This window comes from Mobula birostris, chromosome 9, assembly GCF_030028105.1.
Source record: "Mobula birostris isolate sMobBir1 chromosome 9, sMobBir1.hap1, whole genome shotgun sequence".
Lineage (NCBI taxonomy): Eukaryota > Metazoa > Chordata > Chondrichthyes > Myliobatiformes > Myliobatidae > Mobula > Mobula birostris.
Genome location: NC_092378.1, coordinates 107101139 through 107245317, shown reverse-complemented (window position 1 = coordinate 107245317; position 144179 = coordinate 107101139). Strand labels below are relative to the sequence as shown.

General features: G+C 42.1%; 1 protein-coding gene and 2 long non-coding RNA genes across 4 annotated transcripts; 1 reads left to right on the top strand and 2 right to left on the bottom strand.

Moving 5' to 3' along the window:
• Positions 1–47219: 47219 nt before the first annotated feature.
• LOC140202941 (uncharacterized) lies at positions 47220–83999 on the bottom strand. Of its 2 annotated transcripts, none has more exons than XR_011887238.1 (3): positions 83716–83999; positions 75841–75918; positions 47220–48620 (listed from the first exon to the last, which is right to left on the bottom strand). It is a non-coding gene; the product is annotated as an uncharacterized lncRNA (long non-coding RNA). The 2 variants fall into 2 exon arrangements; XR_011887239.1 differs by lacking the exon at positions 47220–48620 and adding an exon at positions 70795–72815.
• LOC140202942 (uncharacterized) lies at positions 66117–125701 on the top strand. The gene is made up of 3 exons (XR_011887240.1): positions 66117–66365; positions 72730–72829; positions 125519–125701. It is a non-coding gene; the product is annotated as an uncharacterized lncRNA (long non-coding RNA).
• Positions 110649–126169, bottom strand: LOC140202940 (cytoglobin-2-like). The gene is made up of 3 exons (XM_072268562.1): positions 125616–126169; positions 116192–116423; positions 110649–112505 (listed from the first exon to the last, which is right to left on the bottom strand). The coding sequence occupies exons 1-3, from the start codon at positions 125711–125713 to the stop codon at positions 112359–112361; spliced, it is 477 nt and encodes a 158-aa protein (XP_072124663.1). The 5' UTR covers positions 125714–126169; the 3' UTR covers positions 110649–112358.
• Between the last annotated feature and the right edge of the window lie 18010 nt (positions 126170–144179).

Sequence of the window (144179 nt, the reverse complement as noted above, 5' to 3'; positions counted from 1 at the left end):
CACCCAGCCACTAACCACACCTACCACTTAATTTTGTGCACACTGCATCAGAATGTGTGGATCCCAGATCGGCTCTACTGCCACCTGAGAACCCACCAATAGACAGCCCCTTAGGAGAACATCATACTCAACTTGAGTGATTGCACTCATTATATTATATACGCTCTCTTTTGCTTTTGTGTTGCCTTTGACTTCCCTTGTAAGCCATGGATGCTGCATCTTCCATTTAGAATGCTTCTTCTTTGGAATGAAACGATCCTGTAGCTTTGCATTCCCCAAGTAATTCCAGCCTTGGCTGCACTATAGTTATCCCTGCCAGTAGCCCCTTCCAATCAATTTTGGTAAGCTCGTCCCTCTTGTCTCTGTGGTTACATTTACTAAGCTGTAATACTAATACATCTGATTTTAGTTTCTTCCTCTTGAGCTAGAGGGTGAACTCTATCATATTATGATCAAAGTCGTTTAAGGGTTCCTTCACCTTATGCTCCTAAGCAAATCTGGTTCATTACTCAACACCAATTCAGAATAATCATTTCCCCAGTGGGCTCAAACACAAGCTTCTCTAAAAAACCTTAGAGTCCTTGACTCCTAAGGCAATACAGCACAGAAACAAGCCCTTCGGCCCATCTAGTCTATACCAAACTACTAGTCCCATTGACCTGCACCCAGACCATAGTGCTTCATACTCCCTCCCATCCATGTACCTATCCAAAATACTCTTAAAAGCAGAAGTAAAACTTGTATTTTCCACTTCTGCCAGCAGATCATTCCACATTCCACCCTCTGAAAAAGTTCTCCCACAATTACCCTTAACCTCTCACCTTTCACCCTTAACCCATGACCTAGTCTCACCCAACCGCAGTGGAAAATGCCTGCTTGCATTTACCCTATCTAAACCTTCAAAATTTTGCACTGCTCTGTCAAATCTCCCCTCATTTTCCTACGCTCCAAGGAATCAAGTTCTAACCTATTCTACCTTTCCCTATAATTCAGGGCCTCAAGTCCTGGCAACATCCTTGTAAACTTTCTCCACACTCTCTCAATTTTGTTGACATCTTTTCTGTGGGTAGTTGACTAAAACTGTACACAATGCTCCAAATTAGGCTTCACCAATGTCTTAGACAACTTCAACGTAACCTCCCAACTCCTGTACTCGGTGCATTGATTTATAAATGCAAATGTGCCTAACCCTATATACCTCTGATGCCACTTTCAAGGAATTATGGATCTGTATTCTTAGATCTCTCTGTTCTACCATGCTCCTCAGTTCCTTAATGCTCATTGTAAATGTCCTACCCTAGTTTGTCTTTCAAAGTGCAACATCTCATATTTGTCTATATTAAGTTCCATCTGCCATCTTTCAGCTAGTTATTCTCGCTGGTCGAGATCCCTCTGTAAGCCTTGATAGTCTTCCTTACTACACCTCTAATCTTGGTGTCATCCACAAATATCGTGATCCGGTTTACCACATTATCATCCAGGTTGTTGATATAGATGACAAATAACAGTGGACCCAGCACCAATCTCTGCAGCACTCCACCAGTCACAGGCCTCCAATCAGAGAGGCATTCGTCCACTACAACTTTCTGGCTTCTGTCATGAACTAATGCCTAATCTAGTTTACTACCTCATCCTGAATGCCAAATGACTTAACCTTCTTGACCAACTTCCAATGCAGGATCATGTCAAAGGCTTTGCTAAGGTCCTTGTTGACAATATCCACTGACTTGCCTTCACTAACGTTTCTGGTAACTTCTTGAAAAAATCCTGTAAGTTTGGTTAGACACAACCCACCACATGCAAAGCCATGTTGACTATCCCTAATCAGTCCCTGTCTATTTTATATATCCTGGCCCTTATAATTTTTTCCAAAAACTTAATCGCTACTGTATCAACATCACCAGCCTATAATTTCCTGGCTTATTCTTAGGGCCTTTCTTAAGCAACATATCAGCATTAGCTACCCTCCAATACTCCAGCACCTCACCTGTGGCTAAGAACATTTTAAATACCTCTACTAGGGCCCCTGCAATTACTGCCACAAGATTTAAAGGAACTCCTTGTCAGGTCCTGGGGATTTATTCACCTTAATTTGCCTCAAGACAGCATGCACATTTTCCTATCACAAACAAGAGAAAATATGCAGATGCTGGAAATCTGAGCAGCACACACAAAATTATGGAAGAACTCAGCAGGCCAGGCAGCATTTATGAAAAAGAGTACAGTCGACATTTTGGGCCAAGACCCTTCAGCAGGACTAGAGAAAAAACGATGAGGAGTCAGGGTTAGAGGGCGGGGGGGGGGGGACACAAACTGATAGGTCAAACCATGGAGGGGTGGGAGGGGGTGAAGTAAAAAGCTGGGAAGTTGAATGATGAAAGAGATACAGGACTGGAGATGGAGGAATCTAATAGGAGAGGACAGAAGGCTATGGAAGAAAGAAAAAGGGAGAGGAGCACAAGAGAGATGTGATGGGCAGGCAAGGAGATAAAGTGAGAAAGAGAAAAGGGGATGGGGAATAGAGAAGAGAAAGAGAGCATTACCAGAAGTTCAAGAAATTGATATTCATGCCATCAGGTTGGAGGCTACTCAGTCAGAATATGCGGTGTTGCTCCTCCAACCTAAGTGTAGACTCATTGCAACAGTAGAAGAGGAGATGGATGGACATGTCAGAATGAGAATGGGAAGTGGAATTAAAATAGGTGACCACTGGAAGATCCCACATTTTTCTCTCCTATCTGTAGTTGGTCCATGACCTCACTTCTACAGACTCTATATCCATCTTCAAAGTAAACACAGATGCAAAAAATCAATTTAAGATCTCCCCGTGCTTTCAGCTCCATGCATAGATGACCACTCTGATCTTGAAGAGGACCAACTTTGTCCCTTGCTCTCCATTTGTTCTTATCATATCTGAAGAAGCCTTTGGGATTCTTCTTTTCTGCTAAAGCAACCTCATGTCTTGTTTTAGCCTTCTTGATTTTCATTTTAAATGTTCTCTTGTATTTCTTATACTCCTCAAGTATCTCATTTGTTCCTTCCTGTCTGTACCTGCTCTGCACCCCCTTCTCCTTCTTAACCAAGGCCTCAATATCTCTCAAAAATCAACATTCCCTAAACCTGTCCTCCTTGCCTTTTATTCTGACAGGAACAGACAAACTCTGTACTCTCAAAATTTCACTTTTGAAGGCCTCCCACTTATCAAGCACACCTTTGCCAGAAAACAACTTGTCCCAGTCCACACTTGCCAGTTCCTTGCTGATACCATCAAAATTGGCCTTTCTCCAACTTAGAATCTCAACTGAAGGACTGGACCAATCCTTCACCATAAATTATGTTGAAACTAATGGCATTATGATTACCAGATCCAAAGTGTTTGCCTACACACACCGCTGTAACCTTCCCTGTCTCGTTCCCTAAAAAGAGGTCCAGTATTGCACAGTCTCTAGTTGAAACTTCTATATATTAATTAAAAACTTTCCTGAACATATTTGACAAACTCTATGCCATCCAGCCCTTTCACAGAATGGGGTTCCAGTCAATATGCGGAAAGTTAACATCACCCATTATCACCTTATGTTACTTGCAAGTAACATAAGGTGATAATGGGTGATGTTAATGCTTATTTATTTATTATTATTAGCTCTATCTTTTTGTATTTGCACATTTTGTTGTCTTTTGCACACTGCTTGAACACCCAAATGGGTGTGGTCTTTCATTGATATTTTTATGGTTATTATTCTGTTATGGATTTATTGAGTATGCCTGCAAGAAAATGAATCTTGGTTGAATATGGTGACATATTAGATTAGATTAGATTATGAGGACACGTAGTCCTCTTTTATTGTCATTTAGTAATGCATGCGTTAAGAAATGATACAATTTATTCCTCCAGAATGATATCACAGAAACACAAGACAAACCAAAACTAAAACAACTGACAAAAACCACATAATTATAACATATAGTTACAACAGTGCAAAGCAATACCATAATTTGATAAAGAGCAGACCATAGGCACGTAAAAAAAAGTCCCAAAGTCTCTCGAAAGTCCCATCATCTCATGCAGACGGTTAGAACATGGAACATAGAATAGTACAGCACAATACAGGCCCTTTGGCCCACAATGTTGTGCCGACCCTCAGACCCTGCCTCCCATATAACCCCCCACCTTAAATTCCTCCATATACCTGTCTAGTAATCTCTTAAACTTCTCTAGTGTATCTGCCTCCACCACTGACTCAGGCAGTGCATTCCACGCACCAACCACTCTCTGAGTAAAAAACCTTCCTCTAATATCCCCCTTGAACTTCCCACCCCTTACCTTAAAGCCATGTCCTCTTGTATTGAGCAATGGTGCCCTGGGGAAGAGGTGCTGGCTATCCACTCTATCTATTCCTCTTATTATCTTGTACACCTCTATCATGTCTCCTCTCATCCTCCTTCTCTGCAAAGAGTAAACCCTAGATCCCTTAATCTCTGATCATAATGCATACTCTCTAAACCAGGGAGCATCCTGGTGAATCTCCTCTGTACCCTTTCCAATGCTTCCACATCTTTCCTATAGTGAGGCGACCAGAACAGGACACAGTGCTCCAAGTGTGGCCCAACCAGTGTTTTATACAGCTGCATCATTACATCGCGACTCTTAAACTCTATCCCTCGACTTATGAAAGCTAACACCCCATAAGCTTTCTTAACTACCCTATCTACCTGTGAGGCAACTTTCAGGGATCTGTGGACATGTACCCCCAGATCCCTCTGCTCCTCCACACTACCAAGTATCTTGCCATTTACTTTGTACTCTGCCTTGGAGTTTGTCCTTCCAAAGTGTACCACCTCACACTTCTCCGGGTTGAACTCCATCTGACACTTCTCAGCCCACTTCTGCATTCTATCAATGTCTCTCTGCAATCTTCGACAATCCTCTACACTATCTACAACACCACCAACCTTTGTGTCATCTGCAAACTTGCCAACCCACCCTTCTACCCCCACATCCAGGTTGTTAATAAAAATTTCGAAAAGTAGAGGTCCCAGAACAGATCCTTGTGGGACACCATTAGTCACAATCCTCCAACCTGAATGTACTCCCTCCACCACAACCCTCTGCCTTCTGCAGGCAAGCCATTCTGAATCCACCTGGCCAAATTTCCCTGGATCCCATGCCTTCTGACTTTCTGAATAAGCCTACCGTGTGGAAGCTTGTCAAATGCCTTACTAAAAAATCCATGTAGATCACATCCACTGCACAATCCTCATCTATATGCCTGGTCACCTCCTCAAAGAACTCTATCAGGCCTGTTAGACACGATCTGCCCTTCACAAAGCCATGTTGACTGTCCCTGATCAGACCAGGTTGAAGGGAGAAACTCCCTTCCATGAGGTTCCAGCGCCGCAAACTTGCCGATGCAGCATCCTGGAAGCACCCCGACCACAGTCTGACTCTGAGTCCGTCCGAAAACTTCAAGCCTCCAACCAGCCCTCTGACACCGAGCACCGAGCACCATCTCTGCCGAGCGCTTCGACCCCGGCCCCAGCAACAAGCAATAGGCAAAGCTGAGGACTTGGGGTTTTCCCTCCGGAGATTCTGGATCGCACAGTAGCAACGGCAGCGAAGCAGGCATTTCAGAAGTTTCTCCAGATGTTCCTCCGTGCTTCCTCACATCTGTCTCCATCAAATCAGGATTGTGCACGGCATCCTACTTCACAAATACGATATCATTCGGAGCGGCTGCTATATATACTTCGATAATAAATTAACTTCGAACTTTATGTTCATTCCTAGGAACTGGAAGCTCTCAATCCTTTTGACCTCAGTACCATGAACATTAGCAGGAGCATGTGCAAAACTTCATTCCTGAGGTCAATGACCAGCCTTTTTCTTTTTCTGACATTCAGGGAAAGATTGCTGTCAGGACAGCGTGTCACTAAGCTCTCTGTATCCCTCTTGTACCTTAACACATCATTAATTGAGATATGACCAAATGCTATGGTATCATCTGTAAACATTGGTGGAATTGGAGCAGAATCCATTCACACAGTCATGATTGTATAGAGGGTAGAATCCTGGGCTGAAGCTGTAGCCTTGTGGGGTACCAGTGTTGAGAATAACCAGTTTTTTTCTGTCCTTGAAAACTCATTGAGCCACTCTATGACATCTAGGCATAGAAGGTAAAATGGTCAACAACAATCAAAGATATTGCAGAAACATAGAAAACATCTGACAAAAAGGTGGCCGTTCAACCCATTTTGCCTGTTCTGTCCATGAAAGACCAGTAGCTCTACAGCTCATAGCTCTTCAACTCCACCACTCTATATGGGTATGATGAGGATGTGTGTCTTGCCCAGCCTGCAGAACACTGCCATCTACTGGGTAAAAAAACGCTGCTTCATCTCTTCTCTAATCCTAATTTGAAAGTCTGTAATTCAGTAAACCTGCTTTTTAATGTCAAATGTTTACTCCAAATCTCCTTGAATTTATTTCGTACATACATCCCATTGCCCAGAGACTGATTTATGATCTAGCAGCTGTTTTAGTCCGCTTTTTCTAAATTATCTTTTAGTCTAGTAAAATGGACCTGAAGCCAATTAAGAATTTAACCTCAATTTTATCTCTGTTAGATCCAACGGTTGCAAGAGCTCCAACTACAATGACACTGGTACAGTTAGAACTGGATTTCCTCGTGAAAGTTAACTTCTGCCTTTGGGCTATATGAACAATGTGCCAAGCACCTCCAGGTGCATCTAGATCATCCTTTGTCTATTTCCCAATATGTTGCCGCTTGTAGGTGCAAGCAATTGCTTGGAGTCATTGATGTGAGTTGTGTAAGTAAAGAAGTGGGGACCACTCAAGGACTAAACCACCACCTACAACTACCAGTTTGGAATTTGATTAACACTTATTTCTCCTTCCCTATAACTCTCAACATTAATTTCAACTATCAGTTCATACTAATTTCAAATTAGGGTACAAAGCTATATTCTGGTACTGAGAGATCAGTGTGAATTTTAGTTGATCTTCCTGCACAAAGTCCGATAGAATATCTTCATTAACTAAATATGTTAGGCATTTAATATGATGCGTTTATCGCCTTCATTGTTGGAGTAATTATGATACATGGTATGTGTTTTATCTCTCTATCATCAGTGCAGTCATTGCGTTAGAAATATGTGTTGGTAAATACAACAACATTATAACCTTGAAGTAATTGAGGAAATATCCCACTTAAAAGTGATTAATGACGAGTTAAAAGAAAATGACAAAAATGTTGAGGTTTTATAGTGCATTATAGTGCAGTGGTACGTGAATATTTAACCTGAATTCTAATATTTACTTGTGAAATAATTTGCAGTGGAATTTTTTTTTGTAAGTAAAGAATCGTGTTGCTGGGTTGACCCAATATGAATATGGCTGATAACTGAATTTCTTCTAATCATGTTTATAAGGCTGTGGATGCATAGCATGTAAAATAAAATTTAAGTTATAAAGTGCACAGTCATTAGTTCAAAGATGATAAAGAAATCAGATGCAAAACATACTCAGCATCTATCTAGACTTGGCAGTAAAAGTTGAACCGAAATTTGTTGAGTCATTATATCAGAGATTGACTGATGGCCTTGTTTACAGAATACAGAGATGGCCAGAATCCGGAGAAGTTTTCTGTTCCAGTCCAACATAACTTTTTTTTCAAAAATAAAGTTGATATCTACTTCCTCACACAGTGCAAGCTTATGGATGGAGAGAAATTCAAGAAGTTGAGGTTTTCTGTTTCTGAACTTACATTATTGAACTTCTGATGATCCTAGAAAGTCCTTTTTTTTCTCAAAGGGCAAAGACCTAAAGTTGAAAGAAAACTTTCAACCATTAAATAAATCAATGTTTCACATTATAATGTCAACTTTCCTTATAACTTACTGTAAATGTTAGATGTTTCAAGTGTTTCAGCAAAATGGTCAAAACTGCAGTGTCAATCACATAAAAACTGTGCTGGAAAAGTACAACTGATCAAGTAGCGTCTTTCAGTATAACAGCCATTCATATGACCTGCTAAGAGGTTTCTTAGTTCCTTTCCCAGTTTTGATCTTGAAATAATTTTATTTCATATGTATTTCTGGAATATATTGTGTTTTATTTATGGTCATTTATTTATGGCAATGGAGTCATAACGCAAAGATATTTACTCCCTCACATTGTGGGATGGATTTAAGATTGAATAAATAAATTCAAATAAATTCAGAACTTGTAACATGGGAGTTTGTATATTTATCATTTCATCACTAGACAACAATTACCAAATGTTTCTTTATCAATTTAATCTGATAAATATCAGGTTTGGATCCTTAAAAATACAATTGCGCTATTGAAGAACACATTCTGTTTGGCATTTGATGTTATAGAGAGTGGTTTTCATATTAGCATACACGAAAAACACAACACTTTAGTGTGAACAAAGTTAGAGGGAAAAGAAACATTAAACACTAGACTAAACAGGACCATTAACTAAAACTTTCAAATGCAAAATGAAGCCAACACTACAGCTGAAAGGAATAACTAAATATAAAACAAATACCGCTAGACTTCAGAGTCAGTTGACTCGACAGTCCAATTTCTTAGGCAAGGCCGAATGCAAGCAGGCAGTGAAGCATTGCTGTGCTTATCTCAAGTCTCGACAAGCTCGACGACGAAAAGAATGGAGTTAAGTACTATCATATTGAAATAATAATTAGCTGACATGTGCATATTCATGAGCGCAATTGCCATATCTGCTGCGCTCCCGAATCCATGGTTGTGACACCTAGAGATATTTGACATGGTGTTCAGATTGCCCCAACTCTTCATGAGAAGTCACAATGCATCAAAAGATCTATTCCCAACCTGACATAAGTCAAGCACAAGGTATGAGTGGGAGCAGGGGCGGTGGTAAAGAGGAAGTGAGTGAAATGGAAAAGTCAGCAGGAAAATGGGTAGACTATGTGAAGACAAAATCAGAGTCAGCTCTAGCATGGCATGGTAGTGCAGTGGTTAGCAGTGCTTTATAGTACAGGCAACTGGGATTCCATTCCTGTCACTATACGGAGTTTGTACATTCTGCCCCGTGAGGGCGTGGGTTTTTTCTGGGTGCTGTGGTTTCTTCTCACAGTCCACAGACATATTGATTGGTAAGTTAACTGGTCATTGCAAAGGATGAATTGCAACAGAAAAGGCAGACAAAATTGAAAGGGGTGAATACAGGACTGAAGGTGTTAGTATTTGAATTCACGCAGTATACAGAGTAAGGTAGATGAATTTGGAGCACAGTTACAGTTTGTCATTTATGATGTTGTAGGCATCACTGAATCATGGCTGAAAGAAGATTGTAGCTGGGAGCTTAATGTCCAAGAGTACCCATTGTGTTGAAAGGACAGGCAGGAAGGCAGTGGGGGTGACATTGCTCTGTTGGTAAAAAAAGGTGACATAAGGTCAGAGGGTGCTGAATCGTTGTGGCTAGAACTAAAAAACAGCAAGGGTAAAAAGGCCCTGATGGGAATTATATACAGACCACCAACAGTAATAAGGATGTGGTCTACAAGTTACAACAGGACATAAAAAATGCATACCACAAGGGAAATGTTACAATAGTCATGGGGATTTCAATATACCAGTAGATCAGGAAAATCAGGTTGGTACTGGATTCCAGGAGAGGGAATTTTTAGAGTGCTTACAAGGTGGCTTTTTAGCAGCTCATGTCTGAGCCCACTAGGGCTCAACTATTCTGAATGATCCGGAATTGATTAGAGAGCTTAAGATAAAAGAACCCTTAGGGAAAAGTGATCACAATATGATCAAATTCACCCTGAAATTTGAGAAGGAGAAGCTGAAGTCAGATGTATCAGTATTACAGTGGAGTAAAGGGAATTACAGAGGCATGAGGAAGGAGTTGGCCAGAATTGATTGGAAAGGTATAGAGTCAGGAATGGCTGGAATTTCTGGAAGCAATTCGGAAGAAACAGGATATATACATCCCAAAGAGAAAGAAGTATTTTAAAGGCAAGATGACACAACAATGGCTAACAAGAGAAATCAAAGCCAACTTAAAGGCCAAAGGGAGGACATACAATAGAGCAAAAAGTAGTGGAAAGTTAGAGAATTGGGAAGCTTTTAAAATTGACAGCAGGCAACTAAAAAAAGTCACTAAGAAGGTAAAGATAGAATACAAAAGTAAGCTAGCCATAATATTAAAGGGGATACCAAAAGTTTCTTCGGATATATAAAGTGTAAAAGAGAGGTGAGAGGAAATATCAGACCACAGGAAAAATGATGCTGGAGAAGTAGTAATGGGGACAAGGAAATGGTGGATGAGCTGAATAAGTATCTTGCATCAGTCTTCACTGTAGAGGACACCAGCAGTATGATGGAAGTACTGGACCAGAGTGTTAGGGGTCAGAAGTATGTGAAGTTATCATTACTAGGGAGAAGGTTCTTGGGAAACTGAAAGTTCTGAAGGTATATAAGTCACCTGGATCAGATAGTGTAAACCCTAGAGTTTTGAAAGAGGTGGCTGAAGAGATTGCGGAGGTATTAGTAATGATCCTTCAAGAATCACTAAATTCTGGAATGGTTCCAGAAGATTGGAAAATTGCAAATGTCACTCCACTGTTCAAGAAGGGAGAGAAGTAGAAGAAAGGAAATTTTGAGCCAGTTAGTCTAACCTCAGTGGGTGAAATTGACTCAGTGGAGTCAATTTTTAAGGATGTGGTTTCGAGGTACTTGGAAGCAAATGACGATACAAGCCATTGTCAGCATAGTTTTCTCAAGGGAAAATATTGCCTGACAGATCTGTTAGAATTCTTTGAAGAAATAACAAGCAGGATAGACAGAGAAGAACCAGTTGATTTTGTGTACTTGGATTTTCAAAAGGCCTTTGACAAGGTGCCACACATGGAGGTTGCTTAACAAACCACAAGTTCATGTTATTACAGGAAAGATTTTAGCATGGATAAAGCAGTGGCTGATTGGCAGGAAGCAAAGAGTAGGAATAAAGGGAGTCTTTTCTGGTTGACTGCTGGAGACAAATGATGTCCCACAGGAGTCTGTATTAGGACCGATTCTTTTTATGTCAAAAGATGATGGAATTGATGGTTTTGTTGCAAAGTTGTAGACGATACAAAGATAGGTAGAGGGGCAGGCAGTTTTGAGGAAGTAAAGAGGCTATAGAAGGACTTAGACAGATTAGGAGAAGTGGCAGATGGAACACGGCATCAGGAAGTATATGGTGTTGCACTTTGGTAGAAGAAGTGAAAGGGTTAACTATTTTCTAAATGGAAAAAAAATACAAAAAATCTGAGGTGAAAAGGGACCTCAGATTTCTCTGAAGGTTTTTTGCAGGTTGAGTCAGTGGTAAGGAAAGCAAATGCAATGTTAGCATTCATTGGAAGAGGACTGGAATATAAAAACAAGGATGTAATGTTGAGACTTTATAAAGCACTGAGGAGGCCTCACTTGGAGTATTCTGAGCCACTTTGGGCCCTTTATCTTAAAAAGGACGTGCTGAAAAAATCACGAAAATCATTCCAGGACTGAACGGCTTGTCTTATGATGAGCGTTTGATGGCTCTGGCCTGTATTCACCGGAATTCAGAAGAATGAAGGGCGACCTAATTGAAAGCTATCAAATAGTGAAAGGACTTGATAAACCGGATATGGAGCGTATGTTTCCTATGCTGGGTGAGTCTAAGACCAGAGGGTACAGCCTCAGAATAGAGGGGTGTCATTCTAGTACTGAGATGAGGAGGAATTTCTTTAGCCAGGGAGTGGTGAATCTGTGGAATTTGTTGCCATGGGCAACTGTGAAGGCCAAGTCTTTATGTATATTTAAAGCAGAGGTTTATAGATTATTGCTTGGTCTGGCCATTAAGGGATACGAGGGGGGGGGTCGTGGAGGGAGGCAGGAGACTGGGGGAGCGAGATTGGATCCGCAATGATGAGGCTGAAGAGAATAAAAGGAAAGCAAAGATAGAAAAAGGACACAGAAGCAAGAATACTATGGGCCAAATGGCCTAATTCATCCCATATATTATGGTCTTACTTCTTAGATAATGTTATGGTCCCATGATCAGGCTTGGGTTAAATCAGGGGATTGCTGGGTGGCACAGCTCAAAGAGCCAGAAGGACCTATTCCGTGCTATAGCTCAATAAATAAATACATAAATAAATAACTGTGGGAAAGTAATGCTGCAGAGTTGATTGATGAAAGTTAAGTGTTGGTTCATTAAACATGGATTGCAGAGCAGTTGTAGAAGTTAATTGATCGTAATTTTCATTCTGTTTTAGATTGTTAATGTCATTTCCTGTCCTTTGGGGCTTTTCTCTTTTACTTTCTGAGTCTTTTTGGTCTGTTTCTTAGATGCCATCCTAGAGTTTCATGTCAACACTCCAGCTTACTTACCAGCAAGTAAGCCATCAGTATGTTTAGAATATGTGAGTTTCTTGTCAATTATGTTACTAGTTGTCAGTGACTGGACACATCAGGGCAAGTTTCGGAATGCCTGTTTATCACAACTTAAAAGGAAGCTATTCAGCCCTTCGTGTCATGCTGTTTCCCTGCAGAACAATCCCACCAATCCCATTCATCCCTCTCAGTATTTCACTGTATTTCTGGCCCACCAATTTTCCTTTAATATTTCACCTAAAATCAAGGGGAAAATTATAGCAGCCTTTTTCCTCCAGCTGGGGGATGATACAGTACAGCAAATTGGCCTATCATCTGCCTGCCCTTCCTCACAGTCTTACTACACACTGCATCTACTTGTATACAAACTGCCCCATCCTCAGCCCTATCTCTTTGGTTCCTACCCCCTGCCACACTGGCTTAAACCCTCCCCAACAGCTCTAGCAAACCTGCCCGCAAGGATATTGGTCTCCTTGGGTTCAGATGAAACCTGTCCCTTTTGTACAGGTCATACCTTCGCCAGAAGAGATCTGAAATCCTTGTCCCTGCACCAATTTTTCAGGCACGCACTAATCTGCCAAATCGTCCTATCCTTGTCCTCACTGGCACATGGCACTGGCAGCAATCCAGAGATTACTACACTGGAGGTCCTGCTCTTTTGCTTTCGGCCTAACTCCCTATATTCTCTCTCCAGGACCTCCTCCTTTTTCCACCTATGTCATTGGTACCAATATGTCTCACAACATTTGACTATTCACCCTCCCACTTTAAAATGCCGTGGACTTGATGTGAGACATCCCTCACCCGGGAGTCTACATATCATCCATACGTCTCTTTTATGTCCACAGAATCTACTTGTTGCTCTTCTATTTATGGAATCCCCTATCACTACTGCACCTCTCTTCTCCCCCTTCCCTTTTGAGCCACAGAGCCAGAGCCAATGCCTAAGACCTGATTGCTGCAGCTCCCCCCAGAAGGTTGTCCCCCCCCGCAACAGTATCCAAAGCAGTACAGTATACTTATTACTGAAGCAAATGGCCAAAGGTGTATTCCGCACTGGCTGCCTATTTCCTTTCCCTCTCCTTACAGTCATCTCCTGCAGCTTAGCGATGACTACCTCCTTGTAGACCTATATATCACTTCCTTATTTTCCCATATGAGCCAAAGGTCATCCAGCTGCAGCTCCAGTTCTTTATCACAGTCTCAAATATCTCCAGCAGGATGCTCTTTGTGCAGATGTAGTTATCAGGGAGACTGGCCATCTCCCAGAGTTCCTACTTTTCACACAAAGAACATACCTCTACACCCAGATCAATTTTCAGTGCACTAGATATGTACAGAGAGAATAAAACAACTTACTTAGAGCCTGCACTTGTGCTTTCCCAAGCCTATTGAGCCAAAGACGAACTGCTCTAACATGGCCCACTCCAGCAACAGCCACTCCAACAAGGCCCACTCCATTTAAACCTCCTTCCTTTTTATTGTCTCCACACTAATTGCAGCCAACTGAAAAAAAGCCAAAAGTACCCAAACTCTTTTTAAACCATGCTTTGCGAAAAAAAGCTTTCAAGGAAACAGGTTGACTCTCTCCAAGTTCAGCCATTCGCCTTTATACCAGGAAAAAGATTACGGTGGCCATTGAAACTACCAACCTGCACATCTTTGGGAGGTGGAAGGAAGCCAGAGCAACTGGATGAAACTCATGGGGAAGATACAAACTGAAAACTCTACACAGACAGCACCAGAGTCTAGGATCAAACCTGGGTCACTATTGCTGGGATGCAATAGCCAGCAGATGTTCACATGGGACGTTTCCCTGCAAGGTGTGTGTGTGTGTGTGTGTGTTTACTTGTAAGCATTTGCCCACATACACGTGTAACAGAACTGAAAACAGGTCCTAGACCTTGAATCACAATCAGTAGGGATAACTGGGGATAAAACGCAATAAACATGTTAAGGAATATCATTGGACATCATGTGCTAATTTGCACTAAGGGTGAACTTAAGTGTTACATACCAGAGGAGATCCAAAGGGATATGGGCAAAACCGAGTGAATTAAGACATAGACTGCAGAGAAACATTGGCAATAGTTGAAAAGAGAAGTGAAGAGTATGGGAAATGATATTGTTTCTGAACTGAACTGAACTGATCTGAATATGCCTGGACTCTTTCAATTACTTTATGATTTGGTGTTCATTGTTTTGTGTTTTTTGCTCTTCTTTGTCATTTGAGCGATTTGTTCATTTTTTTTGCATGTTAAGGGGTTTGATGTTTCTCTTTGAACGGGTTCCATAGTTTTCTTTGTTTCATGGCTGTCTGTGGGAAGGTGAATCTCAGGGTTGTATATTGCATACATACATTGATAATAAATGAATTTTGAGTCTTTGAATGTCATGTTATACAAGGAGAAAACCAGGTATCAGACGCATCAGGAAGTGCTTAGCACACAAGCTGCAGAGCTAATGAAGAAATAGGACAAGTAAAGGCAACAGCTACAGAGTGTAAAGGTAGATGTTGCTGGGTATGATACAAGATGGACTGCAAGTTGGCTCTTGGTAAGACCAGGCACAATCAGCACAGCAATTCAAGACAGCAAAGCTCAGCACGCTCCCAAACAGTCCATCACCTTCAACAGAGCGGGGGACAAAGCTCCTCGGGAGGGCTTCTTGCCACTGCACGAGACTGGCAGCTCTAAGTTGACCTAGGGAGGCAGCTCAAGTTCCCAGAGAACATCACAGCCACTCTGCTCCGCCCGGACATGGTGTTAATATCGGCGTCTACAAAGCAAATGGTCCTGCTGGAACTTGCTGTCCCCTGGGCAGACAGGATTAAGGAGGCCAACAAGCGCAAGAGGGCAAGATACACAGATCTTGTTGCAGGATGCTGGAGCAATGGCTGGAGAGCTCGCTGTGAGCCAGTCGAAGTTGGGTGCTGGGGCTTTGCTGGCCATTCATTACAGCGGACTCTAAAACTCCTTGGAGTTAAAGGACTGCAGTGCAGAAGAGCCACCAAGAACATTCTGGAAGCTGCTGAAAAGGCCTCGAGGTGGCTGTGCATCCGGAGGGGGGATCCGTGGATTCGTGCGCCACTTGGACACAAGTCAGGGAGTGATCACCCCCGGCTAGGTCGCCCGGTCGAAGTTGTCTGATGATTAAAGACCCGAAACACCCTATGACCCCGGGTTCATCACTGAAGATGTGTCCAAGTAGCACAAGAAGATGTATTCTACAACTTTGGGTAAGTTTCTATTAAGTTCCCCTTTTCACTTACTGTGTCAGGTGTACCTTGTGTAGCATAAATGGCCGTTGTGTGTTCGTCCTGCTGGATATTGCACTCCTGGGAGGTCCAGATTCTCCCACAGAATTACAACTGCATGAGGTGCATCCAGCTGCAGCTCCTTCAGGACCGTGTTAGGAATCTGGAGCAGCAGCGGGATGACCTTTGGCTTGTATGGGAGAGTGAGGAGATCATTGATCGGAGTTACAGAGAAGTAGTCACCCCTAAGTTGCAGGAGGTGGGTAGCTGGGTGACTGTCTGGAGAAGGAATGGGAAGGTGAATAGGCAGTTGGTGCAGAGCACCCCTGTGTCCCTTCCCCTCATAGTAAGTACTGTATACCATTTTGGTTGCTGTTCTGGGGGGTGACCTCCCAGGGGTATGCCATGGAGACCAGGTTACTGGAGTTGAGCATGGGTCCATGGTGCAGAAGGGAAAGAGGGAGGTGAGGGAAGCGGTAGTGATAGGGGACTCAATAGTCAGGGGAACAGACAGGAGATTCTGTGGACGTGAATGGGACACCTGAATGATATGTTACCTCCCAGGTGCCAGGGTCAGGGATGTCTCAGATCTTATCTACAGCACTTTGGAGGGGGAGGGAGAGCTGCCAGACGTCTTGGTACATATTGGTACAAATAACATAGGAAGGAAAAGCAAAAGAGGTCCTGAAGAGAGAATTTAGTGAGCTAGGCAGAAAGCTAAGAAGCAGGACCTACAAGGTATTAATTTCTGGGTTGCTCCCTGTACCACGTGCCGGTGAGGGTAGAAACAGGATGATTTGGCAAATAAATGTGTGGCTGAGAAGCTGGTGCAGGGGGCAGGACTTCTGGTTCTTGGATCATTGGGATCTCTTCTGGGGAGTCATAACCTGTACAAAAGTAACAGGTTGTACCTGAACCCGAGGGGGACCAATATTCTCTTGGGCAGGTTTGTTAGAGCTGTTAGGGAGGGTTTAAACTAACTTGGCAGGGGGTGGGAACCGGAGTGATGGGATTCAAGATAGGACAGATGGTAAAAAAGTAAAGATAGCGTCAGATTATCAGGAAGGCCAGGCAGATGATAGGACAAAATTTCAGCCAACAGGGTGAGTATCAGCACATTAGGGATGCAGAATCAAAAAGGATAGCAAGTGCATTCTCGAAGTGTTATATCTCTAAGCACGGAGTATAAGAAGTAAGGTGGAAGATCTTGTTGTGCTTTTAGAGATTGTTGGTTACACTGTTGTGACCATCACAGAATCGTGGCTGAAAGATGGTTGTAGTTGGGAGCTGAAAGTCCAAGGTTACACATTGTATTGGAGAGATAGGAAGGTAGGCAGAGGGTGTGGAGTGGCTCTGCTGGTAAAGAATGGCATCAAATCAGTAGAAAAATGTGACATAGGATCAGAAAATGTTGAATTCTTGTGCATTGAGTTAAGAAAACTGCAAGAGTAAAGGGACCCTGATGGCAATTATATACAGGCCTCTAAACAGTAGGTGGATATGAACTACAGATTACAATGGGAAATAGAAAAGGCGTTTCAAAAGGGAAATGTTAAGAAAGCCATGGAAGATTTAAACACACAAGTAGATTGGGAAAATCAGGTTGGTAATGGATCACAAGAGAATGAATTTGTTGAATGCCTCCAAAATTTCTTCTTAGAGCAGTTTGTCATTGAGCCAACTAGGGGATCAGGTATCCTGGATTGGATGTTATGTAATGAACCAGAAGAGACTAGTGGTCTTAAGGGAAAGGAACCTCTATGAGGCAGTATTCATAATATGATTAACTTCAACTTGAAATTTGATAGGGAGAAAGTAAAGTCTGAGATAGCAGTATTTCAATGGAGTAAAGGAAATTACTCTGGTATGAGAGTGGAGTTCGCTAAAGTAAATTGAAAAGTGATGCTGGCAGGAGTGACCCCATAGCAGCAATGGCTTGTGTTTCTGGGAAAAATGAGGAAGGTGCAGGACATGTGCATTCCAAAAATGAAGAAGTACTCATATGGTAAAATAATACATCCGTGGCTAAAAAGGGAAGTCAAAGCTATTGTAAAAGCAAAAGAAAAGGCATGCAACAAAGCAAAATTTAGTGGGTAGATAGAGGATTGGGTAGATAGAGGATTTTTAAAAACCTACAGAGAGCAACTAAAAAATCATTAGAAGGAAAAAGATGAAATATGACAGCAAACTGGCAAATAATATCAAAGTGGATAGTAAGAGTTTTTTCAAGCAGGAGAAATAATAACAGGGGACAAGGAGATGGCTGATGAACTAAATGAGTATTTTGCGTCAGTCTTCACTGTGGGAGATACTAGCAGTATGCCTGATGTGGTGGTGTGTGAAGGAAGAGAAGTGGGTGCAGTTACTGTTACAAGAGACAAGGTGCTCAAAAAGTTGAAAGACCTAAAGGTACATAAATCACCCAGACCAGAGAAACTGCACTCTAGGGTCCTGAAGGAGGTAGCATTAGGGATTGTGGTGGCATTAGAAATGATCATTCAAAACTCATTAGACTCTAGCATGGTGTCAGACGACTGGAAAGTTGCAAATGTTACTCCACTCTTTAAGAAAAGAGGAAGGCAGCAAAAAGGAAATTGTACACCAGTTAGCCTGACCTCAGTGGTTGGGAAGATGCTGGAGTCAATTGTTAAGGATGAGGTGATGGAGTACTTGGTCACACAGGACAAGTTAGGACAAAGTCAGCATGGTTTCCTTAAGGGAAAATCCTGCCTGACGAACTTGTTGGAATTTTTTGAGGGGATTACAAGTAGGATAAATAAAGGGGATGTAGTGGATGTTGTACATATGGATTTTCAAAACACCTTTGATAAAGTGCCACACATGAGGCTGCCTACCAGTTAAGAACCCATGTATTACAGGAAAGCTACTTACATGGTAAGAGCATTAGCTGATTGGTAGGAGGCAGTGAGTAAGAATAAAAGGATCCTTGTCTAGTTCACTGCCTGTGGAATACTAGTGGTATTCCACAGGGGTTGGTGTTGGGACCACATCTTTTTATGCTGTATATAAATGATTTAGATGTTGGAATAGATGGCTTTGTTGCTAAGTTTGCAAATGATACTAAGATCGATGGAGGGGCAAGTAGTGTTGAGGAAATAGGAAGTCTGCAGAAGAGCTTAGACAGATTAGAAGAATGGGCAAGAGAGTGGCAACTGAAATACAATGTTGGAAAATGCATGGTCATGCACTTTGATAGTAGAAATAAATGTGTGGACTATTTTCTAAACAAGGAGAAAATCCAAAAATCTGAGTTGCAAGTAGACCTGGGTGTCCTTGTGCAGAACACTTACCAGGTTAATTTACAGGTTGAGTCCATGGTGAGGAAGGTAAATGCAATGTTAGCATTCATTTCAAGAGGGTTAGAACATAAGAGCAGGGATGTGATGCTGAGGCTTTATAAGACAATGGTGAGGCCTCACCTTGAATATTGTGAACAGTTTTGGGCTCCTTCTCTAAGAAAAGATATGCTGGCATTGGAGAGTGTTCAGTGGAAGTTCACAAGGATGATTCTGAGAATGTAATGATTATCATATGAGGAACATTTGGTGGCTCTGGGCCTGTACTCACTGGAATTTAGAAGGATGGTGGAGGGGGGGGGGTGTCTCATTGAAACCTTTTGAATGTTGAAAAGCCTAGGCAGAGTAGATGTGGAAAGGAAGTTTTCCAGGGTGGGGGGAGTTTAGTGCAAGAGGCCACACCCTCAGGATATAGGGGTGTCCATTTAAAACAGAGAAGCAGAGAAATTTCTTTAGCCAGAGGGTGGTGAATTTGTGGAATTTGTTATCACACACAACTGTGGAGGCCAGGCCCTTGGGTGTATTTATAGGTCTTTGATTGGCCACGGCATCAAAGGTTATGAGGAGAAGGCTGGGGAGGGCGGCTGAGGAGGGGAAAGAAAGGATCAGCCATGATTGAATAGCGGAGCAGACTCGATAGGCCAAATGGCCTAATTCTGTTCCCGTGTCTCATGCTCATATAGTCTTATGGTCTTACAGAGAGGAGGAAATGCATGTGAGACACTTGTGGAGGGATTAAAGAGGACAAAGGTGAATTAGTCAGTGATCTGGGTAGATTGAGCATTAAATGAGTTGGGCACAATGGGTCACTAGGTAGCAACCATAGGAATATCCAAAGAGGAGAGTGGATGGGAAATATTGGCCTAGGACATCAACAAGTGGGTATATTCATTATTCTACCTGATTTTTCTATATGTATGATTATACTAAATAAAGACCTGGTACACTTCTGACTCCAGATGTTGAGAGAATATTCAAGCTCTATAGGAATCAGAGCTGAGACCTGCGTAATCTACCTCTGCCTTACCTCAAACTAGAGTCCCACTGTATGAATAGCAGGAGTCAAAGCATAAGGATGTGTACCCTGGGTGCCTGATGGTTAAGATCCTGCTGCGCTGTTAAATCATGAATATCATGCTTTGGTAGCATTGCACCATTTCAGATGTTTGAAGAATGACATGAAAACATTGGCTGGTTTCTGAACTGCTTTCTGTCAACGTAAGTCCGATTACATGGGATATGTGACTCAAGGCAACTTGTGCAAGAATGCGAACAGATGGTTCAAAGATTCGTTCCACAGATGGTAGTCATGTGGTACTCAATGGGGCATCTCTGACCTTTATTGGTTGGAGTCCTGGCAGGTGTTACCCAAATTCACAGTGAATATCTTTTGAGAGTGCTGTCTTGTTCTGACTGATGTTACCTCAGGTGAAGTTGACATGATCCTCAGCCATCATTCACCTGATACAGCTGATACCCTTGATACTGTAACAGGGGTTCCCAACCTTTTTTTATGCCATTAAGCAAAGGGTCCGTAGACCCCAGGTTAGGAACCCCTGTGATACAGGGTTTTTAATCCAGGGTTTCCACTTGAACCATCAACAATTCATTTCATTCCACAGATGCTGGTCATCTCGCTGAGCTCTTCCAGCAGCTTGGTTGTTGCACCAGATTCCAGCCTCTCCAGTCTCTTTTGTCCCCATTAGTCACCTGATTCTGCACTTGTGTATGGTGAGTTGTTATGCATCTTAGGGAAGGCCTTGGAACAATTTGGAGACAAAGATATTGAGGGCAGCAGTGCTTGTGAGACCTGTGGTCCTTCCCCTGCATTGCCTATCTCGGGACTCCCTGATGATTCCTCCGTTTTCTGCAGTTCCCCATGTTACAGCACTTTACTGAACCTCAGATGGTTCGATCTCCAGGCAGGGCAGCTGCTCAGAGCACCCCTCATCTGGTGCCTAAGATGTCACACTGATGTGATTGCTCATACGTTGATTTTGTATAATGTACAAGAGCAAGAGCTTTGTTTTCAAGAGTTGACCAAGTAGAGAAGCAACTATGTGTAGGATATTTATTGCAATGCTATGATGAGGTTGATTGCCCACCGGAAATCCTCAACTGCCAAACTTGTCACCACTTCCACCAAGACAGGCAAAGGGAAACTGCGGGTTGCCCACTAAGCTTCACTCTGACTTGAAAAGATAGTGCCATTTCTGGATCAATACTGGAACTAAACGCAGGAATTTCCTATCAAAATATCATTACATCATCAAGCATTCCAGCAGTTCAAGGAGGCAGCTCACTACCTCATTAACAAAAACCATGAGAAATCATTTTACATACAAGTAAGGCTCCATACCACAGACAAAGAAAATAAATCATCCCCTCCCCCTCTGCCATCACTGGTGAATATCAGGAAGCTGGTACACACAGAGGAAAAAACATCAAATTAAGTGCCAGTTGAATTGGTGTTCCAGGGAGGAATCATATCTGACTGTTTAGTGATTATATATTTCGGGTTAAATCCACTGTTAGTAAGTTGGGACCAGCTAGCTTGACCATTCACATGTTGCCTAATTTTAACCACCCAAACTGTCTCAAGCTCTCTGGGTTAAATCTCCGCTCGATGATTCCTCACAGAAACCTCCTTTTACTTCATTATTTGTCTTATTAACTTCAACAAAAATAAAAATATGGTTTTTGGTTCACTGATACTCATTTGACACAACTGCATAATGCTCTAGCATTGGCCTTTGGAAGGACTTTTGTTGCACTGTTGGAGCAGGTGATCCAAGAAATTTGCCAACCATTACCTGTTCTTGCAGTCATTAACTTGATGGAGCAATTTACAGGAAAATGACCCCTTCTTTCCACGTAATTACAGTTCCACATTCTTCCCAGCATTCTTGCAAATATCTTGGACCTTACCTAAGGTCTTCCTAGAGTGAGTAAGGAAGGCTAACTTAGGTTGATTATTACATAAAGATCACAAAGTCAGGAAGAACAGGTCACTCAGCCTTTCGAGTCAGTCCTGCCATTCAACATGATCAAAATAGACATGTCCTGGCTCTGAAGTTTGGCCAATTTCACATTGCAACTTATTCAAAACAATGTATATCAAGGGATACTATTCATTCAGCCAAATTCATATTTGTTTATCTATTCTGTCCCATCAGAACTTCAAAGAAGCTGGTAATCAGAGACAATTATAAAAGGGAAAATGAGTTTGTGCCCTCCTCTGAAAAAAAAACAATAAATAAGCCAAAGGAATATAACAAAAAGTTGTTTACAGATCTTAAAACACTAAACAGATCATTAGCCTCCACTCATTAGCACTACATATCTTTACAACACAAGCTTCTGAAATATTATCTGGAAAATTAAGACGCTTCTTTCGAAGATTGCACCTCCTTACATCTTCTTAAACAAATAGTAAATTATTCAGTTTTCAAACATGGGCTGAAAGTATGGAGAAAGAAAAAAAGAATTTTGTATTTTGTGACCCTTGTTTCACACTCTTCTTTGCAGTTTCCTGCTTTCCTACCTGCAGTGACAATTGAATTTTTAAACAATTGATTACATTGTGCCTTTCATTATTTTCCTCAACAAAATTGATTAGTACAGACAATATGCAGCCTGGGCAATGCCTTAAATCCTCATAGATTAGCTGCTTAAGTGTCTCAGGATCTCAGTAAATGACACTAAAGGTTTCTTGGGGCCTTGGGAATCAAGAATTTTCATCGGTAACTTTCATACCTTGCACAGCTCTGCCATTTATTAAAATATCTGGCTGTGAGCTGCTGCCCCCCAATGTCGATCAGTAAGCATTGCAAGTACCCTCTTGTTCCAATGGGACTAGGGCCATAGTACCTATGATTCTCAGACTGTGGCCATTGTTTATAGTTCAGCGCCTTTATGGAGTGGGTGGGAGGAATGCCCATATTTTGTTAAGGTCCTGGAATAGGTAATACTGGTCTACATTTTGAGCTCAACTTCACTAACAGTTGTGGGTTGTCCAGAAAGCAAAGTTAAATGAATACCACTGTCAGTTTTGAGATTATTGGAAATATCCTGAAAATTGCAGGTCATCGGGGAGAGATTTTTTAAATGGTGGAAGTACTGAGGGGTGTATTGGAGATGTTGCAAAGGGATAGACATGACAAATGGCTCAGGAATCCCACACGTTGAAAGGTAAACCATGACTAAGGAACTGTGTGGTTGGGTTCTGGGCTCCACAGAACTAACTGGATCTGGAAGCAACATTATCCTGGACTGTTGGATAGTATTGGAGATTTAAGGTTCAAATTCTGTACTTGGGATCTTGAACCTAGGGTGGTCCACCAGGCCATTGTGTCTTGTGTATATGAAATAGCTGTTCAATAGATCTTGCTTCAAGCTACCAAATTTCTTTCTTGGATTTTCTCCCCTTCAAATTTTCTAACTTTCCAGTCTAATGTGGAAAATTACTTTGCATCACATACCTTCTGATCCATTACAGCATCATATTGGCACTTTTGTTACTGAAAACATTTTCTCATTTTCTCTATAAAATCTTTTCGTGATTTGTAACACTTAAATCAAATCATCTATTCACCTTATCTTTCTTTTGAGAAACTAACCCCAGCTTTTCCTGTCTTTTCACATAATCAGTATCACACATCCTTCCCAGCATTCCAGCAAATCTCTTTTGGACCTTCACTAAGGTCTTCCTGAAATGAGGAAACAAGACTAACTGAGGTTGATTTTTACATGCAAATAGAAAAGTAGGCAAGGAGCAGATCATTCATCCATTCATGTCTGCTCTATTATTCAATATGGTCAACACTGATCATCTATCTTAGCACTATAGCTTCTCTCCCTCCCTATACTCTTCGATGTCTTTTGTGTCTAGAAATTAATCACCCTCCATTTTAAAGATATTTAGTAATTTCACCTCCACTACTATGTCAGGTGGTGAATTTTATGTGGTTATCATCCTGACTGAAAAGTCTCTCCTCATCTCAGTCCTAAGGGTCATATCTACTATCCTGAAACTTGTGTTAAACTCCTTAGCCAGGAGGCACATGACACATTCTGTCTGCCTCCAGCCTATCAAATCTGCCAGGGTTTTGTACATTTCAATACAATCTCCATTCACTCTTCTAAATTCCAATAACACGGGACTAGTTGGCAAAACTCTCCTGATGCAACTGTCCAGCCATCCCACGAGTCTGTCTGCCAAGCTATCCTTATGGCAACAAAATAATTTCTAAGGTAAGAAGACCAAATCTGCACACAGTACTCCAGGCACTGCATTACAGAGGTAAGGTATCCTTGCTCCAGTATTCATAACCTCTTTCAATGAAGACTTGCGTACCCTTTGCCTCTTTTGCAACTTGAGATTCGAAATCTTTAAAATGGATTTGGACACAATAAGAATCTGGATAATTTCTTGTCTGAGGTTCGATAATTACAATTCCATTCCATTCCTGCATAATCAAAAGTATATACAGATCAAGTGTATACAGAACTATTGTGGGTTCAGTTTGTCCAGAGAGGCCCATTTTTTTCTATTTGTTTGCCATTCTGCATTCTCAGAATCCTTCAGCAAGTAACTGATTCTTCTCCATTGAGCAAATCTTTCTTCTGTGCACAGTGGACCGGGTTGCCAATTTAACCACTTCTTACCTCCAAACTTAGCTGGTTGTCCTGCTGACCCAAAACAGCTCTTCCTCAATAAAATTAAACATATTCTCCTATCATAACTCCTTGATAACTATACAAAACAATTCAGAATAAATTAATTATCAAAGTACATATACAAGGTATCTCACCACGTACAATCCTGAGATTCATTTTCTTGTGGGCATACTCAATAAATCCATAGGATAATAACAATAATAGTATAATGAAAGACCCCACCAACTTGGGTCTTCAACCAAGGTGGGAAAGATAATAAACTATGCAAAGAAAAATAAATAAATAAATAAATAAACAAGCAAACAAACAAACAAACAAATGAACAAACAAGCAAGCAAGCAATTAATGTATCGAGAACCTGAGATGAAGAGTCCTTGAGTCCATTGGTTGTGGGAATATTTCAATGACGGAGCAAGTGAAGTTGAGAGAAGTTTTCCCCTTTGGTTCAAGAGCCTGATGGTTGAAGAATAATAACTGTTCCTAAACCTGGTGCTGTGAGTCCTAAGGCTCCAGTATCTTCTTCCTGATGGCAGTAGTGAGAAGAGAATATAATCTGGTCAGCGGGGGTCCCTGTTGATAGTTGCTGCTTTCTAACGACAGCATTTTCAGTAAACACAAAATGATCTGCAGATGCTGGGGTCAAAGCAACACTCATAACACGCTGGAGGAACTCAGCAGGTTGGGCAACATCCGTGGAAAAGATTGGTCGACATTTCGGGCCGGAACCCTTCGTCAGGACTGAAGACGGAAGGGACAGAGGCCCTATAAAGAAGGTGGGGGGAGGGTGGGAAGGAGAAGGCTGGTAGGTACCAGGTGAAAAACCAGTAAGGGGAAAGATAAAGGGGTGGGGGAGGGGAGGCAGGGAAGTGATAGGCAGTAAAGGTGAAGAAGGAACAGGGGAAAACACAATGGGTAGTAGAAGGAGGCGGAACCACGAGGGAGGTGATAGGCTGCTGGGGGAGGGGATACAGTGACATAGGGATAGGGGAAGGGAGGGGGAGGGAATTACTGGAAGTTGGAGAATTCTATGTTCATACCAAGGGGCTGGAGACTACCTAGACAGTATATGACCTCCAACCTGAGTTTAGCCTCATCATGGCAGTAGAGGAGGCCATGTATGGACATATCTGAATGGGAGTGGGAAGCAGAGTTGAAGTGGGTGGCTACTGGGAGATCCTGTCTGTTTTGGCGGACGGAGTGGAGGTGCTCGACGAAGCAGTCCCCCAATCTGCGTCGGGTTTCACTGATGTAGAGGAGGCCGCGCTGGGAGCACCGGATGCAATAGATGACCCCAACAGACTCACAAGTGAAGTGTTGCCTCACTTAGAAGGACTGTTTGGGGCCCTGAATGGTGGCAAGAAAGGAAGTGTAGGGACAGGTGTAGCACTTGCGCTTACAGAGCTAAGTACCAGGTGGGAGATCCATGGGGAGGGATGTGTGGACCAGGGAGTAGCGGAGGGACCGATCTCTGTGGAAAGTGGAGAGGGGTGGAGGGGGAAAGATGTGCTTAGTTGTGGGGTCCTGTTGAAGGTGGCGAAGAGAAGATTTAAACTTCTTCAGGGTAGGCATACCTCAAAGAACTCTGCTCCTCCGGTTGGCGGAACTGGTTCTCACACTCAATAACTTCTCTTTTGGCTCTTCCCACTTTCTTCAGACTAAGGGTGTAGCTATGGGAACTTGCATGGGCCCTAGCTATGCCTGCCTCTTCATTGGTTATGTGGAACAGTCTGTGCTCCAAAAACCCATTCTGGTACTGCTCCCCAACTTTTCCTTCGGTACATTGACGACTACATTGGTGCTGCTTCCTGCACCCATGCTGAGCTCATCAATTTCATCAACTTTACTTCTAACTTCCACCCAGCCCTCAAATTCACTTGGTCTATCTCAGACACTTCTCTCCCCTTTCTCGATCTCTCGGTCTCCATCTCTGGAGACAGACTGTCCACTGACATCTTCTACAAGCCCACTGACTCTCATAACTACCTCAACTATACCTCTTCCCACCCCGCCACATGCAAAAATGCCATTCCCTATTCCCAGTTCCTCCGTCTCCGCCGCATCTGCTCCCAGGTGGTTTTCCATTCCAGGACATCTCAAATGTCCTCTTTCTTTAAGGATCATGGTTTCCCTTCTGCTGTCATCAAAGATGCCCTCACCCACATCTCCTCCATTTCCTGCACTTCGGCTCTCACCCCATCCTCCCGCCACGACAGCAGGGACAGAGTTCCCTTTGTCCTCACCTACCACCCCACCAGCCTCCGGATCCAGCACATTATCCTCCGCAACTTCCGCCACCTTCAACAGGACCCCACCACAAAGCACATCTTTCCCTCTCCACCCCTCTCCTCTTTCTGCAGGGATCGGTCTCTCCGCGACTCCCTGGTCCACACGTCCCTCCTCACAGATCTCCCACCTTGTGCTTATCCCTGTAAGCGCAAGTGCTACACCTGTCCCTACACCTCCTCTCTTGCCACCATTCAGGGCCCCAAACAGTCCTTCCAGGTGAGGCAACACTTCACTTGTGAGTCTGTTGGAGTCATCTATTGCATCTGGTGCTCCCGGTGCGGCCTCCTCTACATCGGTGAAACCCAACGCAGATTGGGGGACTGCTTCATTGAGCACCTCCATTCCGTCCACCAAAACAGACAGGATCTCCCAGTAGCCACCCACTTCAACTCTGCTTCCCACTCCCATTCAGGTATGTCCATACATGGCTTCCTCTACTGGTTGGAGGAGCAACACCTCATATACCGTCTAGGTAGTCTCCAGCCCCTTGATATGAACATAGAATTCCCCAACTTCCGGTAATTCCCTCCCCCTCCCTTCCCCTATCCCTATGTCACTCTGCCCCCTCCCCCAGCTGTCTATCACCTCCCTCATGGTTCCGCCTCCTTCTACTACCCATTGTGTTTTCCCCTATTCCTTCTTCACCTTTCCTGCCTATCACCTCCTTGCCTCCCTTCCCCCACCCCTTTATCTTTCCCCTTACTGGTTTTTCACCTGGTACCTACCAGCCTTCTCCTTCCCACCCTCCCCCCACCTCTTTTATAGGGCCTCTGCCCCTTCCCTCTTCAGTCCTGATGAAGGGTTCCCGCCCAAAACGTCGACTGATCTTTTCCACGGATGCTGCCCAACCTGCTGAGTTCCTCCAGCGTGTTGTGAGCATTTTCAGTAGATGTGCCCAGTGATGGGTAAGGCTTTACCCGTGATGGACTGGGCTGTATCCACTACCTTTTTTCTGATTTTCCATTCTAGAACATTGGTGTTTCCGTAACAGGATGTGATGCAGCCAATCAATATGCTGTCTACTACACATCTACAGAAGATTGTCAAAGTTTTAGATGCCATGCTGAATCTTTGATAACTCCTAAGGAAGCAGAGATGCTGCCATGCTTTCTTCATAATTGCTCTTACATGCCAAGCCCAGGACAGGTCCTCCGAAATAATAACACTGAAGAATCAAAAGTTGTTGGCCTTCTCCACTTCTGATCGACCAATGAGGACTGGTTCATGGACCTCTGATTTTCTTCTCCTGAAGTCTATAATCAGCTCCTTGATCTTGCTGACATTGAGTTGATATTGTGGCACCACTAATCCAGATTTTCACTCTCCTCCCTATATGCTGATCTGTCACCACTTTTGATTTGGCCTATGACAGTGATGTCATCAGCAAACCTGAATATGGCATTGGAGCTGTGCTTAGCCCCACAGTCAGAAGTGTAAAGCGAGTCGAGCAGGTGCTAAGCACACAGCCTTGTGGTGCACCTGTGCTGATGAGGATTGTGGAGGAGATGTTGCTGCCAATCCGAACTGACTGGAGTTTTCAAGTGAGGAAATAGAAGATCTAATTGCACAAGGACAAATACAACCAGATACATCAATTAAAATTGCTTGTGTGGTGCTGAAGTCTGATTGGATTACTTGGTGCTGTTTGTACATTTATTGATCCTCACACTGCTTACTCAGGCTCCTTACCTTTCAAACCACCAAGGTTTGATCATGGCCACTTACACATGTCAGTTAAGCAGTTTTGTCTAAGTTGAAGAAATAGCACAGTTGTGGACCTCCTGAGACTGATAATGGTTTTGGCTGATTTCCTTGAAATTTCTGTCTTAAGCAAAATCAAAGATAGTAGACACTTTGTTAGCAAAGTTCAAAGTTAATTTTTTAAAATTCATTTACGGGATGTGGGCATCGCCAGCTAAGCAAGAATTTATTGACAACACTAGTTGCCCTTGAGAAGGTGGTGATGAGATGCCTTCTTGAACCATATATATCAAAGTATGTATACCATATGTATGTAAACTTTATCAAAGTATGTATACCATATGCAACCTTGATATTTATCTTCTTGCAGGCAGCCACAAAACAAAGAAACTCAATAGAATTCATGAAAAAAAACTCAACAAAGTTCACCACATAGCCAATGTGCAAAAAAAGACAAATCGTGCAAATAGCAGTCCACTAAGGTGGTCCTGACACCTTCAAATGCGCCTGTGAGTGGATCTCCAGGTCTCTCTGTTCCTGTGGCCTATTTATATTTGCAGCATTTAATTTACATTGTTCTTCCTCAGTTTCTGACAAAACGTATTACATCTTCCTTCTCAAAAGTTCCCCTGCAGTGTGTTATGTCATCAGTTTGTCTACAGCTTCCCAAAGTTTGCTTTCATCATCCTAGTTGTTTACTGGATCTCTTTGTAAACGTGCATCTATGCCCATATCCAAACCATTAATAAATTGCGGAATCAGCGCTGTATTAATATGGAGAGAACCACAAGACAATAAGATATAGGAGCAGAATTAAGCTATTTGGCTCATCGAGTCTGCTCTGCCATTTCATCTTTGCTCTCAGCCCCAATTTACTGCTTTCTCCCCAAACCCCATCATGCCCTGACAAATCAAGAATCTAATCTATCAATCTCTGCCTTAAGTACACATAAAGGCTTGGCTTCCACAGCTGCCTATGGCAAAGAATTCCACAGATTCACCACTCTTTGGCTAAAGAAATTCCTCCTCATCTCCATTTGAAAAGGATACCTCTCTATTCTGAGGCTGTGTCCTCTGATCTTAGACTCTCCAACCATGAGAAACATCTTCTCCACATCCACAATTCACCTCTTCACAGTCCAACATCCACCTCTCTACTGCCACGTATTCCTTGGTTTCTTTCATTTTAATGGCTGAATTTTTTTTTAATATCTTGGAAATGAATACAGTTTGATCCTCTCTCAGAAGACTTTATCAGAAATTATTAACCACACAAGCATTTTTAATATTATTTCACCAAACAATCTAGTCAATTGTGTGAAGCAAGAACCATCTTAATCTGAAGTGTAGTGAATTATATTTGATTTCTAAATATCTCTTGGCTTCACTTCAGATTACTGAGTGGATTGGTAGTGTAGTGGTTTTGCAGTGCCACTGGAAATCACTGCCACTGTCTGCAAGGAGTTTGTACATTCTTCCTGTGGCCTCATGAGTTATCCTCCAGGTGCTCCAGTTTCCTCCCACACTCCAAAGACATTTACCTTAGGGTTAGGAAGTTGTGGGCATGCTTTATTGGCGTCAGAGGCATGACGACACTTGCTGGCAGCCCCCAGCACATACACATACTATGTTGTTTGTTGATGCAAATGACACATTTCACTGTATGTTTCGAGATTTTGATCTACATGTGACAAATAAAGTTAATCTTTATTGTTTCTAAAGGTTTCTCCACTGTCAATATTGAGGTGATTGGCCTATATTTGTAGAGTTTTGTTCTGGTTCTTTTTTGTAAACAGAGTTATGGCAATCACTGTTTTCCAAATATAAAGATAATTGGAAGACTACAAGATGAACCTTCACTGTTTCAAGCCTTGGTTCCTTTTTGACATACAATCTAATCCACAGAAAAGATTATTGCTTCAAAGACTCCTGATCTTTAAAATACATCCAGAAATAGTTACGATAGATGGAGAAGTTAAAAGTGGAAACGTCCACTGAGAAGTGCACAAAGTTTAATTCTGTTTGCAACATCTGAGCGCTTGAAACAATCCATCCTGTATGTTGCAAGGCTGAGGTATGGGCTAAGTCAGGCATGGGCTATTAAGTAGCAAGTAATATTCATGGTACACAGTTCTGTGTAAAAGTTGTAGGCACATACAGTATATATAGCTTGGGTGGCTAAGACTTTTGCACAGCATTGTAGCAACTTTATGTACAACTACACTGTACTGCTGCCACAAACAAAAAAATAAATTTCATGACATATATGAGTGGGGATAAATCTGATTCTGATATGGGTCTCTATTGTTGGAAGGTTGCAGGGAGAAGGCAGTCATAGCTGGGAAAAGGAAGGGAGAGGGGAGGGAGTGGGAAGCATCAGAGAGACATTCAGTAACAATCAATAAACCTATTGTTTGGAATCAAATAACCTTGCCTGGACTCTCAGGGCTGGGTGTGTCTGCACCCATGCCAAACCACCCCCACCCCCAATCACAGCACACCTTCTCTGCTACCTGTCTCGCATCCCTCCTGTCACACTTCACCATTGCCATTCCAACACCTTTTGCTCCCACCAGATTTACAAACTCGCTCTCTGCTCTACATTGACAAACATAGACTGTGCAAAAGTCTAGCTTTAAGTATGTGCCTAAGACTTTTGCACAGTACGGTACATCTCCAACAAGAGTCCAGACATCCAATCTATCCTTGATATTCAACAACATTACCACCACTGTATGAGCTCCCAAACCTATGCTATCTACCACCTAAGAGCACCAGGCAGGAACAGCCACCATCGGTGGGATTTTCTCCAACTCACAAAGCATTCAGACAAGGAAGTATTTTGCTGGTCGTAACTCCCGGAACTTAACACCCAACAGCTCTTTAGGAGAACCTCCTGAAGGACTGCAGGCTCCATCCCCTCTGGAGCAAATAGTGACAAACAATATCTGCTGGCTGGCCAGCAATTCTAAATATCAAAGAAAAAAATAGAAAGTATTGAAATTGGAATTCAGAATTTACCAACATTACAGTAATGATAGTAGGTGTGTAGAACCATCGTGTATAACTAGGTACCGTTATGGATGAGAATATAGACTTACGGAGATTCAGAGGAAATGTCATGAAATCACCAGTAAACCCCAGTTTTCCTTACTGAAACTGTATGCAGGGCGCACATGTAAGTAGTGTTATAAAACCTGAGTCATTCTCCTTCTATCCCATATCACTGCAGCTTTCTGTCCACTGCTGTTGGCACCACCTAATCTTGCTGCCTGGGAATTCTTCTTAATTCTTGACAACCAGTGAGAAATCCAAAGCATTGAGGAATACAGGGCAGTGACCATGTGAGAAATTTCTGTTCCATTAAATAATAACCAAGCAGTTAAGGAAGTAAATAGTACCTTGGCCATCTTTGCAAGAGATCTGAGAACAGGAGCAAGTATGTTTCAGTGGTAACACCTGCTGTTTTCTCTTTGCAAATGCAACACTCATCACATTTCCCAGTGATGGCAGGTTTGGAAAGCATGAGCCTGTGAAAGCAGTGGTCATGACAGAGGTCTAGGTATGATGTGTCACCTCAGAAGACATACAGACAGTCGTGTCTTCACAGATAGGCCTGCCTTTAGCTCTTTCTTCAAGTTGCCTCAAACCATCATCATCCTGAGGCCTCTGCAACACAGAGGCACCCATGGACTAGATATCTCAACAGTTACTTGCTCAAAGAAACACTTCCTTTAGCTGTGGCATCTTGGGAGGTGTCTCAGCAACCTGCCATTGACTCTGAAGTTGTCTAGACAGGACTCCCTATGTCTACAGTGATTCTTTAATCAATAATAGCTGCAACAAACCAGTGTGATATGCTTCTAGCTTGACTGAAAGAGCTCCACAAAAGTCTTAGCCTTCACATTTGAGCACCAATTTACATGGGAATGGGAAGAAATGGAAAAGTTTGGGTGTTGCCCTCCAGTGTTCGATTGTTCGAATGACAGGCTCGATTGCGTTCATCTCTCTACTGCCGGGAACTCCACCATCAATTTGACATACATGTCACTCAGGAACTTGGGCTATATGTATATATTTTTTTTGCATGACTATTTTTTTGCTCGTTATTTTGAATATGCTGTGTATGTTTTGCGCCTTGGCACTAGAAGGACGCTGTTTTCATTGGCTATATTCATGCATGGCTGAATGATAATTAAACGATATAATTTTTCCATGATCTAATTGTAATTTCTTTTAGTGTATTTTCTTTTCTTGTTGGCGGTTTGATGTTTAGTTTTAGAAGTTTTTTGTGTGACGCATGGCTCCGGGGTTGTACACCTAATGGGTTCTCTTTTTTTCCTCACTTTTCTGCTCAGTAGGTTTTTTTTTGTTATCACAAACTTTTGTTTTCAATCTTTAAGATGATGGGTTTTTTTCAGGCATTGTAAGTGTTGTTACTTCGATGTACTCATGTTATTTTTCCTATATATACAATAAAAAGATTTGAAAAGAAAGATAATTAAATTTGAATTTGATTTGACATGTAAACACTGACATCTGCTGCACATCCAATACTTTAATATGATTAGCATGAGGAACATCCTAGTTCCAGTTCCGATGTAAGTTTCAACATTTCTCCAGAAGTGATCACTGGTGAGAGTTACTGAGTAAAATGATATTTTGTACGTAAGTTAGGATGGTTGTTTGTCTGTCCCAATGGGTGCAATCTTCCATTGATTCTATTGTGTTTCTTGGATTTACTGTGTATGCCCTCAGAGTTGAATATGGTGACATACAGAATATGCATTTTGATAATAAAGTTACTTTGAATTTTGAACTTTGAACTTTAAAGTATAGGTGATTCTCAATTCAGAATTTCTTAATTATCTCTATATATCTATTCCACCAAACTGTTTCAATATATTAAAAACCTTGAGATGGCCAACTTTCAGTATTTCTTTATGTAGTAAAATAAATTCCAGTCTGCTTAGCTCTCCTTGATGGATTGTGGACAGTATCATATTAGTAGATGTTTGCCTCAATTTCTGTGGTCCATGTGAACCAGAACAGTGAGGTGTTCTCCAAGATTGGATGTAGACTGACAACAGAAAGAGAGGACAAAGATCATAATGATCTACAGGGAGTTAAACTTCAGCACTATGACCTCATTCTTGTGACCTACAAATAAATCAGACAATTCCACGGGCATTTAAAATGAAAATTGTCAGCTGTACCAAGTGAGTGTCTTTAACCCTACAACTTTTAGTTTTTTCCCTGGGAGTCTAAACTGAATTTCAGAAAGTTGTCACACAAATTTTGAATAATTAAAAAGGAACAAGTTTTTAATTCAGGAATCTTATGCTTTTAATGAAGCCTAGCCCAAGAGCTTAGTCAATTAAAAGTGCAACATTACATTTATCATAAACAAAAATAAAAAACTTGATGTTCTTTGCTGTTCAATCAGGCAGCATCTCTCTAGCTTCCTCTGCTAGAAATCAGGGCAGCTTTCTCTTCTGTCTCAAGTATCATTGTGCCTATTTAAAGCAACAGCCATTGCAAACTGTCTTCTGGGGGCAGTCAGTAGATTGAGCGACATTTTGGAGGAAGGGAATTGTTGACAATTTGGGGAGAAATCCTGCATTGACTGCTTCAAGATTCCACCCAAATCATTGACAATTCCTTCCATCCACTCCCTCCTAGCCCACCCCTGCAGATGCTTCTCAATCCCCTTAGCTTCTCCAGAAACTGTACGTTGCTCTACATTTCAGCATTTGCAGTCTCTCATGTCACCAGACTTAAACTATTGATGTTTCTGTTTTCAGGCTGTTGTACCAGTTTGAGAGGTGTTAGTCATTGTTTATTTCACAATCTTGCAGTACACGTTTCTTCCTTGTGATGACACACTATATCTGTACAAAAGCAGAAGTTATCACAAACATGAGAACATGTCAGTCCATGGCCACCCTACTGCCGTGATGAGGCCACACCCAGGTTCGAGGAACGACACCTTATCGGGTAGCCTCCAATCCGATGGCATGAACATCGATTTCTCAAACCTCCGGTAATTCCCCACCCTCTCCTTCACCATTCCCTATTCCTGCTTCCCTCTCTCACCTTATCTGCCAAACTGGTGCTCCTCTTCCTTCCCTTTCTTCCATGGTCTTCTGTCCTCTCCTATCAGATTCCGTCTCCTCCAGCTCCTTATCTCTTTCACCAATCAACTTCTTGGCTCTTTACTTCACCCCTCCCCCAACTCCCAGTTTGACCCATCACCTACCACCTTGTACTTCTTCCTCCCCTCCCCCCACCACCTTCTTACTCCAACCTTTCATCTTTTTTTCTCCAGTCCTGATGAAGGGTGTTGGCCCAAAACACTGAACACTTACGCTTTTCCATGGGTGCTGCCTGGCCTGCTGAGTTCCTCAAGCACTTCATGGGTGTTGCTTTAGAAGTTATCAGTTGTCTCTGGTAAAGGAAGTTGTTGGACCAATGATTCTAGTATGCTGGGCTGGAACTGCCATTTCTTTGGGTGTTTCAATGAAAGAGTCTTCTTCAATGATTTTCTAATGCTCTGTTTAATGATATATTTATACTCTATCAAAGTTATCTTCATTGATCCTCTCAATATATTCTGCCATCAAACCATTAATCCTTCCTAACTACCTCATCAGCTATACTCCTATGTTTTCTTCAATGTGCCTTCCAGCTTGGCTGTTTCTCCAGTGTTCACCACTGCATCTGCCCTGCCCGAACCAAGGCCACAGCTTCCAGATATAACAGCAGTGGACTCGCCCACTTGTTTTCTTCAATCTCTTCAAGGTTTGTCTTGTAGTAGGCCACATGAAGCTTCCTTGCCACTTCTTCTGTTTCTCTCCAGCCCCTTTCTAATTCCCAGCTGTCCACAAAGAGCCTGCGTCTTTCCTGTTTTGTGTCCAGCTTCCATAAGTCCATCACTAAGATCAATCTTTTCCTCTTTCACACAATCCTGGAACATCAGGACAGAAAGGATGTTCTTTATCAATTGCAGCTCAGTACTTAATACCATCATCCCCTCAAAACCAATCAGTAAACTCCAAGATCTGGGCCTCAATACCCCACTTGTGCAATTTTATCCTGGATTTCCTCACTTGTAGACCCCAGTCAGTTCAGGTTGGCAAGAACACCTCCTCCACAATCTCCACCAGGCAACACACATCAAAGTTGCTGGTGAACGCAGCAGGCCAGGCAGCATCTCTAGGAAGAGGTACAGTCGACGTTTCAGGCCGAGACCCTTCGTCAGGACTAACTGCTCCTTCAGTTAGTCCTGACGAAGGGTCTTGGCCTGAAACGTCGACTGTACCTCTTCCTAGAGATGCTGCCTGGCCTGCTGCGTTCACCAGCAACTTTGATGTGTGTCGCTTGAATTTCTAGCATCTGCAGAATTCCTGTTGTTTACAATCTCCATCAGCACAGGTGCACCACAGGACTGTGTGCTTAGCCCTTTGCTCTACTTGCTTTCCAGCTATAACTGTGTGGCTAAGCACAGCTCCAACACCATATGATGACACCACTGTTGTGGGCCATATCAAAGGTGGTGATGAATCAGCATACAGTAGGCAGATTGAAAATTTGGTTGGGTTGTGTCATAACAACCACTCACTCAATGTCAGCAAGACCACGGAACTGATTGTAGACTTCAGGAGAGGGACATGAGAGGTCCATGAGCCAGCAATCATCAGAGGATCAGAGGTGGAGAGGGTTAGTAACCTTAACTTCCAGGGTGTTACTATCTCAGAGGACCTGCCCTGGACCCATCATATAAATGTAATTGCAAAGAAAGCACAGCAGCATCTCTACTTTCTTAGGAGTCTGTAGAGATTCAGCATGACATCAAAAACCTCGACAAACTTATATAGATGTGTTGCGGAAAGTGTATTGACTAGCTGCATTATGGCCTAGTATGGAAACACCAGTGCATTTGAGTGGAAAATCCTACACAAGGTAGTGGATTCAGCTCAGCACATCATGAGTAAAGCTCTCAACCATTGAGCATATCTACATGAAACACTGTTTTAAGGAAAGCAGCATCCATAATCAAAGATCCTTACCACCCAGGACATGCTCTCTTCTCACTACTGCCATCAGGTAGAAGGTACAAAAGCCTCAGGATTCACACCACCAGGTTCAAGAACAGTTCCTATCCCTCAACCTGTCATGACGGGAGGCGCTGGTGGCAGACCCAAATGCAAGACACAGACACCGAAGAACTAGGAACAGGACTTGATTAGAGAGCTGGGTTAGAGATGTGACTGGATGCAGACTAGGAGCTGGGACAAGAACACAGACTTGGGCTAGGACATTGGCTAGGCAAGTGGGATCAAGACAAGGAACTGAGAACTCGGAGCCTGGGCTTGGACTCCAAGCCAGAGACTGGACAGGGACTCAGAAATTGGGTCTTGACTTGGGCTCGGACCCCGGAACTAGGCAAGGACATGATGTGGCTACAGGACTGGAAATGGCTTGGGCACTTCATGGTGAGGACTTGACGAGGCTTGGGTTCTTCGAGGCGAGGACTTGACGAGGCTTGGGTTCTTCGAGGCAAGGACTTGATGAGGCTTTGGTTCAGACTCCGAGCCAGAGACTGGACAAGGACCCAGAACCTGGGTCTTGACTCGGGCTCAGATCCGGAACTAGGTGAAGACATGATGTGGTCTTGGGAGACAGGACTAAGCAAGGCTACAGGACAGAATGAGAGACTCCTGGGCAAGACGAGGGAACTCCAGCACACGATGAGGCACATGGACAGGACGAGGCACGTGGACAAGAAGAGAACACGAAGCCTTGACTTAGTACTCAGGAACAGCCGAGCCTTGGACTTGGGACAACAGGAACCTCAGAACCTTGGACTTGGAACAAAAGGAACGCAGAACAGAGCTTTGGTCTTGGGGAGGACAGGAACACAGAGCCTTGGTTGAGAGCACAGGAACACGGACCCTTGGTCGAGAGCACGGGAACATGGACCCTTGGTCAAGAGCATGGGAACACAAGGACATGGAACACAGAGCCAGGACCCCTCCTTGGGAACAGGACTTGGGGCCGGGGCTCTACACAAAATGCTGAACACGACGAGACAGTTTCTAACACTAGGTAGCAGCAAATGGCCAGACCTACGTAGCACAGGCGTGGACACAGAGACAGTTCCCAACACTAGGTAGCAGCAAACAGCGGGACCTACCTAGCACAGATGTGGACACAGAGACAGTTCCTTATCTTGACACTGCAAACCTCCGGTCTCGCTCCAGTGGTAGAACCTGACAAGGTCGCAGGCAAGGCTCCAGGCACAGGTTGCAGGGCAAAGCTCCAAAAGGAAGGGGAAAGGAAGGGAACAGTCCAGCCTCAGGGTAACAGAAAAGACAGCCTGGCTTACTCAACAGAGGCAAGAACAGGAAGGGACAGATCCAACCACAGGGTTACGGCAAAGATGGCCTGACGTACCCCACAGAGGCGAGGATGGGATACTGACAAGACATACCAGCAACCACACTTGAACCCAGGGCCATTTATATTTCCAGACCCAAGACAAGCATCAGGTGCCTATGATTAAACCCAACTGAAACAAGGGACAGCCGGAAGACCCAAAGTCCGGAGTCCACGGACCGGACCCTGATCTGGAATATGGTCTTCATGGACTGGACCATGACACAACCATCTAGTTCTTGAACAAAAGAGGAAACCTACACTCATCTATTGAGATGTTTCCACAACCAATGATCTCACTTTAAGAACTCCTTACCTTGTTATTTCAGGCTCTCATTATTTATTGCTATTTATTTATATTTGCATTTGCAGAGTTTGTTGTTTTCTGTGCTCTTGCTCTTTCATTGATCCTGTTTACAGTTACTGTTCTAAATATTTGCTGAGTATGTCTGCTGGAAAAAGAATCTCAGGGTTGTATGTGATGACATACATGTACTCTGATAATAAATTTTACTTTGCACTTTTGAAATTTGAGGCATATTGGCAACATCCATAAGTTGGCTGATAATAGATTTCTCTACTGTGTAAGTTCAACCTCTTTGGTGCTTGGAAGTACTTTCTAAAGGGTGAAAATCTGGAAGCAATAAAGTTCAAAGAGAAAAAAGACTGGAGTCAAAAATAACTAATTGGGCTAGTAATGTGTTCACTTATGTATTTACGAACCTGAAATATTGACTCTGCTTCTCTCCCCCTAGATGTCACCTGCCCACTGAGTGTTTACAGTACTTTCTGTTTTGTTTCTGTCTGATTGATGAATAAACAAATTTGACAAAAGAGAAAAGGGATGGAAGTGGTCAGGGCAGATTGGAAAAATGTACTTAGGTTAAATATATTGTCATCAGGTTTAGAGAGTCTTCTGAAAGAATGTTAAGATGTGTTATAGCTTTACATTTATGCTTTCAAAAGCACCAAGTTCATATATGTATCAAACAAACGCCAGACTGATGCATTGCTGCAGTCCATTTTCATCTACTAGAAAAGCTAAACAAATTACAACCTTCTGCTCAGCAGCACACTTACTTTTTATTAATATTTATAGAAGCTTTGGACAGAAGTAGACTATGTGGCACTTAAGCCTCCTGAGTCATTCAATATGATGATGGCTGTTCTTCTGTACTATTTTTCTACTCTCTTCCTATACATTTTGTTTTAAATTTAGAATTCTATCTACTTCCTTTCTAAATACGTTCCTGTTCTGGAACTGCAGTATCTTGCTGTTGCATAACTCAGATAAACTGTTAAGCCAAAGTGTTACTGTAATATTTGATTGGTCTTCCATGTCCCCTTCCTTCTCAGCCTGCTTCACACTACTGTCTACCTCCCCACTCCCCCATCTGAAGTTGTGTGGTAAGTGGGAATTCAACTACTTTATTCCATATTTCCTTGTAAATTCTCCAAACTGAAATTCTTATTGTAACAGTGTAGACATTGGTCAGAGTGGGAGTAGGATGGTGAATTAAAGTGGCAGGTAACTGGAATCTCAAAACCATGCCTGATGCCCAACACAGCAGTAAAAATTACTGAAGTTACAATAGAATACCCAATCTTCAAGGAAAATGCATAAATCCACAACGAATAGATGGGCTTATTTAGACATGGGACTGAATGAGGGCACAGCATCATTTCTTCTAAAGATGTGTGAAATGGGAACTCCAGATAGTGATACAAATGGAACTGTTATGGAAAATTAGATGAGCATTCTGTGTAGACTCTTTGGTATAGTGGCCTACTATGATATGGAAGTCAAAGCCAGTAGGGATACAGGCTTGACAGGTTAGAACTGCAGAATAGAAACTCTTCTACAATAGGTGCCCATTGGGGATGCCTTTTGTTTTAGTATGTTGGCAAAGGCTACAGAAGTATCTGCAAAAAATGTTGACTCGAAGTGTAGTCGAAAATTTTGGAAGGCTTATAAAAAGTTAAATGAAGCACATGTTCAGTGCCTGGACTAAGTCCACCTCAGATGTTGCAAGGAATACCCAAATTACAATTTGTTGAGTTCAACCCTCCCTACTCATCCTTCTAACATATTGTATTGTCTCCATGACCTTGATTTTGATTTTAAGTTAAATATCAGCTAAACATATCATGTTAGAAAGATTCCAACAGGAATAACATAAACCAGCATACAATCTATCACATAGTACTTATCTGTATTGTAAAGCATAAATAGAAGATCAGAGTATGGTGTTTTATACATCAGCAGTTCCTGTCATTCTGCAGGGTGTGTATGTCAAATTTAGTCGATTAACCATAGAACATAAAACATGAACTACTAATTCTTTTGAATAAGGCAAGTGTCATAGCTATCTCTAAGCCCACACCCTAACACAGAACTGAATAAGCATACCAAATAAAAGCAAAATATCTAGTTACTTAGCAACCAAAAATATGACCATCTCTATTTATCCAGATGTTAATGAAATAATTTATTATTGTGCGTTGAATAATGTGAGCAGAATTAGTATTATTAATTTATGATCTGTAAAGACTTGCAAATGCTCTCGCAAGCTAGTCGATATTTTCCTAAGAGCAAAGACTCATAAACACAAATTGGAGAACTGACCTGCTATTGAGCCAACACTCGTCAAATACAGGCATAATTTTTGTAAATTCTGCAAAATTGCCTTGCTCTTAGGTATAGTCCTAATCCTAAATTATGAGACCCAGTAGGCTGGCAGGATATTGCACAATGAAATGCCATGATTTTGAGAGGAGGTCTTTCTACAAAGTGGCCATAAGGTAGCATAGTGGTCAGCTCAGGGTGCCAGGGTTCGGAGTTCAATTCTGACATCACCATCCAAAGGGTGAGAGCCAGCAGCAGGAAATTGAGATACATATTGGTCCCTGTGACATACATCTGGTAGGAAGAGAGAGGAGATCCTAAAGAGAGGATATGGGGAGTTAGGCAGAAAGCTGAAAAGCAGCACCTCCAGGGTAGTCATCTTTGGATCGCTGCCTATGGCACATGCTAATGAGGGTAGGAATAGGATGATTTGGAAGATGAGCATATGGCTGAAGAATTGGTGCATGGGGCAGGGTTTCAGATTTCTGGATCATTGGGATATCTTCCAGGGAAAGTATGAGCTGTACAAAAAGGATGGATGACACCTGAACCCCAGAGGGACAAATATCCTTAAGGGCATGTTTGCTAGAGCTGTTGAGGAGGATTAAACTAATTTGTAACAGGGGCTGGTGTTGAAAGGGTTTCTCTTCATGTTGTCATAATTTGGGTGAAGGAATTAATGCTTTTGTATCTAGATTTGCCTTCAATATAAAGATAGGTAGAGAAGCAGATAGTGTTGAAGGAACAAGATATCTACAGAAGTATATAGACAGATTCTGAGAATGGGCAAAGAAGTGGCAGACAGGATGCAATGTAGCGAAGGATATGGTCAAGCACTTAGGAAGAAAAAATAAAGGCAAAGACTAATTTGTAAATGTGAAGAAAATTCAAAAATCAGATGTGCAGAGGGATTTGGATTCCCTAAAGATTAATTTGCAGTTTGAGTCAGTGATAAGGAAGGCAAAAGCAATGCTAGCATTCATTTTGAGAGGACTAGAATAGAAAATCAAGGGCATAATGCTCAGGTTTTAAAAGGCATTGGTCAGACCTCACTTGGAGCATTGTGAGCAGTCTAGAAGGAGGAGCTTAGGAGAATCAGTAGTGCCTAACGGTGACTCCTTTACTTGCATCTTCTGAAACAGCTGTATTTCCATCTTTAAAATCTCTATTTTTCCCTTTCAGGGTTCTATTGAAGACCCTGACCTGGAGTTACCTGCTGACTTTGGTTCTTTGCGGGAATGGGACTCACTCTTGGGGTTTCATGACTGGCCATTATCCAGCATGCAAAGAACGCAGCCTAAGAGCTTCACTTGCCTTCAGAGGTTCAAGATTTCGTGGCTCTCGAGACCTTGGGGGGGGAGGGGAGGTGAGATCAGAGGTCAGTGTCCAAGTAGGAGGTCGGTGTGTTGTGGGAGATGGAAGATCTCTGGCTGTCTGCCCAGAGACCGAAGATCTTTGGGTACAGAGCTTGGAAAAAGTGACGCAATGGACTTTTAACATCATAAACCAGTGAGTTGTTTGTTTTGTCTCCCCTCTCGCTGTGAAATGGAGACACTTGTTTCTCCCTTATTAGGGAGAGAGAGCGCCTTTGGTATGTTGAATACCGGGACAACGTGCAGTCTTCGGGGTACAGTAAGTCTGTGTTTTTTCTGTTGCTTTGCTCACGTTTGAGTGCTCGGTGGTGGGTGCCGATGCTTTTTATTGCCGGTGGGAGGAAGGGGAATCGTTGCTTGCTGCCACTTATGCGCTGGAGGGAGCGGAGCTGGGGGGTTACTTTGGGGTTCTAATATTTAACTGTCATTCATTCTTTGGGGGGCTCCTCTGCTTTCATGGCTGTTTGCAAAGAAAAAGCATTTCAGGATGTATGTTGTATACATTTCTCTGACATTAAATGTACCTTTGAAATCTTTGAAACCTTTAAGTTTTGGGTCCCTTATCTAAGACAGGATGTGCTAGCATTGGAGAGAGTCCATTGGAGCTTCACAATAATGATCACAGGAATAAAAAGGTCAACATTTGAGGAGTGTTTAATAGGCCCTTACTCGCTGGAGTTTAGAGGAATGAGGGGGAGCTCCTTGAAGCCCTATTGAATATTGATAGATCCGGATAGAGTGGATGTGGAGAGGTTATTTCCTGCAGAAGAGGAGTCAAGGATCAAAGGGCACAGCCCCAGAATTTAGGAATGTCAATTTAGAACAGACATGAGGAAATCCTCCTTAGCCAGAGGTTGGTGAATCTGTGAAACTCTTTGACACAGAAAGCTGTGCAGCACAGTTCATTGGTTGCATTTGAGGTGGAGGTTAATATATTGGACATAAGATATAAGAGCAGAATTAGGCCATTTGGTCATTGTGTCTGCTCCACAATTTCATCATGGCTGATCCAGTTTTCCTCTCAGCCCCAGTCTCATGTCTTCTCCCTGTATTTCTTCATGCCCTGACCAACCATGAATCTGTCAACCTCTGCCTTAAATATACATAAAGACCTAGCCCCCACAGCTGCCTATGGCAAAGAATTCTACAGATTCACCTCTCTAGCTAAAGAAATTCCTCCTCATCTCCGTTCTATTCTCAGGCTGTGTCCTCTGGTCTTAAGCTCTCTCACCATAGGAAACATCCCTTCCACATCCACTCTATCAAGGCCTTTCAGCATTTGATAGGTTTTAATGAGGTCATTCCTCATTTTTCTGAATTCCAGTGAATACAGGACCAGAGTCATCAAATGCTCTTGATATGACAAGCCGTTCAATCCTGGAATCATTTTCATAAACCTCCTTTGAACCCTCTCCAGTTTCAGCACGTCCTTTCCAAAACTACTCACAATACTCCAAGTGAGGCCTCACCAGTGCTTTATAAATCTCAACATTCCATCCTTGTTTTTATCTTCTAGTCCTCTTGAAATGAATACTAACATTGCATTTGCCTTCCTCACCACAGAGTCAATCTACGAATTAACCTTTAAGGAATCCTGCACAAGGACTCCCAAGTCCCTTTGCACCGCAGTTTTTGGCATTTCTCTCCACTTTGAAAATAGTCAACCTTTTCACTTCATCTACCAAAGTAGATGACCATACACTCCCCGACAATTGATTCCATCTGTCATTTCTTTGCCCATTCTCTGAATTTGTCTAAGTCCCTCTGTCGTTTCTCTAATTCGTCAAAACTACCTACCCCTCCACCTATCTTCATATCATCTGCAGACTTTGCAACAAAGCCATCAATTCATTCACCCAAATCATTGACATATTATGTAAAAAGAATTGGTGCCAACACAGGCCCCTGTTGAACACCACTAATCATTTGCAGACAACCAGAAAAGGCTCTCTTTATTCCTACTCTTTGCCTCCTTCCAATCAGCCACAGCTTTATCCATGCAAGAATCTTTCCTGTAATACCATGGCCTTGCAGCTTGTCAACCAGCCTCATATGAAGCATCTTGTCAAAGGCCCTCTGAAATTACAAGTACACAACATCAACTGATTTGCCATTGACTATCCTGCTTGCTTCAAAGAATTCCAACAGATTTCTCAGGCAAGATTTTCCCTTTAGGAAAGCATGCTGACTTGGCCTATTTTATCATGTGCCTCCAAGGAACCTGAGACCTTCCCTGGAAGGCAGCCCAATGATCCAAAATTCTTGTGCCCTCCCTCTTGCACCAACTCCTTAGCCACATATTAAACTGTATAAGCTTCCTAGTTCTCAGCTCTGAAACATGTGGTGTGGGAAGCAATCCTGAGATCACAACCCAAAAGGTCCTGCACTTTAACTTAACACCTAACCCCCTGAACTCCCAGTGCAGATCCTCATTACTCATCCTACCCATGTCATCGGTACCTACATGGACCATGACTTCTGGCTGTTCACTCTCTCACTTAAGAATGCTGAGGACTCAGTTGGAGATATCCCAGACCCTGGCACCCGGGAGGCAATGCACCATCCGGGGTATCTTGTTCTCGCCAATAGAACCTCCCGCCTGTTCCCCGAAATTTGAATTCCTTATCACCTCGGCATGCCTTTTCTCCCCGCTTCCCTTCTGAATCACAAAGACAAACTCAGTGCCAGAGACCTGACCACTGTGACTTTCCTCTGTTAGGCCATCCCCCGACAGTATCCAAAGTGATATACCTATTGTTGAGGGGAATGGCCACAGGGGTACTCTGCACTGTCTCCTTAACCCTTTTCCTCTTCCTAACTGTCACCCAGTCTCCTGTGACCCACACCTTTGGTGTAATTACCTCTCCCTATGTCCTGTTTATCACCCCTTCAGCCCTCCAAGTGATCGGGGGTCCATCCAGTTCCAACTCCAGCTCCTTAAGGCGGATTGTTAGAAGCTGTAGCTGGATGCACTTCTTGCAGTTGCTGTAGTTGTTAGGGACACTGGAGGTCTCCCTGCCTTCCCACATCCTGCAAAAGGAGCATGCCACTATCCTGCTTGGCATCTCCACTATCTTAGCTGAGCAGATATAAAGAAGGAAAGGAAAAGAGATGTAACCTAGAGCTCTTCTTTTCTCCCGCTTTCTCTGACTGTAGCCGCTCTTTGCAGAAGCCTCAAAATCATATCTCTGACTCTATCCACTCAGGTGACAGCTGCTGTGATGATTTTCTTGTTCTCGATTGATCAGGGCATCAAAGGTTACGTGGAGAAGGTAGGAGAATGGGTTTGAGACGGATAATAAGTCAACATTTTGGAATGGTGGAGCAGACTCAATGGACCAAATGGCCTAATTCTGGTCTTATCATCTGTGAGGAGTCTGCACATTCTCCCCATGGGATGCCAGTGTTTTCTCCAGGTGAACTGGTGTCGTCCCCTTGTCCAAAGACATACCAGTTTATAGGTTAATTGGTCACCCTAAAAAATTGCGCCATGATTAAACTAGGGTTAAATTGGGGGTTGCCGCGTGACATAACTCAAGGGACCAGACGGGCCTACTCTGTGCTGTATCTAAAAATAAACTAAAATAAATTTTAAAAAAAATAAAATTGTTCAGAAAAGCAATAACTGCAGGCAAGGCTCTGGCTTCAGATTTTGGCAATATCCTCAAGCAATGACTTCCAACTCTTCTCACTGTGCCTGGTATTCAGAAACAGATTGCAAACATTAACATCCTTTTTTGCAAAATGCTAAAATTCAAAAAATAAGTATACTTCCAATAAATTAGAAACACTGAAGAGCATCAAGTTAATTCTAATTTAAAAAATGGTAACTATCTTGCAGCTATCCTTTGTCTGTGCAGCCATTCTTCTCGATTTGCTGAAAGATCCTTGCATAAGCTCAGTGCCAGCACTAGGGAACAATAACAAGCACATGCCATGTTATTATACTCTTTGTGGACTCCAATACTGGAGCACAGACAGAAAATTACTGGAACCAACAAGTTCAGAACTTCTGAGTTGTGTGCATGTCCCAAAGTGCTTAACTCATAGGATGCCATAATCACTCCCACTTCACCACGGAGCCTCGGCATTTAACCCGCAAGTCCTGCTCCAGTTGCCTTTCATAATGAAACTGAAAAATGAAGAAACTACAGGAACTACAGGAAATATGGGATAAAAACAAGAAAAAAGTGCTGGAAACACCTTATATGTCAGCATCTGTGGAGAGAGAATCAGAGTCAATCTTTAAGCTCCAAAATTCATCATCAGAACAAGGAAAAAGAAAAAAACATGTTAATTTACAGTAGCAGAGAAGGTGAGAGAAGGTTGGGTAGAGCAAATGAGTTGATAGAGTGAGACCAAATGAGCTGATGTGGCAGTTGGACACCTGGTGGCCCTGTCTCAGTCTCTGCCACATCTCCGTGCCTCTCTCTCCTCCATTTGTCATGGACCTCTCCGATCCATCTGGCTACCCTCCAACTTGATGGCATGAATATTGACTTCTCCTTCCAGTAAACAAATCCCCCCCACCCTTTCCTCTATTCCCCACTTTGACATTTTACTTCCCCCTGGGTCCCCTTCTCCTTCCCATTCTCCTATGGTCCACTCTCCTCTCCTATCAGATTCTTTCTTCTCCTGCCCTCGACCATTCCCGCCCACCAGGCTTCACCAGTCACCTTCCACCTAGCCTCTTGCCACTCCCCCCACTACCTTTTTAATTCTGGCGTCGTCTTCCTCCTTCCTTCTCGGTCCTGAAGAAGGGTTTTGGCACAAAATGTCAACTGTTTATTAATTTCCATAGGTGTTGCTTGACCTGCTGATTTCCTCCAGGGTTTTGTGAGTATTCCTTTGGATTTCCATCATCTGCAGACTTTCTCATGTTTTTTTTATTAGGAATCTTTATCTAATTTTTGTGTTACTAATAGCAGGGCTGTGGCACATTGCTAGCAGAATAGGGCGTAGCACCGGAGAGAGAAAGCCACGCCTATCAGTGGCAAACAAAATGAAAAACTGGCAAGTGAAAGTTTAGCATTAGAATGACAAAGGAGAAAGGGAATTTCAATGAATTAATTAAATAGAGCATGCATCCTAGATCAAGTTGTTTAACTAATCACACTCCACTCAGCTCAAGCCTTCTTCTGTTGTACCTGACTCTTCTATGTACGCTTCAGTTCCCTCTTCCCTTCCACTATCTTCTTAAATGTCTCTATACTCTCTTAAGCATACTTGGCAAAGGTAAGTTCCAAATTTCCCCACACTCGGATCACTTGGTGACAACTCTTGATAGCCTCCACCTTTTATCTTCCCCATAAGTGGAAGCATGCTCTGTGTGTCCACTTGGCAAAATCTTTATAATTTTAAAGTAATGCACTAACTCACCCTTTTCCTTGCCTTTGCAAAACAAAAGAGCCACAACTGGTTCACTTTGACCACATGAGTTTAAACTTCAATTTAATCTTTGTTAAGTAGGCACAAGAAATTGCAGGTACTAGAATATGGGGCAAAAAGAAAAGAACTGTTGGAGGAAATCAATGGGTCATGCAGCATCTGTTGGGGAAAAGGAATTGTTGATACTTCGGGCTGAGATCCTACCTCATCCAGGTTGCGAGGTCTTGACTCAAATAATTGAAGAATTCTATTCCCCCCACAGATGCTACTTGACCTGCTGAGTCCCTCCAGAAGTTTGCTATTTTTCCCCTTTGTTAACCATTCTTGCATTCTTCTGCATAACTCTAAATCCTTTCAATAGTTCAGCACCCAGAACACTACAGTGTCCTCCAACTATGGCTCAGTCTTTGTTTAACACTGATGTTAAATTCACGAGATAAACTCTAATTTGGTAATTGTCTTTTTCAATAGGTTTCAATAGGCGTATTTAATGTCAGAGAAATGTACGCAATATACATCCTGAAATTCTTTTTCTTCTCAAACATCCACAAAAACAGAGGAATGCCCCAAAGAATGAATGACAGTTAAATGTTAGAACCACAAAGCCCCCCCAGCTCCCCCCAGCCATGCACAAGCAGCAGCAAGGCAATGGCCTCCCCACCAGCAAAAAAAGCAGTAGCACCTTCCACCAAGCACTCAAGCATGCAGCAAAGCATCAATAAAGACTCAGACTTTCAGTACCCCAAGGACCACTCATTCACCCAATATTCAATATACCACAGGCTCTCTCTGTCTCTGTCTAATAAGGTAAAAAGAGGTGTTCCCGTTTCACGGTGAGAGGGGAGACATAACAAAACAACTTGCTGATTTATGGTGTTATAAGTTTGTTGCATCGCTTTTTCCGAGCTCTGTGCCTCTGGGCACACAGCCAGCAGTAAGCCCGTTACTTCTGATCTTCCTTGTTCTTCCGCAACGCATTAGTCGGCAGTGGCGGCGCCAGCCTTAAATCTGCCAGCCACCAGAGTCACGAAAATCTGGCACGCCGAAGGCTCTCAAGCCTTCCAGGCTGCATCCTTGGCATATCGAAAAGTGGCCGGTCGTGAGGCACTGACAGCGGGTCCCATTCCTGCAAAAAACCAAACTCCAGGTCAGGGTCTTCAAAAGAACCTTGAAAGGGAAAAAAAGAGATATCAAAGATAGAAATAAAGCTGATTCGAAGATACAAGCAAAGGAGTTGCTGTTTAGTGCCATCTTCACTCAACTCCACCTCAATGCTTTTTACTAACGATATTAACCAGTGTCATCACTATCATAAGTTTGTACACCAGTCAGCAAACAGGAGTCAACCATTTCATTGAGAGACCAGGACATGCAATAGTCCTGATTGAAGCTTAGTCCTTCCCCGGACTGGACTCTTTATGAATTCCAGTTTCTCAGTCCCTGATTTTTAAGGTGTGTTCAGTAGAGATGCTGGGCTTTAAATACATATAAAGCCTCACATGCAGAAGCAGCTAGATTGGCTATTTGCCTGTTAAGTGTTCACCTAAAAATTTCACGTGGCCTGCCTAAGGCGATCCTCTATTCTCAGGCTGCCTCATGTTAATATCACTCACTCTGACATGCAGTTAGTAGCCTTAGGATTAATGCTTGTGCAAGTTGCAAAATATTAAAGAACTGGAATTATTGTAAAATTTCTACTGACAATTACATCAGCATAGACTTGCTTTGCCTACGTGCATCACGTACTCCTGACAATCACAGAGCTTTAGACTTGTTACAATGATTTGTTCAGACTCACTTCATTGAGGCAACAGGACTATCGCTTACCAATTGTGTTGGCAAGTATGCATCTTCAGTCAGCTTTAACAAAGTCCATTGTGGAGAGTGCAGATTGATACTTAGGGTGGCATACTGGTGCAGTTAATTGTGCTATTGCTTCATGGCACCATCTCCAATAATTATTTTATTAACTTACCCTGGATTAGTGGTAGAAACATTCCAGCATCCCCGGCAAAGGACGAGATTTCTGCTTGGTACTGTCGGATATGTTTCACAATGGATGAAATCCAAATGACTGTTCGAAAAATACCCCATGAGGAATCAGGTCTGCCTACTAAATGACCAGACATGGTCAAAGTATTAAATTTAAGATATATTGGCCATTAATACAATGAGAAACTGTCTGCATTAAACTATTTCAAAATGTAAACTGCAAACAGTAACCAGCTTTAAAATTAGAAACACGGATGTTTAAATAAGCACCATTGTGTAAAGAGTCATTTTATTGGTTCACAGAAGGAAGACAGTCAAGAGATATGGTTTATAAACTGGCATTCTCAGATACACTGACCCAATGGATAGACAATGGGGCTCTGCTTACTGGTCTACATCAAACAAGGCATCTGACCTCTCCATTGACATCCCCAAGTGTGAATGATAAGGACACACTAGGGGAGCTTTACAGAATCATCATCTCTCTACAAAACAAGCATCTGGGTCATCTTTTTCTAAATGCAGGAGACTTTAATCATATTAACCTGCAGGACATTTTATCCAAATTGCACCAACATGTTATTATGGCCACTAGTGGAACAAAGAAACTGCACCATGCTTATACAAACAAATGTGATATTTACAAAGCCACCCACACCCTCATCTTGCCCTCTCTGACCACATCCTCAAGATGTTATTCCCAGCATTCTGACTGCTGCTGAAAAGGGAGAAACCAGTCAAAAGAGCTATCATGGTATGGCCTAATGAGGCAATGTCTCTGCTTCAATACTGTCTTAAATGGACTAAATGGCAGATGTTCAAGGAGGTTAACACCAACAGAGAAAACTCATACATCAGGGAATATGCCTCATCTGTCACTGGCTAACTTTGCAAGTGTGTAGACAACATCAGCACTCAAGAACAGTCATCTCAAAGCAGGTAACAGAACAGCTCCCAGAGCAGCAAGGAGAAATCCCATCTTAGGCATCAAGAGGGTGTTATGTCCTGTAAAATTTGGGTAAAATGTCATGCAGGTTAACTCCAGAAACTAACTGAAGGAAAACACAGGAGCAGGATATTTTCTACTTAGTTTTCTCTTCCTTTTCTTTAGTGAGGTGCTCTCATATGATGTGGAGACATAATGGCATATTCCATTCACGTACTTTTACATATAACCCATAATGACTATGTAAACAACAATGCTTAATCTAACAATACGTTACTCAAATATTGCTGAAATATTGAATATTGAAAGGGGCTCTCAAGACATTAACAATAGTGGAGACTATTGGGAGTACCTCTGGCCACTTCATTAGCTGCATCCACTACCACGAAAAAAAATTGTGTCCATGAATACTCCAGGAAAATCCACATGATGTCACAATGGGGGGGCGTTGATAGCAAACCCAAATGCAAGACACAGACACTGAAGTACTAGGAACAGGACAAGGATGCAGGACCTGGGCTAGGACATGGACAAGAAACAGGGAAACAGGACAAGGAACTATGAACTAGGAGCCTGGGCTTGAACCCCGAGCCAGAGACTGGACAAGGACCCAGAACCTGGGTTCTGCCTCAGGCTCAGGCCCCAGAACCGGGCAAGGACATGACATGACTGCAGGACTGGAGGCTGGGGTCTTGAGGCTTGAGGCTTGGAGACAGGCTTGGGGTCTTAAGGCTTGAGGCTTGGAGACAGGCTTGGGGTCTTGAGGCTTGAGGCTTGGAGACAGGCTTGGGGTCTTGAGGCTTGAGGCTTGGAGACAGGCTTGGAGGCTTGAGGCTTGGAGACAGGCTTGGGGTCTTGAGGCTTGAGGCTTGGAGACAGGCTTGGGGTCTTGGGGCTTGAGGCTTGGAGACAGGCTTGGGGTCTTGAGGCTTGAAGCTTGGAGACAGGCTGGGGTCTTGAGGTTTGAGGCTTGGAGACAGGCTTGGGGTCTTGGGGCTTGAGGCTTGGAGACAGGCTTGGGGTCTTGAGGCTTGGAGGCAGGTTGGGGTCTTGGGTCTTGGAATGCAGAGGCTGATAACTCGGAGGCTGGAGCTTGTCGACAGACTGGGAACTGTACATCAACATGGAGCCAGGACTTATCCTTCGAAAAGCCAGGACTCATCTTTAACACGACACTAACATGAGATAGGACAGTACAGAGACATAGAGCCTGCCGGGACTCAACTTCATCTTCACACCAAGGTGGGACAGGACCATCCGTTGGGTAGTGGCAGAATGGCAGGACTTACCCAACAGAGGCAAAGACAAGATCAGACAAGACAGGTCCCCCCGCAGGGCAATGGCAGAACGGCTTGACTTACCCCCACAGAGGTGAGGACAAGACAAGACAGATCCCCCCGCAGGGCAATGGCAGAATGGCCTGACTTACCCCACAGAGGCAAGGACAGGACAAGACAAATCCTCCCACAGGGCAACGGCAGAACAGCCTGATTTACCCCATGGAGGCAAGGACAAGACAGGTCCCCCTGCAGGACAACGGCAGAATGGCCTGACTTACCCCATGGAGGCAAGGACAAGCAGAGACAAACACCGAAGAACGACAGACAGTTCCATCTCTGCATTGGCGATTGAACTAGACAGTGTGCGGGTGAGGTATCCAGGCAGAGAGTCAGGCAAGGTATCCAGGCAAAGAGTCAGGTGAGGGGGGAAAAGACAGGGAGGGGAACAGGACAGTCCAGCAGGGAATCCCTGGTTTGCAGAGGTATTTTTGTCTCAGCCCCGAAACGAGAATCATGTGCCTACAACAGAAACTGGGGAAAACCAGAAACCCTGGAATAAGGTACTATGGACTGGACCGTGAACCGGAATATGGACTTCACGGACCGGACCATGACACATGACGTCTCTGCCAGGGCAATACAGGCCATTCCTAGGGATGGACAGACATTGCCCTTGGCCTCTTCTGGACATGTTGGCATCCCAAACAGGGCATAGCAATCTACTCGATCTGCTGATCTATCCCAAGACAGCAGACAAAGCTACAAGGCAACACTTTCATTTTCATTGGGCCTAGATGACCAAGGTGTATCCATGATGGTCTCCACGATTTTAGCTCTCAACTTGGATGGTACAAATCTCACTCTTGACATAAAGCAATCCTCGTCAAGGACAAGTTCATCTCAGCACTGGTAAAAATAGGGGAACTGTAAATTCTGCTGCACATTCCAACCATTTGGGTTGCCGTGTAGACCTGAGAAGTGTGGGGTCTGATTTCCCTCTTGATCATGTCCACTGTATTGGGAGACTTTTGATTTGTATTAGGAAAAATACATAAAGAGGAGTGTCATCTTTTGTAAATTTTTCAAGTACTTCCTTTTCCAAGCCTTAACGGGACAATCCATCAGCATTTCCATGAGTAGCTGTCTTCTTGAATTCAATGTTGAAATTGTGTCCTTCAAGAAACCGAGCCCATCTCTGCATTGGTGCTGTTGCTGTTAGTGGAACACCCTTCTGATGATTGAAAATGCATACCAGTGGTAATGAGGGTAAAGTCTCTCAAATTCAAGTACTGGGTGAAACATTTTACATCCCAAACCAGACTCAAAACTTTGTCAATCTGTGTGTAATTCTTCGCTGCAGTGGTAAGGGAATGTGATGCAAAGTCTATGGGGTGTTCACTTACATCACTCATAACATGTGACATGACTGCACCTATACTAGAAGGCAAGGTGTCAAAGGCAAGTTTCGCTGGACAATGTGGATAATGTGTGAGTACAGTATCTGAAGTTACTAATTCCATTGCCTTTTGGAAAACAACCTCACATTACTCTGTCCATTGCTATTTCTTCCTGATCTGTATTAATGAGTTTAAGAGGTGGAACACAGTAGCTAGGTTCGGCAGGTGCCTGTTATAGCAATTGACAAATCCTAACAAGGACTGTAACTGTGATAAGTCCTTTAGCCTTGGAGCATCCACCTCTGCTTGAATTTTCTCAGCACACTTGGTAATTCTTGTGCTTCAGTGGTGTGGCCACAGTAAGTGATGCTGGGTTTAAAGAATTCACACTTGTTGTATTGTGCTCTGAGCCCATAAGCTTTGAATGTTTTTAACACTGTGGTGCACCAGTACTGATGAAGGTCATGGAGGAGATGCCAATCCAAAATGACTGGCTGTGCAAGTGAGGAATAAGGAAAAGCTAAATGCTTTTCTTGGTTTCACCTTCCTGAAAGTTCCTTGCACATTGGCCTCAGAGACTGAAATCATAAGATTATCAGGGGGCTATGGGAGTCTGTGATGGTTCTTCCACGTGTTGACAGTCAAAGTGACAATAGGCATTTTGGAGCTTAGTAAAATAGAGGGCAATAGGTAAGCCTAGTAATTTCTAAGGTAGGGACATGTTCGGCACAACTTTGTGGGCCGAAGGGCCTGTATTGTGCTGTAGGTTTTCTATGTTCTATGTTCTATGTTCATTGAGCTCATCTGGAAGCAAAGCTCTACTGTTGACTATGGCGCTTGATTTTACTTTATAAGAGCTGAAGCTATTCAAGCCCTGCCACAACTGTTGAGCATCCTTCATTTAGTCCAGAACTGTGACTTCACCAATGAGATGGCTTTCTGGAGATCGTACCTAGACCTCTTGTAGCTTTCATGGTCACCAGACTTGAATACCTCTGACCTGGCTCTCAACAGCTTGTGGATCTCACAATTTATCCAGGACTTCTGATTGGGGAAGCTCTGAATGATTTTGTGGGGACACATTCATCTACAATTGTTTTAATAAAGTCTGTGAAAACTGTGGTACATTCATTCAGATCCACAGATGAGTCCTTGAACATGACCCGGTCCACTGACTCAAAGCAATCCTGCAGCAGCTCCTCTGCCACCTGCAACCACCTCCTTGTTGTCTTAAGTTTGCTGTTTAGCCTCTGCCTGTATGTAGGTAGGAGAGGGACAGCCAAGTGATTAGATTTACTGAAATGCAGCCTGGGCATGGAATGGTAGGCATTCCTTATCTTAGTATAACTGTGGTCTAGTGTGTTGGATTATCATATTTTTCATCAATGGCATGAGGATTGGTGCTATTTTTTAAACTGCAACTTAAATTTTTATCTTTTTTCTCTTCTCTATGCAGTCTATTTCTTTGTTCATGCCCCAAATGCTCTTTGTATATGTCTTACTCTGTTGCATTTTCCACAAATTTTGCTTTTAAATCTGCATTCAGCTGGTGTCTGTGAGCCCCTGCCGCAATGGTAACACAGTTTGTTCAGCCAGGCAGGCTTCTCTTTAGATGTTGCAATTCTGTTCATGCTTACTTTCATTCCTGACTACAACGCAATTGCATCTCTAGCTATTGCTTCCATTGATAGAGTGATTTCAACTGCTCTTTTAAATGTGAGCTGTGCTTCAATTAGGAGCCATTTTTGATTTTTTTTTTTTTGCAAGATTCCACAAACTAAACAATCTCTCAGTGCATCATTAAGCCCATCACTGAACTGACAAGGCTCGGACAAGTTCCTCAATTCAGCCATATAAGCTAAAATGGACTGACCTTCCATTTGATTCTGCTTTTGAAACCTAAAGTGTTCTGCAATCAACAATGGTTTCAGTTCTAAATATTCCTGCATTTTATTCATGACATCAGCAAAAATCATTTTGGGTGGTTTAGTTGGAGCATTTAAATTTCTTAGCAAACTGTATGTTTTTCTACATATTGCATTTATTAACACTTGCACTCACTTTTCATTGGCTATTTTATTTGCTTCTAAGTACTGCTCAATTCATTCAGTATACATCATTCAATTTCTATTGCACAATCCAACACATCTATCTTTCCATTTCTGATTTTTTTATGTATATTATCACCCAGTACATTGTTTATGAACCTATGGCCAGACTCGATGCTTATTAATTTAGTCCATTTTCTGTCTTTTTTATTTAACTTTGATATCTCTCTCTCTCCTGTTGAAAAAAAATGTGCAGCACTTCAAAGGTAGGTAATCGTCTCAGGTTCATTTTAAAACTCTTTCATTGCATCTGCTATGCTTTGTAACTCCAGAAACTAATTGAAACAAAAACACAGGAGCCAGGATATTTGTCTATTTCATTTTCTTTCCCTCTTCTTTAGTTAAGCACTGTCATATGACATGGTAGCATAATGCTGTATGCCATTCACATACTTTTGCATATAACCCATAATGACTTATGTAAACAGAGAATGCTTAATCGAATAACATAGTTGCAATATTACTCAAATATTGTTAAATATTGAATATGCCTTCAGATGTCGTCGGTATGTTGTCCAGGTTTCTGATGCATACAGGAGCGTTGGGATTGCCACTGCTTTGTACACTAACATTTTAGTGTCTGTTCAGATGTCACGATCATGAAAAACTCTTGTTCAGAGACGTCCAAAAGCTGTTCCAGTGCATTTAAGACGATGTTGGATCTCGTCATTAAGGTCGACATTGGAGGAGAGGTGACTTCCAAGGTCTGTCTTTGCCCTCTGTAGCATATTCAATCATCATCATCGTCATCATCGCTATCCCTTGAAGTCGAGGATGATGGTCTTCATTCTGTTGATTATACTTATGGGCTCTCAATGGCTTATGAGTCCAATCTTGGCTTTGAAAGTTCTTCCGCATACAGGACAGGTAGTTCCAGATGGCAAATCGGGCTTTGATTGTTGCTGCCTCTCTTTCCATTTTCTTCTCTTTTCTTCTAATTCTGTACATCTGTTGGCTTCAAAAGTTGCTGTTCCTTCTCGGATGATGGCTTGCCAGAGTTTCCTGTCCTTGGCATTGGTTTCCCAATTGTTGATGTCGATGTTACATTTCTTCATGTTGGCCTTTAAGACGTCTTTGAATCTCTTCTGTTGTCCGCCTCTTTTACGTTTGCCTTCTTTAAGCTGGGAGTAGAAGAATTGTTTCGGCAGACGTTCGCCTTTCATCCGAACAACATGACCGCTCCATCTTAGTTGGTTCTTGATGATGTAGGCTTCAATGCGAATATGCTACAGAGGGCAAAGACAAACGACACACAAAACATTTAGGGAACACCTGTCCAATAACAATCCCTGGCGTGATGTCTGGGTGTTAAGGGTATTAATGACTATGCAGGAAAAACAGCATCCAGTGTACCTGTGATGCCTCCCTCCCTGAAGTTTCGAGGCATACAGCACAAAATAAGCCACAAAAACTTTCCCCTTCCAGGCGAGCAGCCAGTGTGTGTAACAGCGGTAATTGTGAGAAGAACTCTGCAGAGAGTCAACCTCCATAAGGCTGCTGGGCCAGACAACATCTCAGGCTGAGTACTCAGGGAGGGTGCACACCAGCTCACTGATGTCCTCATGCATATCTCCAACACTTCACTCATCCTGGCTGCTGACCCCACATGCTTCAAATCAGCTAGCATCATTCATGTCCCAAAGAACTCTACACCTTCAGAACTAAATAGTTACCGCCCAGTGGCACAGAGGCCATTCGTCATGAAGTGCTATGAATGGCTGGTAATGGCAATATCAAAAACTGCATTCCTGTCACACTGGACAGTCACCAACATGCTTATCAACAGAACCACATAAAGACAGATGACATAACATTTGTCATGCACCTAGCCTTGACATGCATAGGAAACAAGTACTCTTATGTCAGAATGATGTTTCTGAATTTCAGTTCAACATTGAACACTATTGTCCACAGACCTTGATGAACAAACTCCTACTCCTCGGTCTAAACACACCACTGCGTAACTGGGTATCGGACTTCCTGACCAACAGAACTCAGATAGTCAGAATGAACAACTGCTCCTCCCTCCCCATCATCCTCAACACAGGTGACACCCCCAGACTGTGTGCTGAGCCCACTAATCTGCACTCTGCTCACACATAACTGCACAGACAAACACCCAAGTAACTACTTTGTCGATTTCACTGATGGCAAGACAGTGCTGGGGCTCATCACCAACAATGATGGGATGGTCTACATAGAGAAAGTGGAAGAGCTCGAGGCCAGATGCCAGGAAAATAACCTCTTTCTTAGTGTAAACAGGACAAAAGAGATGGTTACATACTATACTTCAGGAGAACTCGCACCACTCACCCCCGCCTTTACATTGGCGGCGCAGCAGTGCAACGTGCGAGCGGTTTCAAAGTCCTGAGGGTGCACATCTCGCACAACCTCTCATCGTCCCAGAACACATCCTACACACTCAGGAAAGCTCACCCCTTTCTGAGGAGGCTGAGGAGAGCTGGACTATGCACATCAGTACTCACATCCTTCTACAGATGTGTAGTAGAGAGCATCCTAACATGCTGCATCACTGCATGGTATGGAAACTGCTCTGTGACGGATACAATGGGTAATCAAGACTGCCCAGTTCATCACCAGCACCAGGCAACCCGACATCAAGGACCTATGTACAGAAAGCTGCAGGGGAAAAGCCAGAAGTATCATGAAGGATCCCATTCACCCTGCTCATGGACTGCCCCACTCCCATCAGGGCAGGAGCTATGTAGGAATCCATGCCTACCACCAGAATTGGGGTGTCACAGTAGCAGAGGTTATGGTGGTGCTATTACAGCTCGGGCCATTGGAGTTCGGAGTTCATGTTCAAAGTCCCCTGTAAGAAAGTTTGCATGATCTCACTGTGAGTGTGTGGGTTTCCTTTTGGTACATCTTTTCTCCTCCTACAGTACAAAACCATAGCAGTTAACAGGATAGTTGGTCATTGTAAATTGTCTTGTTACTAGGCTGGGGTTAAGAAGGTGGGTTGCTGGGTGGTGCAGCTCGTTAGGCCGGAAGGGGCTACTCTGCACCCAGATGTACAGTAAATAAATAACAAAATAAATAAATAATGAGTTACTTTCCTCAACCCCTCTTCCCATTAACCCACATCACCACTGTCCCAACCACCACTACTTTATCATTTCAAAGTTTCAACGTCTCCCTGCTCATGAACTATTTGTCCTACTCCCGTCAGAGAGGAGGCTACATAACATCCATGCCAGGACCACCAGACTCAAAAGAAGATATTTTCCCTGAGCAGTGAAGCTGATCAACACTTGCACCTGCTAACCCACCCCTCCACAACCCCCCACCTCCACTAATTTATCATTTCCTGTCAGAGTCACCTTATATACAGTCACTCCTGTGCCTGTAATACTTTATGTACATATAGTCTATCCATGTATATAAGCTATCTTAGGTATTTACACTTACTTTGTTTTTTATTACTGTATTCTTTACCTTATCTTATCCCCAGCTATGGGTAAATAGCCCCACTGCCTTGTGGGCAGCCTCAGGAGAGACAAAGGCTACGGGTGTAAACCCAGACAGTAAGTATGGAGTGGAGCCCCTAAGGCAGCTGGATGTCATTAAACATCCTTCCAGCAGCTCCTGCAGCCAAGCTGGTCCCAAACATATTGTTTCATAAGCTTTCCCTCGGACTACAATGGTGAGGCTGAGAGTGGAATCTTGATGACTAGGCATCTCGGGATCTCCATACCTTCCGCTCAGGCTTGTGATGATAATCATCCCCATTATCCTTCGAGACTGAAGAATGCCAGCCATTTTATCATGATTGTTTTTGTGCTGCATCAGATCTGGAGTAACAATTATTTTGTCTCCTTTACACTTGTGTAATGGCAATGACATTGAGCAATCTTGAATGTAAGCAATCAATAATTGAGGTACTTGTTCTTTAGAGAGTCAGTCCTCACACCACTAATTTTGAGTGCCTGTGGGTTCTGTCCCCAGAAGCTTTTAGACTGTCCTTGTGAATTACTCTATCCAAGCAAAGATTTTCAATATTCAGAGTGCTTTGTCGTGTATGATATGTTCCCATTTTAAATACCCAATTCCAGGCATCCATTTCTCTGCACTCAAAATATTAAACAAAGCAATTGTAACTTTGAAATTGTATTCAGTCAACATATTCATCTTCTTGTGTGTAAAAACTCAATGCTTTGAGTTTAGGAAGATTTTCCAGAGGGATTTTTCCAGTTGAGAGTCTTCTACCGGGTCTCCTCCTGAATTCCTGCTTGTGCTGGAGAAAGATTTTCGGCGTCTACCGATTCTGTTTCTATGTAGCTCATTCAAAATCACAACATCCGAGGACTTACCCGGGATATGTTTATGACCCATTATGTGCCCAGTCTCTGCCTTACTCCAGGGGCGCACGGGGTGAGCATTTTCTTGAAAGGTAACCCACGCAACTAAATCTGATTGGGTCTACAACTATGGGATTACAGTATATCAAAGAACAGGGCAGAGGTCCAGAGAGGTAGGCGTAAAGTATGATTATGTGCCTGTGTGTATGTATAAAGGACCAGTTGCCGGGCAGTGTGGGTAGTCTGGTGTGAAGTGGTGTGTGATTTCTCAGCATTTGGGTGGAGAGAAAGAGTCTGTATATATCCTCACTCAGTGGCCATGCACACTGTTAGTGTAACATCACTACTGAGGATTCTTGGTCAGGTGAAAAATGCTGTTCGGGACACAAAAGGGAGCAACAGTGTTCTTTGGGAAACTCTGTCGAAGTGTGTTTATTTGCAAATGTGTGTGTGTGTGTGTGTGTGCGTGTGTATGTGTGTGTGTGTGTGTGTGCGTGCATGTGTGAGAGAGAGAGTGAAAGACGAAGCATTTCAACCAAGGCCCAAGAGAAGAACTAATGTTGGAATATTTAATATTCTACACCCAAACAGCCCTCAGATCAAATAATGTGTTTTCACTAATTACACCAGCTACTGCAACTTTGAAGAGGCTCTTAAAATGTAGTTGCTTTAGTGCACAAGGACACTAATAGGTGCTTTTTGGAAGTGTTTTTTATTCCATTACTTAATAAACTAACTGTTAACAGTATGCTCTGAAATGTCTACAAATGTGATTTTATACAGGATTGCACACTCATAGGTAGTTAACAAGATTAAAGATGTGATTTTTTTGTGATGCATCATAATGAAGATAAGGAAAACAAGAGAAAACCTGCAGATGCTGGAAATCCGAGCAACACACACAGAATGCGGGAGGAACTCAGCAGGCCAGGCAGCATCCATGGAAAAGAGTACAGTCGACATTTCAGACCGAGACCCGTCATGAGGAGTTGGAGTAAGAAGGTGGGGGCAAGGTGATAGGTGAAACCCGGGGGTGGGGGGGCGGTTAGGTGGGGAGGGTGGAGTAAAGAGAGCTGAGAAGTTGATTAGTGGAAGACGTATGGGGCAGGAGAAGGGTGGGGGGGAATCTGATAGGAGAGGACAGAAGACCATGGAAGAACGGAAAGGGAGAGGAGCACCAAAGTGAGGTGATAGGCAGATCAGGAGGTAAGATGAGAGAAGGAAATAGGAATGGGGAATGATGAGGGGAGGGGGTGCATTACTGGAAGTTTGAAAAATTGATCCTCATGTCATCGAGTAGGAGGCTAGCCAGACGGAATATAAAGTATTGCTCCTACAACCTGAGTGTGGCCTCATTGTGACAGTAGAGGGGACCATGGACTGACATGTCAGAATGGGAATGGGAATGGGAAATGCAATTAAAATGGGTAGCTACTGGGAGATTCCGCTTTTTATTGTTGTCGGTGAAGCAGACTCCCAGACTGCATCGGGTCTCACCAATATACAGGAGGCCACACCGGGAGCATCGGACACAGTATATGACCCCAACAGATTCACAAGTGAAGTGTTGCCTCACCTGGAAGGAATGATTGAGGCCCTGAATGGTGGTGAGAGAGGAGATGTAGGGGCAGGTGTAGCACTTGTTCAGCTTGCTAGGGAAATGCCAGGAGGGAATTCAGTGGGGAGGGATAAATGGACAAAGGAGTCGTGTAGGGAGCAATCCCTGTGGAAAGCAGAAAATGGTGGGTGGGGAGGGCAAGATGTGCTTGGTGGTGTGATCCTGCCAGAGTTGGTGGAAGTTATGGAGAATCATGTGCTGGATGTGGAGGCTAGTGGGGTGATAGGCGAGGACAAGAGGAACCCTATCCCTGGTGGGTGGTGGAAGGATGGGGTGAGGGCAGACATGCGCAAAATGGAAGAGATGCGGTTGAGGGCAGCGTTGATAATGGAGGAGGGGAATTGAATTGAAGTGAATTGACTTTATTTCTTACGTCCTTCACATACATGAGGAGTAAAAATCTTCACGTTATGTCTCTATCTAAATGTGCAGTGTGCAATCATAGTAATTTATAATAATCTATAATATATAGAACAGTCAATGTAATATAGAGTACACTCAAGCCAGCATGAGTTCAGCGGTCTGATGGCCTGCTGGAAGAAACTGTCCTGAAGCCCCTTTCTTTGAAGAAGAAGGAAGTACAAGGTAGTAGGTGACAGGTGAAAACAGGAGGGAGGAGGGGTGAAGTAAAGAACTGGGGAGTTGATCGGTGAAAGAGATAAAGGTCTGAAGAAGGGAAAATCTAATAGGAGAGGACAGAGGCCATGGAAGAAAAGGAAGGTGGGGAGCACCAGAGGGAGATATGGTGTGAAAGGGAAATGAGAATGAGGAATGGTGAAACAGGGGTGGGGGGCATTTACCATAAGTTTGAGAAATTGATGTTTATGCCATCAGGTTGGAGGCTGCTCAGACAGAATATAAGGTGTTGCTCCTCCAACCTAAGTGTGGCCTCATCACAGCAGTAAGGGATCCCATGGTCAGACATGTCAGGATGGGACTGGGACAGACATGTTGGAATGGGAATGGAGACTGATGCCATATCTCCTTACCTGCCCATCACCTTCCTCTGGTCTCCCCCCCCCCTTCCCTTTCTTCCACAGCCTTCTGACCTCTCCTATCAAATTCCCCGTCACCAGACCTTTATCTCTTTCACGAATCGACTTCCCAGCTCTTCATTTCACCTCTCCAGGTTTCCTTGTATTCCTGGTTTCCCATTACCTTGTACTTCTTCCTCCCATCCCCCCCATCTTCTGACTCTGACTTCTCATCTTTTTTCCATTGTTGCTGAAGGGTCTGGGCTCGAAACCTCGACTGTTTACACTATTCCATAGATGCTGCCTGGCCTGCTGGGTTTCTCCAGAATTTTGTGTGAAACTCTCTTGTATTGTTCTCGCATTTCTCTGTGATTTGCCAGCAGAGCTATTCCTCTATCTATAATAATGTTGATTCATTGCATTCCAGGTAAAACCAATCCAGCTTATGGTTTCTCTCTTCTCTGGAAATAGCCCCAATGATCCAAAAATCTAAAAGCCTCCCTCCTGAATCATTTCACTATCACGTAATCATCTAATCTGCCCTCTAATGCTATTCATCTACATAATCATCACTGTCCTCTAGTGATATTCACTAGTACTTACACTGTACTCCTTACAACCTAATCCTTTGAGCAATTATTTGGCCATCTGCCCTGTGTGCTTTTGTGCCTGATTTTGCTCTTAAAACACTACTGAGATTATGAAATGCCTCAAATAATTGCTGTTATTCATAGATATACATTTGGCAACATACCAATGTTTTAAAACAGAAATTCAATGAAAAAAAAACAAATTCAAGTAATGCACTTTTGGATGATCTTTGTATCCATATAACTGAAAATTTTGTGCATGAAAATCCTTTGCAGAGCATTTTACAGAAGAGTTTGAAGATCAAGCAGAATATAGATGTAATGCCTTGGTTAAGATTTCTACTGTTATACTGTGAGGTATTTCATTTTAGCAGTTTTCTGTAAAAGCAGTGTGTCCTGCTGGGAAGAGTATTTTGACTTCGGCTAAAGATAAGGAGCCATGTTGTCCAACTTAGGAATGTTGTGTCAGCCAATCAGAAGTGGGAGGGCATGGAACATTCTAGAGAGCTGGGTGGAAAGAGAGCTCTGAAGGACAGTAGTCGGGTTTGGTGTCATCTCGATGGGAGCAGCAGGTCGGGGCACAAGGGAAGATGCCGCCAAATACCGTTTGAAGGAGTGACCCCATTGTAAGAAGTGCAGGTAGATGGCTTCAAGGAAGCAGGGCCAATACTTCAGTTCATTTGAGAGGGTCCTCCAGGGAAGTTCAAACTGTGGCAGGTGCTTTCATGCAGAACTTGGGTCCAGTGCCTGAGTAAAGTGATACACCCAACTACTCCTGAAACGAGCTACATGGTTTATGTGCATATTTGAACTGGTTTTACTGCAATGGGCCCTTTTCTCTTTCTTTTCTTTTCCTGCTAACTGTTGATAAAGTTGAAGTTTGTTCAATACATTTTCTTTATAATTTTATACTAGTGTAAGATCTGTCATTTCCTGGTTGTGAGTGAACAGTACTTGCTCAAATCACGGTTCCTTTAATTGGAACATCCTGACATTCCTGTTTGATTAAACCCTAAATCATGCCAATCCTGGATGTACTTTACTTATGTAACACGCTTATGTCTCCCTTTCTCTTCACCATTTATACCTCGGACTTCAACTACTGCACAGAGTCTCGAAATCTTCAGAAGTTTTCGGATGACTCTGCCATAGTTGGATGCATCAGCAAGGGAGATGAGGTTGAGTACAGGGCTACGGTAGGAAACTTTGTCACATGGTGTGAGCAGAATTATCTGCAGCTTAATATGAAAAAGACTAAGGAGTTGGTAGTAGAGCTGAGGAGAGCTAAGGTACTGGTGACCCCTGTTTCCATCCAGGGGGTCAGTGTTGACATGGTGGAGGATTACAAATACCTGGGGATATGAATTGACAATAAATGGACTGGTCAAAGAACACTGAGGCTGTACACAAGAAGGGGTCAGAGCCATCTCTATTTCCTGAGGAGACTGAGGTCCTTTAGCATCTGCCGGACGATGCTGAGGATGTTCTACGAGTCTGTGGTGGCCATTGCTATCATGTTTGCTGTTGTGTGCTGGGGCAGCAGGCTGAGGGTAGCAGACACCAACAGAATCAACAAACTCATTCGTAAGGCCAGTGATGTTGTGGGGATGGAACTGGACTCTCTCACTGTGGTGTCTGAAAAGAGGATGCTGCCTAAGTTGCATGCCATCTTGGTCAATGTCTCCCATCCACTACATAATGTACTGGGTGGGCACAGGAGTACATTCAGCCAGAGACTCATCTCACCGAGATGCAGTACTGAGCATCATAGGAAGTCATTCCTGCCTGTGGCCATCAAATTTTACAACTCCTCCCTTGGAGGGTCAGACACCCTGAGCCAATAGGTTGGTCCTGGACTTATTTCATAATTTACTGACATAATTTACATATTACTATTTAACTATTTATGGTTTTATTACTATTTATTATTTATGGTGCAACTGTAACGAAAACTAATTTCCCCTGGGATCAATAAAGTATGACCATTACTATGACTATGACTATGAAAGGTTTCACTGCTAACATAATGGCTCCTCTGTAATGTTCCACTGCTAGGGTAAAGGTTTCTCTGTAGCAGAAATGTTTGGGTTATAACTAGAGATAACGTGGCATGCTGGCCAATGAGCGGGATGTTGTTCTTTCTTGTGTGTCTGGGAGCCGGGAATTCGCAGCCTTTTGCCGGGGAGAGATGAGGAGAGAAGACGCAAATGGAGAGAGTTGGTAGACTGCTGGATGGAGTGGACTTGGAGCGAGGGTCCGAAGGTCAGTAATGATCGGAGGAGGTCAATGGTGGATGAACGGCCTTATCAGTGAGTTCCAATGTTAGTGTATTAGACTGTTTCATGAGAATAGGCTCTTTTTCTTTTTTTGTTTCTTTACTAACCATATAGTCAAATTAAGAATTATAAAGCTCAATCATTTAATCGCATATTGCGTACTGTTTTTTATTTCATGGTACTGAATTTGTAACGGAGACACATCACGCAGCATCCACCCAAACGAGATTTCTTAAGTTTGGCTGGGCTAGGGGGCTATCATCCCCTATATTAAGCCATTAGCCAAAGCGGGAGTTATAATTGCAGGGGTACATTCGGGATTGATTCCGTTGGACGCTGTGTGATTACCCTGAGTGGGGTAGACATTCGTACTCCGTAATTTTTATAGCCAGATAGTGGTGAATCTGTGGTATTTGTTGCCTTAGGCAGCTGTGGAAGCCAAGTCATTGGGAATATTTAAGGCAGAGGTTTAAAGATTCTTGATTAATCAGGGCGTGATGGGATAAGGGGAGAAGGAGATGAGAGGGAAAATGTATCAGCCTTGATGAAATGGGACAAATAGCCTAATTCTGCTCCTATATCTTATGGTCTTATGGTATTGTTAGTATTCCTTAATTTGTTTCAATATTATTCATTGCACCAATTTCATTCCACAAAGTATTTGCCTGTGTTTGCAAATAAAAACATTTAACATTTGTCGATCTTGTGCAAAGCCAAAATCTTTGAACAAGTGGAAATGTGAGCAAGCAGATTTATTTCTATTGAAGTATTTACTAAAGTTTTGATTGATCGGCCTTTCTATCAGGAAACTGCCATACTAAATTTCTTTCAACAACATGCAACCTGCTGGAGGAACTCAGTGGGTGAGGCAGCGTTTATGGAGGGAAATGAACAGTCATTGTTCCACATTGAGACCCTTCATTGGGCCAGAGGAAATCTCAATGAATGCTGCCTGGCCCACTCAGTTCCTCCAGCATGTTTTGTGTCCATCATTGCAGTCGTTTATTTCTACTAAATTTCTTTGTTTAGCTGGCAAATAATCAAACACTGAGGTAAAAGAAACTGCAACGCACAAATGGTTCAACCTGACTGCAATTATTCTGTTGTTTCATGTTCTTAGAAATGTGTACTGTGGTTCTCCATCTTACTACTGTTAACCATTGCTTGAAACATTTACAGATCAAGGTCACGGGATCACCGGCGGAGACGCTCTAGTTCTCCTGCTCACGAGCGACGTAGGTCTAGGTCAAGGTCCAGGTCCAGAGAACGAGAAAGACGCCGCAGGCACAGATCTCGTTCACATAGCCGCAGCAGAGGACATTGTCGCAGCTCAAGAGACAAAAGCAGGGACCGGAGTTCAAAGCATATGTAAGACTCATGAAGTTATTGAAGTTTTAAGTTTCTGGAATATCATTCCTACTCATTATGATATTAATTCTGTGTTAAGACTGCAACAGGTTATAACCCCTTTTATGACTGAATATAACCTGTGCAGTTAGCTACATATTTTATTTGTATTAATTTTTATTGTTGGTATGGATTTTAAGAGGAATCTGTATACAATGACCCTGAACACAGGTTATGTTTGTAAAATGTTGGCAAAATTATTTACCTGATCGTCATAATTGAAGATCTAACCAGTTATTCATGTATGATTTGTTGTATTTAATAGTTGGAGATTCGTAGCTTTTTCCAAGGTTCAGCTGTTCCATCAAAGATCCATGCTCTTAGAATTGTAAAACACTCTTTCCAATTAGCTTACCTTCCCCTTAAGGGGATTAGATTATAGTGATGGGTTTGATGTGCTGTCATTATGTGTGAGTGTCTTTTTAGCCTTATTCAAGAAATGTAATTGAGAAATATGGATAAAGTTAAACTAGTTACCACCACCAGCACAAATTAATTTTGCTGTGATTGAGAAACCTATTTGTGATTAGTTAAACATTTCTTATGAGTATTTTCTCAGAATTAACCTTTTTAAAATTGCATTCACTAATTATGCAATAAACCATGCAAACTTCTGTTAGGTAAGCTGTAGGTTTTGGGGATAGGGTTGGGGGTGGGGAGGGGGAAACAAATCAAGGAATTTGTAAATTTGTCAAGCGTTTTATATAATAATCATTTTAACCTAACTCTCTTTACTTTAGTTATCGATATCTTTTGTATAATTTGCATTTCCGTCTGATCAGCTTCACTGTTTACATTTCATTAAGAGCATCTTCCTTTGCAAGGGATTGATTAATAAGTGATCCTAGAAGTTTCATTTTAATTGCAAGAAAGTATCTGGAAAGTGTTAAATTCGATGTATTTTGGTGGATTTTGCATTGTAACCTGGATAGAAGGAACAGAATTAAAGATTTTTGGATGTGTGGATGAAGGATGCAAAAATGATACTGGCTGGAAAGTGGCAGGAGAGAAGCAAGAGAATACATGGAGAGGACGAGGGAAGGATAGTGAACACGGGAGAAAGAACGCTGAGCGCAGTAGGAAAAGAAAGTAATCCAGAAGAAAGTGACAGAAGAAATGATTTGGGGGAAACGAGCAAGACACAGCAATAAGAGGTGGGAGAGAGAAATGTGGGGCGTGTACAGAAGTAGCATGGTATCATTACGGAAATTGGAAAGCAGAGCTGCGCAAAGGAATTTGGGAATTGGGGAGAGGGATAGGGAGGATGAGAAATGATTTTAATGCTATTATTACTTTTGATTAGACTTATGAAACAATCAGACTTCAGTGTTGTTCTGTAGGGTCTCTTCAATAATTGTATTGCTAAGAGGGTCCAATGTCGCATCAATTAATTCAAATAGAGAAAAACTGATCCATATCACCAAACTGATGTCTAATGATTTACAAAGCCTTATAATGGGTTCATTCATTAGGTTTCAAAATTCTTGATTATTTTATCATATACAGTGGAGATGTCATATTAGACCGTAAGAGCGTAAAACATTGGATCAGAATAAGCCATTTGGCTCATTGAGCCTGCTCCTCCATTTCACCATGGCTGATCCACTTTTCCTCTCAACCCCGGTCATCTACCTTCTCCCCATATCCCTTCGTGCCCTGATCAATCAAGAATCTATCAACCTCTGCCTTAAATATACACACAGATTTGACTTCCACAGCTGTCTTTGACAATGAATTCCATAGATTCACCACTCTCTGGCTAAAGATACTCCTCCTCATCTCCGTTCTAAAAGGACGCCCCTCTATTCTGAGACCAAGTCTCCTGCTCTTAGAACCTCCCACCATAGAAAATATGCTTTCCCCATCGACTCTATCAAGGCCTTTCACCATTCAATAGGTTTCAGTGAGGTCACCCCTCATTCTTCTGAGTGCCGGTGAATACAGACCCAGAGCCATCAAATGCTATTCATATCACAAGCCATTCAAACCTGGAATCATTTTTGTGAAATTCCTTTGATCCCTCTCCAGTTTCAGCATGTCCTTTCCAAGATAAGGGCCCCAAAATTTCTCACAATACTCCCAGTGAGGCCTCACCAGTGCTTTATAAAGTCTCAACATTACATCTTTGCTTTTATATTCTAGTCGTCAAAAAAGAAATGCTAACATCACATTTGCCTTCCTCACCACAGGCTTAACCTACAAATTAACCTATTGAGAATCCTGCAAAAGGACTCCCAAATCCCTTTACACCTGAGTTTATTGTGTTTTCTCTCCATTTTGAAAATAGTCAACCTTTTCATTTCTTCTACCAAAGTTCATGACCATACACTTTCTGACACTGTATTCCATCTGCCACTTCTTTGTGTCATGGTCCGGTCTGTGAAGTCCACATTCCAGTTCACGGTCCGGTCCTTCGATCCTTATTCCAGGTTTTCTGGTTTTCCCTTGTTCTGTTGGATGCCTAAATTGAAGTATATGATTCTCATTTTGGGCTGGCTTCATAAATAACTCCTGGGTTCAGCTTGAGTTGCTGGACTGTTCCCTTCCCTCCCCTTCCTTCTGAAGCCTCGCCTGCTACCTTTGCCTGTGTCCTCGCCTGTAACACTGTCAGGTTCAACTGCCAGGGCAAGATCGGGGCCTTGCTGTGCCTAGATAAGGAACTGTCTTTCGTTGTTTGGAACTGTCTCTTTGTGTCCTCGCCTTTGCTTGGTAGGTCCAGCCATTTGCCACTACCTTGAGTTGGGAACTGTCTCTGTGTCCACACCTTCGCTAGGTAGGTTCAGCCATTTGCCGCTACCTTCAGTTGAGAACTATCTCCGTGTCTACGCTTTCGCTAGGTAGGTCCGGCCATTTGCTGCTACCTTGAGTGGAGATCTGTCTCTTAGTGTTCTGTGTATGAATCCCAGCCCTATGTCCTGCTCCCTAGGAGTGGTCCTGACTCTGTGTAGACCACGGGCCCCAAGTCCTGTCCCCAAGGAGGGGTCCCAGCTCCGTGTTCCATGTTCCTGTTTGCCCTCGACCAAGACTCCACATTCCTGTTCGCCCTCGACCAAGGCTCCGCATTCCTTTTCGCCCTCGACCAAGGTTCCGCGTTCCTGTTTGCCCTCGACCAAGTCAAGGCTTCATGTTCTCGCCCTGTCCATGTGCCTCGCCCAGCCCAGGAGTACCTCACTCAGCTTGGTGCTGGGGTTCCCTCGTCCTGTGCTGGGGTTCCCTCATCCTGTCCAGGAGTCTGATGTCCAGTCCTTTTGCTACTCCTCATCCTGTAGCCACATCTTGTTCTAACCTAGATCTGGGGTCCAAGTCCGAGCCAAGACCCAGGTTCCAGGTCCTTGTCCAGTGTCTGGCTCGGAGTCCTTGCCCAGGTTCCAAGTTCCTAGTTCCTCATCCAAGTCCTGCTTTCCTAGTCTAGTCCTAGCCCAGGACCTGCATCCTAGCCACATCCAGGGCCTGTGTCTTGTCCAGCGTCATTTCCTCCTCTCTTCCCTTGCTTGCTTGACTCATCTACTCCTGTTCCTAGTACTTCAGTGTCTGCATATTGCATTTGGGTCCGCCACCAGCGCCCCCTTATGACATTTTGCCCATTCTCCTAATCTGTCTAAGTCCTTCTGTAGCCTCTCACTTCCTGAAAACTACCTGCCCCTCCACCTATCTGTGTATCATCTGCAAATTTTGCAACAAAGCCATCAATTCCATCAACCAAATCATTATCATAAAATGTAAAAAGAATTTTCAATGGAAGGAATGTAATTGGAATATTCCTGCTGACAGATTTAAGCTTGTAAGTGACATTAAATTGACAACCATTACTTTTATGACTCACCACTCACTGTTGTACATAATTAGGGCTCGAAGGAGTAATTATGGGAGAGCTTTAATTAGTCTACAGTTGCTAATATTGTCAGTTTTTATTGCGTCATCAAGGACTTTATAAAAGCTGTTGTAGATTAATGAGGCCCCACAAAATCTGCACCCAGAAGAGAAGGATGAACCATGAGATCCACAATCTGCTAAAGGCTAGATTAAAGGCATTCAACTCTGGTGAGCAAGAATGTTACCTGAAGTCCAGTTATGATCTCTGGAAAGCCACCTCATGAGCAAGGTAGCAATTCCAGACTAACCTTGAATCAGTAAAGTTTGCTCAACAGTTGTAGCAGGGCTTGAATGCTATCAGTTCTTCGAAGGTAAAATCATGTGTAACTCTTGCTTTGGCTAGCGGTTTAATATAGGGGGTGATAGCCCCCCGGCCCGGCCAAATTTAAGAAATCTCACTTGAGTGGATGCTGCACGATGTGTCCCCTGTACAAATCAATACCCTGAATAACAAACAGTACACAATATGCGATTAAACGATTGAGCTTTATAATTCTTACTTTGACTATATGGTTAGTAAAGAAAACAAAAAAAAAAGAAAAAGGGCCCAATTTTATTAAACAGTCTGTTGTGTAATGTTGGAGCTCATTGATAAGCTGGTCGTCAAACATTGACCTCCTCTGATCGTCGCTGCCCTTCAGACCCTCGCTCCAAGTCCACTCTGTCCGGCGGTTTACCAATTCTCTCCGATGATGCCATGATTTTAGTTTCTGATGCCAATGTGCGAGCTTCCTTCAGGAGGATGAAGCTACAAAAAGCATCCAGCCCAGGTGGGGTATCTGGCCAAGTACTGAAGACCTGTTCTAATCAACTGGCTGGTATGTTTACTGAGATCTATAATCTCTCACTTCAGCAGACTGAGTTACCCACCGGCTTTAATCAGGCCTCACTTATACTGATGCCTAAGAAGATTGTGGTAACCTGCTGCAATATCTATCATCCAGTAGCACTTAGATCCACAGTGAGAAAGTGTTTTGAAAGGCTTGTTATGAAACATATCAACTCCTGCCTGAGAAGCAGCTTGGATCCACTTCAATTTGCCTACCAGTTTAGACTTAAATCTAAACTCAATAGTTACTTCAACACACTACGTGAATAGGAATTTGACACGTTTTGCTGGGCCAAGTGGCCTGTTCTTGTCAAAACCTTTCTCATGTTCTACTATTCTGATGGTCACTCAACCCTGGAATATCTTGACAGCAAAGATGTATGCATCAGGATGCTCTTTACCAATTACAGATTGGCACTCAATGCCATCATCCTCTCAAAACTAATCAGTAAGCTTCAAGACTTTGGCCTCAAAACCTCCTGTACATTTGGATCCTTGATTTCCTCACTTGCAGACCCCGGTCTATTCGGATTGGCAACAACATCTCCTCCACAATTTCTATGGGCACAGGAGCACTGCAAGGCTGTGTGCTTAGTTCCCTGCTCTACTCACTTTGCACTTATAACAGTGAGGCTAAACACAACTCCAATGCCATATTCAAGTTTGCTGATTGAAGCACTGTCATTGGCCAAATCAAAGGTGGTGATGAATCAGCATATAGGTGGGAAATTTAAATCTGGTTGAGTGGTGCCACAACAATGACCTCTAACTCAATGTTAGCAAGACCAAGGATCTGTCTGTAGACTTTAGTCAAAGGAAACCAGAGGACTAGGAGCCAGTCCTCATAGGAGGATCAGTGATGAAGAGAGTTAGCAACTTTAAATTCATAGCTTTTATAATTTTGGAGGACCTTATTATTATTATTATTTCTTTCTTTTGAGTCTTTTTCACATTGGTTGAACGGCAAACTTGGTGCAGTCTTTCACTGACCCCATTATGGTGATTTTTCTTTGATGGATTTATTGATTATGCCCACAAGAAGGTAAATCTCAGGGTTGTATACGGTGACATACATGTAATTTGATAATAAATTTACTTTGGTCATGGAACCTTAGAGAGACTGGAAGTTATTTCAATCCTTAAGTGAATTTCAGTGTTAATACCTGTTTTGGATGAACACTAACAAAACCAACAGAAATTCCCAAACTCAATCAAAAAAGCATAAAAGTTCAAAACCAGTGCACGATAATTATCCCCAAATAAAAAGTAGCCTTATTACTGTAATATCTAGTATTGAGTTGAAACAACTATAAACGTAATCTTTAATTTGAAAACAAAATTAAAATCTTCTTTTGTCTTTCTTCATCACTATATTTCCTATTTCACATTCAAAACTTCTCTTAACTTCGTTCATTCTATCTATTCCATTACGTTCTGTCTTTCGCATACAATATTCTGAATTATTAGCTTTGATCTTAGCAGACTGCTCATCAAGTTAACACAGATGGGAAAGCTGTACCAGGTCACTTAACCTATGCACTTCCAGTAAGTGTTCCTTGCTGGTCGAAAGGAACTTTTTGATTTCTTCTTTTAGATGCACCAACAATTGTTTTATCTCGGCAGGTTTGCATCAGGGTTGAAATGGAGTCAATCTACATAGCTGCATACGGCATCTTTTGGAGGGTTTGCCTTGTGGGCCAACTTGGCAGCTGAAATGATAGAGGTTTGTATTAAATAAAAGTGTTGTTTTTCAAGGTCTTCACAGGATTGATCTGCCAGGGAAAAATCAAGAGATAAGGATCGAAAGGAGAAGAATTTGTCAGAAAGGAAACATGAAAGTACAAATGGGAAGTCAGAATTAAATGCAACAGTCCTGAAGAAAGGGAGGCTGGTGAAATCTGAAGTATTCACTGAACCAAAAAAGTTCATGTAAAACAGAAAATATTTTTACACCCTGAATTCCTCAAGCATTTTATGGGTGTTGCCTTAGATTTCTAGATCTGCAGACCTTCTCGTGTTTATATTTTAATCCCTTTTGAATTTCTCGTGTTAATATGTTCCTGCCATTTTGGCAGAGAAAATTTCATACATGCAGAAATGCATATATTTTTCCATTGCTTTTCCAAGACTTCCTCTGCAGCTTATTTATAAAGGAAATAAAATAAAATAAGCCCTCCCCCACTAATGGCACTTATGCCTGCAACAAGCTGAAGTGCTACAGGTATTCATACAACTCCTCCCTCACCTCCATTCAGAGTCCCAAACAGCGCTTCCAGTTGAGGCAAAATTTCACCTGTGAACCTACTGGTGTTGCCTATTGTGTCCAGTGCTCCCGATGCTGCCTCCTCTGCGTTAGTGAAACCCATCATAAATTAGAGTACCACTTCGTCGAGCACCTCTGCTCCATCCACCAAAAGCAGAACATCCCAGTGGCCAAGCATTTTAATTCCTGTTCCCATTCCAGTTCCGTCATGTTGGTCCATGGCCTCCTTTTATGCCAAGACTAGGCTACCCTCAGGGTGGAGGAGCAACACCTTATATTTCATCTGAATACCCTGCAACCTGATGTCTTGAATATCGATTTCTCTTTCCAGTAAAAAAATTCCCTCCTCCTCCTCCCCTCCTTCTATTCCCCATTCTGGCCTCTCACCTACCCATCACCTTCCCCTGGATCTCCCCCTCCTTTGTTTTCTCATATGTTCCACTCTCCTCTCCTGTCAGATTCCATCTCCTCCAGCCCTATGTCTTTCCCACCCGCCTGGTTTCGCCTATCACGTTCTAGCTATCCTCCTTCCCTCCCCCACCTGTCTAATTCAATTTACTACCTCATCTTGAATGCTAAGTGATTGAATCTTCTTGACAACCTCCTGCGCAGGAGTGGGGGAAAGGTAAAAATCTGTTTGGCGATAATGTGCTGGATATGGAAGCTCATGAACTGGTAGGTGAATACAAGGGGTGTTCTATCCCTGTTAATGTGGCGGGAAGATAAGATGAGCACAAATATCCTGGAAAATGGGTGAGATGCAGGTATCAAAGTCATAGTCATAGTCATACTTTATTGATCCCGGGGGAAAATGGTTCTCGTTACAGTTGCACCATAAATAATAAATAGTAATAGAATAGTAATAGTAATACTACTATTAGTAAATAGTAAATGGTAATAGTCATGGAAGTAATAACCAGTAATAGAAAAGTAATAGAAAAATAGTAATAAATAGTTAAATAGTAATATGTAAATTATGCCAGTAAATTATGAAATAAGTCCAGGACCAACCTATCGGCTCAGGATGTCTGGCCTTCCAAGGGAGGAGTTGCAAAGTTTGATGGCCACAGGCAGGAATGACTTCCTATGACGCTGTGTGCTGCATCTCGGTGGAATGAGTCTCTGGCTGAAAGTACTCCTGTGCCCACCCAGTACATTATGTAGTGGATGGGAGATATTGACCAAGATGGCATGCAACTTGGACAGCATTCTCTTTTCAGACACCACCGTGAGAGAGTCCAGTTCCATCCCCACAACATCACTCATCACTGAATGAGTTTGTTGATTCTGTTGGTGTCTGCTACCCTCAGCCTGCTGCCCCAGCACACAACAGCAAACATGATCGCACTGGCTACCACAGACTCATAGAACATTCTCAGCATCATCTGGCAGATGTTAAAGGACCTCAGTCTCCTCAGGAAATAGAGACGGCTCTGACCCTTCTTGTAGACAGCCTCAGTGTTCTTAGACCAGTCCAGTTTATTGTCAATCCTACCACCAAACAAGTCTTTACCTCATCCTACCACCATCTTCCTCCTTCCTTTCTAGTTCTGAAGAAAGGTCTCGGCCCGAAATGTTGACTGGTTATTCACTTCCATAGATTCTGCTTTAGCTGCTGAGTTCCTCCAGCATTTTGTGCGTGTTCCTTTGGATTTCCAGCATCTACAGACTTTCTCATGTTTAAAATAACCAAGTAGTTGGTTTCATATACTGACTATTTTTGGAACCAACATGAAGCATTTCTAGTAAGTTAGTTAGCAGTTTGGTTTCTACAACAAAATAAGCTCATGTCATCTTAATGAGATACAAGAACTTTTTAACTGGTTAACCACCTATAGAGTTCTTCAGATTGTATGCTACAACTTCATAATAAGACCCACAAATACTGTTATGTTTTCCAATGTTTTTATGGCTCTTCATGAGATGAGGGGGCAAAAACAGTGAAATATAATTGAAAGGGATATTTTCCCTTAAGAAAAATAATTTTGTCAAACTTTTTCATATTTTTGTTGGGGGTGCAGTATATTTGTATGATTGTAATGTTATAGGTAGTAAATTGAATTAGACAGGTGGAGGGAGGGGAAGGAAGATAGCTAGAAGGTGATGGGTTAATGTCACAACCCAAGCGTCAGATTAAGTTAGTGAACTTGTTTTGAGATCTATTTTGTGTAACAAACAAATCAATCATTTTCTCTTCAATGCAAAATGTTTTAAAGTAAACCCATTCCCTATAAAAGAGGAATTGCTACAGCTTTTTTATATAGTTATCTATGTGGTTGAGAACTTGTCTCTACGAAGTTCTTAACAAATCTAGTTGCAGTATAACTCATCTAATAACTGCACATAATCCATTATATGTACCAGCCGGAGTTAGATATAAAATAGTATTTTATTTCCTGAAAATTCCATAATTTTTAAATAAGCTTATTTTGGAATATTAAAACTGGAAGGTTCCAGCTTAAGCAACATACCTTCTATAGTTCTACAATTCAGTTCAGATCATAATTAAAAGTGGTTTCCTTTTGCTTGCTTCAGAGCAAAGGCAGCATCTGTGGAAATTATGTTAACAGCTTTTAATACAGAGAGTAGTATAGCAACTTAATTTATTACCCTTGCTGAGATTTTATTGATGGATTTGGCAAAATTTGTAAATATTCATTTGAATGCTGCAGATTCTGATATAAGAAAATCGTAACTTGAACTAATAGCGATCTAAGTATGTGTGTTATTTTGTAAGTTTCATTATAGAAACAATAACATTTAAATGTCCATTAAAAGTGAATTGGTACATTGTTCTACAATTCATTCTTTTACGCTTACTGAGCTTTAAATAGTTTTTTTAGTTACACCCATTAATTTAAAAAAAACAACTGAACCTTCCACTTGCTTTTATGAACTGTATGAAGCAGCACAATAGTTCTGAATATTTTTTAAAATATACTATACCAAAATATGCTCTCTTCAATAAAGGATAATGGTTAAATATATATTTTTAAAACATACAATACTGAAAATATGCTTTGTTCAAAAAAGAGAGATATATAATTAAAGTTAAATATCCATTCTGGCCTCAATATTGCAGTTATACAACTAACTTGAAGTGGTGCCTGTAATTTTTGGCTGTTCCATTATAATAGAATATTGCCAAAACTTAAAGTGGGTAATACTATTTTTCAGCGTACCAAACTCTCTGTTCTTGGCTTGGTTCAGATATCTAAAATAGTTAAGTTATTTTTTTATTGCCGTCTTGATTTAGTTTTTCCGTGCTTGGCTAGGTTGTAATTCAGATCTACTGAACAAAGCTGACAACTTTTCCTTTACTATTTTTTATTGGAATAACAATCAGAATCAGGTTTAACATTACCAGCATATGTTGTGAAATTTGTTAACTTTGCGGCAGCAGTACAATGCGATACATGATAATACGGAGAAAAAAACTGTGAATTACAGTAAATAAGTAGTGCAAAAACAGAAATAAAAAAGTAGTGAGGTAGTGTTCATGGGTTCAATGTCCATTCAAAAATTGGATGGCAGAAGGGAAGAAGCTGCTCCTGAATCACTGAGTGGAGCAAATTACTAAGCTGTAATTTAGATTGTCTTTTAAGCGTGTTTAATATTGTTAAATTATTCATACCAAATGCAGAAATCAATTTTTCAGAGTTAGCTATGACTTCTCTTAAAATTGAAACTGTTGGAAATTTATTCAACAATGAGCTGCATTCCACCATGATTTGATGCTTAAGTTTCAGAATTTGGTATAAGAAGTGTCCAGTCCCCCAATGTTAAAGCAATTCATTGAAATGTAAAGGACCCTCTAAGGAATTATTATACATTCTAATAATATCTGATTGGAAAATTCAGCAATACTGGTCTAAAGGATGTAAAATAGTTTCATTCTTGCATTCCTTGCTTTTTTAACATAAAAAAGACACTTGCACTTCATTTTTAGGGGAGGGTTGTAGGGAGGTTTACCTTTAAATTTAATTTTGTTTATCTTTACATTAAAGAGATTGTTCAATTGATGTCAGGTTATCTAATTCCATTCTATCTGGATTTTGATTTTTCAATCATTTGTGTTCCTCTAATGTTCCCATCAGTTCTACTTGCATTGATTAATTTTTCAGCTGCCCTTCATTGAGTATTTCATTACTATAAGCAGAAATATGTTTTGGATATCAAAGGTCTTGCTACTTTTCTGAACCTTGAGTTGACAATGTGCAAGAAAGCACAAGCAGGATTCAATAGAAACAATTCTTGCCTGATTGCTATCAGCTTGTAGATTTCATGACGGTGGATATCTGAGTTTGCAGATGAGCTAAGGTTTCAAATTCAGCTATTTACTTACTTACTTACTGCCTGTTACACTGTTGGATTTATAATGGAGGGGATATAACTGAAGTGTGGTACTACTCTACTTTTTTGGAGAATTTCTGTACGCCTTCACTGCAGCGTAAAGGAAGAAGGGTAAGGAAAATATAAGTCAACATCTTCTGCAGAGCAGCACAATTAAAAGAAACAAAATTCAATAATTCAGAAAAAAATTAGACAATCTCTAAGTTAGTGTTTATATACACATGTTCAATCATTCAGAAAAATGAAGGTCTTCTGGAGATCAGAAAAGAAAGCCCAAACCAAAAGGAAATTATAATAGTCTGACCCATGTTGAAAATATCCAAAGGTGGCTAAAATCAAAGTGCAACTTTAAGGGCAAAGATTTAGGTCACAAGATCACAAGATCACAAGACAAAGGAGCAGAAGTAGGCCATTCGGTCCATCGAGTCTGCTCCACAACTTCCCCATGAGCTAAACTATTCACCCATCTAGTTCCAATTTCTGGCTTTTTCCCCACATCCCTTGATACCCTGACTAATTAGATACCTGTCAACCTCCTCCTTAAACACCCTCAATGATTGGGCCTCCACAGCTGTATGTGGCAACGAATTCCACAAATCCACGACCCTCTGGCTAAAAATTTCTCCTCATCTCTGTTTTAACTGGGCATCCTCTAATTCTAAGACTATGGCCTCTTGTCCTGGACTCACCCACCAAGGGAAACAACCTTTCCACATCTACTCTGTCCAACCCTTTCAACTTTCAAAACGTTTCTATGAGATCCCCTCTCATTCTTCTATACTCTAATGAATACAATCCAAGAGCCGACAGACACTCCTCATATGTTAGCCCCTGCATTCCAGGAATCATCCTCGTAAATCTTCTCTGAACTCTCTCCAACATCAGTATATCCTTTCTAAGATAGGGGACCCAAAACTGCACACAGTATTCCAAATGAGGTCTCACCAGTGCCCCATAGAGCCTCATCAACACCTCTTTACTCTTATACACTATTCCTCTTGAAATGAATGCCAACATAGCATTCGCTTTCCTTACTGCCAATCCAACTAGGTGGTTAACCTTTAGGGTATCCTGCACGAGGACCCCCAAGTCCCTTTGCACTTTCGATTTTTGAATTTTCTCCCCATCTAAATAATAATCTGCCCGATTATTTCTTCTTCCGAAATGTACAACCGTACATTTGTCAACGTTGTATCTCATCTGCCATTTCTTTGCCCACCCTCCTAAACTGACTGCAACCTTTCCGTTTCTTCAACATTTCCTGCTCCTCCACCTATCTTGGTGTCATCCACAAACTTGGCTACAAAACCATTTAATCCATAATCCAAATCATCAATATACATCGTAAAAAGAAGCGGCCCCAACACCGACCCCTGCGGAACACCACTAGTAACCGGCAACTAATCAGAATAGGATCCCTTTATTCCCACCCTTTGCTTTCTGCCTATCAGCCAATGCTCCACCCATTTCAATATCTTTCCTGTAATTCCATGGGATCTCATCTTATTAAGCAGCCTCATATGCGGCACCTTATCGAAGGCCTTTTGAAAATCCAAATACACAACATCCACAGCCTTTCCCTTGTCAATCTTATTCAAGATTACCTCAAAAAATTCCAATAAGTTGGTAAGGCAGGATCTTCCCTTCATGAAACCATGCTGGCTTTGGCCTATCTTGTCATGCACCTCGAGGTATTTCATAACCTCGTTCTTGAGGATTGACTCCAATATCTTTCCAACCACCGATGTCAGACTAATAGGTCTGTAATTTTCTCTTTGCTGCCTCCTTCCTTTCTTAAATAGGGGAACTACATTTGCAACCTTCCAGTCCTCCGGAACCATGCCAAAGTCAATTTATTCCTGGAAGATCATTTCCAATGCTTCCACAATCTCCAAAGCCACCTCCTTCAGAACCCGTGGGTGCACCTCATCCGGGCCAGGAGACTTATCTATTCTTAGTCCACTTAGCTTCCCAAGCACTTTCTCTCTAGTTATCTTGACTGTACCTAATTCTATTCCCTGATACCTCTGGCTATCAGGTATATTGCTCATGTCTTCCACTGTGAAGACTGATGCAAAATACTCATTCAGTTCCTCCGCCATCTCTTTGTTATCCATTATAATTACTCCAGCATCATTTTCAATCGGTCCCATATCTACCCTTGTCACTCTTTTTCTCTTCATATATTTAAAAAAACTCTTAGTATCCTTTTTTATGTTAATCGCCAACTTCCTTTCATAATTCATCTTTTCTTTCCTAATGACTTTCTTAGTTTCTTTCTGTAAGTTTTTAAAGGTCTTCCACTCCTCATTTTTCCCACTAATTTTTGCTTCCTTGTACGCTGTCTCTTTTGCTTTTATTTTTGCCTTAACCTCTCTCGTTAGCCACATTTGTGCCATTTTTCCATTCATGATTTTCTTTTTTCTTGGGATATATTTTTCCTGCATTTTCCTTATTTCTTGTAGGAATTTCATCCAATTCTGCTCTGCCGTCCCTCCACTTAGTTTACTCTTCCAATCGACTTGGGCCAGTTCGTCTCTCATACCACTGTAATTTCCCCTGTTCCACTGAAATATCGATACACCTAATACCAGCTTCTCCTTTTCAAATTTGAAACTGAAGTCAATCATATTATGATCACTACTTCCAAAAGCTTCCTTTACCTCCAGCTCCCTAATCGCCTCAGGATCGTTACACAGCACCCAATCCAAAACAGCCGGTCCCCTGGTGGGCTTCTGGACAAGCTGCTCCAAAAAGCCATCCTGTAGGCATTCTACAAACTCCCTCTCCTGAGATCCAGTACCTTCCCGACTTTCCCAATCCACTTTCATATTAAAATCCCCCATAATTATCTTGACCTTGTCCTTCTGACACGCTTTTTCTATTTCCAGCTGCAACTTGTAGCCCACATCCCGACTGCTGTTTGGAGGCCTGTATATAACTGCTATTAGTGTCTTTTTACCCTTGCCATTTCTTAATTCTACCCATAAGAATTCTACCTCTTCTGATCCTATGCCCCTTCTTTCTATTGATTTGATATCGTTACTTACCATCAGGGCCACGTCGCCCCCTTTACCTACCTTCCTATCTTTCCTATACACTGTGTATCCTTGGATATTCAGCTCCCAATCACATCCATCATTTAGCCATGACTCGGTGATGGCCACAATGTCATACCTTTTAACCTGCAGCTGTGCAGCAAGTTCATCCACTTTATTCCTAATGCTGCGTGCATTTAAGTACAGTACATTTAGATCAGTATCTGTTGCCACTTGTGCTATATATCTATTTTGCAGCAAATTATCCTGTATATTCACCGGCCTGTCCTTCTTACTATCTTTGCTGCACAGTATTTTTGACTTATTTCTATTTTCCTCTTCCTCGATCCTAACACCTTGGTTTCCTTCCCCTTGCCAACTTAGTTTAAACCCTCCCTAACTTGCTTCTCTAGGAACTAAGGGCACAGCCTCAGAAAAAGGAGACATCTATTTAGAACACAGATGATGAAAAATGCCTTTATCCAGAGAGTGGTGAATCTGTGCAATTCATTGCTACATACAGCTATGCCCACCAACTCATTGGATATACTTAAACCGGGGGTTGATTGGTACCTGATTAATCAGGGCATCAAAGGTGATGTGGAGAAAACAGGAGAATGGGGTTGAGAGGGATAATAAATAAGCAATGATGGAATGACAGAGCAGAGTTGATAGGCTGAATGGCCTAATTCTGCTCCTCTATCTTACAGTCTTAAATAAAACACTAGGTAATTCAATAGTGCTCCTGCCATGAGATAAATTGAAAGGAGTTTAAGATGGCACTACTGAAGATGGGTGACAGCATACTGGTGGTTCATAAAGCAAGAAACACATCTAAATACTTCATTAATAACACTTTGTCTGTGGAATATTGTGGTAAACTAACACCACAAACAATCTAGAGGGGAGAGAAGGTGAGGCTGACTCGAGGGTCGAGGCCTGCTTGTGTGTGAACAAAGTCAGAGTGAGTTTGAGGCATGCTCGAGGGGAAGTGGTTGGAGTGATGTTGAGGCATATTTGAGATGGAGTCGGAGTTGGGGCAGGCAAAGTGGAGAAAAGTCGAAGCAGAGGAGTTTCAGAGCATGTCCAGCTAAACAGAGAGCGAGGTTGGATCGATCTAAGCACCAGGCCGATTTGGAAAGGTCGGGTACGGGCCAGAATATGGCAGTGGGGTCCAAGGCATGTTGTGGTGGCAGGGCCCAGATCTTAGTGCGGGGAAGACACGGTGCTTGGATAATTTAAACACTGGGCCAGATGGACTGAAAAGGCAGGGTGTCAGGATCAGAGGCAAGGGTCAGGCCGATTTTGCTCTGCGACGTTCACTGAGGTTGTGAGACTACTTCAGCTGCTTTGGGCAGTGTGTCTGTGAGCTTCGCAATGATTTACCCCTCTGTGTGCTGAACTGAGGCTGAGCTCATAGCCTGCTCCAGCTGCTCCAGGCGTCATGTCTATTTCATTCTGAATGCTGTTGCGTCCTTTTATTGTTTCTATGATCTGTATTTTTTTTCTGTCTCTCTCTCTCTCTGCACATTGGGTGTTGGTGGTTTTTTAATGGGGTTCTTTTGTTTTTTTTTGTTTAGTGGCTGTCTGTAAGCAGGCACATCTCCAGGTTGTATGATTTATACATGCTCTGGTACTTTGAACTTTGAACCTTGAACTTTTGAATTGAACAGGAAAATGTGGCTAAGTACAAGATTCTTTGTATGCACCAGTAAAGGAGTATATAAAAGCAGATATAATTGTAATGATAGGGATTGTATGAAATGCTACTTAGTGTTTATATTGACTGCTGTTCAATATTGAATGCTGTCACTGGATTGATAAACATACCAGAATAATAAACACTGAAATGATTAGGATACCATATCTGATATCACATTGGGCATTGGTTAAGAGGCGATAATTTTGTTGTGTTTGTGAATAAGAGATTTGATTGAATTGAAAAATTATTACCCCTGAATAAGACATAAGAAAGTAGCATGACTGAAAATTAAAGCTTTATTCTGAAATGATACCAGCAAACACTTAAGAAAAAGGATGTTAGATTTTTTTACATAACATTTCTAAATTTGGACCTTTTGTAGGTAATAACAGAACCAACAGAATTTTGATAGTCCAAGTTATCAGGGTTATGAAAGTCACACAAGTAAATAGCTTGTATAAAACCCCAATAAATATTAACACAGATGCAAGGAACTGAATAGATTACCTATTACTTTGTGTATATCTTTACCCAGTTTTCTATTCACTATTGTAGTAAAATGTCCTTTGAAGTTCTTGATTTCCCCTTGCGGTCATTCAAAATCGGGTATTATGTTCACGACTATATTGAGCCTAGGTCACAGTGTTATGTATGAGCTATTATGCAGTAGGCAGTAGACATGCTTAAGCAACACTTCTGTGAAATAGAATAAGGAATTATCTTGCATTACCTGTATTATTTGGGACTTGCTGCTGACAGCCCACTTTATCAATGCATCTGTGTTGGAGAGGGGAAGTGAGCGAGGCCATTTAGATTAATGAAAGGTGATATCATGAACTGAATGAAATTCTGAAGGGGGAATGTTTACACTGACTAAAGAATCAAAGACCATATCTGTGGCATCAGTACAATTGTATATTTCTGAAATAAAAACCAAATGTGGTTTAAAAACTCAGCCACTCAAGCAGCATTTGTGGAAACCGAAACCAGTTAATGTTTGTGATAAGGCATATAGAGGTGAGGATCTGGAAGAGGAGGGAAGGGTTTACAGTTTCCAGACCAGAGCTGGGAGAGAAGTAAAGTGTACAACAGAATCCCAAATGAAAACGAGTTCAGGTGATGAGGAGCAGGAGAACTGACCATTAACAAGACAATTAAAAGCGTAATGAGTAATGTACTACTTACAGAGCAGTTTAAGAATTTCCCGGTCCCGATTCTGTCTCATGAGTTCCCCTTACTCATACTATACTCACCCTAGGTGTGATGGAGTTCTGAAGTAAACTATCCATTTGTTCCACCCTTTCACTTCTGTGCCAGAGGTTTCTTCACTCAATTCAATAAGTAATGTAAACACATCTTGAAACTTGTTGAGGATTTATAATAACTGCAGTTCATTACATGAGTATTAAGATACAGGATAAAATGTTCAGATTTACAGAACTACAGAAGATGGGGCTAGAAGCCTCATTTCCTTCCCAGTGACTAAATTCTCAAATTCAAGGCTCAGTCTAAGGCAATTCTCTGCAACCAGCACAGAATTAGGTCACTGTGAAGGAAATGAGGCTTTTAGCCCAACCCCCTGTGTTGTGTATGTAATATTTCAGTAATTGAGTAATCTTGTAAATATGTCATTGGTTAAGCATTCTTTGTTTAAATAAATTATTACAGGTTATGCATAAAAATATAAGTGAATTGCATAAGTGCTGATGTTACCACATAATATGCATGCACCTTGCTCAAAGTAAGCAGGAAGTCAGACTCCCATGTTTAATCCTTTGGAGTTACAAAACATCACAGTGACAACGTGGGTGTTATTAAAATAACTTTGAGACATCTGAGTTTTTAAAAAAGCACAGTAAGAAACGGTCGAGTTAAAAAATGCAACGCAGCATGTGCAGAGACAATTGAGTTTAAAACAAGGCAGGAAAAAGAAGAATTCACGGGTTAATGAACAGTGAGTACGGGGTATTAATGATCATAAAAAAAGAAGAGCAGAAGTGGATGACTGTATCAGAAATATTGGCACATTTGATTACACAACAGATACCTGGATTTTATAATGATTAAGCAGTATTTTAAAATAAATGGAATAGCCAATGAGAACCGAGTGCCAATTTTGCTAAGTGCTTTGGATTTAAAGGCATACAGTTTGTTTTGAAGTTTTACTGCTCCAACTACAACAACAGAGATGAACTTTGCTGATATCATGAAAGTAATTCAGGAATATTTGGAACCAAAACCATTGTTGATTGCAGAACGCTTTATTTCATAATCAGAATCACAAGGAAGTCCATTTCAACTTATGTGGCTGAACTAAAGAGGTGGTCTGAGCATTGTCAGTTCAATAATGGGTTTAACAATGCACTGAGAAATCATTTAGGTTGTGATATCTTGCAAGAAAGAATTCAAAAATGGTTCCTAACTGAACCCTGGTTAACACATAAAAAAACAGTTGAAATCACTATTTCAATGGAAACCGCAGCAAGTGACACAATTGAACTGTTGTCAGGAATAAGACTGAACATGAACAAAATTGCAACAGGTAAATAGAAACTGACCTGGTTGAACAAGTTATGTTACCATTGTGGCAGGCGCTCACAAACACTAAATCATTGTAGATTTAAACACAAAACCTGCAGAAAATACAACAAAGTAGGAAACATACAAAGAGCATGTTGGACAGACAAAAATAAATGGACTGCATAGGGAAGAGGAAAAACTAAAAAGTCAAGTTGTAGTTTCAAAAAGAGCACTAATCTGCATGCAGTTGATGAAGAAAATGATAACGATGAGAGAGACATGGGACTACGTAGCTTTGAGATTTACAATGTAAAAACTAACAATAGACAAGCAATATAACTTTCACCAGAAGTGGAGAACAAATTAATTAAAATGGACTCAGACACTGGCTTGGCTGTTTCAGTCATTCCACAAAAATGAATTTGAATGGTATTTCAAATATATTGATCTGAAGTCTGCAGATATCCAAGTAAAAGCTTTTAATGGAGAAAAGATAACTCCCGTGGGAATGACATTCTTAACAGGGAAATCTAACAGTAAACAAGCCACATTGGGCTTGTTTGTGCTAGATGCAGGAGGGCCAGCATTGTGGTACTGTGATTGGCTGAGACACTACAAATTGATTGGAAATCTATCCATTGTTTCCATGCCACATACATGCAATAGAGTCAAATGAAAATGAATTAAGAAAGGTACTTGATGATGCCACAGCAGTGTTCATGGATGGCATTGGAAAGTTTAAACATACAGTATAAAGAGTTAAATGAAAATGCCACACCTAGGTTTAACAAAGCCTATCCGGTGCCTTATACCAGGGAGCCAGGGAGCTAGATCGCACAGAGACTGAAGGAATTCTTTCCAAGGTTGAGTGGAGCCCATGAGCAACACTAGGTCCCAATAGCCAAAGAGAATGGCTATCTCAGGATCTATGGTGATTTTATGGACACCATTAACCTAGTACGGAAAGTAGATCAAAACCCTCTGCCCAGGATAGAGGATATCTTTGCAAATCTTTCAGGAGGAGAACACTTCAGCAAAGTGAACTTCACTGATGGTTATGTACAGATGGAGATGAAAGAAGAGTCCAAAATGTTTCTAACCATAAACACTCACAAAGGTCATTATCGCTATAATAGGCTTATTTTTGGAGTAGCATCTGCACCTGCACTCTGACAGAAGGCTATGGATCAGCTACTATGCAAGGCTGTCAAATTATTTAGTCTTACCTGGATGAAGTCATTGTCACCAGACAAAATGAGAAAGAACATCTCCAAAATCTCAGGATAGCATTACAAAGATTATGGGTGTGATTTTATAAGTGTGAATTCTTTAAACCAAGATCATTTACTGTGATCACACTATTGATGCACAGGGATTACCAAGTGTGCTGAGAAAACTCAAGCAGAGGTGGACGACCCAAGGCCAGAGGATGTGTCACAGTTGTGGTCCTTTTGAGGATTTGTCATCTACTATTATAGGTTCCTGCTAAAGCTGTCCACTGTGCTTCTGAACTCATTACTGCAGTTTGAGAAGAAATGGCAATGAATAAAGTGACGTGGTTTTCAAAAAGGTAAAGGAAATGGTGACTTCAAACAATGTACTCACACATTGTGATCCACATCGCCCAGTGAAGCTCGCCTGTGATGCCTCACCTTATGGTATAGATGCAGTCCATGCCACACGTTATGAGTGATGGTAGTGAATGTCCCATAGCCTTTGCATTACATTCCTTTACTGCTGAAGAGAAAATTTACACATAGATTGACAGGGACTAGACGGGATTGAGTTTGTCAAATGTGTTCAGGAATGTTTCCTTAATCAGTATGTAGAAGTCCCAGCAGGAGAGTGCTTAATAATTGATCTGCTATTAGGGAATGAGATAGACCGTAAGACCATAAGACCATAAGACAAAGGAGCAGAAGTCAGCCATTCGGCCCATCGAGTCTTCTCTGCCATTTCATCGTGAGCCGATCTATTCACCCATTTAGTCCCACTCCCCCGCCTTCTCACCATATCTTTGATGCTCTGGATACTCAGATTCCTATCAATTTCTGCCTTAAATACACCCAATGACTTGGCCTCCACTGCCGCCCGTGGCAACAAATTCCATAGATCCACCACCCTCTGGCTAAAAAAAATTTCTTCGCATCTCTGTTCTGAATGGGCGCCCTTCAATCCTTAATTCATGCCCTCTCGTACTAGACTCCCCCATCATGGGAAACAACTTTGTCACAGATAGAGCAGGTGACAGAAGTTTATGTATGGAAACACTTTGCGTCTAGTGATCTCAATGCCATTAGTTTCAACGTAAATATGAAAAGAGATATGTCTGGTCTGCAGGTTGAGATTCTATGCTTTCATATGTCTATCAGAGTAAAAGGTAAAGATAACAGGTGTAGGAAACCTTCATTTTCAAGTGATACTGCGGCCCTTGTTAAGACAAAAAAAAGGAGCTGCATTACGAGTATAGGCTATATCTGTAATATCTGTAATATAGGAACAAATGAGGTGCTTATGGAGTATAAGAAATGCAAGAAAACACTTAAGAAAGAAATCAGGAAGGCCTAAAGAAGGCATGAGGTTGCCTTAGAAAACAACGTGAAGGAGAATCCTCTGGAAGATCCTCTGGAAGATCAGAACAGAAATCCATGCCAAGAACCAAACAAGATGGAGGAGATCTCTAATGAATTTTTGCATCTGTATCTACTCAGGAGATGGACACAGAGTCTATAGAAGTGAGGCAAGGCGGCATCAACTTCATGGACCCTATACAGATTACAGAGGAGGATCTGTATGCTATCCTGAGGCAAATTAAATTGAATAAATCCCCAGGGCCTGACAGGTGTTTTAATACATAGTTGTGAAAGCAGAATCCTTAAATGGAGCTTAATCAGGATTTTCAATTCCAAAACCCTGGAAATACAGTAAATCCCAGTGCTTTGTTAGCATTTTCATTGGATTGTTGCCTTCAGTTTTAGTATTAGTATCTCGTCAAAGTGATCTGTTAGCTCTTCTAACCACTTGATATATTTTCTGTGATATAGAAAAGATAAAACTTCTGCATTTACAAATGACCTCCACATATTTATCACATCCCAAAGTGTATTCCAACAATTAAATATGATAAAATTATTGTCATTATTTTAATATGGGAAATAAGAGCTACAGCCTTAATGAGCTATGAAGGAAGTATGCACAGGCAGGTGGGTTTTGACTTTCTAGTTGAGCCTTGAATGTGTGCTTAGCATGTTCTCACAAATATCACTGCAACCATGGTTAAATCTATTTTTAATGGTGTTGATTGAGTGTTAAACATGGTGATATTCCTATTGTTCAAATTATTTGCTAGTTAGTTTTGAATATTAATATTACACCATAAGATATAAGAGCAGAAGTAGGACATTCGGCCCATTGATTCTGCTCCGCGAATTGCTTGCCCCTCTGTTCAAATCATATGCAAAGTTTATGAATAATACAGCTCTGTTCGTGAACCTTGGACAATCTATCAGAGTTCTTTGAAAATGTAGCAGAATGGGTCCACAAAGATCCAGTCTGATTTTAGAGACTTAAGCCTTACGTATGTTTCCTTTTCCTTCCTGATTAAATTTAGGACCTCTTGGATCACCCAATGTTCCCTTACCATCCTTGTCCTTTCCAGAACATGCAAATCCTGAATTCTAATCAGCTGATCTTTAAACAACTTCCACACATCAGTCAAGACCTTGCCCAACAGCAGCTGCTCCCGATCAAGACCCCTTAATCCTGTCTTATCCTGTTGTAATTTGCCTTCCCTTAATTAGATTCTTCCCTGAAGATCCAATTTAATCCATACTCATAACTGCTTAAAACATCATGTGTTGTGGTCACTGTTCTCAAAATATTCACTCACAATCAGGTCTGGCTCATTTCCCCAAACCAGGTTTACTATGTTCTCTCCTCTGGTTTGACTCTCCACATTCTGTTTTACGAAGCCTTTTTGGATGCATCCAAAGAACTCTGAAGAATACTGCCCATCTAAACTTATTTTATTGAAAAAGTACCAATCAATACTTGGGAACTTTGTAAGCCCCACTATGATAGCCTGTTCTTTCTGCACCTTTGGGTGTATGGGGTGTCAGGGAAGGGTAGCACCTCTGGAGGGGGAACATGTCGCGTCCTTTTCAGGGCGGTTAGTCCACCTTTGGTCCCCACCTGGCACTCAGCTCTCACCTGTGGCTCCCCGTAGCTGTTTGCATGCAACAGTGGCCACACCCCGGGCAATGGCTTCAACAAGCCGGCTAAACCAGGTGAGGGTAGCTGACGGGTCTCAAACCCTCGGTGAGATAGGGAGTTGTCTATCCCAGCATGTGAAGATAGACTCCGGCGGATTGAGCGGACGAAACCAATGGAAGGTCCAACGGTCAAGAAGGCGGTCTCTGCAAGCGTCGTGGAACGTGTAGAGCAGGACAAGACACAGAAGACGTCCTGGTCATCCACTGCGCCTAGTCCCATCTCCAGCCATCTAGACTCTGTCTTGCCACTGGATACAGATGGGAATTGGGACGAGAGCGTGAGGCTGACGCTGCGCAACTCTCCCTCACTTAAATCCAAATCACGCGCTAGTCTCGACACCATCATTATGGTGTCGAGGTCCTCATCGACGCCACGATGGACGAACAACATAATCTGTCTAAATATGTGTTCCTTCACCCCTCAGCAGATGTTGAGGGGTGGGAAAAGGGGTGATATAGTCTAATTCCATCAGTGTAATTCAAGCTGCTTATTCTGAGCTCTGTCCAAATTGCATCTGTGGATGAGCCCTCCAACACATCCTCTCTGAGTACTGCTGTGACATGCCTTCCTTATGGGTCGTGCAACTCCTCCACCTTTTCTATCCTCTCTATCACATCTAAAGTAACAAACTTCAAGGATGTTGAGCTACATGTAATGCTCCATGAAACACTGGAGTAGAATTAGGCTACTTGGTCCATCGCGTCTGCTCTGCCATTCCATCATGGCTGAATCATTATCTCTCTCAACCCCATTCCCCATAACCTTTAACGCCCTGACTAACCAAGAACCTGTCAACTTCAGTTTTAAATATACCCAATGAATTGCTCTCTACAACTGTTTATGGCAATGCAATCCGCAGATTCGCCACCTTCCTTCTCAGCACTGTCGTAAATAGACATCACTTTTTCCCGAGTCTATGCCTTCTGATTCTAGTCTTATCCACTATATAAAAAAAAATCCTCTTCACATCCTCTCTATCTAGGCCTTACAATATTCAATAGGTTTCAATTAAATCCCCTTTCATTCATCGAAACTCTAGCAAGTACAGTCCCAGAGCCATCAAACACTCCTCATACATCTCCCAGTGGCCACACATTTTAATTCCACATCCCATTCCCATTCTGACATGTCTATCCATGGCCTCCTCTACTGTAAAGATGAAGCCACACTCAGGTTGGAGGAACAACACCTTATATTCCGTCTGGGTAGCCTCCAACCTGACGGCATAAACATTGACTTCTCAAACTTCTGCTGATGCCCCACCTCCCCCTCGTATCCCATCCGTTATTTATATACACACATTCTTTCTCTCACTCTCCTTTTTCTCCCTCTGTCCCTCTGACTATACCCCTTGCCCATCCTCTGGGCTTTTAGCCCCCCTCCCCCTTTTCCTTCTCCCTGGGCCTCCTGTCCCATGATCCTCTCATATCCCTTTTGCCAATCACCTGTCCAGCTCTTGGCTCCATCCCTCCCCCTCCTGTCTTCTCCTATCATTTTGGATCTCTCCCTCCCCCTCCCACTTTCAAATCTCTTACTAGCTCTTCCTTCAGTTAGTCCTGACAAAGAGTCTCAGCCTGAAACGTCGACTGTACCTCTTCCTAGAGATGCTGCCTGGCCTGCTGTGTTCACCAGCAACTTTGATGTGTGTTGTTTGAATTTCCAGCATCTGCAGAATTCCTCATGTTTGCCTCCTCATACATTAACTCTTTCATTCCCAGAGTTACTCTCATGAATCTCCTCTGAACTTTCTCCAATGCTGGAACATCTTTTCTTAGGTAAGGGCCAAAACTGCTCACGATATTCCAAATACATCTGAACAATGCTTTATAAAGCCTCAGCATCACATTTTTGCTCTTATATTCCAGTCCTCTTGAAAGGATTGCTAAGATTACATTTACTTTCCTTATTACCCACTCAACCTGCAAGTTAACCATTAGGGAATCTTTCACAAGGTCTCCCAAGTTCCTTTGCATCTCTAATTTTTGAATTTTCTCCTATTTAGAAAATTGTCTACACCTTTATTCCGACAACAAACGTGCATGACCATATACTTCCCTACACTCTATTCCATCTGTCACTTTTTGCCCATTCTCTCAATCTGTCTAAATCCTTCTGCAGACACCCTGCTTCCTCAACACTACCTGCCCCTCCACTTATCTTTGTATCATCTGCAATCTTGACCACAAAGCCATCAATTCCATCATCCAAATCATTGACATAACGTGAAAGAAAGTGGTCCCAATACCGACCCCTGTAGAACACCACTAGTCTAGAGGTCATGGTTTATGGGTGAAAGGTGAAATGCTTAAAGGGAACATGAAGAGGAACTTCTTCACTTAGAGGGTTGGTGAAGGTGTTGAATGATGTGCCAGCACAAGTGGTGGTTGTAGGGTCAATTTCAACATTTATGAGATATTTGGAGAAGTACGTGCGTGGGAGAGGTATGGAGGGTTATGACCTGCATGCAGGTTGATGGGACTAGACATATTTATAGCTTGGCATGGACTAGAGGGACAAAGAGCCTGTTTCTCCCTCTTCCTTCAAGCCAAAGGTATAGCCATGGGAAGTAACATGGGTCCCAGCTATGTCTGCCTTTTTGTCTGCTACATGGATCCATCTATGTTTTAAGCCAACACCGGTATCACTCCCCACCTTTTTCTACGCTACATCAATGACTGCATTGTGCTGCTTCCTGAACCCATGTGGAATTCGTCAACTTCATTAACTTTGCTTCCAACTTCCATCTTATTCTCAAATTTATCTGGTACATTCCTACACTTTCCTCCCCTTTCTCAATTTCTCTGTCTATATCCCTGGAGTCATTTTATCTACTGATGATTTTTATAAAGCTACTAATTCTCACAGCTACCTGTACTATTTCTTTCCAATCCTATTACTTGTAAAAATGCCAAACCATTCTCTCAGTTCCTCCATCTCTGCCACATCTGCTCTCAGGATGAGACTTTTTATTCCAGATCTAATGAGGTGTCCTACTTCTTCAGAGAAAGGGGCTTTCCTTCCTCCACCATCAATGCTGCCCTCAACTGCATCTCTTCCATTTCACACACATCCTCCCTTACCCCATGCTCTTTCCACCCCATCAGAGATAGGGTTCCTCTTGTCCTCACCTAACACACTAACTTTTGAGTCCAACATATAATCCTCCGTAACTTCCCCCATCGTCAACAGGATCTCACCACCAAGCATATCTTTCCCTTCCTGTCCCTCCCCCTCACTTTCCACATTTCACAGGGGTTACTCCCAACGTGACTCCCTTCTCCATTCATCTCTCCCCACTGATCTCCCTCCTGGGACTTCTCCTTGCAAGTGGAATAAGTGCCACACCTCCGCCTACACCTCCTCCCTCACTACCATTCAGGGCACCAAATAGTCCTTCCAGGTCAGGCAACATTTCACCTGTGAGTATGTTGGGGTCACCTATTGTATCCGGTAGTCCTGGTGTGGCCTCCTTATATCGGTGAGGCCCGATGTAGATTGGGACACTGCTTCACCAAGCACCTATGCTCCATCTGCCAGAAAAAACAGGATCTCCCGATGGTCATCCATTTCAATTTTCATTCTGACATGTCAGTCCATCCCCACCTCTACTGCCGTGATGAAGCCATATTCACGTTGGAGGAGCAACACTTTATATTACACCTGGGTGGCCTCCAACCTGATGGCATGGACCGATTTCTCGAACTTCTGGTAATTGCACACCCCCCCCCCCCCTTCACCATTCCCTACTCCTGTTTCCCTCTCTCAACTTATCTCATTACTTGCCCATCTCCTCCTTCTGGTGCTCCTCCCCATTCCCTTTCTTCCTTGGTCTTCTGTCCTCTCCTATCAGATTCCTCCCTTCTCAAACCCCTTATCTCTTTCAGCAATCAATTTGCCAGCTCTTTACTTCACCACTCCCCCTCTCGTGGTTTCACCTATCACCTACCTCCTTGTGCTTATTCCTCCCCTCCCCTCCCCTCACCTTCTTACTCTGACTTCTCATCTTTTTTTTCCGGTCTTGATGAATGGTTTTCAGCCTGAAACATCAACTGTTTACTATTTTTCATGGATAGGCCTGGCCTGCTGAGTGCCTCCAGCATTCTGTGTGTGTTGCTTGGATTTCCAGCATCTGCAGATTTTCTCATGTTTGTGGTGCACCATATCAGTCTATTTTACACTTTTCTCCTATTTGTAAGGGTCCCACTCACCAGTGAATACTGAAGCAAACTATTCATTAAGGACCTACCCTACCTCTTCTAACTCCAGGCACATGTTGTCTCTTCTATCCCTTATCAGTCCTACTCTCACTCTAGTCATTCTCCCGTTCTTTATGAACATGTAGAATGTCTTGGTATTTTCCTTAATCTTACTCACCAAAGCCTTCTCATGCCCCTTCTAGCTTTCCTAAATCTATTTTTAAGCTCATTTCTGTCTACCTTGTAACTTTCTAGGGCCCTGTCTGATCCTTGCTTCCCAAATCTTAAGTATACTTCCTTCTTCCTCTTGATTAGATGTTCCATATCCCTTGTCAGCCATGGTTCCTTCACCCTACCATCCTTTCCCTGCCTCAATGGGACAAACCTGTCCAGAACCCCATGCAAGTGCACCATTAACAATTTCTACCTTTCTGTTGTACATTTCCCTGAGTATATCTGTTTCCAATTTACTCTCCCAAGTTCCCTACTAATAGAATCATAATTTCTCCCACCCCTAACTAAATACTGTGTTGGTATGTGGCCAAATGGTTAAGGTGTTCGTCTAGTGATTTGAAGGTCACTAGTTCGAGCCTTGGCTGAGGCAGCGTGTTGTTTCCTTGAGCAAGGCACTTAACCACACATTGCTCTGCGACGACACTGGTGCCAAGCTGTATGGATCCTAGTGCCCTTCCCTTGGACAACATCGGTGGCATGGAGAGGGGAGACTTGCAGCATGGACAACTGCCGGTCTTCCATACAACCTTGCCCAGGCCTGCACCCTGGAAACCTTCCAAGGCGCAAATCCATGGTCTTATGAGACTAACGGATGCCTATATAAAAAACTAAATACTTTTCCATACAATTTGTTCCAAGGCTATGGTAAAGGTCAGGGAGTTGTGGTCACTGTCTCTGAACCACTCACCTACCAACAGATCTGTCATTTGACCAGCGCATTGCCGAGTACCAGATGCAGTAAGGCCTTTCTTCTAATTGGCCTGTTTACATATTGGGTTAGGAATCCTTCTTGGACACACCTAATAAATTCTACCCGATCTGAAACTTTTGCACTAAGTAGTGGCCAATCAATATTAGGGAAGTTGAAGTCACCCATGAAAAGAACTCTTTTATTTTTGCACCTTTCCAAAATCTACCTCTTGATCTGCTGTTCGGCATCTCTGTTGTGACTGGGGGGGGAGGGGTGCAGTTTATAGAATATGCCTTAGAGCAATTGCTCTCTCCTGCTTCTGATGTCAGCCTACAACGACACTACAATTTCCATTTGTGCAGCCATGTTATTCTTCCTGATTCGCAATGCCATTCCCGGACCTATTTTACCTCGCTCCCTGTTCTCTTTTGAAACATCTAAAACCCAGAACACCCAGCACCTCTGTTCATTAATTCTGAACTGTTCTCAACTGCACAGATAGAGCAGATGACTAAAGCAGCTTTCTCTTTATTTTGCTGTCAGAAATTGAACCAGCATTATGTCAATTTTTCAAAGACATGGAATTGGTTTAGTGGACATTAATTAACTGGGTGCTGACAGAAAGAAAATCATTTCAAAGTTGGAGATTCTGACCCCAGAAAGCAGATAGCAGATCTCAAAAGAAGATAGAGAAAAGGGCAGTCGAGTGTTATGATATGACAGGCTGTAAAATAAATTTATTGCATTGGACTGTAAAGTGCTCTATTTTAAGAGGACAGATAAAGAGAGGCAATGGGCCAGATTTTGGTTGCATGGTCCATTCATTAAATATGTTATTTTACATGAAACAAAACTATTCTTAATTTAAACTTTTTCACAAGGTTTCTGAAGGATAGTTCTAGCGCAGCAGCAAGTAAGACAGCAATTGGGACTTTAATAAGTGACAAAGCATAAGATTAAAGAGAAAAGAAAATGGAGAAAGAACATTGGTGATCGTAAACAATTAGAAATTTAGCAACAGGCTGCTTACAGTAGTAATCTCTAGCCAGCACTGAAGGACGGGTTTTTTCAGAAGTTATGTCAAAGTTTCATGTTTCAGCAATAATATGACTTCCTGTAGTTCTTGTATTGCTGTTTCCTCACCAGTAATTACTGGTTAATTTGTGCTTTAAGAAGGATTTGCTTGTTCAGGCATAATTATTTCTTCAGCAAAATCTGGCCATGATTAACTAAATAGAACAATTTAAACAGGCCTTGTGCATGAGAGAGATGGGAAATTTTGCATGAAGAAATTTTTGAAGATGGCTGCAGAAGTGAATAGCCCCGGTACAAAGGATGTGATAGCGTGGATTAAATAAACTAAACTATAAAGCACAAAAGCAAGAAATCCTTGGGAGCACCTTATAAGTCATTAGTTTGGCCTCAGATTTGTTTCTTGTATTCTGTTCTGGTTGCCTTAATTGAGGGAAAATATCTTGCAGAGGCTGCTGAAGAGAGCGATCAGAAAAGAAAAAAAATATTACTGATGCTGGGAATCAGGAATTAAAAGCCGAAAACGCTGATAATACTCAGCAGGTCAAGCAGTTGTTATGACAATTAAGTTAGGCTGGGGAAAATGAGGTGGTTCTCCTTAGAACTGAAAAGGTAACAAAGTGGTGCAGCTAATTTAATTCTGTCTTACAGCTCCATTGAGATGATTTAATCCTGATCTTGGCTGTGTAAAGTTTGTACATTCTCTCTATGACTATGTAGGGTTTCAAGACTTTTGAATGAGAAATTAGCTATTAGCATTTAGGAGTAATACTTTTAGCCAGGAAATAGCAAGTGTAACCAAGGAGGCTGGTGGGGTTGTAACTCTGATTCTAATGTCTGTTAAGAAGCTGGGATAGGTGAAAGGAGAGATTTTTATGGCAGTTTAATAATACAATAATAGGTTATAATACTATAATCATAGGTTTATTCTTAAAAGCCATCTACCACTGTGAGACTAATATACCATCAAGTAGCCACCTGTTAAATCACTTGTCAGTCCAGTAAAATTGACCCTTCCACAATTTAGAACTCATCTGCTACTTAACAACACACACAAAATGCTGGAGGAATTCAGCAGGCCCAGCGGCATCTATGAAAAAAAAGTACAGATGACATTTCGAGCTAAGACCCTTCGGCAGGACTGAAGAAGAAAAGATGATGACTAGATTTGAAAGGCGAGGGAGGGGAGAGAGAAACATAAAGTGATAGGTGAAACCGGAAGGGGAAGGGATGAAGTAAAAATCTGGGAAGTTGATTGGTGAAGGAGATACAGAGCAAGAAAGGGAGAGGATAGAGGGCCTTAGAAGAAAGGAAAGGGGGGAGGAGAACCAGAGGGAGGTGACGGGCATGCACGGAGATAAGGTGAGATGGGGAATAGTGAAAGAGAGGTGGTGCATCATAACCAGAAGTTAGAGAAGTCAGTGTTCATGCCATCAGGTTGCAGGCGACCCAGACAGAATATAAGGTGTTGTTTCTCCAACCTGAGTGTGGCTTCATGATGACAGTGGAGGAGGTCATGGATGGACATATCGGAATGAGAATGGGAAATGGAATTAAAAAGGGTAGCCACTGGGTGATCCTGCTTTTTCTGGCGGTCAGAATATAGGTGCTCAGGGAAGCAATCACTCAATCTACATCGGGTCTCACCGATATACAGAAGGCTACACCGGGAGCACTGGACACAGTACATGACCCCAACAGTCTCACAAGTGAAGTGTCGCCTCACCTGGAAGGACTGCTTGGGGCCCTGAATGGTAGTGAGGGAGGAGATGTAGGTGCAGGTGTCGCACTTGTTTTGCTTGCAAGGATAAGTGCGAGGAGGAAGATCCCTGAGGAGAGACACGTGGACAAAGCAGTTCGTAGGGAGCGATCCCTGCGGAAAGCAGAAAATGGGGGTGGGAGTAGGGAAAGATGTGCTGTGGTGCTGGGACCCTGTTGGAGAAGGCGGAAATTTTGAAGAATTATATTCTGGACGCAGAGGCTGGTGGGGTGGTAGGTGAAAACAAGAGGAACCCTATCCCTGGCAGAGTGGTGAGAGGATGGGGTGAGGGCAGATGTGCATGAAATGAAAGAGATGCAGTTGAGGGTAACATTGATGGTGGAGGAAGGGAAGCCCCTTTCTTTGAAAAAGGAAGACGTTGTCTTTGTTCTGGATTAAAAAGCCTCACCCTGAGAGCAGATGCGGTGGAGACAGAGGAATCAAAAGAAGGGGATGGCATTTTTATAAGTAACGGTGTGGGAAGAGGTATAGGTCAGGTGAGAGTCCATGGGTTTATATCCAGGTAGCTCTGAAAATCCATGGGTTTATTTTATGTGTCTTGCTTTGATTTCCAGCATCTGCAGATTTTCTCTTGTTTTTTCCTCCTCCTTAGCCTTTTTTCTTTCTCCATAACTTCTGATCCCTGGTGCTAAACCTGTACCTTTAAAATATCTTTGATGGCATTGGATTTGAAAGGTTTTCCTTTAGTAGTTCCATGAGATGCATGACAGAATAATCTGCTTTACTTGTACTAATTAGTATTTATTTGTACTGTTACCTTGCTCCTATCACTTCCAATAGAGGAATTCAACTCTATCTGGGCAAGTTTCACTGTAAAGAAGAACAGCTCTCTGTATATTCCTAGTGGACAATATTGCTTCCTGTAAAGCAGCACCCCACTGGCTTTGGACTTATGTCAGTTCTATTGATCCATCTCTCGCAATGGAGACCTGTAATGAATGGTAGCCCTTGTGCCTGTCGCAAAGACTCGCACCTATTATGTTCATATGGTGAGGACACTGTTTTAAGAATGTAGCGTTTGCTACTGTTTTCTCACTGAAGGCCACAGTTATATTTGTACTCATTGATGGATAACATTTCTTGGCAATTTTCCCTACCATTACCAGTTAGGTTGCGATTTTGCAAGCCAAATCAACTACAGGAATCTGTGTGCTTAACAGTTTGAACCCAAGGCATTCATCATTTAAGCCACATATAAAATAATCCTGCAGCATGCAGTTTAAGAATTTCCCAAAATTGCAATGTCTGAACAAATCTTTGATGGCAACACATTAGAAAGATTTTCCTTTAGTAGTCCCATGAGACCCATGATAGAATAATTTGCATTACTTGTACTGATTGTAGGGCTGATTTATTTCCTCCCAGTTTGATTCTTTGTTCCAAACTTGTAATGCTTTGCCATTTCAAGTGGCTATGGATTGAAATGATAATCTAATCCTCACTGTTACAATTGTCACGTGTTTGACTATACATGAGTCCACAAGACCACAGGTCCATAAGACATAGGAGCAGAATTAGGCCATTTGCTCCAGCATTCCTTCATGGTTGATTTATTACTCCTCTCAGCTCCATTCTCCCCGTAACTTTTGACACCCTTACTAATCAGGAACCTATCATCTCCTCTTTTAAATATACCCAGTCACCTGGCCTTCACTGGTATCTGTAGCAATGAATTCCACAGATTTACCACCACCATGATAATTTATATATGACAAATATGAGTTTGTTACATATTCATATGTAACAAATAAACAAGCAGTCTCAGAATCTCTGACAACACAGGAACTTCTTCAATTTTTGTCTGACAATGCTTGAATATTTTCAATGGGTTCTCTACTTTGAGTATACCAAAAGAAAAGAACATTCCTTTTTTGGCTGTCCACACAACACAGACTCACATGCATACACTGAGCTGTTATTACCTGCCCTAACTCTAATGCTGACACTCCCAAGCGTTTCTGTCCATTGCACTCTATCCTGTGCGTTGAGATCTCCTGTTATTTCTTTCACTATTACAGACACTTGCAGCCAGGAAATTTTGAACTTGGAGCAATTTCCCAGTTGCTGGCAGCTGGGTTTTAAGAATCTGAGGTCAGTCCATCAATCAGCCACGATTACTCAGTGCTTCCAGAAGTTTCTGCAAACCACGACTTCCTTTGCAGATGTGGTGAATGTCCATTGTTCTGACTATTCCTGTTATTCATTGCAGTGCCTTTAGAGAAGGCTTGTGAGTTAGTTTGATCAGCTTATAGGTCCAACTACAATAACCTGGAAGTATCAGAAAATACAAACTACATACACTTTATTGCAGACTAGCAATAACCTTTCATGTGTGTTTATATCATATGTGTGACATATGTATCATATGCACATGTGCGTAGCTCGTACAAATTTACATACTAGTATAGCATCTTTAGGAATAGAATCCTCTTGAGACATCTTGGTGATCGCCTGGTTGGAAGCAGTAAGATGAAAATCAAGCAATCCTGTGATAAATTCTGCAGATACTGGAACGTGGAGCAACGAAAGACCTGCTGGACAGACTCAATGGGTCAAGCAGTATCTATGAGAGGACAGGAATTGTCGACATTTTCAATCAAAATCGTGCATCAGTCTTTGACCTACTCAGTTCCTCTAGGAGATTATTTGTTGCTTCACAGTAGAGTCTGCTGCATTAGCTATCCAATCATTTCAAAAAAGAAAAGGCCATTTAAGTGATTAGATAATTACAGTGGCTCCGTTCTGTACTTGTGCCTTTGGAGTACCTCAGTTGAAAGGTCATCATGTCATCATCGGTCAGAGAACAAGGGGAGGGCAGGGATCTCAGAGCAGTGGTTGAAGGCCAGATGGAAAGATCAAAAGGTTTGTCTCCAGGATGAAAAGCAGCAGATGCAAAATGTATACTGGACCCTCTCTAGAACTACTGTAAAGCCTCTCCTAAGCAATCCAAAGAAAAGCTTGCATCTTTAGGACCACAGTAATTCTCTAGTCACGGGCCCATGTGACTCTATATCTGCGATTGTAGCTACACTTTCCAGCACAATCAGGAGCTCAAACTCAAACAGGAGCTCAAGGAAAAATCAAGGACGATGGGGATAGTGCCAATTGTAAGTCTGGTGACCCATGGCAACCAATACAAATGATCCTTTGAAATACATGTCCAAATATCCTCCAAATATCACTCAGCATAGAGCGATATCCTTTGTATTTCATGAAGAACTTAAGGCTCAGCAGAAAGCATCAGCAGAACTTTGGAGAAGCCTATATTCCAAAACCTGCTGCTTCCTTCTCAAGGGGAGGGAGGTGAATTTTCACTTTTGGCTGCGTCAAGGACATTAGTGACATCAGAGATGCAGTAGTGAAATGGAAACTCATGAAAGTGCCGAATACTAACTGCTATCAATAAAAGTCCCTGATACCCTGTTTCACTTGTCTTGCAATGAGTCACACTTTCAACAACTTCTGTGAACAAAAATTTCAAATCCAAAGTGCACATGAGCACTGTCCATGAGGTCATTTACTGGGATTCAGTACTCACATTGGGAAGACCCGACACAGAGGAGAGACCACTTCATCAAGCACCTTCACTCAATCTGCCACAGAAAGTTGTATCTCCTGGTGGCCACCCATTTCACTTCAATTTCCCATTCCCATCCTGACATGTCAGTTCTTTGCCTTCTTTACTATAATTATAGGCCACTCTCAGGTTGGTGGAGCAATACATCATATTCTGTTTGAGCTGCCTCCAACTTGATGGCATGAGCATCAATATCGCTAGCATCCAGTGATTTTTTTTTCCACCTCTTCCCACTCTCTTTTCACTTTCCCATTTCTGGCTATCCTCTCAGCCCTCTTATCCCCATGTGCCCATCAATTCCCACTGGTGCTCCTCCACCCCGACCTTCTTCCCATTGGTCCGCTGCCCTTTCATATCATATTCTTACTTCTTCAGGCTTTTACCTTTCGTCTATCACCTCCCAGCTTCTTACTTCATTTCCCCACCCCCTCCCATCCAGCCACCTTCCACCTCACCTGGTTTCACCTATCACCTGCTAGCTTCTAGTCCTTCACCTGCCCCCAGCTTCTTATTCTGGCTTCTTCCCCCTACCTTCCCAGTTTTCATGAAGTGTCTTGCCCTGAAACATTGGCTATTTATTCCTTTCCACAGATTCTGCCTGACCTGCTGTGTTCCTCCAACATTTTGTGTGTGTTACTCTGGATTTCTAGCACCTGCAGAATCTCTTCTGTTTATGCACATGATCAAGTTTGGTCAATAGAGAATGCTGTTTAAATCTGACCTACTGTCTTTCTTCACTCTTCCTTCCAAAATGCAAGCAACCTCATCTGTTAACTGCCCATTGCTCTATGATCTCCTGAAGTCTGCTTTTGTTTTTCTCACTGTTTACTACACCTCTGTGGTAGTTAACACCTCTGCGGTACTTAACACCTCTGCTAAATTTGCAATGATGTTCTTCGCACTAACTGTTAGCTGACTGAGGCACATGGAACAAGTTCTATAGCAGAGAGAAAAATTGCCGCATTGCCAAATACTGTTGTCAAAAATGCAAGAAGCTTTTGTCATTTTTGATGATAAAAACCAGTTTCTCTCAGCTTTCAAAGTGAACAAGGATATACTCGGAGCCAAGAAACAGAGATGAAAGAATGCTGAAGTTATTTTTATTGAACTAACATTATTTGAAACATCTTCCTTCTAGCAGGGGAACTAGCAAACACCAAGGGTTATACAAGCTTGCAGGGGACTGCAACAGGAAATGTTAACTATTTGTAGTCCAAACTGTGAGACACTTGCAAAGCCCATTAAGATATTCATTTACATTATTAAATAGATTGACAAATCCATGTATCTAATTACAATCCAAGTGGTTACTTAGCAAAAATTTTCCATTAGTTTATTATGATTAGTTCAGAAATTACAACACTGATATAATGCAGACACCAACAATAAAACAAATAAATAAAGCTAGAAATATTGTACATAAGACTATTTTCTGCAAACTTTTGAGCCTGGAGTTTTCTCTTCTCAACCAGGAGCAAATTGGGATTAAAATTACACTTGTTTAAAGACATTCCTTTTTATTCCAATAGCCATTCTTACTTATTTCTATATGGACATCTGCCATAAACCAGCCATTTTCCCCACATTTAAAGAATTAGTTTGACATGATTTCAAAGATTCAAAAAACATTTATTATCAAAGAATGTACAGATTATACAAGCTTGAGATTTGACTGCTTACTGGCAGCTGCAACGCAAGAAACCCGAAAGAAGCTAATTTTTTTAAAAAGGCAAAAATGAAGACCAACTCTCAATGCACATAGAGGAAAAAAGCAAATCATGCAAACAATAGAAGCAAGCAACAGCAGCAGCATTCCGATCCAAATTGAGTCCTTAGAGCCTAACCTCCAGAGCAGCTTGGAGTAAGTAGGCCCAGAGCCTCGGTATTCAGTTCATCATATTAGCGAGGCAAATCACCACAAAGTTCACGGACGTGAAGCACTGCAGCCGGGGCAGGCTCACAGCCTCGGTGCCACAGAAAGAGGAGTGAACATCAGGGGAGAGCAAGTGAAATCGGCCCGAGTCTCCACACCCTGCCTTTCCAGTCCATCTAGGCCGGTGCTTAAATTTAAAGTTGCAATGAGGAAGCTCAAATGTGGGGTGTGTTGAAGTCAGAGACCAATAGCGTTTTGAAAAATGAAATAATCAGGAGATATGCAGATACACATCATGTCACTTCAGCACTCCTGCATAACTATCAGGATTTCCACGTCTTTGTCCAAATGCTCTTTTATTGTGACACCCTCTTAGTTTCAACAATCTACTCTGATCCTTGATACCTCTCTCTTGGAGTCTGTCGGAGTGAATGCATCTGAAAAAAAACTGTCTCCTTGTCTCAATCGTCTAGAGACATGGACACAGCAGACATTAAATAGTGACTGAGATGAGGAGGGTAGGAATAGGAAAGGCTTTGAGAAGAGTTTCTCTTGTATGCCCTATATTATCAACAGCACTCCCTTGCCTAGCTATATTTTGTGACTATCACAACAGTGAAGAGCGTTTTATGCCTATCAGTGGTCACTCACAAGGCAAGGTCAAAACTAACAAGGTAAGGTCAATGCTGCTGTTATGAGACTTTTGAATTGTGCCCTAGTGCAATAAGATGGTCTCTGACCTCACAATCTACCTTGTCATGACCTTGCAGTGCACATTCTCTATAACTGTAACACTTCATTCTACATTCTGTGACTGCTTTTTCCAGGTCCTATCTAAGTGCACTCTTGTGATGAAATGATCTGTATGGCGTATGTAACAAGAATTGACCTATTTAGGACACTGAAAATGATGGTATCTTTCATGCAGTTATAGAATGCATGGTCTCATTTGAATAGTGGTTTGGTGTTCAGCAGTGCTGTCTGTTCTATGCTTGGGCGAGAACATCATTATCGTTCCCTTTGTGGTCACTCAGCTAGACGGGCTCGCTTTGTTTGGGGCTGACAGAGATGCGACTCTGTGCGGTAAGACTCATGGTGGGGATGTGTATAGATACATCAAAATGGAATGGTGCAAGAACTCTGTGCTGGTGTCTATTTACTGCTCATCACTGGTGAAATTTGTGACTGTTAGATGCAGACTATTTTATTTACCACGGGAATTCACCACTGTCCTTATAGTTGGTGTATACATTCCCCCAGCGCTAATGCTAAGGAGGCACTCTGTGAACTGTATGGGCCTATTAGTGAACTGCAGAACACACACCCTGATGGACTGTTTATTGTCACCTGAGATTTTAACCAGGCGAACTTCAAGTCAGTGCTCCCCAGATTCCATCAGAATGTGGACTTTGTAACGAGAGGGAAGAACGCGTTGGACCTTGTTTACACAAACATTCCCGACGCGTACCGGGTGGAGCCCCGCCCCCACCTCGGTTACTCAGATCACATCTCTGTTATGCTAATCCCATCATACAGACCGCTCGTCAGGCGCTCCAGACCAGTTTAGAAGCAGGTGAAAACCTGGCCAGCAGGAGCCATCTCTGCTCTTCAAGACTGCTTTGAGTACACTGACTGGCACATGTTCAGGGAGGCTGCAACCGATGGCGACTCTGCCAAATTCGAGAAGTACACGGCATCAGTGACTAGCTACATTAGCAAGTGCATTGGTGACATCACTGTGGCCAAGACCATCACTGCACGCGCTAATCAGAAGTCATGGATGACCGTGGAGGTGCGTGCGCTGCTGAGGATCCGTGACTCCGCCTTCAGAGCAGGCGACAAGGCAGCCCTAACAACAGTGAGGGCCAAACTGTTCTGGGCCATCAGAGAGGCAAAGCGTGCACACCCCCATCGAATCCACAGCCACTTCCAGGACAGCGGCGACACACGGCGCATGTCAAAGGGCATTCAGGACATCACCAACTACAGGACAACATCACCTGACTGTGCTGGTGATACCTCCTTTCCAGATGCATTGAATAACTTCTACGCTTGTTTTGAGGAAGAAAATGACGTGGTGGCGAGGAAGACCACCCCTCCTCCCAATGACCAGGTGCTGTGCCTTACTGTGGCCGATGTGAGAAAAACTCTATGCAGGGTCAACCCACGGAAGGCTGCTGGACCAGACAATTATCGTGCCAGAGTGCTCAGAGGATGTGCAGACCAGCTGGCAGATGTTCTCACTGACATCTTCAACATCTCTCTGAGCAGCGCCATCGTTCCAACGTGCTTCAAGGCCACCACCATCATCCCTGTGCTGAAGAAGTCTTCAGTGTCCTGCCTCAATGACTACCGTCCCGTTGCTCTCACATCTATCATCATGAGGCACATAAAGACCTCACTGGTCTTCAACAGACGACGCCATTGCCATCACTCTCCACCTGGCCCTCGCCCACCTGGACAAAAAAGACACGTACGTTCGAATGCTGTTCATAGACTTCAGTTCAGCATTCAACACAATCATCCCCAGAAACTGATTGGAAAGCTGAGCCTACTGGGCCTGAACACCTCCCTCTGCAACTGGATCCTAGACTTCCTGACTGAGAGACCCCAGTCAGTCTGGATCGGGAGCAGCATCTCCAACAGCATCACACTGAGCACAGGGGCCCCCCAGGGCTGTGTGCTCAGTCCACTGCTGTTCACTCTGCTGACCCACGACTGTGCTGCAACACACAGCTCAAACCACATCATCAAGTTCACCGATGACACGACCGTGGTGGGTCTTATCAGCAAGAACGATGAGTCAGCACACTGAGAGGAGGTGCAGTGGCTAACGGACTGCTGCAGATCCAACAACCTGTCTCTGAATGTGAGCAAGACAAAAGGGATGGTTGTTTACTTCAGGAGAGCACGGAGCGACCACTCTCCATTGAACATTGACGTCTCCTCCGTTGAGATCGTTAAAAGCACCAAATTTCTTGGTGTTCACCTGGTGGAGAATCTCAACACCAGCTGCATAGCCAAGAAAACCCAGCAGCGTCTCTACTTTCTGTGAAGGCAGAGAAAAGTCCATCTCCCACCCCCATCCTCACCACATTCTACAGAGGATGTATCGAGAGCATCCTGAGCAGCTGCAAGACCCTGCAGCGGATAGTGACATCAGCTGAGAAGATCGTCCGGGTCTCTCTTCCCACTATTACAGACATTTACACCACACACTGCACCCGCAAAGCCAACAGCATTGTGAAGGACCCCATGCACCCCTCACACAAACTCTTCTCCCTCCTGCCATCTGGCAAAAGGTACTGAAGCATTCAGGCTGTCACGACCAGACTGTGCAACAGTTTCTTCCTCCAAGCCATCAGACTCCTCAATAATTTATTATTATATTGTAATTTGTCCTCTACTGTGCCTATTGTCTTGTTTATTAATTATTGTACTGCCCTGTACCGTTTTGTACACTTTATGTAGTCCTATGCAGGTCTGTAGTCTAGTGCAGTTTTTATGTTGTTTTACATAGTCCAGTGTAGCCTTGTGCTGTCTCATACAGTCTAGTGTAGTTTTGTGTTGTTTCATGTAGCACCAGGATCCTGGAGGAATGTAGTTTTGTTTTTAACGTGTACTGTACCAGCAGTTTATGGTCAAAATGACAATAAATTTGACTTGACTTGACTTGACCCGACTTGACCCATTGTAATAGCCACCCACTCATTCCTGAGTAGACTTCCTCACTGCCCACCCGGTTCCAGCAGCCATGGCCAGCTGAGAGGTCTTTCTAAATGGAGCCTATCGCCACTGTCCTTGCCACCATCATCTGAGGCACTGGGTGACACTGGTCCCATCAACGGTTTCAGAGGTTTCAAAGGTACATTTAATGTCAGAGAAATGTATACAATATATATCCTGAAATGCTTTTCTTCGCAGCCATCCACGAAAACAGAGGAGTGCCCCAAAGCATGAATGACAGATAAATGTTAGAACCTCAAAGCTCCCCCCACCCACACATACGCAGCAGCAAAGTAACGACTCCCACCAGCAAAAAAGCATCAATGAGCAAGTATCTCATTTGGTGCATAGTTTTATACACTTGCAATATGTATCAGCTTCTCTGAAAAAAGCTCCCCTCTGCAATTTATATCCAGCAAAAGAAGCATGCCCTAACTTTTCACCAAGAACGTAATCTTGTATTAGTCTCTGTTGATGTCAATGCAAAAATGGAGAAAGAGGAGAGAAGATGTGGGAGACGGGAGGGTAAAACAGAGGAAGCTTGTAGTGAAAGGAGAGGTGAGAGGAGATGGAGACAAAAATAGAGGAGATATGAAGAAAAAAGGGTAATAGAGGAGGGGAAGAGAGAGGTCAGGAGGGAAGTATGAAGTTTGCAATCTCAGAGAGTCAGGAAATCTTGTCTGTGAATGTGAATCCAATTGTCCCTTGTGGCTTTTCTGAAAGAATTCACCTTCTCATGTGTATGGGTGAAGATGGATATCAAGGGCTGAGTGAAAATGGATGGAGAGTAAGAGAGTCAGGGAGGGATTTGGAGAGAAGGAGAGTATGGCATTGAAGAAGAAAGAAAGTGAGGAAAAGATTCAGAGGGAGGGAAGTATGGAGAGAAGATATGCAAGTGAAACATGCGGGAGCTAAATGAAAGGTTTGGAAGGAAGAGAGGAAGAAAGGGGAGGGAGGATGGAGACAGAGGATGATATGGGGGAAAGTAGGAGAGATGAAAGAGGAGAGGGAGGAGTGAGTGGGCTAGAGTTGGAGTGGGAGGTTTTAGGAAGGAGAAATATGGGAGATGGGAGTTAAGGAGGAGGGTTCAGACTGAAATTATTGGTATTGGTCTAGACAAGGTTGACCACAACATGCCATTGCCACGTTTTATCGACAGGTAGTTCTTCTGAATTCATTTCTGATGCCAGGTAAAGATTTATTCATAGCAGGTTAATAAGTAATGACCAATGAGCAACATCCTTGGAGTCTTGTGGAAGCATCTCGTAATTAAACTGTGCTGATTGAATCCCTAGAACGGCAACGGCAATTTGCATTTATTTAGCAGTCATATATCCCAAAGCATTTTACAAAAGCATTATTAATACATATTAAGGAATATCAGGGAATTCCAAAGCCGAGGGCTTAAGTTACCAAAGCTTCATAACCCAGGTGTTAAGTGAAGCTTCAAAATTGAGGGAACATTGAGTATCAGGGAACCTGTGACTGAATGTGGGAATGGGAATGGCATCCTGCAAACCAGGGCAGGGGAAAAAAGAAGTGAGGAGTTCTCCATGTTTAGAGGAGGGTTAGGTTGGGGAGAGGGGAGTAGAACTAGAAACCCTTTCAATTCTGTAGTTACATAACAGGGGGCAGAGGAACTTGGCAGGGTCAGACCAAAACCAGTATTACACGGTAGAGGTCATTAATCACATTAGCAAGTCCTGTCTCCCAGCAACTGCAGCATCACAACTGCATGTTGCTCCTTGGTGCACCCTCCAATCTGATCAGGAGGTAAGTGACAAAAGGGTAGAGCAAGGAGATGTGTGCAGCTAGCTGAGATGAGATCGAAGTGGGCCCATTGTAACTACATCTGACTTAGCCGCCAGTTCTGATACTGGTACTTCAATCGCGGTAAAGGATTGGGGGATGGGGGAGGGGTCAATCTGCATATTGTAATTCACCATGCACAGTGACCAGCAGCTCATCGGGAAGTACCATAAGATTCTGCCCGATACACCACAAGGTGTGAAAAGGATCAACAACCCATATGTTTCAGGACATCCCCATCTACCTTTCAGCCGAGAAGTTAAAACAAGGCTCTATCTGCTCTCTCAGGGGACATACAGGATTGAATGACACCAATCAAAAAAAACACAATCATTCCTCAGAAACTGATTGGAAGGCTGAGCTTACTGGGCCTGAACACCTCCTTCTGCAACTGGATCCTAGACTTCCTGACTGGGAGATCTCAGTCAGTCCAGATTGGAAGCAGCATCTCCAACACCATCACACTGAGCACGGGGGCCCCCAGGACTGTGTGCTCAGTCCACTGATGTTCACTCTGCTGACCCACGACTGTGCTGCAACGCACAGCTTGAACCACATCATCAAGTTCGCCGATGACACGACCGTGGTGGGTCTCATCAGCAAGAACGATGAGTCAGCATACAGAGAGGAGGTGCAGCGGCTAACGGACTGGTGCAGATCCAACAACCTGTCTCTGAATGTGAACAAAACAAAAGAGATGGTTGTTGACTTCAGGAGGAACATGGAACGACCACCCTCTGCTGGACATTGACGACTCCTCCGTAGAGATCGTTCACAGCACCAAATTTCTTGGTGTTCACCTGGCGGAGAATCTCACCTGGTCCCTCAACACCAGCTCCATAGCAAAGAAAGCCCAGCAGCGTCTCTACTTCCTGCAAAGGCTGAGAAAAGTCCATCTCCCACCCCGCATCCTCACCACATTCTACAGGGATTGTATTGAGAGCATCCTGAGCAGCTGCATCACTGCCTGGTTCAGAAATTGTACCATCTCAGATCGCAAGACCCTGCAGCAGATAGTGAGGTCAGCTGAGAAGATCATCGGGGTCTCTCTTCCCACCATTACAGACATTTACACCACACGCTGCATCTGTAAAGCAAACAGCATTATGAAGGACCCCACACACCCCTCATACAAACTCTTCTCCCTCCTGCTATCTGGCAAAAGGCACCAAAGCATTCGGGTTCTCACAACCAGACTATGTAACAGTTTATTCCCCCAAGCTATCAGACTCCTCAATACCCAGAGCCTGGACTGACACCAACCTACTGCCCTCTACTGTGCCTATTGTCTTGTTTATTATTTATTGTAATGCCTGCACTGTTTTGTGCACTTTATGCAGTCCTGCGTAGGTCTGCAGTCCAATGTAGTTTTGTGTTGTTTTACGTAGTTCAGTGTAGTTTTTGTATTGTTCATGTAGCACCATGGTCCTGAAAAATGTTGTCTCGTTTTTATTGTGTACTGTACCAGCAGTTATGGTCGAAGTGACAATAAAAAATGACTTGACTTGACTTGATAATAATATGCACCTTTAAATCAGTGTTAATAAAAACATTATATATTGGTATACTTTACATTTCATTGGCTGTAAGCCTCTGGGATATGCTTGGATTCAAAGGTTCAAAGGGGTTCATTAGATATGTATGCAGTATACAATCTGAAATTCTTACTCTTCACAGACATCCACAAAACAAGAAACCCCATGGAATGAATAATAGAAACACTGAAGCCCCAACACCCACTCCCCACAGCCTTTGCACGGGCAGCAGCAAAAACGTCAGCCCCTTACTCACACCAGCAGATGCACTGACCCCCTATCCTACTCCACCCCACTATGCAAGCAACAGCAGAAGCCTCCTGAAGATACCTTGATCCAGAATCCATCAAAACTACAGGATGGTGAATGATTCCACATAAACGTAATGTGATCCAGCTCTGATGGAGTTGGAGACAAATCAAGGTGAGGGAAGCCCATGGACCTGAAGAACGTCACTATACTCAAGGAAATGCTTGTAAACTAATCTTACACACTTGTTTTCATTCTCAGTGTGAACACACACAGGAAGGGCTCCCTTCCCCCAAGGCTTTGGAATTCGATATTCATGATGCATGGTTTGTGGGATTAAAAACAGCATTCAACTGCCCTGAAAACAACCAACAAAAGGCTAATGACTGTCATCAGAGCACTCATCCTCCTGGCTGCCAGGAGTCCAGTGCATCACTGCTGGATGAAAATATCCAGCAGATATTTCTGTGTTTTTTTATAAGATCTTGTTGAACGGAAGTGTGAATATTTTGCATACCATCCATAAATTGTGAAGCTTTGCACATCTTAACAGATGTTTCTACCTTGTTTACCTTTAAGTCAACTTTGTACGTATTTATAGCTACTTTTATGACTTAAATAAGGCTGTCTCTCTATTTTACAAGACCAGAAAGAATTGCAAACTGATGATGTAAAGATAAACTTTATGAGCAACAAGTTTTTATTGCACTGAAGTAATTGCAAGCTTACAAGTTCTCCAATATCAACCAACATTTTGCAAATTACATTGAATACTATAAACAGAGTTCAATTGATAAAATAACATTCTTCTGTTGTATGAATATTGGTAAATTTATATTTGAAAAGGTATATATTTGCATATGCAGTCCCAACAAATATATCATTTGGAAATAAAAGCAGAAAATGCAGGAGATATTCAGAAGATCGGGCAGTGTTGATGGAAAGAGGCCTGCCCACCCCAGACATTCTCTCCTCTCCCATCGGGCAGAAAATACAAAAGCCTGAAAGCACAGATCACCAGGTTCAAGGACAGCTTCTATCTTGCTCTTATGAGTGTCCTGAATGGACAATAAAATGGGTCTTGACCTCACAACCTGCGTCACTATGCACTTGCACTTTCTCTGTAGCTTTTACACTTAATTCTGCATTTTTATTGTTTTAACTGTTCTACCTCATTGTACTGTGTAATGATTTGACCTGTATGCAGGACAGATTTTTCATTGGATCTTGGTACATGGCTGATAAGTTTTCAGCAGTTCCAATAACAATTAACCTGCTGAATATTTCTCAGAATTTTATTTTCATTTCAGATTGTAAGCATATTTCTTTCTTTTAATTCTATTTAGTTTACATTGCTACAACCATTCTGATTAAATATTACAAGCTTTATATTTTGAATATTATTATGGGTTGCCATTGATTCAACTACAGATTGCAGAAGAGAAGGGACAAAATAAAACAAGTTCTATTCAAATACAGGTACTGAGTCTCATATCTTAATGTCAAGAATGTGTCAAACTACAGTTCTCTTCAGTGTACACATTTAGGTTAGAAATTGACAATAATCATTGCAAACCACACTAAAAATCTGAGCATGATATTATTACAGAGAACAAAGAGTTTAGAGTCAGCATTACCTTTTATGGGTCAACAGTATAGACACAATAAGGGCAAAAAGCATTCACCTTCTTCCCAATACCAGCATACAGGTGTTAAGTCTTGTGAGAAAAGAATCATATAAAATTGCTGGAGGGAGTCCAAGCTGAAAAGTGACTGGATTTGGAGACACACGGGTGTACAAATTTCAGAGTAAGAGGAATGATTATGATATTAAAATGGAGCATATCAAGCTATAATAGATTCACAAGTGACTACAAATGCAGGAATCTGGAGCAACGCACAAAAACCCAGAGGAACTCAATGGCTTAGGCAGCATCTGTGGAGGGAAATGTACAGTCCAGATGAAGGTGGTCAATCCAACAGGCTAACTGTCCGTTTCTCTCCATTGATGCTTCCTGACCCATTGAGTTGCTCTGGCTAGTTGTGTGGTTATATCATACCACAGTTCTTTGGCAATCATTCATCATAACAAATTAAATTGGTCCAGGTTTCTGTGTGTCTTTTGAATTGAAATGTGCTTTAATTTAAAACATATTTAAATATTACTTATAAAATTATGCAAGTTAATCAAGTGATTCACAAAATTACTTTTTACTTTGATGCAATTTAAGAGAGGTGAGTAATAGATTTTGTTTTGATATTCCTCATTCTTTATTCACCAACTAAAATGTACTAATATTCTGATTATGTTAATATATGTCTTACATACATTAGTGATGATAAGGGGCAATTAATTCCTCAGTTGTTGGAGTAGCAACGTGCAGCATGAATGCTGCATAAATCTAGCTAGCAGCTTCAAGTTCCTTGTAGCAATTCTCAAGGTATTTGTAAATTATATTAAACAACTTCTGCCAGGATTCTTGCATCTCAGGTGTAAAGCTTGTTCCCAAAGACTCTGTCAGAATTTTGAGGATTACATTAAATATAACCTGCAGTAATAAAACAAACACAAAGAAAAATATGAGAATGTAAAAGTTGACTTTGAAGAAAATGAGTACACTGTTCTTCATTTTAATCGGTGTAACTATCCACTTTCAATTTAAAGAACCTAACTGTGGTTTGGAAGCTGTTGAGTGCTGGATACGCACATGCAATAAGGGAGTGGAGGGTGGAATTAATACAGAGAATGGAGAGATGTTTTTTTTTTCAAAACCAGAAATAATGACAGGCATTATAATAATGGTACAATTCTAAATGGGCACAGGGCAGAGGCATAGGTAGTATTCTGACTACATCTTTGAAGATGGTTTTTTTGAAGTTCCAATCAAAAGTCCTTGACCCGGCGCAGTAATAATTGGTACTTTCCCCACAGATACTAACTGACTTGCTGAATATCTGCAGCATTCCACCTTTATTTGAAGATGACAGGACAGGTTCATAATGCTGTGAAATAGGGCATTAAAAATTCTGGGCTTTTTAAATGGAGGCCAAGTGCACAAAGATAGTGTAAATACGGTTAATCTTTATAAATTGTTTGGGAATACTGATTCCAATGCAGGGCATCATATTATTTTAAGGCCTTTAGAGAGGGTGCAGAGAAAATGAACTCAAATAATGTCAAGTACAAGAGACCATTTATGTGGAGAGACTATTCTCTTTGGAGCACTGCATGTTATCAATGATAAATCTGTTTAAAACTAAGTATATGATACATAGAAATAGTTTCCTTAAGGAGAAGTGGGTATAAAAGACTAAAATCTGAGGAGAATTTTTATACATACTCTTATGAACAGGAATTCTTTGAATGAATGGTAGAAACAGACTTACTAATAACATTCACCAGGAAGTTGGACAAAACAGTTGGAAAGTTAAAAGTTGCTGCAGAACTTTGGTGGTTCAGACATATAATGTGCTAAGTGCCTCCCTAATTCTAAAATTCCAGTGTCAGAACTGTGCTGAAACACCTTATCTGGAGAAGTGGGTAACTCTGGTTCTTAGATCACCAATAACACAGCTGGCAAGCTGTTACATCCCAGAACATTTGCTGCTTTAACTCAATGAGTAAAGTTGACTTGACTTGCATTATTTAATCAGCACTCACGGGTTCCCAGCTTTGGGTCTATGGACCCCTTGCTTAATGGTGCTGGTTGACGGCAGAAAAAAAAGGACTGGTAACCTCTGCAGGATGATGACACTTTATAGCTTGGAAACAGGATGATCTTTCTGCCTACACACATCAAAGTTGCTGGTGAACTCAGCAGACCAGGCAGCATCTCTAGGAAGAGGTGCAGTCGACGTTTCAGGCCGAGACCCTTCGTCAGGACGAAGTCCTAGAGATGCTGCCTGGCCTGCTGCGGGTCCTGACGAAGGGTCTCGGCCTGAAACGTCGACTGCACCTCTTCCTAGAGATGCTGTCTGGCCTGCTGCATTCACCAGCAACTTTGATGTGTGTTGCTTGAATTTCCAGCATCTGCAGAATTCCTGTTGTTTGATCTTTCTGCCTACTCTTCCTGCTGGCCAATTTACAATCACTCGTTAGAGCACAAGGCAATTCACAATGGATCAGGAATTCTTATAACGTGGGAATAGAATGGTCACCAAACACCTATTCACACTAACCTTACACTATCCTTATTCTCCCCTCATTCCCATCAATTCTCCCTCAGATTCTACCATTCATCCACACCCGTGGCAATTTACAGCAGCCAATTAATTTACCAATCCGCACACCTTTGGGATGTGGGAGGGAACTAGATACCCGAAGGAAATACATGCGATCACAGAGAGAATGTGGAAATTGTTCACAGACAGATCAAGTATCAGGGCTGAGGCGGATCACTGAAGCTGTGAGGCAGCAAGTCTACCAGCTGCAAGACTGCCCTACACGTAAATGTGTGGTGGATAGCTTTGTATACTTTTTGCATTGCATGAATCTAGTCCCGTTGATACTCCACCAAGATTGATATCTTCCCCTGAGGTATGATGAGGAACAACCTTCAATATTGAATTATACTTTTAAAAAGTGTTACTTAATGGCCCTTGTCGTTATTATTGGTTGTTTTATTATTTCAATGACATAAGCTTTTTGATGATAAAATATTATAGGAATACAAAGGGAGCTAAACAATATGAGGTTAGTATGGCAGAATGGCACTGAGGTAACAGATCTGCCATGATCTTGTTTTTCGATAGAGCAGAAATGAGAGGACAAATGACCCACTTATGCTTCAATATCTAATGTTCTTATGAAATGACAGTACTCTTAGTTCAGCACGGACTGGAAGGGCCGAGATGGCCTGTCTCCGTGCTGTAATTGTTATATGGTTATATTTGGTTGTTATATGGTTAAATATCAAAGTGGCTTTTTAAAAACATTTTCTCAGTGTTGAACTCAAAAAGTTTATATTTAACATTGTAACATAAACGTTAAGTGTATAGTCCAGAGTCCAAACAAACACATTAGTCACAGCATTTTCAGTAATTACAAAGCAGGTCACACAGTACAATTTGGAGTGCACCAGAAATTAAAAGATGCTGAAAGCTAAGAGAAGCTGCCAGACCATTAACTGAACATTATATTTTAATTTGTAACATGTATTGAAGAGATATAGTAATAGAGTCATCATTTCAGATGACATTATTATTTGGATTTTGTTTTCCTATCCCAAATGGCTGTTATTTTTCAATTTACTTTTCCAAACTGTAGTTACTTATAATGGGCATGTTATATTAGATACTGCTGAATCAAGCAAACCAGTAAACAATTTAAAGTTAGGAAATTGATTAAAGCAATTATATTCGATTTATTTGTTATTTGTATTTAAACCTTTACATATTATTAACCTAGCCTGGATATACTTTACTCAAAGTATATTTGTATACTTGTTTTCATGCTAGTTTTAAGTTTGCTTATCAACAGCTATAGAGATTCACAAACTTAATGTCTTGGCTACCAACAATACCTCTCCTTGTGGCAACTTACTGAGAACTAACTATATTTTCATAAACCTGATGTTTAGTTGGCTCCAAGTTGAATTAAAGGACCAGATTATTAGATCAGTAGCATGACTAAATTTTCCATAACATTACCTAACTCCCATACTTCCTCAGCACTTCAGTTGTTGACAAGCCCATCCATTACTTTTTGACCTCTCCAATGAATTTCCAACTAGTTACCCATCTTATATGGTCTACAGACCTTAAACCCTTCCAAATCTCAGCTGCTGATAGTCTTCTGCCTGGTCACTGCTACCCATATTTGTTGACATACACAAAATTGCAATTAAACAATGCCTCAATTTAACTGTTCCTGTTTTTTTAAACCAAGTCACTCCTGGCCTCCATAGCTTCCTCAGTTCAAATATCTGGCCTTCTGCACAGCACCAATTTAATCCTTGCACTATTGGAGACTAAATCCTTTTTTTCCTAAACCCCTCTGCTGTTCTTTCTTTTCTTAAAGATTCTTATTAAACTATTAATGAGGCTTTTGGTCATTCACCTACTGATTTCTTATTTGATACAATGTCAAATTTTGTCTGGTAATTTTCATATAAGGATTAATACAATACGTAAGACTTTGTGGAGATTTATCGGCCTTCTTTTTATCGAGCTGTATAAATTGTGAATTTGTTGAGAAAATAAACAAAGACATACACTGTGCAAATCAGAGACTTACCTGAAAGTTCTGTACTTCCACTTTATGATTATAAACATGCCTTTCTGCCAAGTCTGTCAGAACGACACAGGCTGAGTCCCAATGATCCAGGTTCTCCACAACGTCATTCAGTCGGTTCATCACTGCCTTGCCATGTCTCCTGATCTGAGCTGATTTTTGCATTTCTTCTGGAGTTGAAATGTTCTTAAAAGTTTTGAAGTACTTCTTTGTTTCAGGATGATCTGTAAACAATCTGATCCATACATGTTAAGTATTTTTTTAATTCATTGGCAATAATAGTACAGAGATCTCTTTTAACTAAATAAAATGGTGTGTTACTTTTAACTGAATTTAAAGAGATTGAAAACAATGACATTCAGAAATAACTTTTATAATTTTAAAATCTGATAGTTTATATTGCATTGTAGAAAACAGCAATAGCCATCAAGAAAGATAATAGTACCTGATTACACTCTCCAAATCTCCAACTACTTATATAGAGAGAGGAGCAATGGAAGAGAAGAGGAAGAGAACAAAGGTGGCAGCGGAGAAAACAATCAGACCTCTGGGCATCACAGTGATTAACAGAAGTGTCTTTTCCAGCGGCCAGACGACCAGTTTCTCTCACAGAATTGTGTGGCACAGTGAGAGGGTTAAGCCTATAAGTGGTATTGGTTTCAATTTAAGAAGTTCCAGAAATAGTTGGGAGATTACATTATCCATTGAGAAAGCAGACAATATTATTATGCCGAATCTACAAATTGGTGAAAAATGGAAATATTGGACAAAATGACAAAAATATTCATATTCAAAATGAAACTGTTCAAAAGCCTGTTTCTGTGCTGTAATTGTTATATGGTTATATATGGAAACAAGATATTAGGGTGTTAAGAAAAATTTCTGAGCTACGGAGGTAAAAATAAATGTAAGAAATTGTGGTAGGAATCAGTGAAACTGGTAGCTTTCCGTTTGTATAGACTTCTGTAGGTAGTAGGATACTAATCATGACAACTTAGTCAGCTCCATCTTGGGCTCTAGCCTCCGTAGAATCCAGGACATCTTCAAGGAGTGGTGCCTCAAAAAGGTGGCATCCATCATTAGAGACCCCCATCACCTACTTAGTCCTCATTGTTACCATCGGGAAGGAGGTACAGGAGCCTGAAGGCACTCACTCAGTTATTCAGAAACAGCTCCTTCCCTCTGTCACTAGGTTTCTGAATAGACATTGAACCCATGAACACTACCACTACTTACTTTTTAAATTTTTGTACTACTTATTTAATTTAACTATTTCATATATATACAGTATATACTTACCGTAATTCAGTTTTTTCTCTATTATTATGTACTGTAATGTACTGCTGTAGCAGCAAAGACAACAAATTTCATGACATATGCCAGTGATGTTAAACCTGATTCTGATTCTGATTGAATTAGTTCCTGAAAATTAATTTAGAGAACCAATGGTTTAAGGAAAGAAATGAAACTCATCTACTACAATTGTATAAAGGTGGAAGTTATGTGAATAATAGCTTTTCTTTGTTTGCAACTTATGTGTTCAGGTTTTAGATTTGTAAATATATATTGTTTAAAGATAGTTTGGATATCGCAATTATTAGCAATTCATCTAACTAATAAATGATATGCTAAGAGGATTGTTTGACATTATCGATGAACCTTACCTTTACCTTGTATCTTCGTCCACTAGTCATTAGCATTTGATGATAAGTTTTTCCAGTAATAATGTAATAATGACTTTCACACTTTGGCCAAGCAATAACCCTGTAGCTACGCTGATAGTACTTAATTTAGTGGATGCATTTTGAAATAACAAGATACATTTTGATTTAAATGGATGCACACTATAACATGCATGAAACATCTACATAGAATGAAGTCAATTAGCAAAATTAAACAAGGAAAGGGTATTAAATATGTACTGAATATTCTCTTGATGTGGTACATCATTATTTTGAGCTGCAGCGCAAGGTGCTTAAGATTGTTACAGAAAATTTCCTTATGCATCTAGTTTCATTGCTAAGACCATGCAAGTAGCTTGATGAGACTCAAGTGAGCATTTCTTTAAGTAAAACCAAGCTGACATCATGATGCTGCTTGAACAGTGGCAGAGCCACATTCAAATCAATGTGTTGCATGCGGCTTTGTGATTTTACCAACATACAATTCAATACTGCAGGGTGATACTAGTGCTGCATTTTGTCCAGAATGGCATCCTATACACGCAAGCATGTTTTTGACACAAGAACCAAGATACATTACTCCAGATGTTACCATATGCACAGCTAATAGCTGTTGGAAGCACTGGAGCAAATAGATCTCGTTCTCAGTCAGCAGACATCAGCACAGACATTTTGAAGCTCACTGCTCCTGCTGCTAAGTTATGACCAATGTTACAATGAAGTAGAAGGAAGGAGCCACTGTTGGTAAAATCTAAAAATGAATTCAACTACTTACTGATACAGGGTGGCACAGCAGCACGGTAGTTACCACAACATTCTACAGTACCAGGTTCAATTCCCGCTGCTGACTGTAAGGAGTTTGTACATTCTCCCCGTGAGTGCGTGGGTTTCCTCGGGGTACTACGGTTCCCTCCCACAGTACAAAGACGTATCAGTTGGTAGGTTAATTGGTCATTGTAAACGTCCCGTGATTTGGCTAGGATTAAATCGCAGGATTGCTGGGCGGTGCAGCTTGAAGGGCCGGAAGGGCCTATTCCACGCTGAATCTCAATAAGTAAAATTTCTCATAGCTAATGCTTTGATCAATCAAACACTTGGCAATTTCTGCACTTCTTTAAACTTCCTAAGATCTGTGTGGTGTGACGTGGGTTTGAAGTTCCTCTGTAAAGCTATGCATCAGAAATCTTTATTAAGAGATAACCAAGAGGATCAATATACAGACTTTAGCAAGGTCTTTGACAAGATCCCATATGTGAGGCTAGTCTGGAAAGTTAGATTGCAAGGGACCCCAAAGAGAGGTACTTAATTAGATTCATAATTGGCTTGAAGGTAGAAGATAGTAGTGGTGGTGTTCAGACTGGAAGCCTGGGACCAGAGGTGTGCCACAGGGATTGGTAGCTGGCACAGAGTTGTTTTTCATTTCTATAAATGAATGGATGAGAACGTAGTCATATAAATCCTGTATGTGATCGATGTCACTCTGAGATAGCTTCCTTAACTCATATGTTTTGGTCTTGCCCTTTGCTGAAGAAATACTGGGACGACATCTTTGATATTATTTCAATTGTTTTGAATATTGATTTACAACCTCATCCTATTACTGCAATCTTTGGTTTACCAATGATAGAACAACGTCATCTGACCTCCTCAGCTTGTCAGATGATTGCTTTTGTTACACTAATGGCTAGAAGATCCATATTATTGAATTGGAAAGAGATTTATCCTCCTACTACATTTCAATGGTTTTCTCAAACTATGTCTTGCTTAAATTTAGAAAAAATTAGAAGCGTCATTTACGACCCTTCTATTAAATTTGAAGAGATTTGGAGACCATTTATTCAATACTTTCATATGATGTAATTTGACCCTCTCCAATTCTATTTTGTTACTCCATATACGGGGAGAGGAGCGGAGTTAACAACACTAATGCTCTTATCTGAGGTATCATAAAAGCCCATTCTTATTCTTTTTTTTTCTTTAGTTTAGTTTTAGTTTTCTTCTAGTTGGTTTAGATTTTTTCTCTTTTGGGGTATAATTTTTTTTCCTTTTTTCATGATACTTTTATATTTTCACTTTATATTTTCCTATATTATATTTGTACTTTTTGAGATTTTGGGAGGCTCATTAATTATGTGTCAATTGAGCTTATACTTGTATAAACTATTTATCAATAATGTAATCCCAATTGCTCTGTATCTATTTTCTGTAATGTTTATGATGCTGAAATTAATAAAAAGATTGAAAGAGAGAGAGCGTAGAAATAACAAGAGGCTGGAGGAACATATTTCCACTGCCTGGGCCACTCTAGACGAACAGAGGAGCAGCTAGCATGCAGGATTTGAAGATCTGAGATAACTGCATAACTTCATAATGTCAGCAGAGCCTCTTTCCAGATACTTTTAATTGTCTTTTGGGGTAGATCAAACAGCACTAAAGCAAGAAGATCCAACTTTGAACTGCAATATCACAGCACTGGGGGGACCAGCACAGGGTTGCTTGCTGATGTTAAACATCAGCGAAGTGTAGGATGTCTTGTTAGTGGATGTGCCATTGGAAAGTATGAACTCTCTCAGCATAAAGACCTGTGTACAGATGGTTTTGAACCCCTCCATGCTCCCTGTGGTTTCACACTCTAAATATTCCATTGCGATTGCTTTTCAGGTTTCTGCTGTAGCTTGTTCCGATGTCCCAGAGCACTCAAGTGTTCTTCAGCAAAACTTGCATGTGCTTTTGTGTTCCACTACATTCCTCTCCCTGTCCTGGCTGAAGGTCATTTAATGTCTAATATCTCACCATGAGCAATGAGGGGGTATGAGGAAGGTGAGGAGGAGGATTAAGGTGATCATGCTCACATCATCTATCATTTCAGCACCATCATCAAAGATTGTACCACTGTTGCAGAACGCTGTCACTTCCATGAGGATAGATACTTGCATCTGTGACTGCTGTACTCCTGTTAGTTAGCCTCTGATGTATTCTAGCTCCTACGCAAGGGAAAGGAAATGTATGCATTGCATTCAGTGTTCTAGAGTGAACATACATCATGTTCATGACCCAGCGGTGTAACTCTGTGGTCAGTTTAAATCTTCTGTTCTCACATCTATTCCTTCCTTCTTCAAGATGGCTTGGGTCTTGTCAGGAGTCTGTGATCTGCAACTGTACTCAAACTATGTAGATTCTCACCCTTTGGAACACGCCGAGCAGCCTGCGTTTCAGAATCTACAAGTGCGGCCTGGAAGACATGTGCCTTCGGGGCGCAGCCCTGTGGACGACCTGATTTCTCACCGAATGAAGTGTCACAGGAGATCAAAGCATCTAGGCAGTGGGCACAGCCACTGAGGCCCCTGCACTCGAACGATCGCTCTGTCTCTCTCTCTCTCTCAGTGAGGGAGTTTGGTGCTGACTCTCAAGTTGGGGGATCTCGAAATAAATGATGCTGCAGACCATAGCATCAAAGCAGCGAGCTGTTAGTCCCCTCTCTCACTGTGGCAGGAGTGATATCTCCTCCCCCCTCATTAGAGGGCATGTTGAAGTGTTGGGATGGACAGTAATCTTTGATGGTCTTTCGGTTCTGGGGTCTTGCTTTTGCTTGGTGGGTGGTGGGGTAGCTAATGCTTTTTGCTGGAAGAAGGATTGATGCTTTGCTGCTGCTTGTGCCTGGGAGGAGGGGGGTTTTGGGGTTCTAACGTTGTTCTGTCATTCATCCTTTGTTTTTCTTCTCTCTCTGTTTCATGGATGTCTGTGAAGAGTAAGGATTTCTGGTTGTATACTGTATACCTTCTCTGACATTAAACTGAATCAATGAGAACCACTGATCAGTGACCACTTAGATAGAGAGCTCAGTTTCCTCAAACTGGAGGAAAAAGTGTACTTATGGTGAGACATTAGATGTAGGTGACCTGCAATCAGGAGAGGGAGAGGAAAGTTGTGAAATGCAGCAGCATATGCAAGTTTTGCTGAACAGCACTCCGGTGCTCCGGGACACTGATTGGGACAAGCTGCAGCAGAAATCTGATAAGCAAACACAATGGTACCTGGCTTTCCGGTGCCATATTTAACATCTGTGAACCCGTGCTCACTGTTGAATCTCAACTTGCAGCTTCCCCACGCTGAATTCCTGCAAGTATCTGCTACTGTCACAATGACGGAAATGGAAGCTTATTTACTGTACTCTGCTCCTTCTCAACTTGCTAGTCTCCACTGGCTGCTTCTTCCAAAATGAACTAAGCTCACGGTTCACATGCTTAGCCAAGTCAAAGTAAAGCTGAGTTTAATATTATATGCACAAGTACAATGAAAATTACCCGCAACAGCTTCACAGGCACACAGCGTCTGATACACGACGATCACAAGAAAAACAGATATTAAACATGAATTGTACAAGAAACAATGTAATTGGAACAAAATAATGAAAGTACATTGTAGTGCAACATGGTCAAACATTCCACTCTCTTTGTCCACGCTATCATACTTCCCTATAGCACATAAAACATACAGTATATTCCACGGTCTATTGGTAGAATCTTGTGTATCCCTGCTTTTGAATTTTCCATGCCTTAATAGGTTAGGTGCTTCCATGTATTTTATTTTGATAATTACAACCCCATTAATCATCCCAAATGTGATGTGTTCAATCATGCATTCTGACAATTCTACTAATCTTCCACTGGTATAGGCCCATCCTCTCATGTATGTCGTGCTTCAGGATATTAAATGGTAACACCGTGACAGAGCTGGATATCATGGGATATAACAGTGAAAAAGAAGGTTTGAGGTACACATTCAGTCACATCCTGGTTGAATGGCAGAGCAGACTCAGTGTATGAATAAGACAATTTTGCATGAATTACGAAAGAAAGATTACAAATAGAAATAAAAAAGGCACAGAATGTAAACATTGCAACAACAATCATCGGAGTCAATATTTTATAGGGAAAACAAGACAGAACTGAACTTCATACCAAAAGAAACTAAATCAAGAGACATATTTTCATTTATCTCAATCGTTGTACAAATGTGAATAAGTTTAGGATTCTACCTCAAGCTTTTAGTAAAGAAGTAAACTGTGTATTAAGACTTTACAAACCTGTCTTTCTTTATCTTTTCTTGGGGGTTTGGGATGGAACTTACCATTACAGAGGATGGTGCAGCTGTACACTGAGGTGTTTTTTTTACTTGATGTGGTCTTGTAACTCTGAGGGGTGTTGAAAGTAGAGGTGAGCGGTTCAGTGAGATCATATTATGGATTTTGTAGAGGGTGTGGTTCCTAGAGGAAGATGTCAATTGCAGTAAGACAACGTGGACAGCATCAACAAAGGTTGCAAGAAATGTAACAAAAATAGAAGAATTTTGTTTAAGAAACGTATAATGGAAAGGAATCATGAAAAGCATTAAGGATCCATAGTAAGTGAATGCAGAAAGCAGTGAAAGTTAACATATCATCTAGGGATAAGGAAAGATATATATGGGGAGAAACTGGGTATTCAGATGTGAAGTGCAAGGAAAATATGCCAACATCACCCAAAAAATGGACAGAATAGGATCATGTATCATTGACAGAATAATAAAAGAACTGTTAATGTGGTGAAAGCTCTGTAGGAGGAGGATGCCCTTGGTATCTGAGGTGACTGGTGTGTAGGGTGACCACAATTCCTGCAGATCAAGGCTGTATTGCAAGTCCTAACTCCGCACCAGCAGTGCAAAGTGAGGACTCAGAATTCTTCTTTGAATATAGCAATACGTAATGGTGTTCATAATTCAATTAAAAATACATGTCTGTTAAACAACAAGAACTTTCAACATACTCATTTAGCCCAAAGAATACCATCTGCAGTGAATCATCCAGAAATCCTGCAGAGCAAAGGAAATGCCGGAGGGCACAATGTTGGGTATTCACAGTGTGACTCTGTACATTGACAGGACCTTCAGTAATGTGGGCATCATCATGTGACAGGTGACTAAGAAATTCTACTTTAAAACTTTTGCAGCCAGCTACGTCACAACATACCCAGCTGTCAAATCAATAAATGCTTCTGATATTCAGAAACATTCAAGAACAAAGCTAAGAGAGTTGAATCAAACTATTGTCAAATAACACACTCAAAAGAAGAAAGAAACAATTAAAATGAAGTTTACAAAAATGTTACACTCTTCTCAACTCTCCCAGTTCCTGTCCTCTGTTGAAGTCAATGGAGGTCAGTGAACCAGACCAAAACATGGTACCAATTGTTCAGTCAGTTTCCCCTCTGCAGGTGGTGGAAATTATCTCAAATGCCCACTCGGTGATTGCGGCATTGCAGTCTTGACCCAAAATGCCCCAAACAGCTACTTGCACATACACGGCTTTCCTGACATTAGCTGCAATCTCCTTAGCACCATCCACAGCTTCCCAGCGTGAAAGATGAACTTAGAGCATCATATAGTGCAGCACTGTCCAGGCTACTCCCAGTCCACAACATTGTGCTGATCTTGACACCAGTTTATAATAAATGTCCTCCTGTGTATCACCCATATACCCCAATTACCTGATGAGGAGTCCCAGGCTGAAACGACAACTGTTTATTCCTCTTCATAGATGCTGCCTGACCTGCTGCGTTTCTCCAGAGCATTTGTGAATGTTGTCTGGATTTCCAGCATCTGCAGAATCATATGTGTTTACCTCCATTCCCTTCACATTAAAGCCTTTTGAACTTCACCGAACAGCCTGTGCCAACTACTAACCCTGGTAAACTTATTCCAAGCAGCTACCTTTCACTGTGTAGAAAACTTGCTCCTCGCCTCTTTAAGAATTCCCCTCCCCAATGCACTAAATACATGCAAACCTTTCCAGAACTGCAGCCAGTTTTTGAAAACTTCATGAACACCCTCAACCACACTTGGATTCGAATTAATAAAACTTGCAGGAGAATCAATAATCACTCACAAAAGTTTCATCTGGAGAGAAACGAAAATGTGAAACAGCATTTAAATACAGTTCCACAAGTCAGGGTGTACATGTAGTTTGATAAGCAGTTAACACTGAAATTAGACTGAGCAACTTCGCTGTTGTTATTTCTCCATATTTAGCAATTTTCAACAGTTTCATTCAACTTTCCAAATTCCATCCATCATCTACAACCACCTTCAACGTTTGGTATTTATGATTCTGCAAAAAATGTAACAAGTTGTACACAAACCAATAAATTGTACCTATTTGTGTGGAGTTTCTCACCTTTTTGAATAATACCTAATATCAATGTTCTCTTTTTAGACTAATTATAGTATGTCTCTTTCTTTTAGGGAAAGGGTAAAACCAAGGCCCCAGTCCCCTCTGCAGAATTTGTAAGATCCTACAACACAATTTTACCAAGGACCAATGCAGACATCCCTGGAATCGTAGTCAAAATGTAACCCTCAATAATAACAAGGCATCCGTCACCTGATATTATTGCTTGCTGAGTTAGACAATACCAAGATGTCAAAAGTACTTAATTGAGCTTGTGAAAGGCGTTATTTAAATGTAACTCTCTTTAAGCATTTTGGCTCTATGTATTTTTTCCTATCCCTGCTGAGGTTACAAATCGTCCTTTTCGCTATAAGAAACCGGCTCTAAAAATAGATCTTATTGCTGCTTTGACATTAGTTGAGTGTTTATTTTTCTCTGAAATAGGATGAGTGATATCAGTTCCTGGAGAGAAGAGTGCAGGAGGACTCGTGTGCACTGCAGCCGCCAAGAAAACAACAGGTACAGAAGATTCGCCCCTTACCTCAACACAACTGTCCTGCCGTTTGCTTCGGCATCTGCAAACAGCTTCTGCCAGATGCTGCGAACATGGCCTTTGTCGGCTTCTGTCAGGTCAGTCATGTCTGCAGCGATCGGTGAGAGAATAGCAGGCAGCCTTTCTCTGATACGTGGTCCAGGCTGCTAGCGACTTTTAAGTTGTTACAAAGGTTCCTGCAATATCACGTGCCGCTTTGGAAATAACGCCCAATAGATCACAGTCATTGTAGATTTATTTTCCCGCCCCCCTCTCCTAGTGCATACTCAAGGGTTAATATTAGACGGACCTTCCAGATTGCGTGCAGCATGCACAGATTGCAAGTGGCGCTTTTTTTTCCCTACATTACAAATTAATAACCGCGAACATTGCCTAGGAACCACCCAGTGCAGTCGGAGAGAGGGAGAGTGTCGGCGGAGGAGTGATCTGTATGCTGGAATGAATCGCAGCTCGCTGGATGACATTTCTTAGGTCAGAAATCCATTGCATAAGTGTTAGTTGGCATTGGATCTCGCAGTTCTTCCGCTCTCTTGCTTACGGACATTCAGGTGTAGTAAATTTCCAAGAATTGAAAATATTTAAAGTTAGTTCACCTTTTGGGATAAATCTAAAACCGAGCAGTTAAATAGTTAAAAGGCAGACCCTGGTATATTGTAAGAGGTTCAGTTTAGCTTTTGGGTCTTTAGTGACTGGAGTCTCCAGGCCTGCTCTCATGACTAGATAAAACTTGACTAATTCTTCTTTGAAAGTCTTTTCCCATGCTTAGCATGTAACTGACAGGGAAAGCACAAAGGTTGGGTCAATAATATTTGCAATTGTCACATGCCTGGAAGAAGAGCTATTTATATACAGTATCCGGATTTTAATGCTTAACGGTTTTAAATAGCTTTAGCAAAGATTATGGAGTTTTCCTGATACGCTGACTACTTTTTAACCATCTAACCAGCCACAGCAAAACATATCGGCATCTGATATAGTGTGACCTGGTCCTGTACAAGTTGGCCGTGCTGTTCCACTAGATAGGGAAAAGTCAATAATTAAATAAGGTTTTGAGATGTCCCAAGAACGGGCCGAGCTTTGCCGTCGCGGTTCCATACGAAGCCACCAGCAATGTTATGTTTAAACATCAGTAAAGCTGGGACCTCTGTGGACCTATTGCCAAACAGCAGTCCAGAATTACAGGTTGTTAGGCAATTGGTAGTCCTGTTTTGCTGAGATTGCCAGTAATGACTCTGCAGAAAAGACTACTCAAATACTGTGCCAAATAAAGCGCTGGAGATTCGTTAATCTGAATGGCAAGTGTAAGGCTGCAGATAAGAAAAGGGTATTAATTGGCTTTAATTTAATGTTTTACCTGTCTTACACTTTTCCAGGAACTTTCAGTTAGTTTTAGTTTAATAAATTACTTTTGTTTTTAATTATTGCAGCAATTGTCATAGTTTTAAAATGGGTCTGAGAGTCAGACTTATTTCCGAACTGTTAGAACTTTACAGCCAGTATAGCAGATGTCTGGTTTAAATTGGCATCATAGTAAACAAGGACATTATGGAATGAAGACCCTGTCTCTGTGTGATACTGTTCTGTGTTCTATGAAGCCTAACCAATAATGGGGTGCATGTGTATTGTAGGTATATGGAGAGAGAAAGAGGCCATTCATCTCCTTGAGTTCACTCTACCATTCAATGAGGTCAGCTCCTGGTTTGTGATTTAAATCCCTTCACCATCTTTGCCCACTCACTATCTGCAGTTCTCTAGTTTTGTTACTCTATGGTCTCATTATTGGCCACATTTGGGTTATTTCCCTCAATTCCTTCCCTGCCTGTCCATATGATTGTTGAAATTCCTCTTAAACTACACCACACCTTGCATTCTGCCTATTCAGCAAGGTGTCAAAGAGATTGACAAGTATGTTTCAAGTGACAAAGAACTTCAGCTGCATGGAAAACTAGGAGCATCCAAGACTGTGGTAGATATTAAGGAGATATTCGATAAGGGGTTAAAAATTCAGAAATTCAGGTCGGTTTCTCCAATATAGATATGGAACTGTTTCCAATAACAGGAGAAACATGGTTAAATAATTCATTTTTGGAATTTTGACATTGCTGGCAAGGCTGACATTTACTACCCATCCTTATTTCCCCTTGGGAAGGTAATGATGAGCTGCTTTCTTGAACTCTTTGCAGTCTTTCAGGTGAAGCTACTCCCACAATGTTGTTGAGACGGGAGTTGTACACTGAAAGATTGGCGGTATATTTCCAAGTCAGGATATTGTGCAGCTGGGAGGAGAACCTGCAGGTGGTGGTGTTGCCAGGTACCATATGTTCTTTAATTATTTGATTTTATTGATGTACAGCTCGGAGTAGACCTTTTGGCCCTTCAAGCCACACCACCCAGCATTCCCCCAATTCAATCTAAGCCTAATCACGAGACAATTTACAATGACCAATTAAGCTACCAACTGGTACATCTTTAGAATGTGGGAGGAAACCCAAAGCACCTGGAAGAAGCCTGTACAGTCAAAGGGAGAACGTACAAACTCCTTACAGGCAGCGGTGGGAATTGAACCTCGGTCGCTGGCACTATAAAGCGTTGTGCTTGGCTGCAGAGCTCATGCATTTGGGAGGTGCTGTCAGATACGCTTTTATGTGCAATATTTTATAGATGATGTACCCTAGAGCAATTGCACACTGGTGAGAGAGGAAATGAATATTTAGGGTGGTTGATAGGGTGCCAGTCAAGAAGATTGCTTTGTTTTGGGTGGTGTTTAGCCTACTGAGCATTATTGGAGCAACACTAATCCAAACAAGTTGAGATTTCATCATTTTCACTCTTGATTTATGCTTTACAGTTGGTGGAAATGCCTTAGGGTGTCAGGAGCTGAATCAATTGTCACAAGATTACAGCTTCTTGCCCTTGTAGCCATGGTATTTCTTTGGCTAGTGTTGCTGACTTCTTATATTGCAGACAAAGAGCAGAAATATCCTCAGAGCAGGTAAGAAGAACACTTAGGCACTGCACGTTATTTTAATTTGGAGCGCACTGCATGAGAAAGAGTAGCTGTTAGTGCGGTGAGAAATGAAGGTGACTTATGGAGATAAGAATTTAGATTCAACAAAATAGTATCAAAGCAAAACATATCAAATGGACCATACAGAAATAATGAGTTATGTAAGATGCATACTTTGCAATGTGCTGAATGCTGTATTGATTGCAAAAAAAGAGGAATTCATGCTAAACAATTATAATTTTTTGATTTGTTCTTAGCTAAACCTTTGAATTAGGTTGTAGGCTCTATCTGTGAGAAAGTATGTCAAGGTTTTTAGGAAGGATACAGGAAAGATTTATGAGATGATAACAAGAATAAACTGTTTCTCTTATTTGAGGAGATTGAAGAGATTATTTTTTTGCCTTGTTTTTCTCTAAGCAGGAGTTCAGAGAAGAGCTAATGGAAGAATTCTAGCTTATGAAAGGCTTTATTGAAGAAAATAGAGATAGCTATTCCTTCTAGAAAGTGTAGGTTTGAAATGATTTTTAGAATAAAAGAGAATATTGTGAGATTTTGTTTACACATAGAGGTTTGTTAAGATCGCTATGTGAGAGTGTGTCAAAGTTAGATGCAAGGGTAACCTGCTAAGGGTATTGTTCAAATGTGATAAATTGGACAGCTTACAAACAGCACAAATAGGAAAGGTATAAAGACTACAGAGAAAGTGCATGAGGAGATTCCAAAGAGAAGGAACAAATTACTTTAGCATAAAAATATAGTAGAAGTGGCCGATTCAGCTCTTCAGGCCAGTTCCAACATTTAGTATGATCATTGCTCTTCACCCACGTGCTCCTATCTTCTCCTCACATCTCGATCTCTTCAGCATTTAGAAATATATCTATAATCTCGCTGAAAATATCTAATGAGTTGGCTTCCACTCTTTCCACATGGAATTCCACATGGTCATCACCCAGTGGGAGCAGAAATTTCTCCTGATCTCAGTTCTCGATCCTGAGACCTGACCGCTGAGTCTTATTATCCCATGTTCCGGTAAATATAGACCTGATCGACATAGGCCTAATCAGCTCTATCTCCCCTTGTGTGTCAGTCCCAGAAAACAGGCTTAGTAACTTTTTTGTTCTCCCTCCAAGGCAACAATATTCTTTCTCAGAAAAGAAAGCCAAAATTGCAGATAATTGCCAAGGTGTGGTCTTTTCACCTAGTTTCACCTACCGCCTGGCATTTCTCACTCCCCTCCCCCCACCTTTGAAATCTACTTCCCAACTTTTTTTATCTCCAGTCCTGCCAAAGGGTTTCGGCCAGAAACATCGACTGTACTTTTTCCCATAGACACTGCTTGCCCTGCTGAGTTCCTCCAGCATTTTGTGTGTGTTGCTCGGATTTCCAGCATCTGCAGATTTTCTCTTGTGTGTGGTCTTACTAAGTCCTATACATCTGTAACAAGACATCCTTCCTTCTGCACTTGTCTGCTTGCAGTGAAGGACAACATATCATTGGCTTTCCTGGCTGCTTCTGCACCTAAGTACTTACTTTTAGCAACTGGTCTGCAAGGATAGCCAGGTTTTGCTTCACCCTTAAAGTTCATCATTCTGGTAATAATCTGCCCCTCTGTTTTGGAACCAAAGTGGATAACCTCAACATTATCCCATACTTGCCATGGGTTATCCGAATCATATTAGAGCTGTTTTGCAATGTCCTAACAAGTCAAACTCCTACCTCCCCCACCCCCCTCACCACACCCAACCCCACCCCTCCATCACCTTTGTGCAATCTGCAAACTTGAAGATGTGTCATTCAGTTCCAAAATTCAAAACATTGACATATCTAGTGAATAGCAGGGACCCAAGCTCTGATGCCGACACCACACAAATAGTCACTGCGTGCCAGCAGGAGATATTTCTGTTTCTGTTTGTGTGGATACTGCTGAATCTGAGGGTGTTCCCTTAGAATCGAGGAGGCTAGTGAAGAATCTGATGGGGTATATGCATAGAACAAGTAAGTAGTTCCTGTTGGTTGTAAGGACCACGGAGTGGGGGCGGTAAAGTTTGAAGACATAAGTGATGGATTAAGTCTAGAGTCCATGGCTGCAGAAGGAGATCAGTTACACAGACATCTGAACCCAGTCTCTGACTGTCCACATTACAATGTGTAGGTGTAGAATTCAGAAGCACATTGGATCAATAGAGCAACTGGCTGGTGAATGTGCAAACTCCAGACAAGCAGCATTAGTGGTCTGAATTGATCCTGGGTTACTGGGGCTGTGAGGCAGCACCTCTATTGCTATGCAACCCAAACCTTCTGAGGTAATGGTCTCAACTTGAACTTCTTTACCAGATCTTCACCACATCCTCACCACATTCTACAGAGGTTGTATTGAGAGCATCCTGAGCAGCTGCATCACGGCCTGGTTTGGAAATTGCACCATCTCGGATCGCAAGACACTGCAGCGAAGAGGTCAGGTCAGCTGAGAAGATCATCGGAGTCTCTCTTCCCGCCATCACAGACATTTACACCACATGCTGCATCCGCAAAGCAAGCAGCATTATGAAGGAACTCACGCACCCCTCATATAAATTCTTCTCCCTCCTGCTATCTGGAAAAAGGCACCGAAGCATTCGGGCTCTCACAACCAGACTATGTAACAGTTTCTTCCCCCAAACCATCAAACTGCTCAATACCCAGAGCCTGGCTTGACACCAACCTACTATACCCTCTACTGTGCATATTGTCTTGTTTATTATTTATTATTATTTATTGTAGTGCCTGCACTGTCTTGTGCACTTTATGCAGTCCTGGATAGGTCTGTAGCCTAGTGTAGTTTTTGTGTTTTTTCTTACATAGTTCAGTGTAGTTTTTGTATTGTTTCATGTAGCACCATGGTCGTGGAAAACGTTGTCTTATTTTTACTACATTCTGTACCAGCAGTTATGGTTGAAATGACAATAAAAAGTGACTTGACTTGACTTCTTCTGGTCAGTATGAACTTCTTCTACCTCATCGGTGAGCTATAACAATGTTGGGTGACATTTTGATCATTGACAAGAGTCTTCAGCGTTCCAGTCCTCAAAAATGAAATTTGGTAATCAGCATTGTCAGGGTCCCTGGTGAAAAGGTACATAATTTCAGCTTCTGTGTTCAGCTGACCTGATGGGCTTCAGTATTCTCAGGCTGCTGGCACTTTGCCCTGCATCTGTAACCTGGGAAACCAGCTTTTGAAGGTCCTCATGATCAGCATAGGTAACACTGCTATGATTCACACAGAGGGGAGCCGTATGATGAAGTATGCTTGGAGGGGGCAGGTAGGTACTGACCTCTGGATGCATCTATGGAAGAGGTGACTCATGGGAGAGAAGGTGACACAGACTCTTCAGGACCTGGGCCAGATGCTCTGCAGGGGGAGACTCCTTGAATATCTGCACTTAAAGAAAGCCTATGTCTGCTCTTTCTGCTCCTGCAGGCCAAAGGCAAAGAAGTCTTGCTCCCATAAGTATGGTGTTTAGGTGATCTTCCTAATGCAACAACGAGCAAAAAACCATGAAATATAGCAGATGGCAGCACTGACACAACTAAGAGTAATCCTGAGTCCAAGAAGCCATGAATGACTGTGGCCTTGACTTTGTGAGACCTGTCCTGATGAAGCCATGAATGACTGTGGCCTTGACTTTGTGAGACCTGTCCTGATCTTGTATTTCTAGAGTCGTTGAATAGTACAGCACAGAAACAGGCCCTTCGGCCCAACTGGTCCATGCAACAAAGGTGCCCTTCCAAGCTAGGCCCATTGGCCTGTGTTTGTCCCATATCCCGCTAAAACTTTCCTATTCCTGGAACAGTTCGAGGGCACAGAACATCAAAGACTCCTCTTAGGATCGGGTTTGCAGTGTTACTGATGTACTTCACAGAGAGTAATATCCTACTGTCTTGTGCTTATAGAAGTCTAGACTAGAAATTGAAATTTGACATTTCTGTGATAGAGAACTGCACTTTCCATTCCAGCGTAAATTTATTTCTACCTGCATAAACAAGTTGCATTTTAGCACCATGATAGTGGATTTCACAGTATGTTCTTATCACTTGTTCCTTGTTCACAGAAATTAATCTTTACAGCTAAAAACTGAGCAGCAACAGCAAAGACATTTTTCTTATTTGCTAGCTGAGCAACAGTTGATCCAACCTATGTTCACAAATTGTTCAATGCTATCCAGAGCCAGTGTTAGACAAGCTACTACCTGAGGGGGTCACTAGTGACTATTGATTGTTTATTCTCTTCTTAAGTGAAGCCAACCACCTTGTAGTCATTTAGCTGTGCTTGATTCTGAGGGGAAGTTAGCCTCTGGTTGTCACAACCGACTGCACAAGGGTAACACAGAGGTGCGGTTAGTTGAATCGCTGTCCCACAGATCCAGAGACTTGGATTCAACTCTAACATCGGGTGCTGGTTCTGTGGAGTTTGTGCATTCTCCCAGTGATTTGCTCCTACATCCCAGTGACATCTGAGTTGGCAGATTAATTGCCTGATGCAAATTGTCCCTAACGCGTGGGTGAATGGTAGAAAAAGGGGGAGATGACAACTACGTGGGGAGAATGAAAAATGGGATTAATGTAGGATTAGGGTAAATGGGTGGTCGATGGTCAGTACAGACTTGATGAACTGAAAAGCCTTTTTTCATGCCCTTTTTCAGCGGCATGCAAAATTTGGGCACCCCTGGTCAAAATTTCTGTTACTGTGAATAGTTGAGTAGAAGATGAACTGATCTCCAAAAGTCATGAAGTTAAAGATGACACATTCTTTTCAACATTTTCAGCAAGATTAGTGTATTATTTTTGTTCTGTACAATTTTAGAGTGGGGGAAAAAAGGAAAAGAGCACCATGCAAAAGTTTGGGCACTCCAAGAGATTTGAGCTCTCAGATAACTTTTACCAAGGTCTCAGACCTTAATTAGCTTGTTAGTGCTATGGTTTGTTCACAGTCATTGTTAGGAAAGGCCAGGTGATGCAAATTTTAAAGCTTTATGAATACCCTGACTCCTCAAATCTTGTCCCAACAATCAGCAGCCATGAGCTCCTCTAAGCAGCTGCCTAGCACTCTGAAAATTAAAATAAATGATGCTCACAAAGCAGGAGAAAGCTATAAGAAAACAACAGTAATTCTGCAGATGCTGGAAATTCAAGGATCGCTCCCTACACAACTCCCTTGTCCATTCGTCCCCCCCATCCCTCCCCACTGATCTCCCTCCTGGCACTTATCCGTGTAAGCGGAACAAGTGCTACACATGCCCTTATACTTCCTCCCTTACCACCATTCAGGGCCCCAAGCAGTCCTTCCAGGTGAGGTGACACTTCACCTGTGAGTCCACTGGGGTGATATACTGCGTCCGGTGCTCCGGATGTGGCCTTTTATATATTGGCGAGACCCGACGCAGACTGGGAGACTGCTTTGCTGAACACCTACGCTCTGTCCGCCAGAGAAAGCAGGATCTCCCAGTGGCCACACATTTTAATTCCACATCCCATTCCCATTCTGACATGTCTATCCACGGCCTCCTCTACTGTAAAGATGAAGCCACACTCAGGTTGGAGGAACAACACCTTATATTCCATCTGGGTAGCCTCCAACCTGATGGCATGAACATCGACTTCTCTAACTTCAGCTAAGGCCCCACCTCCCCCTCGTACCCCATCTGTTACTCATTTTTATGCACACATTCTTTCTCTCACTCTCCTTTTTCTCCCTCTGTCCCTCTGAATATACCTCTTGCCCATCCTCTGGGTCCCCCCCACTTGTCTTTCTTCCCGGACCTCCTGTCCCATGATCCTCTTGTATCCCCTTTTGCCTATCACCTGTCCAGCTCTTGGCTCCATCCCTCCCCCTCCTGTCTTCTCCTATCATTTTGGATCTCCCCCTCCCCCTCCAACTTTCAAATCCCTTATTCACTCTTCCTTCAGTTAGTCCTGACAAAGGGTCTCTGCCTGAAACGTCGACTGTACCTCTTCCTACAGATGCTGCTTGGCCTGCTGCGTTCACCAGCAACTTTGATGTGTGAAGGCTATAAGAAGATAGCAAAGCATTTTCATGTAGCTGTTTCCTCAATTCGTAATGTAATTAAGAAATGGCAGTTAACAGGAATGGTGGAGGTCAAGTTGAGGTCTGGAAGACCAAGAAAACTTTCTGAGAGAACTGCTCGTAGGATTGCTCGAAAGGCAAATCAAAACCCCCATTTGACTGCAGAAGACTTTCAGGAAGATTTAGCAGACTCTGGAGTGGTGGTGCACTGTTCTACTGTGCAGCGACACCTGTACACATATGACCTTCATGGAAGAGTCATCAGAAGAAAACCTTTCCTGCATCCTCACCACAAAATTCAGCGTCAGAAGTTTGCAAAGGAACATCTAAACAAGCCTGACGCATTGTGGAAACAAGTCCTGTGGACTGATGAAGGTAAAGTAGAACTTTTTGGCTGCAATGAGCAAAGGTACGTTTGGAGCAAAAAGGGTGCAGAATTTCATGAGAAGAACCCCTCTCCAACTGTTAAGCACGGGGGGGGGGGTGGATCGATCATGCTTTGGGCTTGTGTTGCAGACAATGGCACAGGAAACATTTCACTGGTAGAGGGAAGAATGAATTCAATTAAATACCAGCAAATTCTGGAAGCAGATCTCACACTGTCTGTGAAAAAGCTGAAGATGAAAAGAGGATGGCTTCTACAACAGGATAATGATCCTAAACACACCTCAAAATCCACAATGGACTACCTCAAGAGGCACAAGCTGAAGGTTTTGCCATGGCTCTCACAGTCCCCCGACCTAAACATCATCGAAAATCTGTGGATAGACCTCAAAAGAGCAGTGCATGTAAGACGGCCCAAGGATCTCACAGAACTAGAAGCCTTTTGCAAGGAGAATGGGCAAAAATCCCCCAAACAAGAATTGAAAGACTCTTAGCTGGCCACAGAAAGCGTTTACAAGCTGTGATACTTGCCAAAGGGGGTGTTACTAAGTACTGACCATGCAGGGTGCCCAAACTTTTGCTTCGGGCCCTTTTCCTTTTTTGTTATTTTGAAACTGTAAAAAATGGAAATAAAAAAGTAATCTTGCTTAAAATATTAAAGAAATGTGTCATCTTTAACTTTATGCCTTTTGGAAATCAGTTCATCTTTTACTCACCTAGCTATTCACAGTAACAGAAACTTTGACCAGGGGTGCCCAAACTTTTGCATGCCACTGTATCTCGCTGTGATTCCATGGTTGATTATACTCAATTTCCATTTCATCAATAGTTGGAGATGGTTGCCATTGGTGATGATCTCGCAAGCAATCCAAGACAAACTTCTGCTCATTTACTGGTCTGTATCCGGGATCTTTCTAGGTACATAAGTGGATGCTAATGTCTCTTTATTACACATTGATTGCACTTCATTGACTGAAAGTGCTATAGGTGCCCGGTAAGTGTGAAAGGTATTGTAGATTGAAGATTTCCGTTCCTACACAATTATTTTGTTTTCATACAGTTCTGAGGTAAAAACAGCTTTTATCTAATTTCCAGATGCGCTTCTTTTATTTTGTCTCAACAGCTGTGGTTTGTTATTATTTCAGTGAGTCCTTTCCTGTTTTCTGCTAATCAGAAATATCTGTTTTTGTGTTTAGATTAGGGGCTATGTTTTTTGTCTGTCAACAAAGGCAAAAGTTTATGACATTTATCTGAACCTAAACAATCTTGTACTCTCCATAGCCTGTCCTCTTAATGGAAGGAGACACTTTCATCCCCAGCATCCCTAATGACCCTGAGGTCTCTATACCGGAAACCTAAATCCTGGACACGAATGACAGAGGCTCTTGGAAAATCAGTGTGAGGTTAGGTTGAGGGAAGAAGAATATCAGATGTGAGGCCAGTACATTAAAATGCCATCATCAGTCTTAAAGAACAAGTGTTTATTTTATCAGAGTGTACATCTCTGCAGTTGTTTGTGTGTAGAGGGTGTTGGGACTGTGTGTGTCCTGGGGTTGAGAATGTTTATTTGTGTGTTGATATGGTTGTACGTGTGTTTATATATGCATTGTGTGTGTGTTAGAGAGAGAGACTATGCATATACATTACTGTGTACGGTCAGTTTTGTTTGTCTGTATATGTGTATCCACATGTGAAGTTTGGATTGAGTTTGCAGTCTGAAAGAAAGAGAGAGACAGTGTGTGTGTGTGTGTGTGTGTGTGTGTGTACATATGTGTATGCATGCTTGCATGTACTGTATCTTTATGATGTGGTGGCCACGTCTGGTCCTGATGCTCCTGATCATCGAAGACCACCTTCTCCATACAGCATGTTATACTCTGTGCTCCTGGTTCTGTTAGGCTGATTGGTCAAATCCTTGACATGTCTTCCTGGGTCACAATCTCATGCAAGTCACTCACATGTTTGCTTTTGGCCCATCATGACCACGTAACCCTCAGCTCAAGCACTGCAGATACTGGAAAACTGCAATAAAGCAGAAAATGCTAGAAATAGCGGAGCAGGAAGACCTATGGAGAGAGAAAGAGATAATATTTCAGACTGATGAACTTTCATCAGAACTGGAAAATGTTGGAGGTAAAGAAGAATTTGCAGGGTGACAATTTTCTGCTTTTGTAGAGAGTTGGGATGGACCATAGAAAACATACAGCAGAATACAGGCCCTTTGGCCCACAACGCTGTGCTGAACATGTCCCGACCTTAGAAGTACCTAGGCTTTACCCACAGCCCTTTGTTTTTCTAAGCTCTATGTAGCCGTCCAGGAGTCTCTTAAAAGACCCTATCGTTTCCGCCTCCACCACTGCCGCCGGCAGCCCATTCCACGCACTCACCACTCTCTGCGTAAAAAACTTACCTCTGACATCTCCTCTGTACCTACTTCCAAGCACCTTAAAACTATGCCCTCTCCTGCCAGCCATTTCAGCCCTGGGGAAAAGCCTCTGACTATCCACACAATCAATGCCTCTCATTATCTTGTACACCTCTATCAGGTCACCTCTCATCCTCCGTCACTCCAAGGAGAAAAGGCCAAGTTCACTCAACCTATTCTCATAAGGCATGCTCCCCTATCCAGGCAACATCCTTGTAAATCTCCTCTGCACCCTTTCTATAGTTTCCACGTCTTCTCTATCAACTTACTAACCACTGAAGTAAGACTCACTCGCCTATAATTTCCTGGGCTATCCCTACTCCCTTTCTTGAATAAGGGAACAACATCCGCAACCCTCCAGTCCTCCGGAACCTCTCCTATCCTCATTGATGATGCAAAGATCATTGCCAGAGGTTCAGCAATCTCCTTCCTCACTTCCCACAGTAGTCTGGGGTACATCTAGTCCGGTTCCGGTGACTTATCCAACTTGATGCTTTCCAAAAGCTCCAGCACATCCTCTTTCTTAATATCCACATTCTCAAGCTTTTCAGTCCACTGCAAGTCATCCCTACAATCGCCAAGATCCTTTTCCGTAGTGAATACTGAAGCAAAGTATTCATTAAGTACCTCCACTATTTCCTCTGGTTCCATACACACCTTTCCACTGTCACACTTGATTGGTCCTATTCTCTCACATCTTACCCTCTTGCTCTTCACATACTTGTAGAATGCCTTGGAGTTTTCCTTAAGCCTGTCCGCCAAGGCCTTCTCATGGCCCCTTCTGGCTCTCCTAATTTCATTCTTAAGCTCCTTCCTGCTAGCCTTATAATCTTCTAGATTCCTATCATTACCTAGTTTTTTGAACCTCTCTTAAGCTCTTTTTACCTTCTTGACTAGATTTACAACAGCCTTTGTACACCACGGATCATATACCCTACCATCCTCTCATGTCTCATTGGAATGTAGCTACTTGGAACCCCACTCAAATATCCCCTGAACATTTGCCACATTTCTTCCATGCGTTTCCCTGACAACATCTGTTTCCAATTTCTGCTTCCAAGTTCCTACCTGATAGCCTCATATTTCCCCTTACTCCAATAAGTTTCCCTAACTTGTCTGTTCCTATCCCTCTCCAATCTTATGGTAAAGGAGATAGAATTATGATTGCTATCTCCAAAAATGCTCTCCCACCGAGAGACCTGACACCTGACCATCTTCAGCCATCCCTCAACAGGAGGACAGAGCAGTTGGGAGGGCAAGGGAGAGGAGGATGATAAGGAAGAGCTCAGAGAGTCATTGCATTGAACTGCATGACACTCCTCAGAGACTGGAACCATGGCATTGCTTTAGAGGGACATGTGTCATGCAGAGACATGTGTCATGGAGGGACATGTGTCATGGAGGGACATGTGTCATGCAGGGACATGTGTCATGGAGGGACATGTGTCATGGAGGGACATGTGTCATGGAGGGATTATGCAGTCCAACATCAGATGCTGGGATGCCGGTACAGCTGTTCAACTAACTGGCTTGGAGATGGCTGTTGGAATAGTTGCCGACTCAACTATACTGCTCCAGATCTGGACCACGATTGACCAGAAATGAAGGTGGAGAATAAGTTAGCCCAAGAGCTGAATGCAGGAGAACAAAGAAGGTGGAAGTCTTCATCTCTAACTTCATAGCCAGAGGACTCTGCCCTCCATGCTGGCGAGAATGCACACTCCTTTGCACAGGGTTAGTAACAATCTCATTGTCTGTGGTGGCCATTGCTATCATGTTTGCTGTTGCGTGCTGGGGCAGCAGGCTGAGGGTAACAGACACCAACAGAATCAACAAACTCATTCGTAAGGCCAGTGATGTTGTGGGGATGGAACTGGACTCTCTGACGGTGGTGTCTGAAAAGAGGATGCTGTCTAAGTTGCATGCCATCTTGGTCAATGTCTCCCATCCACTACATAATGTACTGGGTGGGCACAGGAGTACATTCAGCCAGAGACTCATTCCACCGAGATGCAACACAGAGCGTCATAGGAAGTCATTCCTGCCTGTGGCCATCAAACTTCACAACTCCTCCCTTGGAGGGTCAGGCACCCTGAGCCAATAGGCTGGTCCTGGACTTAATTCATAATTTACTGGCATAATTTACATATTACTATTTAACTATTTGTGGTTTTATTACTATTTATTATTTATGGTGCAACTGTAACGAAAACCAATTTCCCCCAGGATCAATAAAGTATGACTATGACTATGACTGTTGCACTATGCCAAGAGGTTCAGGTACTGTTGGGACACAGAGACCATACTAAGTCTTCCGAAGTCTGTGCAGCCTCATTTTGACATATTTCTGACCTGCCTCAGTCAGGTAGGACAAACAATGAGATGGCACCAGATGCCACTCACAGGTAGATCTCAGTTCCCACTTGTCACAGCGGCCTAACAGCATGAACTCTCTAGGAGCAAAGGGAAGATGCACTTTGGCATTTGTCTCCTGAAAGTGAGCACAGGGAGAGAGAACAGACTCACGAGAATTCCCTCTCTCCTACAGCAGCAGTAACATGTACACTGGCTTTCCCCATCATCCACATTCACATCCTAACTCATCACAAGCAGAATCCCACTCAGCCTGTGCAGACAGTGGGCTCTGAAGGGCATGGTCTGAGAGTAGATTTTCTCCAGTATTCGTGAAACAATTTCCCCACAGTCAAATAAGTTCAGGTAAATTCCTGTGGGAGAAATATTGGCTGAGCTATCAGGAAACACTGAATGTTGTCACATCATGGATTCTGTACACTTAATACTTAACATAACAGATGGCATGGCCAAAAACACGCAGTGCATTAGGTGCCTTGAAATACAAGATGGTGAAATAACTCCTCCTTTCTCTAAATACAGCTGAAATGTTGTTTGTGTACTGAAGAATAATTTCAAGTTTTGTTTGACAGATCTACAGAAGACATTAAGGTTTTCTCTTCAATCAGCCTTCCTAAAGTTAACATAGAATGCATTTAAAGCATGTTATGGGGCAATTTTGAAAAGAAGTGGCAAGTTCTTACAGTGGAATGGAGCAGTATTGAAGTGTTTAAAGACAGATAACAGATTATTGAACAGAATACTTCCAAGCTGCCAACACACAGATTGAAAGTGAATGGTAAAGGCACAAATAATCTATTTAATCTATTCCAAGTTTATCTCCAGATTTAAACTACTACTCACACTGAAACTCATCCTGCGAAGGCTTACATGGCATGGATGAAGGACACAGTAAGGTCATTGGGCTAAGACTATTTTATTCATTGAGTTAAATTAAACAGTATCAGTGTATCCTTTTGCATGCATATATATATGTTTTCCATATTTGGAAATTTAATATTATTTTCATACTTAAATAAAATTCAAAGGGATTGGCACCTTTGCACACTTTCACAATTTTAACATAAATATAGTAATTCATTATATGCAAAAAAAATCAGTCTCTCAAGAATGTCACTTTTTATTTTTCCAAGAGTAACAATTGTAATTTGCCTAGTCCCATCCTTTAATAAATATAAAAATAAGAACATAAGAACATAAGAAATAGGAGCAGGAGTAGGCCATCCGGCCCATCAAGCCTGCCCTGCCATTCAATAAGATCATGGCTGATCTGTCTGTAAACTCAGCTCCATCTTCCTGCCTTTTCCCCATAACCCTTAATTTGCCTACTATGTAAAAATCTATCTAACTGTATCTTAAATACATTTAGTGAAGAAGCCTCAACTGCTTCCCTGAGTAGAGAATTCCACAGATTCACCACTCTCTGGGAAAAACAGTTTCTCCTCATCTCCGTCCTAAATCTTGAGGCAGTTTCCCCTAGTACTAGTCTCACCTACCAATGGAAACAACTTTCCTACTTCTATCTTATCGGTCCCTTTCAAAATTTTGTATGTTTCTATAAGATCCCCCTCATTCTTCTGAATTCCAGAGAGCATAGTCCCAGGCGACTCGATCTCTCCTCATAAGTTAACCCCTTCATCTCTGGAATCAATCTGGTAAATCTCCTCTGCACTGCCTCCAAATGCAGTATATCCTTCCTCAAGTATGGAGACCAGAACTGCACACAGTACTCCAGGTGCAGCCTTACCAGTGCCCTGTATAGTTGCAACATGACCTCCCTGCTCTTGAATTCAATCCCTCTAGCAATGAAGGCCAACATTCCATTTGCCTTCTTAATAACCTGTTGTACCTGCAAGCCAACTTTTTGCAATTCATGTACAAGCACTCCCAAGTCCCTCTGCACAACAGCATGCTGCAGTCTGTCACCATTTAAATAATAATCTGCTCTTCCATTATTCCTTCCAAAGTGGATGATCTCGCATTTACCAACGTTGTATTCCGTCTGCCAGATCTTGACCCACTCACTTAACCTATCTATATCCCTCTGCAGACTCTCCTCATGCTCTGTACAATTTGCTTTTCCAATCAGTTTAGTGTCAGCAGCAAATTTTGCTAGGCTACACTCAGTCCCCTCTTCCAAATCGTCAATGTAAATGATAATCAGCTGCGGGCCCAGCACAGACCCCTGCGGCACCCCACTCACCACCAACTGCCAACCAGAGAGACACCCATTTATACCAACTCTCTGCCTTCTATTGGTTAACCAATCCACTATTCATACCAATACACTTCCTCCAACTCCATGCATCCGTATCTTGTTTATAAGTCTTTTGTGCAGCTCCTTATCGAATGCCTTCTGGAAATCAAAGTATACGACATCCACCTGTTCCCCTCTATCCACTGCACTCATTATGTCCTCAAAGAACTCCAGTAAGTTTGTCAAACATGACCTGCCCTTTCCGAATCCATGCTGCATCTCTCTAATGGAACCACTCCTTTCTAAATGTTTGGCTATTTCTTAATGACAGCTTAAAGCATTTTCCCGACTATGGATGTTAAGCTAACCGGCCCGTCTTTTGCCTACATCCTTTTTCAAAAAGTGGTGTGACATTTGCTGTCTTCCAATCTGCCGGGACCTGCCCAGAGTCTAGAGAATTTTGGCAAATGATTACCAACGCGTCTACTATAACCTCCGCCAATTCCCTCAGCACCCTGGAATGCATCCCATCAGGACCAGGGGACTTATCTACCTTCAGGCCCTCTAGTTTTCTCATCACTATCTCTTTAGTGACAGTGATTTTATCGAGGTCCTCACCTCCCCTTTCATTCATAACATCATTCTTTGGCATATTAGACGTGTCCTCCACCGTGAAGACTGACACAAAATAGTCGTTCAATGCCTCAGCCATTTCCTTATTACCCAGTATCAATTTCCCCTCCTCGTCTTCCAAGGGACCTACGTTGACTTTAGGCACCCTCTTCTGCTTTATATATTTATAAAAACTTTTGCTATTTTTTTTATACTTTGTGCCAATTTACTTTCATACTCTATCTTCCCTTTCCTTATTTCTTGTTTAGTTGTTCTTTGTTGCTTTTTAAAGTTTTCCCAATCCTCCAGTCTCCCATTACTCTTTGCGACTTTATACACATGAGCTTTTAATTTGATACTATCTTTTATTTCCTTAGTTATCCAAGGCTGGCTCTCCTCACACTTATTGTCCTTACTTTTGACTGGAACATACTTTTGTTGAGCACTGTGAAAAATCTCTTTGGAAGTATTCCACTGGTCCTCAACTGTCCTCCCAAATAGGCTGTGCTGCCAATCCACATTAGCCAACTCCTCCCTCATCCTGTTGCAGTTTCCCTTGTTCAAGCATAATACACTAGTTTTAGATCTAACTATTTCATCCTCCATCTGTATGCGAAATTCAATCATACTATGATCACTCTTTCCAAGAGGATCCCTGACTACAAGATCGTTAATCTTACCTATCTCATTGCACAGGACTAGATCTAAGATAGCATTTTCCCTTGTAAGTTCACTAACATGCTGCTCAAGAAGGCAATCACGGATGCATTCTATGAAGTCCTCCTCAAGACCTCCTTGACTAACCTGATTCACCCAATCTACGTGGAAGTTAAAATCCCCCATGACAACTGCCGTTCCGTTCTTACGAGCCTCAGTTATTTCTTGGTTAATCGCCTCTGCCACTGCAATATTTTTATTAGGTGGTCTATGGACAACTCCCACCAGTGATTTTTTCCCTTTACTATTCTTAATCTCTACCCAGATGGACTCAACATTCTGCTCCGTAGATCTACCGTCTCTCATAATCGTCCTGATCCCATCCTTAATTAAGAGTGCCACCCCATCTCCTTTACCTTCCTGCCTATCTTTCCGTATTACCTGATACCCTTGGATATTTAATTCCCTGTCATCTCCACCTTGCAACCAGGTTTCTGTAATGGCCAGTAAATCATATGCCTTGGTACTGATCTGTGCCACAAGTTCACTAACCTTGTTTCTAATACTACAGGCATTTAGATAAAGTGCCCTTATACTCATTGTCTTTTTAGAATCTAGTGACCTATGCGATTTTTGCTTTTTACTTCTATGCACTCTACTCGTACTTTTTTCTTCACTAACTCTAGCTTTGGTCTTTGCATCACTTCCCTCTTCTTTTCTGTGTGAGTTCCCATCCCCCTGCCATATTAGTTTAAAACCTCCCCAACAGCACTAGCAAACAATCTCCCTAGGACATTGATCCCGGCCCCGCACAGATGTAGACCGTCCGGACGGTA

Bases quoted from the DNA above. Each gene is read 5' to 3' on its own strand.
- LOC140202940 (XM_072268562.1), bottom strand. From the start codon at position 125,713: ATGACTGACCTGACAGAAGCCGACAAAGGCCATGTTCGCAGCATCTGG. The intron at 116,424-125,615 runs GTAAGGGGCGAA...TGTATGGATCAG, and splicing joins GGCAGGACAGTTGTGTTGAG to ATTGTTTACAGATCATCCTG. The intron at 112,506-116,191 runs GTAAGTCTCTGA...TTATTACTGCAG, and splicing joins TGGAAGTACAGAACTTTCAG to GTTATATTTAATGTAATCCT.